Below are 122,809 nucleotides of genomic sequence, written 5' to 3' on the forward strand. Positions count from 1 at the left end.
AGATGCCGAGAGACTGTAAACAACTCCTTTGTTGCAGCTGAAAATTCATCAGCACGGAAAAAAGCAGAGCCAGAGATGAGAGGGGGATGAAGAGGTTGTGATGAGCAGCTGAGCTAAAGAAGAGCGGCTGATGAAAAGATTAGAGTGTTTTAAAGTAGCCGACAGCAAGATTTGGCAATCAAATCATATGTCTGCTGATTTACATCGATTCAAAAACTCACACTCTAGTGGTGGACATTTATCTAAACAATCTGGTCTCACACTTTGTGTCCTTCTCTCTATCTCAACTACACATTTGTCAGGATAAATGTTCAACACCAATGGCCAGGGAAGGAGCTGTATCTATAGAGATGCTACATTGATAATGTGGCGAAGATGACAAGTGCAGAAACACAACGGTCAAAGTAAATCACAACCACTAATACCACTACTAAGTCTGCAGGACACCAAATGATTATGATTATATAGTGCAATGTGTTCGTAGTTCTTGCTAGAGAAAAAAAAACAGAGAGAGAGAGGGGAGGAAGATGCCAGACAGCCCACGAACAGCAACACTCTGAAGAGAATCTCTGGAGCTTTATTACCAGACTTCAACAGCAAAAACTCAACCATGTGGAAGAAAACATACTGTACAGGGTTTTTTTTTCTCATATGCCTCCCTTTCACCCCTTATTCACATCCTCCTTGCTCTCCCTGTCATCTTCCTCTCTCCCATATATGTGACTCCCAACACCTTTACTTCACCCCTGCCTGGCCGGCCCTCTGACTGACTGCCTTATTTGCTCTGTAATGTTGTCGGGAATGCGGCAGCCCTTCCATGGGTCACTGCTTTGAGGCTGAACTCGTATCTCACTGCCTGACAGAAGGAGAAAAGAGGCCAAAATGGGAAGTGTTGAAAGAAATGTGGCTCTTTCATGCCCAACAGGAGGGAAAGATAGGGAGATGGAAGGAACGTGGGGGCAGAGGAGGAGGAGAGAAGTTGTAAAGACAGAAAACACCTGCCATTCTGAGGTCTTCAGAAAGAGAAAAGAAAGACAGCCAGTTGAGGAATACTCACACACAACCACAGCGGGTATCCCACTCTTTTACAGCCTTCCATTGCACTAAAGCGCAGTACCTGTCAGCAGCCGACAGTGCCCACAGCAGGAGGCAGTGCAGAGGAGCGCACACACATGTTTTCTTGCATGTGCGCATCCATGCATGAAATAGGGTTTACAGCTGCTGACGTGACTGGGGCAGTCTGCAAACGGGATGTGTAATTAAAATGCTTCTGTCATTAAGACATCATTTGCATTAACTTTAGTTTGACGTCATTTCAAAGTGACACGACAGTTTATCTTGTGACTGCATGTTAAGAAAACCAAGAGAGGCATGAGAGCTTTCAAACTTTTAAATGTGCCCTTTATGTACAGTATATGAGCCGGTGTACCACGTCCACATAGGAGAGGAAATACGAGCATACATCTGAGTGATGTCGAAAGTGAAATGTGAATGGGGAGCTCCCATGATGAGTGAGAGATTGAGGTCATCCTGCATCCTGATCCTTTGTTACAGATAGAGGAGGTATTTTCCAAAGGCTTCATAAAGTGAAGCTAGCTATTCAATCATCACGCTTCATCCAACACATATTTGAAAAGGGGTGACATTATTGGGGCACACATCATTGAAAACAAAGAGCTTCTTGAATAATCATTTAAAGCACAATGAGGTGAAAAAAACAATTTTGTTTTTGATCTCTGGAAATCATCATTCATCATTAATGGAGGAGAGCTGCTAACAGATTGCACGCTGTTACAATGTAAATCCTATTTCCATAACTCAGACAACTGGGCAGCTATATGGAGTAGGCCAGTGACGTCGGTGTGACTGTGAATTTCTTCTTCCTAACTTTAATAGTCACAGCTGAGAGCCCGTAAAGTGCCAGAAGGACAATAAAGGAGCCTTTTCCATTCGATTTTTGCGAGAATACTTTAATTTATGTTTCTCACAGAGTGCTGAAAGCTGCACTCCAGCCCTCTTATAAAGGAAACTTACCACACCATCCAACTGACAGTACACGAGTGCACCACTGCAAACTCAGAACTGCAATTATAGACTGTGCTTTTGATTAACATAGCCTCTTTAAATAGGTTTTGTCCCACTTTCTTTAGATAGAGTTTAGTGTTCCTTATGTAAGTATGCAGGAATGCACACATCCAGAAAGTAACAGAGATATAGATAGCAGGTGCTACTGTAGATGCTTAGATTTAATTAACCTCCCAGCTGTCCTGTTTCCCTCATGCACATCAGGTCAGTCCAAACATTGTGCATGGATGCATGGCAATAATACACATCCTTTAGACATTACTTGACATAGGTACGATAATCTCATTTATAATTTCCATGCAGTGTATTTACATTTGTTTTATCATTTCTCTGAAAGGGTTTGCGACATAATTAATAGAAGAAGAAACAATAACAGATTGATACAAAGAAAAAACAAATAACGACAAATACAAGGTCATTTCAAAAACACTGGGAATTTTAATTAAATGTAGACATGAATAATAGATGAACTGGAACTTTGAGATTCTGATGTTGTGTTATTGAAATTAATACAAATGCTCTTCACACGTCGCAGTGAAGAACAAGCTAAACCTCCTCCTCCTAGACCAAACAGAAATACAGTTGGCCTGTGTCTGCAAGTGCAAACTGGGGACCCCTTTGAGGTGAAGCAGAGAAAAAAACACCTATCCTGTTTTCAAGGTATATTGTTAAAAACAAAACCATACACCTATATCTATAATCAGGGCTCTGTTTCCCTTTCTCTCTCAGTACTAAAGCAGCAGACTGCCAGACTCTCACTGAAGCAGCTTGTGTCGGCATCAGCGGATGTCAACAGGGAACAGGGAGATAATGAAGCAGAAACACACCTGAAACAAAAACTCACGGCGGCTAATATGCGATGTTAGGCCTTCATTGTATCTCATCTTAACTTTTATTATGTTTGTTTCAAAAGTGTCGACAAGCTGATTTGGCAGATGCTCATTGTCTGCTGTCGAGCCACTGAGGCTCATTTGAATTTCAATTTGGCGTGAAGGAAGGAAATAAGAAAAAAGGAGAGAGGGAGAAATGTAAGGTAGCGAACGGCAAGGCAGCAACAGTCCACTCACTCATAGACGAGAGTCATTTGTCTCAGTCTCTGAGGGGCACTCATTCAATTATTCTTCTGTTTTCTTTAAAGCAGGGCAAGTATCGATTCATTTCTCCTTACACCACATCAAGAGTGCAGTTCCCCCAAAAGCCTCTGCATGAAAACAATATATATACTGTACCAATCCTTACAAGATTAATGGTGTAGCATCTCATATGCACTCTGTCACAGCTGCTAAACTCTATGTTGAACTCCTATCATTTATTCTACTCTTTTAGGATATGGTAACATCCAACTGTTTTCATTTACAAAGCAAGAAACCAAGAACGACACACCGCCCCAATTCAGTTCTCTTCAACTTGTGTCAAGAGAGCCAAGATTGCATCACCGGCCCGGTCACACATAAATGACAGCCTGTGACAAGTGGTCACGCTTTTGAGCTGTCAGAATTGTTCAAAGCCTGAATAATCAGCTTCCGTCCTGTCAGTCTGTAGTGAGCATAATACGAACAAATACCTGGTAAACACAGGATGAAAAAGCGACAAAAAAGGATTTGGGCTCCCTGGAGCTGACAAAGCTCTGCTTCTACAAGGTTTGTCCTAGAGGATGAGGAAAGGGAAGGTTTATTTATTTCTCTATGGAAGTGAGTCATGCCATCATGGATGCTGGCGGCAGAAAGAACAAGGAAAATATGCCGTTTCTAATGGGTGTTTCGAGTGTGTGCAAGGTGAGTTGCATATATTTAATGTGTGTGTGTGTGTGTGTGTGTGTGTGTGTGTGTGTGTGTGTGTGTGTGTGTGTGTGTGTGTGTGTGTGTGTGTGTGTGTGTGTGTGTGTGTGTGTGTGTGTATGTGTGTTTGTGTGTGTATGTAAGTTGGTAAAGTGTGCATGAATGTGCATGAGAGAGGAGGAAGAGAGAGAGAGAGAGCCGACAGAAAAGAATTGCTGTAAATTGTTAACAGTGAGTGCCAGCGAAATTGCTGACTCATGTATGCCACCCAATTACACCCCAGTACTGCCTGGCAACCTTATTGTGATTGAGCTGTTTGGGCTTTTCACAGCCATTTGTTATTTTGAGGATTTTTTTGTTTTCATTCCTAAAGCAACTATTGTGGGTACAGAGGAAATCAAAATGTCGCCTGGTGAAGTCTAATTTTTACAATTTCAAACAGAGGGCTTGTTCATACTTACTCATTATGAATGTTTTCTTGAGTTTGTGCCTTATATTCGAAAGGTTTCCACCGGATTCTATCTGTAGACAATATAGTAAGTCACACAAAGAACTACTACTACAAAAAAAAAAAAAAAAAAAGACATACATTTTGAGACCAGTGCTGAAATGTGACAGAATTCTTTTTTGTTTTGTTTTTGTTTTGCAGGAAAAGAAGGGTTGAGATATCCTCTACAGAGAAAGTATTGTTCAGACCTGGAGGGAATGCGTGGATTTCAGTATTCCTTCCATAATGGTAGGGTAACTTCAGGGCAAAACAGAGTGCATGAATGTAAATAAATAAATTGCTCCCATGATTATAATAGCACTTTAAAAAAATCTCAATTAGCAACTGCTCCTAGCAACACAATAAATGGCTTTTGGAAGAGAACGTGAATTAAAAATATTGGGATTAAATGTTATCAAAATAATAGATTTTATTGAGGCATATAAATGCTATTTCAAAGTTTTGGGTTGACTGGATAAAAAATATGGATATTATATGGAGCTATTTTGGTCCAGGCAATACAGTATATGCACAATAACCCCAAGCGCAGACTCTGAGTTGAAGTAAATTGCCATCGCAACAATACTGCTTTATAAGTTAGGCTGTAAAATTGCGCGACCGTCTCCACATATTGTCAGTGCAGCTAGATAACCGAGCTTTGTGCAGTCACCTAAAATGGAGAGGAATGTAATCTGTTGAATGAGACAAATCTTGAAAATAAAACACATTTCTGCCCCCTTGGCACTGTGCTTTGTCGGCAAAAATGAGGATTTGCAGTGACTTCTCAGACACTCAGGGCCAATGGTGAACAAAAAGAGTTATTATTCACATCACAGTATCGAAAAGACACACACACACACACACACACACACACACACACACACACACACACACACACACACACACACACACACACACACACACACACACACACACACACACACACACACACACACACGCACACACACACACACACACGCACACAGGCTCAGACATCCCTTTGCTGCACTTTCTCATCCATTGCTATTCAGCGTCTCCTCCTGCTTGGTCCTTTATGACTCCCTGAGCAGCTCTTGGGCTGTGTGGTTACATGAGGAACAAGTCTGCTTAACAGGCCCTGCATATTCGGAAGACCTGTAATAAAGGGGGGCAGGAGCAGTGAGACGGTGGGAGGGCAAAGCTGACATAAACACCTCCAGGAGACTCAGTGACTCCTGAACTCCAGACATAGAGAGAGCTGTGGGGAAAACCAACAACAAAAGGAGATTCCAATTATGTCTTAGAGTTAAAAGCCTGTGATCAAAGCGAGTCTGTAACAGTAACTGAGTCACAGTATGAAAGATAAAAGGACAACCAGCGTATATACATGTGTTTGACCATTTGATACAAGTATATTTTACAATTACTGTAGGACTTTTTTTGCACGTCTTATCTTATTAAGCTTGAGATAAGTAACCACACAGGAATCTTGAGATAAGTTATCGATATAAACCACTGATTTTTTTTTCTTTATTTTGTCAAAGTTCAAATTATGGTTGCATGACAATGCATCTTAATGCCCAGACTGATTTGAAATAGTAAAAAAGAATATGTAATATCGCTTCCAATGAACTTCAGAAGGATTCATATATGATAGAATGATACAGAATATTTTCCATAATATCTAAAACGAGTGCCCTTCAATTATATTTGCATTTAAATGAGTAATCACCAACTGCCTTCTATAACTATTAACTTGAATATGCTGTAGAAATTCAAAGACACTACCAAAACATTTCCAGTTCAGAAAATTGTTATGATTACAACCTCAATTCCTTTAAAAGGAAAAGGCTTCTATGGTTGCTATATTTGAACTATGAAAATGTACTTTTTCTTGAATGGATATTCCGTCAGTGCATAGTCGTATTTGATAGAAGATTGGCACAATAACAGTATGAAAAGGGCAAGCACATTCACACAATTGCTAATAACTTCCTGAAGTAAAAAAAAGAAAATTGCTGTTTTTAATCTGTCCTAAGAAAAGGTATCTGTGTGAATGTCCATTTGGAGAATAGATGAGAACAATAGAAAGAAATATGGAACTTGAGTGAGAGAGCAGAAAAATAGGAATTTTGATCACCAACCGATACGATCTGGCTCATGCATTATGAATGATGCAGAGGGCGACTGGCTCTCTAAACCATCTGCAAAAGCAGTTAAGAAACTGAAGGCATGAAGAGATGAATTTGCATGTGGGTTTATGGATTAATTTTTGGGATAATCAGGAGTTACTTTCAGCAGAGGGTTGTTTAATTAATGTCAAGAGGTTTTTCAGATGGGCTACAATAATTTACGTAATTTCAGTTGGACCATTTAGACAGCAGTCCCAGCCCTGAGGGCTTCAGGCCCCCCCCTCCTACTAAACTCAACATTAGCTTGTATATTTTTAAATGAGCATAGACAAGAGCAGCATCACCACGGAAACCACAGTCAGCCAAGTATTGCCATGGGAGCAGAAAGCTACATAATTATGCAAAACTGTACTCTACTAAATCCACAAGACATTGCAGAAAGTAAAGCTTTGATGAGACCCAAGTTCAAGGCATGTTTTTGAGTTTTTTTCTTTTATTATTATTATTACATCTTGACATCCATAAGGCACGAGTAATAGTGCGGGGGAAATGATGTATGCAGTGAGGCAGACAAATAATAACTGCAGCAAGCCAGAAACAGGAATGTGTGAATGTGTATGTTTGTGTATGTAAACACAGAGCATAGGAGAGAAAAATGTCCCACCCTGTTTGTCATAACATGATGGACCTCATTGGAAATTCAAATTGACAGGGGTGTTTAATTTTGTTGCAAAAACGGAAAATTGCATGCCGTGGATAAACACTGACAAGGCTTTTCATCAACAGTAAGTGCTTATGATGAACCATCAGATGCAGCAAAAAACATTAGCCTATAGCGCAGGCAGTAGAGAAGATACTTGCAACTACTGTATATAATGGAATTATAATCATACAAACTTAATGCAAATATAGATGTTAAAGGCTGAAAATACAAATATAATGTAAAAGAAAGAATGCTAAAAGTTCATTTTGGCTGCATTTTAAAGGAGGATGAAAATGAGGCTGCTGAAATCTAATGTAATACTGTGTAGCATATGTGCACATATGGGAAATTTAACTGCATTCACAGTTTAAAAATGTCAGCTTTAAACTTCTGTGAAGCATATCCTGGTGTATGGTACTGACGCGTGTTTACAGCCTGTAATGTCATAAAGGAAAAACATGACAGTAAAATTATAAATAACCAAACAGTTAAACCTGTCATCCATTTTGCATCCATCCCTGGATTTTCTTTCAATTTATACTGGAATGTGTTAAACTGTTCTAGAAATAATTACCACTTCAGACTTCATCTTAACAAAGTTAATGTTCCTGCTAACACCGTTATGCTGCTCACCGCCCAGGAGTGATCTATTTTCTGAAACCGCAAATGCAGTTAGATGAAAGTCTTTCAGTTGTTGATGCAGAACACTGAGGAAGATGAATATTTATACAGAGACACACATGGGAGCACTTCACTATGCAGCTGAAAGCCAAAAAATGCAACCAACTCATTCTCCTCCCTTCTTCTGTCAGCCCAAACAGCCCCTCAATCAAACAAACCCTCAATCAATTATCTGCTAAAAACACAAACACACCCTCCACGCACCGTCCTTCTCACGAGGAATCCGCTCACATTCACTCTGCCTCGAAAAAAAAGCCCAATTCACCCAAGACTGTGTGTTAGTAACAGAGAGTCCATGTGATGACTGGAAATTCTCAGCTTGCCGTTTATCCTCAGACAAAAGCGCCGGGCAAAATGAAAGGGAAATTGGAGTGCTTGCTGAAGCTGCTGAGAGGGCCCCTAGCCGAGGCACAAATTGCTTCCCTCCTCTTCACTACACAGCCCTAACATGGCTGAAGCCATACATCAATTACCAGCCACCTGAATGGAACGTATCTGCCACCGCAGTACCTTTTCTGGTTTACTGCCAAATGAGTGCTGCGTGTACTTCACATCATAGAAGGCAAGCAGGCAATACTAAGAAGGCAGGTGTAATATAAATCTGCCGCCCATCCAAAGGAACTAAGTAGCTGTTGACAGGTGCTGGTGGCATCTCAAGTAGAGGGAGAGAAAAGTGACAAAGGTCTGCGAACCAGAGTGTGACGCAGCTCACTGATTTCACATTCTGCCGTCTAAAGGTATAGATTAGGTTTTGAGTTTGGGTTTTTTTAGCACCTTGCTTGCCAAGCGGTTTGTGTCGTATGATTGCTCTCTGTGTTCATTAGAGAGAGGGAGAAAAATAGTCCCAACACCCCCCAGAGCTTTGAACAAGAGTTGTGCTCTTACCCCAAACCCCCATTCCCATAAACAACTTCATTCTGGACAGTCGTCCATCAGAGTCCAAGCACGGAGTGTGTGACAGAGAGGAAAAGAGAGAGAGAGAGAGAGAGAGAGAGGGGGGGGGGCTCACAAATACAGCCATTTTGTCCAGCTCACTAGATCCCAAGCCCTCTGCTCTTGTCTGGTTGCCTGCCAGGCAAACCAGCGATCCCAAGACACATTCTCTCGTCAGCTATTAAAAAAAGTCTGGTGAGTGCACCCTGTTTTACATTTCATCACAACTGCAAGCTAAATCTGCATCAGGCAATTCAGTCACTGCCACAAACTTTTGATGGAGCTGGGCAAAAAAAAAGAGATGTTGAAGAAATAAAAGATGTGTAATGTATGAGGCTGTTGGAACTGTGTAGGGAAGTAAATGATTGATGGCTCACTGCTCTCACATTTATGTTAAGTTAGTTTCAATGTTTTTTTAGTTTTTTTTCTTCAATCAGAGCAGTAATGGATCTTTGGGCCTCCGGGCAACCGCACATCTTGTGCTTTCTCTATGAATCATGCGTCCCTTCATACTCATGCATGTGCATGATTATAGAATGGCAGCATGTCTGGGGGTCTGACTAGAGCTGGGAGTGCATGGTACATACTAACAGAGAAGCCAATTAGCAATTCCAGCCGTCACTTGTTGAACGGGCATGGTGCATAGGTCTCTGTTAAATTAAAATACAAATTCAGACTTGCCAAAAGGGGGCCAGAGTGCTTGTAAATCACTTCACAGACACTTTAAGCAATCAGACAGAAGTCAAGGCACAAAGAAACATTAAAAAAATTGTAAAAAGAAAAAGGGAAGACCAAGAGACACCTGCAAAGCTAGCCTGTAGTTATAAAAACATAGCACAATTTAGGTTCTCACTATGTGAAATTTGATCTGATTCGTTCACTGGAGACTTTTTTAATTGCTGTTTGCATGGGAAATCACTCAGCCCGTGGGGCAAATGAGCAGGAATAGTGCTCTCAAAATTATGCACACACACACACAGATTTACACCCCCTTGCTCTCATACCAACCCACCAATAAGATGTTGGCATTGTACGTATTTCCAAACCAAGGGTACGTTGAATATTGATGTTTTTAAATCAAAAAGATATGTATATCGACTTTATATTGTTTTGATTGCTCTTGCTGCTTCTGCTGTTTCAAAACTGTAACAAAACCTCTTTGTTAGGTTCAGTATAAAATTATGTTTTGAGTTAAAATAAGTGAGTCATTTTTTGGTTTTCCATGAGACACAAACACAAGGCTCCTGGGTCAGGTGTTTGACCCATCCATCCTGATCTTCTCCCTATCAGACTTACACAGAGTTTGATTTAGAGTATTTGTGATTCATCAAATCCAGTAGAAAAAAAACTGTTCTTCAGAACGCAATCGATTGAGATATTGTGAGACTGGAGAAAGATGGCTAGTTTTGACATGATAAGTATTGATTTCTTTGCACTATTTGTTTTCTTTGCCATTTACAAAACACTTGACTTGTAAATAGACATTTTATTTCTTGTTTTATGTTGGTCATTGGTGCTTTTTATATCCATCCATCCATCTTCCGTAACCGCTTATCCAGTTAAGGGTCGCAGGGGTGCTGGAGCCGATCCCAGCTGTCAATGGGCGAAGGCAGGGTTCACCCTGGACAGGTCGCCAGCCTATCACAGGGCAAAAAAATGTGGAAACGCTTCACGAATTTGCGTGTCATCCTTTCGCAGGGGCCATGCTAATCTTCTCTGTATCGTTTCCAATTTATTATATGTGTTGCCTTAGCAAGCACAAACCTTTGGGAGCAACTTGGGGTTAAGTGTATTGCCGAAGGAAACATCAACCGCCGAAGCTGGGTATCGAACCGCCGATACTCTGATTGGAAAACCACCCTGCTCTCCACTGCGCTCTCCACTGCGCCACATTTCTGTCCAGCTTTGTTGTCCTTGACACTATCTGTTATTTCTACTTCAGTGTGAGTACATTGCGATAGATGCAAAGAAAATGAGACTTACTTATACTGATTCTGAAAAAACATTTAGCCAAAGGTGAAGATCTAAGCCAGTGAATTGGAAGATTGAAGTCCAAGAGCAGGCCTATCCAGGTTAAATGAAAACAGGGGTCTGACAGCAGTGTCCTAAATTATATTCACCACACTGTTGTGCTTGAATGCATACTGTTGTTGTAATCTCTAGAGCTTCATGTGTCTGTGTGCTGCAACAAGCAAATTCCCAACTGGGATCGTTGGGAATTTAGTACCATTTTAAAGATGCATCTATTTTAAGGACTCCATCAGGCAGTCTGTGCCCAGTGAAACTGCTTGAGATGGAGTAAAACTTGCACAGCAGAGCTGGTCTCAACAGATAAACCTGATGGCTCGAGCCAGTCCCACCTCGTTTCCATCTATGTCGCTTCATATCGGACTTGCACCTCTGTCAATCACTCTGTTTAACTGTCGTCCCACACATAAAGATTATGTGCTGAGGATGGACCCTGCACTAATTTGTCTGACCTATTCTCATATGAAGAGGTTCACTGTAGAGTGTGAGTCTGCTCCAGGGTTGACATTTAATCCATGCCAATTTATCACCACTGCAGCTCACCCCAGTGGATACTACTGGGTGGCAAATTGCCTCAGAGTGGACCTCCAGCACAGACACAGAACAAATTACAGGTTTTTTCCTTGTAGTTCCTTGTTACGTGTGTGTGCGCATGGAGGGGCTTCATGTGTTGCAGACGGGTGTGAGATGGGCTTGTTCGTATTTGAATACAAAATAGAGGATAGCCATAAAGGAAGCCATTGTTTGCACCTTTTATGGCTGCGTGGAAGCTGGCCAACTTTGCTGTTGTGCAGAGATATAGTCATGAATCTCTTCAATAGCCTCGGGAGGAAAAAAACATTACAAAGTTTCTTGAGAGATGCATTACCATATTTGCTGCATTGAGAGAATAGTTGATGATCACTTATGCTTTAAGTGCATAGGGCCACTGTAGAAGTATTCATTACTTGTTTATGAAAGTTTGCATCAAGAAGCCAAGCCTAATAGGAGCTGTCTGTGTTCACAGGGCTCAACCTGTCAAACATGATATTTTCCCCAAATCATCTCCAGGCCTCGCGAGCGGCTCCTGTGATAATAAAAAACACAGATTATATTATTTTCTGTCAGTTTCTCCACGCTCCCTGTGCATCATCGTGATTGATTTTCAGTTAATTCACTGCAGGAGGATGATCAAATATGTGTCCCAGAAAGGTGGTACATCAACAGATTACAAGAGATGCAGCCAGTCTCACATACAAAACCTTGTTTGGGGTGATGTTGACATTCAAGCTGTCACCCTCTGAAAAGGCACATTGACTTTATTTTCAATGATGTGAAGATACCTGGAGAGAATAGAAAACAATGAGGAGGTAGACAGCGAGAGCATTTTAGCAACATTCACCTTCAGTGTGGCACCATGGCATGCTGTCACGTGATTATCTCATTTAGTCCATGTGAAAGAGAGCATCATTTAAGTTATTACTTATTTCAAGTAATATTTCCATATACATCCCTTTGTCTCATTATGTGTACTATGCCCACTAATGTCCACCAATCAAGGTCATAAATGATGTAGTCAGGGGCTCGATCAGGGTTTATGTTCAGCTAATTCTTGCAAAGATGGAATATTAGTAGCTTGAGATAAAGTTTTGCCTGGAGAGCTCAACTCTGAGAAATTACTTGAGCACAAGAAACAGCTATTTCTGGAACGTGTTGCAACTGTATGTGGAGCAAACCGTGGACCTGATAAAATTCATTTTGAGGAGGGTAACTGTTTATTTCACTGTGTTCACGGAAAGAAAAGCACAGATTGCACCATACGTTGTGGTTTTCCCCCCATACTCCCACCTCTATCTCTGCGTTCTCATCCTTTCCCCCTGATCTGTCTTCTTACTCCCAGCTCTGGGCTCTCCGAGGCCCATGACCCATCAGTTCTGCTAAGACCTCTAAGGGGCCATCCATCAGCAGAACCGGGTTGCAACCTGGGGATACTCATCAATCACCGGGGGCTACTGTGCATACCCAAGCAGGCTGCAGAAGGTGGGAAAGGCCAAGCAATGTCACTCACTAGGCCAAGTAGGCACTTGCAGTCCGATTTAAACAAGTCAGTGAATGACAATATAACTTCTGTATTTGTACTTCAGTTGAGAAATATATGAATCTTGGACAGGGTAAAAAGAGACCACAGTATCTAGCATCTATATGCAATACACACTGCAGGAATGGGATTGTATATTGTGTTTCCAAGTAAAGGAAATCATTGCCAATGATGTTGACAATTAATCTTGTTCATTTGTATCAGTAATGAGCAGCGGCGGCAGCAAGACAGCAATCATGACTAACAGACAAGAGGGTTGTGATAGAAAGTGCATGTTGGCTCAGGTAGTGTGAATGTTTGCCTGTGAGCCTTGGCTGAAACAAGACCAGCACTCTCTCACAGGGGCAAATCTCTTACAATTCACCAGAAAGTCACTCAATTACTCCTGCAGTTTGCGAATTGCGCATCACAAACTTGATAATATTTTTAAGGGGGGGTAACAAGATGAAAAATTATATGAATGGAGGGACTGTAATCGGGGCGCACGGTGATGCAAAACAATGCAAGGAACAATGAAAGAGACCCAGGAGAGGTGAGAATAATCACTAACATACAGAGGAAAGAAGTGATGATGCAACAGAGTAGAAAGAGCAAAACATGGGGAGAAAGGGGAAGAAAAGCAACGCTAGTGATTGCAAGACAGGATGCAGGCTCCTACAGCAAACAGCTTTGCACGTCAGTGACACCTACACAAAGAGGATGCAGCGGTGGTTAAAGCGTTTCACTTGTCGATCCAGCAGAGGTTGAACACAGTGGATGGTACCGTTGAGTCAGCCGGTGCCAGGTGTCCTTTTGACATGGGCACCACTCCCCTAAATGACTGGTTGGAGGAGAGAGCGCGCGGCTGCCACCTACACCCTTCCAATTAAAACCTCCACTTAATCAGAGCTATTTAAAGAAGCCCATTCATCCCCGATGGCGGGAAGCATGCCGGCAAAGAGAAAAGACAAACTGCACATATTTGCCCTGATTTACCTTTTCTCTAAACTGCCCTTTGGCATTGCTGCCATCTTTCCACAGCAATGGTAAGCAGCTGTCTCAATTATAAATGATAGAATAAGAGACATCAGACTTACCCTAATAACATACATGATCCTTGTCATATTCTCTTTTATTTTTTTATTTTTAATGCAATTATTGTGGACTGGTGATTCATGACACAAATACATAGTCTGTATGCTCATAGAATAGCTTACTTACCCTTCAGATGAAATAAAGCAAGTTAAGTACATTATGTGTTTTGTCAGAAATATACTGATCAGCTGGCAAACAGGTTTGTGATTAAATGTGAGCATTTGACAGTGAATTTACTCATTTAAGAATAAAACTTTGTCCACACTAACTGCAGAGAACTGTATTGTTTGTATTACTTATTTAACAGAGGGATAAAATGTATGTGTCAATATTTTTTTTACAAAGGGATTGCTCTATGTGCTGTTATGTAATTTGTATTAAACAAGGATTGACCACTGTTAATAGCAGCTGAACAAGTGTCGATGCTGTCTGTCCTCGAGCGTCAAATTGTAACAATTTAGAGATTATAGACAACCTACATTTTTTATCTTGAACATGAATTCACTGTTCAGGTGACTGACATGTGGTTTGTGTCCTCCCAAGAAAACCAAAAGCATTTCGTTTTAATACGTGCCCCAAAACGATATGTTTACTCCCAAGGGACACGGTCTGCTGCGGGCACAATTATTATGAGGGAATTAAAGGAGGAAGTAAGGTGACGATGTGGCGTTACAGAGTGCGAGACAAAATCCGTGCAGAGAAGATATGGGATGAACAGATGGATCTATAAAAAGTCGGAGGTTAACAGGGAAGACGGCTGTTCGTTTCCAGCATGACCACGATATTCCATAAGCGTAACCACGTGTTTATTATTGCAATCATGACGACAAAGGTTAACCTGTCAAGTAGTTATTCTAACTAGACCTTAATCAGGTTCATGTCACATTTTTGAACAGTGATCAGCGATAGATCAGAAATATCTGGTATGTGTAGTTTTGGTGAGGACAACAGCCTATTTTGTTAAATTGGCATGTTCAGCCCACTGTATGAAAGGAAGTACAGGTATAATACCCCTTACCTAGGTTAAGCATGAAAGGGAGAAGAGATCACATTAGATGTGATGGTCCCACCACACACAGAACTGGTGTCATGCAATATCTTGTATCTCTCTCAGGAATTTTCCCAAGACCACAAAAGCATTTCATCATTGTCCAAACTTTGCTGAATATAGAAGGAGGGAACACATTTTTGCAGCCTGCATTTTCTCCCTGTGAAAAGAGCTCATTAGCTTCTCTTGCCCTCAATTGAGCTTCCCAGACAGAACTTCCTCTCACGATGCATACAAATCCAACTCCTTCACCAGGATTGGGAGTCCCAAACACTAAACCATTGCCATAACCCTGACCATCTAAAAACTAAATCAAATATAGCCACTTAATTAGTTGAACTTTTGTGGTGCACTTCAGTGCCTCGAGGCGTTCTACCCAAAGGGATCAATTCAGGACAGAAACATTGTCTCTAAATGAAAATGTTTCCTTCCTTTATCTCGGGCTAATATATTCCAATGGGTGCATGTAAAAAGTTTTTACAATATCCCATGGGTCAGAGATTCCTCCTGCTTCAGACTTTGTTTTACAAACTACAAGAGGAAAACTCAGACGGAGAAACAGTAAATTTTGGTATGTATGTCCCACTACACTAAGCGTGGTACTGTGTTGGTTGTGAGTATTAAAAATGCATCGGTCTTGGGATATTTTAAAGACTAATACTCTTTTGAACACAACTCGTTTTCATGTTGACAAAATGAGGAAAACTAGACCAAATTTAAAATGAGTTTAATTGTCTACCCCCTTTACTTTTCTAATATTTGACCATTCAGTTTAGAAATGAGGACAGTTGTTTCAGTCTTAATACAAACGTCTTGACAGCCAAATTGCCTTCCTCATGAAAAATCTGATCTCTGTACACACTTATCCCACAAGTACGTGGCAATTTCACTAAGGGGCTATTAAACTGAATTGCTCCATTACACTAATATGTGAAATGTCCCTCAACCCAATTAAGAATAATAGAAAATCACACCACTTGGTGGGTACAATTCTAAAGCTTCTTGAATATGAAAATTTACTCAACTCCATTTTCAAGAAATTAGTTAAGGTCCTTCATTTTCTGATGTTGATTAATAAATAATGCTCGGGGAGAAAATATTAAGCTTCCAACAATACCGTTTTGGGTTTTGTTCATTTTGCTTAAAAAGCATCTGGTCTTATCAACTATTAATTGAATTTTGCAGTCTTCAGTGCTCACATGTGAAAAGTCAACAACTATCTTTTGACAGTCCTCCCTCCCCCTCTCTCTATCGGGATGTGCTATTCATAAAAAGTGTGGTGCTACCCCAGTTTCTGTACGGCTTCCAAAAAGTTCCAATATTCATTAGTGAATTCTTTTTTTCTGCAAATGATGAACTGATGAACTCATTTCTATGGAGTCCTAAATGAGCATGTATCAATAGAACAGTCCTCCCAAGTCTGAAGAAAGTTGGTATTGCCAAATATCCACCAATACTATTAGGCCTGTAACATCAGCAAATTTGTTTTTGGAGCACTTTAGCACACCACACAAACAGTCCCAGTTGGCCCGGATGGAAAGTCTTACATCAGTGGTTCCCAATTACGTCTCTAAATGAAATAAGTCGCTCATAACTGAAATTAATTGAAAAAAATAATAATTTAAATCAGTTTTCCGGACCTGGTCAAACAAAGGTCTGCTGACTGTTAAGCCCCTTTCTCACTGGACAAAAGGACCCACTAACACCGACTTACATCTGTCTTCAGTGGGAAAGGTTACTATCAGCATTCTTTCCGAGGATAAATTACTTTGCAGTAGTCAAGGTTATTTATACGGCTCCAGCTCCAATCGGCAGTGACGGAAACATGACACCTGGGTGGACTCACTAATTCCCAGCCCTTATCTGAGAGGATGCTATGTGACGCATATTGAAGTAAACTAATAATAAGATCAAGAGGGATTTGAAAGACTGAATAAGAAAACTCCACCGCTTCCAGATAAGGCACTTTGTGTAAAATAAATTCCCCTAATTTCCCAACCGCACCTCTTTTCTATCGCTCAATAGATGAGGCTAAAGGGTCTAACTCCAATCATCTATGATGTTTAAACTCCTTGTGGGACATCTGGGACCAAGACCTCTGTATTACCATGTCAGATGAGCAGCGGGGACATATAATAGACCTTGTACACACCTCCCATATATGGGCAGGGCACAGTCTACTACTGTGGAAGATTTCACACAGAGCCCATTTCACCAACTCAAGACCAGCCAAAGTATACCCTGACAGAAGCGATGCATGCCCCAGATGCAAAGAATAACCCACTGACGTTTACCCTTTTCAGCCTGCACCCTTGGATACAGTTAATGGGTTCTTAGATAAAGCAGTGGACCCCTCACTGTCCTTTTCAGCCACATAACAAGTTGTTGCATTCACCTCTCTGCCTGCTAGGAGGCGTATTCTCCTTACATGGACACATCTCTCCCCTCCTACTCATAATAGATGGATTCAGAAGATACTGCAGTGATTTAGGCTTGAGAGGATTAGGGTTCACCCTGAGAGATTTCCCCTAAAGACCTTTCTTACAACCTGGCAACCCTTTTTAGAACCTATTGACACCCTGGCGATCGCTGAGGATATCAGCAAATACATTACTGAGCAGAACACCCAGAGGGACCAAGAATTAGTGTGGGTGGGAGTGGGCTGGAATGGGTTTGGCAATAGATATCTGGATGACCACTATTAATACTGCTGACAATTGTGAAGGATATTAATCTCTAAAAAACGTTTTTAAGCTCATTTCTAAGTTACACGACATCTGAACTCAAGCTAAAAATCTTTTTTGAATAGACTACTGTTACTTATGCTATATCATGAGAACCTCCGGTGGTCCACCTCTTTATTTAATTCTACTATAAAGATATTACCTAACTAGAGTTAACCAAAACAAGTATTAAGAACCTTGTTATCTCTTTTGTCCTGTGTCAAGAACCAGCAATTATGTTCAATTACATTGTTGTGGCCGGCAGAGAAAGAAGTCTCTGCCCCAACCTTAACCACATAAAACCCAGACCCAAGTCCAACCACATCTAACTTTGAGCTAAAAGCATGACTATTTTAACCTGATGTATAAAAGTACTTTGTTTGAAATAGATGCCTGAAACTAGTGCTTCTGCTTTCTTCTTCTTTTTATGGCACTCTTGTCTAATCCTAAACAGATTTTTGGACATTTTCACAACATCCAGGTTCCAGAAATAAAGTCAGAGAACTTCCGTCTTGAAAACGAAAACAGGTGCATTTCCATTTGTTTTCTTGCAATTTTGTGATTCACTAAGGACAAAGGCATTTGTTTCCCTTCAAATTTCACATCTGCCTGTCTTGCCTGTGAAGCCAAATATGAACCAAGCAGGGGATTGTTGCTGCAAAGGCCTGCAGCCGGCTGATGTAAATGTAATGCTTAATTGCCTCTTTTGGGATTTGTTAAATTTGACTTTAACGTGAACATTTGATTAGATTCGGGGTTGGTGTAGTCACAGTTAGAGAATTGGACGACTCAGTAATACATTGATCATTATTTACTGGGTATACAGGATTTACTCTGAGAGATGAAGCTGACAGCGAAGTATCTGGCAGTGTTGCATTACTCCTGGCTCCGCTGGAGCTCAATACAGGCTTGATGATGGTAATATAATAGGTTTGATTGGTGGAGCTTATCACAGGCTCTTTGGATTCACAAATGCAGAATGCCACCAATGTGGTGATAACAAGCTTCAGCAGAATGGCTGCGAGAAGACAGAAGTAGTAAACAGACTCAAAATTGGCCTCAAGCTGAGCCGCAGGAATGAACATGAGGCAGTGATTAATCTGAGGGACTTTTATTTATAAATCCACCAGAAACTAACATTAAAACACATCACAAGGCAGTTGCAAAAGTCGGTTGTTTATTCATGAGTGTTATTCTACATATCACAAACTCTGAATTTGATATATTCATTATCAAGTGATTGTCCTACTAATCTTGTAAATTGTCTTTTCGAATGGTTTAATGGTATAGTGAGATTATATACTATTAGACCACAGAGAGCTGCTGAAAAGCTTAAAGGTTTTCCTCCGTCTCTCTTTCTTTTCCCGCAGCAACTGCTGGAAGATCGAGCTCTTAAATCTTTAATCACCTGTGGTGCAGTAGGTAGAGAAATAATCGCTTATTTTGTAACAGCTGCACCACCATAATAAAATAGGTATAATACATAACTAACACTCTCATGGAGACTGACACAGAACACAGATACTCAAGTCTTGCCAGAAGCTTGTGGTTTATAGTACAGTTTGAATGCCAATAATACCATAATATCCAACTGACCTAAAAGGATTGCTAATGATCATCAGGCTGTTGCTCATTAGTAGATCAGTCATAATAACTTGAAGAGCCTTGAAATGAGGTCAGTCGAGTGGAAGGTGAGCACCGTTAGCTATATACAATTCCACTAGAATAAAATCACATACCTAACCACCACACGCACATCAACAACCTCTGAGATCCAACGTCGAGGTTTAATCTTTGGTGCTGGAGGCATTTACAAAGGGCTCAGTGAATCCACCAGCAACCTCATAACATCACACGCTCTCACTGAAGAGTCTCACAGCTTCACATCTCTATAGCGAAACCACGCACAACCTTTTATATAGAGAATGTTTTTCTTTTTTTTAAATCTAAAAAACAAGCAAGCATATCCATTAATGTTTTAAATATTTTGTCATTATTGACTCTTTTTGACTAAAAAAGTAAAGTGGCTTGTTTTAAGTGCACAAGTTAATGTATATTCTGTATATTTTTCTTCCCCAGGAAAAAGCAAACTGATTAGTGAAACAAAGATTATATAGAGTGACCATATTAAAAATCTTATCCAATATAAGAGTAGGGGAAAAGACATGAGATACAGTAATAGAGATGATATCTTGTTAAAGCCATCTTGTACAACCATGGTACCTACATCCTCTTGCCAAATGATCTTTCCAAAAGTTTCAGCAGGATGTAAGTTCCAAACCATTAAAGCAGCTCAGTCTAATCCTTTTCGTCAGAGGAGAGATAATAGAAGTTAATTACAACTATGGTATTCTGTGACAGCCGAGGTGAAGTAACCCAATATCCGTTGTCTGTTTTAAAAGGGTAAATCTAATGACTCACAAAAACTGCTGTTGTACCTCTCAGTGTGGGTTCAAACCTCCAGGCATGTTGTCTTTTCTATCAAGGCCCAAGTCATGATGTTCCAGGAGTGCAACATGCAGCTTCCCACAGTAGGTTCTGCAGCAGCTGTTTTTATTCTCTAATATATGCTATAAAGTGTGGATTTCACCTTTAATGTCCCCACCAGACTGAGCTTCAGTTGCCAGGATGCAGTTTTGTCTCCCAGCTGTAGGCCAACGCAGGATGTTGGCTGGGTCCAGTAGCCTCAATGAAACGCTGACCTTTAACGCATCTTGAGACTAAAGGCTTTGCATACAAATGATGATCTGACTCCTCAGTCATTTGACCAGTCAGTCAATGCCACAGCACTAAAGGATGCCCCTTTAGCTGAGCAGAGCCCCACCTTTGTCCTCCATTGGAAATATGACAGAATAATTCAGTTGAAACCGTGTTTTAGACCAAGTTCACAGCCATTGTCTTTCTCTTCACTCGTCTACTCTTGTGAATAAGGTGAGTATGAAAGTGGGGCGCGTGCCAATTTGGGGTTATTTAATTAGTCATTATAAACAGTAGGGTTTTGAAGCCAGTGCAATTTAATCAGGTATGCAAATGCATGGCCTATATGGAACACATGATTATGCAGAGCCGCAGCACACTGAAATGATGCAACAGTGCCACCTAGTGAGAATGACCTGCATCTACTCTGATCAGATAATTGTAACAGGAATAGCAATTAATTCTGGACCCCCTGAAATAGTTATGCTCTGTTGCTCATTTTATTAGATAAAGCTGTTGGGAGAAGTCATCACAACAATTTCTCCACAGAAACAATGGCAGGCTTAAGAAAAGGAAACAACACATTGTTTACTGCAATGCCATTTAAATTGATCAACCTCATTGACAAAACACTGATTAATTAAAAATGAAGAGTTACTAGCTGTGCAGCTTCCTCTTCTTATACTGTGTGATTCTTTAGCAACAGCCACATGTTTCTGAGATATTTTTAAGACTTTAAAAATACAAGTATTGATTTTGTTACAGCCCTCAGCTCACTGGTGATATTTTGAAATTCAGCTGTGAAATGTGTTAAGCTGTGAGAAATGTTTTGGATATGGGTTGTTGCTATAAACCCTTAAAATCATGACAGCTTTTGCTACTAACAGAACGTGTGAATGCAATTTTTAAATTTAAGAAGAATGTGTGGGTGTGGACGTGCTCGGCAGTCTTGTGCTAGGCGGTAAAACATTGTGGTTTCCTGGGCGATTAGAACATCTAAAACTGTACGGAGGAAAAGCCTTTTAGAAAAAAAAAAAAAAAAAAACACAAAAGAAATCTGCCAGCTTCTGTGAACATGCTCGATTCATCCATCCATCCATTTCCTTCCGCTTATCCGGGGCCGGGTCAGCAAGCTAAGGAGGGTCCTCCAGACGTCCTTCTCCCCAGCAACACTTTCCAGCTCCTCCTGGGGAACCCCGAGGCGTTCCCAGGCCAGACGAGATATATAATCTCTCCAGCGTGTTCTGGGTCTACCCCGGGGCCTCTTACCAGTTGGACGTGCCTGGAAAACCTCTAAAGGGAGGCGTCCAGGGGGCATCCTGATCAGATGCCCGAGCCACCTCAGCTGGCCCCTTTCGACGCGAAGGAGCAGCGGCTCTACTCCGAGCTCCCTCCGGATGTCTGAGCTCCTCACCCTATCTCTAAGGCTGAGCCCAGCCACCCTATGAAGGAAGCTCATTTCGGCCGCTTGTATTCGCGATCTCATTCTTTCGGTCACTACCCAAAGCTCATGACCATGGGTGAGGGTTGGAACGTAGATGGACTGGTAAATCGAGAGCTTTGCCTTACGGCTCAGCTCCTTCTTCACCAAAACGGTCCGGTACAACGCCCGCATCACTGCTGACGCTGCACCGAACCGCCTGTCCATCTCCCGCTCCATTTTACCCTCACTCGTGAATAAGATCCCGAGATACTTGAACTCCCTCGCTTGGGGCAGTGACTCACTCCCAACCCAGAGGGTGCAATCCACCGTTTTCCGGAAGAGAACCATGGCCTCAGACTTGGAGGTACTGACTCTCATCCCGTCCGCTTCACACTCGGCTGTGAACCGCCCCAGTGCATGCTGAAGGTCACGTTCTGAAGAAGCCAACAGAACCACATCATCTGCAAAAAGCAGGGATGTGATTCTGAGGTCCCCAAACCGGAAACTCTCCGGGGAGAACTCCAGAACAGCGGCGCTCAGCCGGGGGCTTGTGAGTATCCCCACACCCGCCCGGCGCCTCTCACCCTGGGCAACTCCGGAAAAGGAAAAAGTCCAGCCCCTCTCCAGGAGTTTGGTTCCAGAACCGGTGCTATGCGTGGAGGTGAGCCCAACTATATCTAGTTGGTAGCGCTCCACCTCCCGCACCAGCTCTGGTTCCTTCCCCGCCAGAGAGGTGACATTCCACGTCCCTAGAGCTAGTCTGTGATGCCGGGGGTCAGCACGCCCAGGTTCCCGCCCCAGCCTGCCGCCCAGCTCACATTGCACCCGACCCCAATGCCTATCCCTGTGGGTGGTGGGCCCACAAGGTGGCGGCACGATGTAGCTTTTTCGGGCTGGGCCCGGCCGGGCCCCATGTGCCAAGGCCCGGCCACCAGATGCTCGCCGGCGAGCTCCCCTACCGGGTCTGGCTCCAGGAGGGTGCCCCGGTTTCCCTATTCCGGGCGAGGTACCACAACCTTGCATCGTCCGATTCATTGGGGTTTTGTGAATCGCTCTTAGTCTGACCCCTCGATTGTGTAATGGAACTATAAATAAGACAGAAATGCATCAAACATCTGATGTCACAGAGATTATTTGAAAAATACAGATCTTCAATGTGAAATTTATTAATTCATTAGTGTAAAAGCAGAATATACAGGAAACCTTATTTGACCTGCAAAACCTTAAATGTTCTATCCACCCACTGACTCATTTCCTATTACATGGGGCCACATTTTCATCACTCTGAAACCACAAATTGAAGTTCCACAGTTTCAAGCTTCCATTAAAAGTGATGCATGTTCACAAGTTTAGACTAAACTGTCCTGGTGAGCAGAAAATGTTTTAAAGAAATTATTCCAGCGGACAAACTCTACAATAGGTGTCACTACTTTATAGAGCTCGAATTTACAAAATCTATTGAGAAAATATAATTTTAAATTACCAACATAACCACTCCCAACTTTGAAATGTGCTTTTGCATTTATTAAGAAAACAAAATGTCTTATGAAAATGGTATATACACTATGCTTTTATCCAGAAAGGCACAAAAGACACAAGCAGTTATTGCTTATCGCTAGTTAACAACATAAAAAACAGGATGTGGGTCGATCGTGAGACATTTTTAGCAACATAATTAGAGACTTTTACTTTTCTCTCAAAATGTTACAATCTTTATTTGAATGGTTAAAAAAAAAGCTAATAAGACAAAAGTGGTGTTGTGATAGCTAAAATATATATATATATTATTTATTACATAAATACAATAGTCTTAATGTAGCACATTTTATGTGTGCATTATTTACTCCCTTTTGTGGCTACAGACTGTCCACTAAGTGTGCAAGGGGGAAAGAAACTATGTGAGAACATCCTTAATACAAAATACAACTTGTAAACCGGAAAATTGTATTCATAGAACATATATTTGAAATAAATTATTTTAAGCACAATTTTCAAGTTGTAACTATTAGAAAAAAAGCGCTATATTCCCGTTACTGCAATAGATTGAAAATGGACTTTGATATGGCTGTGATTGTCTGAACATTAGAGTGTTTGTACGGTTGTGTGCATGTGATTTACCATGATGGGAGAGCCCTCGACACGTTTTGTCTCACAAATTGCTAAAACCCAAGAGTGAAGCATTCTCCCCCCCAAAACCTCACTCATGCCCCGGGGACACTCAGGTCCAACCATGAGCAAAGTGACAGTGTCATACATCTTCACAAGAACTAGTGAAGCTCGAAAGTGGTTTGCCGGAACGAATGAGAACTGCAGGTCCGCTTTTAACTGAAAAAAGGTAAACATGTGAGGCAACTTCCTCCTAGGTTTTACTGCTATGATCACTCAGTGTAGAGATGGCCGCAGCACTCATCGTCCTCCTCCTTCTCTTGTTGTTCCTCTCACATTTAGAAGCTAATGCCTTATCAGGCTGTAGGACAGAGGCCGACACTCATACGCCGATGGTGCATAAGATCCATGCAACATTGTTAAACCAAAATAAAAAAATGACTGTGACCTGATATCCAAAAGTAAAATAACCTTGTGGTTTAGGTGGCTTAGGTAACTGGTATTACAATAATGTAATGTAAGCCATGAGGAACACAATGTCAGCACCATTCCTCTGCCCATGTGGGGCACCTCTTTCATGAAATCAAAGCACCTTATTTGGATCTCCTTCTGCATACACCAGTGGTCCCGCCCATAGTGCTGTGGCTTCCTTATGATTGGTCCCATGGGAAGAACTGCATACAGTCTGGTGAAGTGACCATTTCATCTTCTCTTGTTCCTCATACATCTGTCATTTGTTCAGGTTGATGGTGACATAAGATGTAGGTATGTAGCCTTCATCCCCATTGTTCCTACGGACACGGGTCCAGCCGTCCCCTTTGTCCTCCTCTACCACGGCCAGAATCTCCCCTTCCTGCATAGTGATGGTCCCTTCACTGGCGCCTGGAAGACAGATGAACCAGATGCTTGCAAATATTCCTGTACTAGTTTATGCATACGAAACGATGCAAGATCACAGAAAAAAAAAACCTTTGACTCATGATATGGTTGTGACCTAGCTCACTTATGTGAGTTTGAGAAATGTCAGAACGATTATATTTACAGAACAAAAGGTAATACTTCCTGATCAGAGGAAAATAATATGTGCATTCACAAAGGCCACTGATTTCCAAAGCGCTAGCTGCAGTTCAGAGGAAACTGATCTCTTTTCTTCAAGAAATTTGAATAAAAGGACACTCTTTGCACACGTCCTAGTCCGCTAAAACAGCCTGTGACATACCAGGGAAGCTGTACATGGCTGTGCATTTCCCAATCGGAGTAGTTATTTCCTCGTCCTCAAAGTCATCATCAAATTCCGCGTAGATGGCCTGGGAGGGATCTGGAGTGCTTTCATCGGAGTGAGCTCCATCAGGGCTGGAGAGGAAAAACATATGTTTCCTGTGCAGAGCAGACAGCGCATCATTGTGCCAAACACACCCGTCCGTGAGCAGAATTCAGCGTTACCTGAGTACATCGTGAGCTCCATTGTTGTTGAATGTGTGAGCTTTATAGCGCAAAGTCTCCCCTCGACCTCCTGCCTCAGCCAGCCAAGTCTACACAAGAGAGGCAAAATGAAAAGGAGGGAAAATATATGAAATACTGTTTATTGGGATGCATTTAATGGTCAATATATCAAGTCATGTTTGTTTGTATAGCCCAATATGCCACAATGGGCTCACGTCATAATGGTAAATGATGACCTCGTAATATGAATAAACAACAGAGGTCCGGATTACCTCATACTTGTTGAGCTCTCCTCTGAGCCGCTCAATATTCTGCGACGTCTGGCTGATTTGTGATGCCAGACTAGCAGGGTCTCCCATTTGAGGATTTTTCTCATAAACATCTTTCATTTTCCCCAGGGCCTCACTGAAGAGAGGAGAGGGAGAGAGAGAGAGAGCAACAAGGGAGGAAGAGGGGGGAGGGGGTTGACTTTCAGTAGCAATTGGTTCCCTGCAGAGCTCAGGGTAAACAATTCAAACACTCACACAGACGTCACAGAGTTATACACACTGATGTGCGCGGCATGAATATTATAGCCACACTCCTCACCAGAGGAGTTCTAACAGCGATGGTTCTTAATACGCAGAAGGATACCCACAGATACACAGAAACGCACACACCTCTGATCTACTTCCTTTTGCAGCTCTCTGCAAATTTCGTCTAGTTTCTGTTGTAACTTCTTCCTGCGCTGCTCTGGGGGAAGATGGGCGAAGTCCTCTGTCACCGTAGGCTGCAAGAGTTCACACGAAGAGGCGTGTTAATACTAGACTTAGCGTCACAGTGAACTGTTTCATACATGATAGTAACCATGGGGAAAAAAACCAAACAAACACCTTAAGGAGGAACACAAAGCTTGCGGTTTGAGTTCAGCTCAGGCGGAAATGATGAAGCGGCACAATATTATTTTCAAATCTCCTAGTAACACGTCTGTAAGGCACCTTGATGTAAAGCCAGCTCATGTACAAAACTGAGCTGAACCCAAAACCACCACCCAACGGGAAAACATGATAATATAGCGCACAATAATATCATATTGACAGATTTTAAACTACAAGTTCAAGACATGAAATCTTGGATAGAAAAGGTGACCCAAGAAAGTTTAGAGACAATTAAGGCCACTTCAAAATTGGTGTCCCCTTCTGCTACCAAAAATTCCTCCATTACTCCACCACCAGATGGCCACCTCTTCAATACAAACTCAAAAAGACAGGCCTTTTGCCACTTAACATGATCATGGTGCATATCTGGTTGTTTCAACACAGAAACTAATGCAGTTTCCTGCAGTTTTGTGAAGGGAAAATGAGTACAATCACATGATTTGTTGTAATGGAAAGGTGGCCATTTGAATGTGTCACACAACTGAGACCCCCACATCAGCTTTGTTGTTCATATTACCGTGATCCTCGCTGGAGTAAACTTCTGAGGGAAAGACAACCAGTATGTGTACAGAAAATATCTTTAAATGTGGTTCTTACTTTTCAACACTCAAAATATAGCAATGGCAAAGGACCCCATGTGAGATCTATGCTACGTGTTAAAGTGTTGAAAATGTTAATTGTCATCTAAGGGATTCAGCCACTCTTGCACGGGGGGGGGGGACACGGGACATGGGACACAGGATGATGTGTGAGCCCCGATGAGTGGAGGTCTCCTGAAACCCAGACTGTCTCTTCTAATGACTCACCGATCTCCTGAGTGTCCGGAAGGAAGAGATTCTGGGTTTGACTGTCTTATTGATCTCCTTCAAACAGTACGACAGGGGGTCCCGGCCAAACTTTGGGGAAGGGGGTCCGTTAGCGGGCGAAGGGGCGGGGGGTGTCGAGAAGGGTGGGAGCGTGGAGGGAGAGAGCTGAGGATGGGGGCGAGACCCGAGGTACCAGCACCCAAGCATGAGGTATGCAGGCGGTGTACAGGATTGGGGAGAGGGGGATGGAGGGATAGAAAAGGAGGGGGAAACGGGGAAGACAAAGACAACAAGGTGACAAGGGGAAAGAAAAAGACACCATCAACAACTTAAAGCACACCACAAAGCCAGGAAGACAACACAGGCGCAAACCCAGCACACAAGACCAGAGAGCATGAAAGCACACTTCTGTGTCTTTGGCTCTCAACAACACACTGGTTAAACAAAAAATAATAATACAAAAGCAAGACAGCAAGCAAAATATCAGAGCTCCCACACCAGAGCCACAGCTGACCAACACCTGCAGTCAAACTGGAGCCAGGATGAAGGGTGCTGAGCCTCAGAGAGGAACTGGGACAGGACGAATTTCAAGTGCTAAAAGAAATTGTTAACTTTTTTCATAGTTTTATCCGACCTATGATGGGTAAAATAATATGATGATATAATATGAGCTTACGAGGATATTTTACTCCCCGGCCTTATTATAGAGATGTGGTGACACTGCAAAGAAACAACCTTACAACTTATTTAAAAAGCCATCACATTACTACTTTCTTGGAGTAGACAACGAAGATGAAAATTTAAAATATTGACCAAATTGTTATTACTGTAAAATTTCTCATTTTCCTACTTGGGATTTGTACTCCCCAAATGGATACAACTGGGCTTATCTACATACTGACTGCTTATTATGTCATGTGTTTGCTATGCTCTAATCTGCAAGTTTATAATAAGAATATTAATATTTTTCTATAGAACCATTCTCAGAGTTTGGGTATTTTATGTCGCAGCGTCCCTGTGTGTCTACAGTGAAAATCAAGTCAATAAATGAAAATAAATAATTGCTAAAACTGTGAGAATGAGACCCATTTTATAAAGAAAAAACATACTTTAAGCCAAATTAGCCAACTCAGTCATTAGGATTCTGTGCAAAAATGCATGTTGACAGCTCAACCTGTGCTATCCTTTCAGTCTGACCTACATAGATAAAATACCAATTCATATATCAGTGCAGTTGTTAAAAATAGCCTGCTTAACTACCACAGTGGCATTTGTGCATATGGGTTGTTCAGGGCTTGATGACCCTGTATGACCTCTTAGAAAGGGGTTAAGTTGAAAACATGCATCAGTGTCAGCTGTACAGCATGTCTATGTGGAAAAGGTGTGTGTGTGTGTGTGGGGGGGGATCTATTAGCTAAATTACACAGGAGGCTGATGTCTTCAGGTCTTCAATAGTGAATGTCTAAAACAGCCCTTTAACAAGGTCCCTTGTGTAAATACTGAGTGCTGGAAGGACAGCACTATCATTATGTGAACATCTACTGGGTATGTGCTACTTTTCTTGAGAGTTATGGGAGTCTAAGTACAGGAGAGCAGCTAAAAGTGGGGATGTTTAGGGGCCAAACATAAACCAAAAGCTCCCTCAAGCCAATAAAGTCAGCCTCCTATTCATACTGCTCTACAGGCCCTAATTGGGAGAGCATGACTGGTGACACAGAGCAGTGTGCCACACACATACACAGAACAGGACGAGCGCACAGCCGAGCACAGCCTGTATAAGACATGCAGAGAGAAAAAGAGAGGCGCTGAACAAGCAAACACTGCAGGGAAGAAAGAGGGGCTCATTTAGTGCTGATGCAGGAGGGGGGGGGGTCAGCTATCACCAGCTCAACTTTGGACCCCAGCTAAAGTGCTCCTTTGAGATAAGATCCATGATTTGTGATGTAGTGAGGCTCTCTTGACCCAAATAGACTCTCGAGACCAAATACGTGTGTGTGTGTGTGTGTGTGTGTGTGTGTGTGTGTGTGTGTGTGTGTGTGTGTGTGTGTGTGTGTGTGTGTGTGTGTGTGTGTGTGTGTGTGTGTGTGGACCTGATACAATTTTACTTGACCTGGCAAACCTGGTGTCATCCCGATTGTTGATACAAAGATCTTATTGTGTAGAGAGACATAATGCTAGGTCCTGGGCAGTATAATAGAAGCAGTGTGTTTGTGGATGCCTGTAGAGGAAAATGCAATGTTGTTTGGGCCCCGTGCTGATGAAAGCACAAGCACAGCAGAATGCTGACTGCCAGTTCACCCATTGGAAACCACGCTGCAGAAGGAGGGAGGGAGTGTAGGCGGGGGAGGAGGGGGCAAGGTTTATGCACTCACAGTCAAAGGCAGAGTCATGCAAAGGTCCGGTTCTAGAGGTGTCGGTGTGTGTGTGTGTGTGTGTGTGTGTGTGTGTGTGTGTGTGTGTGTGTGTGTGTGTGTGTGTGTGTGTGTGTGTGTGTGTGTGTGTGTGTGTGTGTGTGTGTGTGTGTGTGCCACAAGCACAGGTCTATCATGTGTGCTCTATGCAGAGGGGATCTCCTGGCTCCTTCGTTTGGCCCAAACACTAAACATTGACGTGGAAGGAGTCACCCACTAAACTGACTGACTGCCCACCAGCAGATTTTTTCAAGTCTGCTGTCGTTGATCATTGATGGAGAGGATTGCTAGTTCATTCATTACCACAATGCAATAATATAAAACGTCTCTTCTAGTGAGAGGCCTAGTCATTAGGATATATCAGCCCTATGTGCAATGTCCTACCTTACTCTTTTTGCTGAAAAGCCAAAAGTTTTTGTTCCTGTTCCTTCCTAAAAGTTCCATGGGACCCTTAGGCGTGCCCAGGCTACTGTCAGAAGAGGCTCGGTTGATGCCCTGACTGTAGTCCTCAAACTCCACATCTCCAGGACGTTCAAAGCCGGACTTGTTCTGCTCTATTACAACCATGGAGTCCTGCGTTAGATGCAGTTATGGATAAGAGCAATCAAGAGTTATTTTCAAAACAGATGCACAGTTAAAACAGATTGGCTGCATCGGTTTAGCATTTGGTTTTGCGACCAACTCACATTTCTCTCATTAACGTTAGTGCCAGCTTTCGTAATGCCTTCCAGGCACTTGCCAATGATGGGCATCACATGCTTCTCTGTGTCTGAGAACAAGATGTAGCCTTGCGCCAACTTCCGTACTCCTCTCATCCAGGTCCTGCAATTTCTAGTAAACACACAGCAACAGATGCTTAAACACAGACGCCATTAGGACTGATACAATACACAACTCATAGTCCATATTGCAATGTGCCTCACAATATCATGCAAGAAGTTTATTATTTATGATTATAAAAATATATTTGTTAATGCTCTGATGAATGTTAGTTAGAGTCTGATGGTGGCACCTTGCATGGTAGCCTGTCATCAGTGTGTGAATGGGTGAATGATATGTAATATACTACTGACTGTAAGTCGCTTTGGATAAAAGCGTCTGCTAAATGACTGTAATGTAATGTAATGTAATGTAATGAAAGCTTAAAAGCCAGAACTAAATCATTTGAAATTGATTTATCTAAGGAGTTCTTTGCTGTTTTTTTAGTAAATATTTGAGTGCACCTTTTATTTATGTTGTTGTTCATATCTTAACATGTAAATGTCAAGTTTTATGTTCCAAAAAAAGTGAATCTATATTTTAGCAAACAAAGAGCAGTTATTACTGTACCATATGTTGAAGTAACAGTCACAAGTTGCTGTATGTAATTCACTTACATTGAAAATGAGTGGCATGTCATTAAAATAGAACTGGCTCTGCTCCTTGTTGTACTTCTGGAGCTGAGCAGCGTAGTCGTTCTTACACTCCTCCGCTACGTGTGATCTCAAATGGGCCTGCTGTTTGGCCTGGAACCACACAGACAGCAAACAGGTGAGCGAGTGGATCTGATTCTACTTTTGATTATTATGGTAAACTGGCCTTAAAATGAACAGTTTCATTTCCCATGTGTTACTTTTTCAACGTCCGCCTTTGTGGCATTGATGTCCTGATCAGTCTTCTCGGCATACTGTGCTGTGCGCTCTGCTTCTCTCCACTCCCTTTCAAAGCGCTTTTTACTCTGTTGTGCAGAAAGAGAAGACAAACAGAGTGAAACAGAGAAAGACCATGTTCAGTTCAATCAGCTAAATGAGGCTATTGCCTGAATGAAATATTAGGAGGTTTTATTATTTGGAGCAAAGCATTTTTCAGTGTCTTTCCAAATAAACAGTTAAGGGAGAGAACATCTCCCATCATACGTTTTTGGATAAGATCTTTGATTGATGATAGGAGTCTAAAACTGGGAACTGCTTTCCATTCTGTCCATCTGTTTTTACTATAGACAAATATACCCACATGACCTGCCACATTGAACGTGCAACAATTTGCCTACATTTTTTGCTCGTATCGAACAAAAGGGACTCTAAAATATATATCTAACAGCTTCTATTATCACAATACATTTTTTTTTAATCATGGAACGTCAGGAAGGATGGATGCCTTTTCATGAAAAATGAAAATTCTCTGTCCAGACTTACACTGTCCAGCTGCTTGTAGGTGCTCTCCAAACTCTGCTGGGCCCTCTTGGCCTCCATGAGATACTGCAGACATTCATAAAAATAGGCCGAGTGAGAAGAGGGGAGGCGGGTCAGATGACAGAGAGAGAGAGAGAAACAGCCATGTGCAGGGGCAGACATTGAATAAACAATGACCTCCTAGAGCAGCATAACATAGCAGGCAAGAAAACAAATACCAGTGTGTCTGCTTGAGACATCACGTCTGCACTGAGAGCCTGTACACGTCTGCAGTGTTTTGCAATCCAACGGGACGGAGCCAATGCATTCCTCACACAGAAATGGCACACCACCGCTCCGACCATGCCTCCCCCTGGAGACACTAAGCAAGACTTCCTTCCTGCCACAACAGTGAGATCTCCACATCTCCACACCTCCTTAAAATCTCTCTGTTCTCCTCCCACCCTTTACAGTAAACTCCTCCTCAGCTGTGTGTGCTGTAGACTCCTACTGAAAATCTCTTTTGGCATGTTCTCAGCCTGCTGTTGAACTTAATGCTGCAGGTACATACTAGTAAATACACTCAACGATTGGTGGATTAATCATAATCATAATCAACAGATATTTGATAGGAAACTATTTTGATAATTGATCATTAAAGTGGTCGAACTTAATTAGCCCAGGAAGCCCTCGCTACTGTTTTCAGGTGAGCTACTGAAGTGCTTCATTTAAGCCTTTTTTAAGCAAAAACATGTACCACATTTACGTTCACACTCCTATTCCACTATAGTTCTGAATATGACAATATTCCAAATTTGATATGACTCATGTTAACATCATATTTTGTTATTCCCAATGTAACATTTTCCGATTAAGACGTGGGATTTACAGCTTTAATCAGGTTTCAGGAGCATTCTTTGGACATGTATACAGCCCTTCAGAATATATATCGCAATGGGGATTTTTACGGCACACTGTTATACACAGACTCTTTCATGTTTACGACCAGCTCTGTGCGTTGTACACAAACCATCCTGCCAATAGTTTAGAAAACTGGAGTGGAGATGCATGCCAAAAAGAAAAGCCCACACTTCTGGTTTGAAAGAGAAACAAATCTACTTTTGAGAATTATAAAGGACTTTGATATCAATAGGTTTCTAGATATGTGCAAATTTGACCTTCTAAAGAAAGTGGTTGAAGGAAAGAAAGAGGGAGTACGTGTTCGTTCAACTTTTCCATATTTTGACGTGATCAACGACATGTTAGGGCATCGACCCCTGTCAACCAAAGCCAAAAATAGTTTGATGAGGCCGTTTTATGCAAATCAGAATATGCATGACTGCATGTAAACGGGAATTATTAGGAATATTGCCTTTTTCGGAATAAGGGCAAAAAACGGAATAGTTGGTGCATGCATTATTATTGCTTTCGTATTAGTTGTTGCACTTACTGTATTCGTATCAGTTCGCTGCACTTATTGAATTCGTATTTGTTTACTGCACTTATCCTATTCGTAGTAGTTTGTGGCACTTATTATATTCGTATTAGTCTGTTGCAATTATTGTTTTCGTAGTAATTTGCCTCTGCACTATACTTTTGCTCTGGCTTATGCTTTAAGATGCTTGTTTAAGAAAGGAGATGCAATTATGACTTCTGGTGACCAGTAGTTCTCTTGAATACCTATGTTGAATACACTTCCTGTAAGTCGCTTTGGATAAAAGCGTCTGCTAAATGACTGTAATGTAATGTAATGTAATGTAATTTTGGTTTTACATTATAGTAAATTTAATATTATTGGGTTTTGAGCTGTTATTGAGACAAAATAAGACATTTGTTAAAGTCACATTGGGCTCCAGGATATTGTGATGAGCATTTGTTTCCTAGACCAACGGTGTTCACAATATATATACACTTATATATATAAATATATATAAATACATACATATATACATGTATTAGAGGGTTAACAACGGGGCCGTGGGGAAAAAAATGTAAACTTAATATTTAGTCCCTAACACACCATTTTAAGTCTGACAACATAATACAATTCATTGTTATACTCGCAGCTGCAAAGATGGACTTCAACCATCCTGACACGATGCAGTCCTGGTCGGCTCACCGTCTTTCGTTCTTGCTTGAGCTCTTGCAGGTACTTGGTGAGATCAATGCAAATGTTCATCATCATGTTCTCAGCAATTAGCTCTCGCTGCCCCGCGTAGTCGTTCATCTCATTCAGCACTTCCAAAAAAGACTGATAGCTGGAAAACCTACCATTTAAGAGGAGAAGAGAGGAAAGGGTGGAGAAATTAAAACACAGTGATTGGACAACTGATAAGATGATACAAAGAGAAGTCAGCAGTGGGCCAAATTATAATGAGAAGCTCATAACTTCCTTATTCCTGCTTCCTTCTAGGGGAATTTAAATGGCTCAAACAGCAGCCCCACACTACAGCATGAACGACACTAATGACAAGGGGATTCCTAACCCTTTGAAACGTGATATTATTTGCATGTCAGTTCCGTTGTCATTTGTTAGTTCCCTCATTGAGAGCTTAACAAGCTCTTAGGGCCGAGGGTCATTCGTGTGAATCCAAATCAACCCACTAAGCACAATTTTTGTCAACATTGTCTCACAGCTAAATGTAATTCCTTAAAGAAAAAGTAATAACCTCAACAATCTTCAAGCATCTATACATTTTATTTGAAGATATGCTTTGCAATGGATTACCTGCAATCTGGTTCATCTTTGCCGCTTCGTTTCAGGTTATATTTCTTTGAAAGGTTCCTGCGAACAGCGAAAGTGAATCAAAGGAATGGGAAAACAAACACTTGACACATTCTCAATGGGAAAAAGATGGGAAAGCTCACTCAGTGAAACTATTCTTATGCAACCACTGGCAGCTTTGTACAGCTGAATCAAAAACAGCAGGCCTCTATGAACACATTAAAATAGCTTTTCTTCCTTCTTTTACTCTCTCTTTCTCTCTCTCTGACCACATCCTGTCTACCATGTGCCAGTCTGCTCCCACTTCCTCTCCTCTCCAGCAAAGCTCAGCACTAAAGCAGATGTGGGCCTGGAGACCGGGAGACAACCGGGAGAGGGAGCACGCTGTAGCTGGAGAATGAGGCCAGTGTTTCACAGACAAGTTAGATTCTGTACCAAAGTAGTCACAAGACCGCACAAACATTTCATAAACAGCCTTTCAACATTCACCCATGCACTCACAAATAATTTGAGGCAGAAAGCACAGGGGGGGGGCAGCGCCAGGAGCGAGGCCTACCTCAGTTGTTTGGCGTAGTTTTGTTCAATCTCTGTCCTCTCCTTTACAAATTTCACATACTTCTCCACCAGCTCCAGGCCAGACTGTGTGTGCTTCTCAATGATGTCACATTGGTCCTGGAGAACGAAGCACAAGAGACAAATAAGGAAAAGACATAAAGCCAAAACTCTGTCGGTCGGGATATGGAACATGTGTTAACTTCTGTGTAATAACTGGGACGTTCCTCTGGTTGAGTTTAAGGTCATCTAAAAGAAAATTTAATGGAGGCAATAAACTGAACATGCTGGCGTTTGTTCCCACATGTTGGATTCCGCAAACTCTCTCCACTCGTGCACAAAAATCTTGGCAATGATCTCTAAACTTCTTCCTAGCTTTAAATCATACGGAACCCATGTTTTTAAAGCGAGAGGACAGATGAAGGACATGCGGGGTCACGACAAGAGTGACAGGCAGGAACAATTAGGTGCAGTTCTGATACATATCCTGAGAGCAATGTGACATACTATGAATTACATCAAATGAGCTATGCAGAGTTAATGTAGCTTTTTTACCCATTTCATGACTGGTTTCAAATTCATAAACTCCCTTTAGCACAGTGCTACTGATATTGCTGACTCTTCCTTTTCAAATTGTACAGTATAAGGGAGGTACATTGTGTTTCTCTTCCTCTTTGGTTACTTATTGGGTAATGCACTTTATGACACCTTCAAGTTTAGACAAGTCCGTTAAGTGTGAGAGATGATATCTTCACCAATGTTCTCTCACTCTACACAATACCCCCAAGCTTTCTCTGCTGCCGTCTTTGGTGTTGAGGAGGGGGGCATGTTGAAAGGGGATTCCTGACAAGTTGGGCCTTGCTCTTCTTTGCCCTTCCTGCCCTTCTGGTAAAACAAAAGGCAAAACCCAAATGAACGAGACAACCTCTTGCTTAATCACAGAACACAGTTACAGGTTAAGAGAGAGGTCTGCAATCCATCACTAAAATAACATCTAACCAATAGGCAGGGGTTTAATTATAAGTAATTTACAATGGAGCAGAAGTAATGATAGTAATGATAGTCAATAAAGCCAATTTACAACTACAGATTTTTTTTCTTAGATGTGAAAAATAATTTGACTTGCGAGAGAAAAGAATAGTAGTTAGATAACCAAATGGCAGTGTTTTAGGGCACTGCTTTGTTCAAATGCAGAATACTTGTTACAATGATTTAAACACGAGCAGTAGTTGTCTTCATTCAGTCCAACCTCACCACGTCAACAGAGCAGAAGTCTACATTGTCTGCATTATGTCGCAAAAGAATTGCGAATAGCTTTTTTAAGTTTGTCACAAAATGATATTCACAATTATCTCGATCATGGAAGTTCACTACAATCAAGTGTTATTTATTGCGATTCGTGATAAAAAAAATCCCATATGGTCGCATGCTCCCATCTATGATTACATTCCTTAGTGGGGAAAAGGCAAATATGCCTAACACACAGAAAATAACCTAGCAGGAAAGGCAGATCAAAACAAGACTGAAATACAATTGAATTGTTGAGGAGTAAGTAAGTGAAAGTTTTTAAATAGCATTGAAATAGTGGCCCAGGCTGGACAGCACAACACCAGGTTAACTGGGAAAGATCTGAAACATTTGAATGTTTTGAGTAGTTGATTATAGCTAGTTAACTGCATGACAAAGAGGCGTTTATGAATCTTATTATGGAACGTGTATGATAGCAAGATGGAAAGCTATAAACTGCACTCATCTCTTGATACAGGTCCTTTGCATACATACATGTATTACTTGCATATTCGGTTTCAAGACTGCTGAGTGTGCAAAAAGGTCACCAACTACTGTGGAGATTGATGGGGAGGTCTGAAATTGTTAGGCAAGCTGTTGTTGGTGGACCGTCTGTGTAAGTTAGGAGCTCTCCAAACCAGTGTTTTGTCTCCCACTTCATGTGATCCCACTCTGAGTATCTGCCAGAACTGGGTCCCATTCAAATATTAATACTTCCATGTACAACACAGCTGCTGCACAATGCATATCTTATACAGTTGATCAAACTATCCAGATTCAGGTAAGATATGCTAGACAGTAGAGACAGCCCGTTCTCATTTCAGGGGCGTCAAATAGCAACGCTTTGTCACATCCCTCAGCTTCTGATACAGATGCACAAGGCACCCTTTGACGTCTGTATGAGGCCAAGGGGTCTAAAAATAGCATTAGTATGTGACAAGTTGGAATGAGAACGTGATGGTAAACAACTTCTGCGTTAAGACAAAATGTCCTGCTGTCCTTGAATGGTTTGCCTCCTTTAACGGTTTGCCATTCTTTAATGGTTTGCCATCATTTAATGGTTATTATGAGGCACTCATACCAGATAAGGATCATAACGTTGAATCATCATCATAGCTGTTATAAACAGATATTTTGGGGAAAGTAAGTCGGCTGAAGAGACACAAAAACAAAAGTTTTTTCACAAATGTAAACTATGAAAAATGGTTGAAGCACAACAAATATTACAAAAAAATAAAAATCTTCTGGACCTACTGATACAAACTTAATAATTTTAATGCTGAATGACTTATTTCCACGAAACTTATGAGCATAACTCATAGCGGTGCTTTGTGTGATTATTTGTGGAAGAATTCAGTTTTACAGATCTGTCAATTAAATCAACTAATCACTTGAGTCTCGGATGAACCCATAACTATGTGCTTTTTTAGAAATGGCAGAAAAAGAAGCAAATGATAATCTCTATAAATGAACTGTGACTGCTTCATTCAAAACACGAGTGCTCCAATTAGAGAAAAGCCAACCTCATTAAACTGTCTTACAAACACAAAGCTTTCAAGGACATAATCATTATCTCATCAAACATCAGTGACTGTCACATCTGCTGCGATTTATAACCATCCAAAGCCGGAGTGAAAAATATCTTTACGTCCCCATAGACAGGGTTTGTACTTACCACATTTTATTTATAAATCATAGACGGGTTGTGTAGGAACCTACTGACAACTTTCAAATGGTCATGCTTTTGATTGAACAGCCAATGTCATGTTTCTGGTCAACATCCTATTTCATTGTCTAAATCCTATGTACAGATATGGAAAGAGGTAATATTTTTTAGTAGCATCCAATGTGTCCTTTATACTCCATCTTCCAACCTTTCCAGTAATACCAGACTGAACGCTGGAATCCAGTGAACACCACATAACTTCAAAAGGAGTCACCCTGAAAGTCACCGACCTACAAGGCTTGGGTGAATGTTTCAGCCCTGAGTCACCCCGTCTTCTAAATATTCGGGGCCTGGCCCGACCAGAACTGCCATTGTGGTTCCCAGGATTGGCCTGGTAGCACTCACCATCACAGCCAATGCTTAGACACTGATCTTGCTCTCTGCAAACTAGTGCCTTAAAATAGCCTTTGGATTAACGACAATCAGGGGACAGATGCCATTGAGCTGACTTGACCCAAGGGATGACTCTCCCAACAAACATTAACACAATTATGCCGGCAGGGCTTTGTCTAACCATACAGGCGAGGCTACAGCCAGATAAACCTAAAAAAAAAAAAAAGTTGGATCGAATAATATGTATTTTGTATTGCCTGAAAAATAAGGGTACTGGCTTTTGTGTGGAGACTGCTGCAGTGAAAAAACTTGATGCAATGAACAGGAAATCCTCCCATACCAAGACAGAGACTCTGATTATTACCGGGGTACGGATGTTTCTCTGACTCAATCAAAGTAGGGCAAAACTAATTAGACTGTTGCACCAGCAGAATGTAGGATGGAAAAAGGGACAGGGGAAGAGGCCTAGGGGGAGACTCTGTAATGAGGTCACAACCTCCCATCTTTGCAATGCTCCATTTTACATGTTCAGGTTCCCTCAGAATGTGCCAGTGGGAATGTTTTCAAATGTGTGGCTTCATTGCCATAGTACACTCATCGAAGTAATATGTTATATGGTGGGACTTTCAACAGGGTTTGTTTAGATTCTGGATAGTGTCACTGTTAGCAGGAAATGGCTCACAGTTTCCTTTTTTACAGACTGCAGCACCCAGATTTGTTTTGACCTAGAAAACAGCCCTCATCTTCAAAAATTACCACCTGAAGCACTCGTTTTTTTAAATCGCTATATCGGTCAGCCCAATAAAAACATAGGTCCTAAAGAATCTATTGAAATAAGCACTTGATCCAACAAATCACACCCTAAAAATCAAGATCTCCTGAAATCAGCACACGGTTTGTTGAATAAATAATCATGCTGCTCAGGTGGACACACGAGGCACTTCATCTTGTTGTCAAGGCAAATGACAGCATCTGATTTCATCTCCATGGAAGCAAAGGAGTGCCAGACTGTAAACAGTGAGCCATCCCACTGGGTACAACCCACCTCAGCACACTGAAATATGCAGAATAAGTAGCATTCTGACTCAATTTTCACTCTGGCATTAAAATTCAAAGCTAACATTACAAGAGTGGCCTGAATGCATGAAGATACTCAGTCATACAGGACATATGATAACTACAAATTGGACTTGTTCAAGCTGCTTTTGATTTAGTCCATATATGATTAGCTGAAGGTAATTTATGTCTGAAATTAGGCAGAAACAGACTTTTTTTATTTACATTGCAATACATAGTTTTGAATTCAAGCAACTTCACAGCTGTTTGCCTCGTGCACTGCAGATATCCCTTAATAAAAACACTGTTGAGTAAGTTTAAAAAAAAAAAAAAAAAAAAAAAAGACCCAAACAAAAGCCAGACATCCACATCCATGTGCAAACGTGGATCAGAGACTAACTGTCTGACTTTCCACCAGAGCAACGTGTTGATGGTGGGCTTCAGATAACCCACACGCTGTTTTAACTACTAAACGCTGCAGAAAACTGTCCGAAAACGAAGCCGCGTTCATGCATGCACATATTTTGCAGCGTTTCACCACTTCTTGGGAACTATTCCTCATCCAGCAAGAGACTTTCTCTGCGAACTCAAACTTAGAGGTCTCATTGTTTGCCATCTCGACCACTGTTACCACCAAAGCAAGCCAGATGACGGACTCACCCAAAGCTCTGTGCCCCAGTCCATGTTCAGCTTGTCGGCCAAGCTGTCCGCCTATCCCGAATACAAAGAACTTCTCCAAAGTTATCCCGCAGCTCGGAGGACGGCCCTGGCCGAGTACAATCCCGAGGTGATAAATAAGTCGGAACCAAGACGCAGTCCGGTTCAGATCAGCTCAACAAATAATGTAAACCAGCATCATAATTGGCTAATTAAACAGGGCTGGGTGTCGTTGTTCTAGTTTTACTAAATATTTTTCATAGCGAAGGGAAAGAGGGATAAACTAGCTTTCATAAACGCGTCACTCCCAAATCCTAAGTCTTAAAGGGGCAGTGCACTGAACCACAGGCGACTCTTCCCAGAGGACCGTGCTGCATCCTGACAGATTGTTTTGATTTAGTTTTTTACTTTGTCCTGGTTTTTAAGGTGTCCTTGAGCAAGGCATTGAGCTCAAGGAGCTTTGTGCTGTCCTGACACAGCATCTTACAATTCATCATCATCTTCAAAAACTGATGCTCTAACACAGTGGTTCTCAACCTTTTTTCAGTGATGTTCCCCCTGTGAAATACTTTTTTAGCCAAGTACCCCCTCACCAGCGCAAAGCATTTTTGGTTGAAAAAAAGATGTAATACTAAGCGCTCTGCCATCAGTGTCTGATTTATTAAACTGGCAACACTGACGATTGCATTGTTGCATTAAATTCAGTTTATGAACTTACACTTATATTTTATTGAATATTTATTAAATAACTATTTTTAAAGGATTTTTGAATGGATGCTAATTTTAAATATATTTTTTAACAATCTCACGTACCCCCTGGAGTGCCTTCACGTACGTACCCCATTTGAGAACCACTGCTCTAACACACTGACTGACAAAACATGAATAAAGCTTGTTCCCGTACTAACAACTGACTTAACTGACTTTTTAATTACTGAATTATTTATCTGAAATTAGGACTCTTTTAAAAAAATCAGTCATGAGAGTTTAGTATGTAGCTGTACAAAGATGTTACTTTAATGTGACCAACATTTCAAGAGAACTACAATGCAAAGATGATCACAAAGTAGCTTATACACAGTTTCCACATACACATACAACACATTAACACAGGCTACCGTGTAACTGTATTAAGAATTTGACAAAAAGCTAGGTTAGATGTTTAAATGCACCTTCTTTGTCAGTAGCACATCTTGGCAAACCCACTGCTCCTAATTAGTTATTTTTACATCAGTCTTTGCTGATGTCATTCTAAAATCGTACCATACCAAACATAAAATGTAAATTCAATATGTACATGTGATTATTGTCATGCAGGACAAAGGACCTGGTTAAGTTTTCATTCTCCAGGCTGATTGATTCAGAAAGTAGCATGCTGGGTATCCTAAACTTAGACCCCGTTAGTCTGGGGAGTCATAGGGATACCTGGATCCTGATTGGCTTCATTTGGGACAAAAGTATATCTTCCTTGTCTTCTAGAGAGGTGGACATAGATGGCGAGGATGAGGATGAGGAGGATGATCAACAGAATCAGAAACCACCAAATTACTGTTCCACCTTTTGCTTTGAGTTGGGGCCGATCTGTAAGACAAACAAGATTTAAAAAAAAAAAACATGAATTTAAAGTCACTTCTTTATGCCATAATTTACTGTGTTTACTTGTGTATGCCTACATCAGTTACCACTTCACTGTATACATTTCTTAAGTGTTCTGCACAAGGTCAATAATGATACCTTTCACCACCAGTTTGACAGTTTTATCCACATTCCCAACTACATTCCTGGCAACACAGACGTAAGAACCAGCATTGGTCGACGTGGCTTCTGTGACAATGATACTCTTCTGGCGCCCCCTGGTGGTCACCATCACATTCAACGCAGCGCTGGACTTCCAGGTGATCTCAGGATGAGGGTTGCCATCAGCACTGCAGTCTAAGGTCACGTTGTCACCCGAGATCACGTTCACCTCCTCCTCACTGTTACTTCCGTTGAACACAGGGGCATCTGTGGAGAGACGAGAAGAAGAAATGCTATAATCTTAAACCCCTTATTTTCCCTGTGAACAAAACAATAGACACTTTCTGTGGAAAAAAAAATGACCAAAATAAATAGATAAGTGGACAACTCACAGTGCACAACGGCCTCGTAAGGTGATGAAGTTACAGTTGGGACAAGCGCTGGTCCATTTGGTCCAAGGTGTAGCTCAGCCGCGCATCTGAAATGTGCTCTGTTGTCAGCTCTGTTGGGAGTGACTTTCAAGTCAAAGGACACATTTGTTGGGGTCTTCGTGGTGTTGCTAAACACTCGTGAGAGCATAGTTTCATCGCCGCGGTACCAAATCAGTTTGAGCTTCTCCAGAGGAGCCACATTGGTGATGAAACAATTTAGCCGGTACTCTCTGCCCTCCACCATCGGGCCTGGATCCATCGCAGAGACTAACACATTATCTGGAGTCTCTGCAAATAAAGCAAGGGAAAATCATCAGTAGGAAAAAAACAAAAACATAATGATATCCATAAAAATGTATTTATTATTTTGCTTTAGAAGTGGCAGAGTTAGTGTACAATAAAGACAGAATGTAATGTTTAGTACTTGTACTCACTATAAAGAATGATGTTTAGCGCCTTAGTGCACTGTTTTTCTTTCACATTAATGTAGCACAAAGGTTGTTCGTCCCAGCTGTCCACTTTTTCAACTGTCCAGGTGATTACTCTTTCGTTAGTCGCCTTGCCCCCCTTTGTGGCTTCCCAGCCCATTGATATAAGATCCTTGGTTGATGCATTGCAGGTAGCTGAGGTTGGATCTCCAAATCTCACCACGATTTCAGCAGGTATCAGTACTATGGGGCAACCTGCCATTCAAAAGTAAGTAAAATCAATCAGAGCTTCATTTGGGTGCACAATAAGGGGAGATAGAAAGTTGATCAACACAGATACTAGTGATACATATTCCATGTCTAAGCGGAATGTAAAGGAGCCTACTTTCTGGTGTTGATGGCACAGGGGTGGGGTTTTCCACATGGACACGGATTTGCTTAGTTGTGCTTCCCGATAATTGGTAGCTGTACAGTTGTAAATTGCGCTAGTTGCTGTACTTATGTTGAGCTCATTGGTGCGATCCATTAAATTCACCCCATCACGTGACCAACGGAAGCCAGGAGCAGGGTCCCCCTCAGCTCCACAGTTCAGGATGGCATATTCACCCTCACTCAGATAGACGTCTTCCGTTTTGTTCTTGAGCACAGGAGCATCTGAAGGGGCAAACAAAAGGCTTTTTATTCATTCAAATTGTTACATCATAGAGGACGACCTTGAGAAAAGTACCAATCTGGAAACAATCTGGAAACAGCAATGTTTACTCACAGTGCGAAGAAAAAGTGTATACGTTTGAAGTAACAGGTGGTTGTGATGCACCATAGACACTTTCTGTGAAAAAAAAATTGCCAAAATAAATAGATAAGTGGACAACTCACAGTGCACAACGGCCTCGTAAGGTGATGAAGTTACAGTTGGGACAAGTGCTGGTCCATTTGGTCCAAGGTGTAGCTCAGCCGCGCATCTGAAATGTGCTCTGTTGTCAGCTCTGTTGGGAGTGATTTCCAAGTCAAAGGACACATTTGTTGGGGTCTTCGTGGTGTCGTTAAACACTCGTGAGAGCATAGTTTCATCGCCGCGGTACCAAATCAGTTTGAGCTTCTCCAGAGGAGCCACATTGGTGATGAAACAATTTAGCCGGTACTCTCTGCCCTCCACCATCGGGCGTGGATCCATCGCAGAGACTAACACATTATCTGGAGTCTCTGCAAATAAAGCGAGGGAAAATCATCAGCAAGAAAAAAACAACAACATAATGATATCCATAAAAATGCAATCACAGTTGTACAAGGAATATTTTCAGTATTTATTATTTTGCTTTAGAAGTGGCAGAGTTAGTGTACAATAAAGAATCATCACTTAGCAGACAGAATGTAATGTTTAGTACTTGTACTCACTATATAGAATGATGTTTAGCGACTTTTTGCACTGCATTTCTTTCACATTAATGTAGCACAAAGGTTGTTCGTCCCAGCTGTCCACTTTTTCAACTGTCCAGGTGATTACTCTTTCATTAGTCGCCTTGCCCCCCTTTGTGGCTTCCCAGCCCATTAATGAAAGATCCTTGGTTGATGCATTGCAGGTAGCTGAGGTTGGATCTCCAAATCTCACCACGATTTCAGCAGGTATCAGTACTATGGGGCAACCTGCCATTCAAAAGTAAGCATAATCAATCAGAGCTTCATTTGGGTGCACAATAAGGGGAGATAGAAAGTTGATCAACACAGATACTAGTGATACATATTCCATGTCTAAGCGGAATGTAAAGGAGCCTACTTTCTGGTGTTGATGGCACAGGGGTGGGGTTTTCCACATGGACACGGATTTGCTTAGTTGTGCTTCCCCGATAATTGGTAGCTGTACAGTTGTAAATTGCGCTAGTTGCTGTACTTATGTTGAGCTCATTGGTGCGATCCATTAAATTCACCCCATCACGTGACCAACGGAAGCCAGGAGCAGGGTCCCCCTCAGCTTCACAGTTCAGGATGGCATATTCACCCTCACTCAGATAGACGTCTTCCATTTTGTTCTTGAGCACAGGAGCATCTGAAGGGGCAAACAAAAGGCTTTTTATTCATTCAAATTGTTACATCATAGAGGACGACCTTGAGAAAAGTACCAATCTGGAAACAATCTGGAAACAGCAATGTTTACTCACAGTGCGCAGAAAGAGTGTATACGTTTGAAGTAACAGGTGGTTGTGATGCATGTCCCCCAAAGTCCAGCTGAGCCTCACATCTAAACTGAGCTTCCTTTTCTCCTCTGTTTAAAGATACTGTCAGATTGGAGGACTCGCTTACTGGTCTTTTGGTTATGTTGGTGAAATAGTCTGTCTTGATGGTCTCATTGTTTTTGTACCACCTCAGAGTCAGGTTATGAATAGGAGCAACATCATCGACATCACACTGCATCTCGTAATATGTCGATTCCAACGCAGCTCCATATGTTGATTGAAACAGGGTGACTGTCTCTGGATTCTCTTTCAAAACAAAAATTAAATATAGATTATTGTTTTTGCAGTTTGTTTTTTTCCATTAGATACATTTTGTTTGAAACTGAAACTTACTGTATACATTTATTTTAAGGCCTTGGCTGCATTCATGAGTTTCATTCCACTTTATTCTGCATTCTGCCGTTACAAAGAAGTCTGACAAATTCAATGACTGTAATACATAGTAATTGTCATATTCTATTGGATGGTCTGTGTCTCCAACCCTCCAGTTCATCCCATCATGCTCCTTTCCTGCACTGGAACAGTTGACCCGCACTAAGGTTCCATATTCTGCCAGAACCTCGGGCGGATCCAGGGTGACCTCAGTGGGGCATCTGCTTTCTGCATCTGTTGGTAAACAATGGAAAGGAACGCTTTTATTGAACTTTAAAAGTGGACTTTGCTGCACTCCGGTGGCTAAAATTGCCAATGCATGCCACTTTAACTTAGAACTGTGTAGGGCTGTATCGTAGCTCATAGTACTGTTTCTAGTTATAACAGCGCTGCGCCACAGATCTGTATTCATACAAACTTCAGTTTTGGGGTTTTTTCACTTCACCTTTGCTCAATGTAAAAAAACACGAGGGCCATGATGGAGAGATGGGTTGGTCTTTATCTTAAAAATGAAAAACTAAGATTAATTGTATGATAAAAGGTTTGCAGTGGGATAGTGAGAGGCACCTTGTTTGGGGATTTCAAAGATTTAAACTTTACAGGCAGTATTTGCATTTCTATACTATCTGAAAACCATCCATGCAGCCAGGACTATAGTTAACCTGCTAAAATTCAAAATGGACTCCACCCACAAGTCAACTGATGGATATATCGCAGCGGTTTTTTCACCACAGCTGCCTCATATCTCAAAGTGTTACTTACGTTTTAAAAAGTCACACTTTTTAAAAAATCTATTTCACTTAATTATTTAAAAAAGTCTAAGGCTACTACACACGTCACGTTTTCCAATTTATCCTTAACAGTACCTGTATAAAATATTTAAACAAAAAAGTCAGAAAATTGTTGACTAACTTCATATAATAACTTCAATTGGTTATACTCAAACGTATTAAGTTAACAAGTTAGATAAACACATAATCACTGAGATTGAGTTGAAGTTACTTAATCTGTCAGTAAACAATTTAAGTAATTATTCAAATAAGTAAATCGGTTAACAGTTTTCTATTTTTCGGACTAGTTAATACACAATTTTCACTTTGTTTTACTCGTCACCATCACTGGTAGGACATGGAGCTATTGAACCTATAAGCAAGCGAGAAACTACCCCAGTTTTTGACCTTTGTTTTATAGCCCCAGAACAGAATAAAGTGGCACATTTAAGTCCCACACACAGCTCCTGCAAAGAGTCAATATCACTCACCACACAGTGAAAACATGAGCATGAGGAGGCCCAACATCCTAAGAGGCAGCATACTAGTTGTGAGCATGCAGGAGGAAGGATGAGGATGGAAGAAGTGAGGGGTGTTTCAGGATGGTCCAGTCGATGTCCAGCTTAAGTATCTCGATAAGATGTACCCCGGAGCAGGACCTTTTGGTGAGGACCTGCTGCTGACGGTGACACGTGCTTATGATGATGAAAAGAAAGTATACCAGGGGAAATTCAACACCCTATACAGGAAACTGTCTGCAAAAACGGAACCATGTCAGAGGAAACCAGTTTTGCTCTGTGGAGCATTTGTAGATGATACACTGTTCTCCCTCTCTACACTGGGGGATTTGTGCATCATTCCCTTTTCATATTTTCTATTCTTTAAGGAAAACAACCATTCAGAGAATAATTGGGCATCATTTTAATTTTAAAAGTACATTAAAAGTAAACAGTGAAAAAAAAACAAAAAAAAAACATAAAATCTTTCGGCAGGAAATTGCAAAACAGGACAGACAAGTCAGTCAAGACATGTCAACACAGAACATTTTAGTCATTGTCAAATTAATCATGGTCGACACACTTCACTGACTGTCCTCTAATCAACATGTAGCGACAGTATTCATTTTAAAGACTCACTGGCTCAGCACTGTACAGGGACAACACTGAAACATATTCTTTAGGCCCTCTAAATCTCTCTGCATCAGGAAACAGATCCATGACGCAACTGTTATGTGGGTTTGATCATCATGGAAACTCGTTTGAGAGAGTAGGACCCCCCGTGGAACTCTGCCCAGTAAACCCCGTCCTGGTAGCGGCTGCGATAGTGTCCACCCCGATACCACACACCGTTCAGATTGGAGTGGGCACACATGTGGTACCACCAACCTCCCTTTTGGTAATGGGCGCAGTTACCTGGGGACACAACAGAGCAACAGGCTAATTAACAGAAAAAGGTCAAAAGAGAGCTAACAAACGGGACCAGGGGGAGAACAGACCTGTGTAGCTGTCCTTGTCTCGATCCAGAGTGGTGAAGGCCTTATTGTTGTGCCACGAGAGGGAATCTCCCGCATTGCCGTGGTATTGTCCTAACCGCAGTCTGTACCAATCGCTCTCCGGTTCAATGTGGAAGCTGTCATACTCTGCAAACACCTGCCGGCCCTGCCAGTCTTCCATAACCACCCGCAGCTTATACTGGGCCTGTTTCGTCAGCCAGAAGAGGTGTTCCAGGCCGAGCCAATACTCACCGTCTAGGTTCCCAAAGCCTTGCTGTAACACACCAACACACAGGTTTAATCAGAGGAACATTATTAATCCTGTGTTGCTCTTTTTCCCCTGACTCTAGTGCAGCAGGTCAAAGTTTTCATTTTTCCTGCAGAATATTTGAACTGAATGGATTGGACAAAAAAAATGTTCACCGCATTCATGGTCTCCAGAGGATGAATCCTAAACACTTTAGTGATCTTCTGACTATTTTGCTTTTAGGGAAATATCTCAACAACTATTAGATATAATGCCAAGAATCTGGCAAGAACACACTCATGTGCCCCTCAGGATGAATTGTAATAACATTGGTGATCCGGACTTTCCATCTAGTGCCATCATCAGGTCAAAATTTCAATTTCGTCCAAAACTAATGACATTCCCATCAGCCCCAGTGATTTCTGTGACTTGTATTTCGAGCTGATTATCAAATATCAGCATGCTAACTCGCTAAACTAAGAACCACCTTATACTGCTCCCATGTGCGGAAGAAGTTGACCGACCCATCCTGTCTCCTCTGGATGACCGTCCACCCTCCCTGGGCCCGACTCTGATCACACCAAGCCTGCAGGAGACGGTTGGCACTCTGTGGACGGAGCAAGTAGATCCCGCTGGTGGTCTCACCTGATTCCAGCACATGCTGGCAGTCCCGCCACGGCCCTGAGAGGGGAGAAAAGTATGTACAACCAAGTGAGGGAGAAGGAGCCATAACAAGACATGCTATATACAGATACATGTTGTAGTATTATAATAACATTTTGAAATTCTGTACTCTAAGCTAGAGGTTTTCAAAGTGGGAGGCGGGCCTCCCGAGGGGACTGTTTCAGAGGTGTCTCGGTGAATGGAAGTGAAAGAAATTACATTAAATCATCAAATTTGTGATTTGGTTAAAGAGATAATTCAGTGATACAGTAGTTTGAGAGTTTTACTGTTGTTCCCACTCTCCCAGAGTAAGAAACTATGGAATGCCTTAGAACTGACAACAGCAATATTAGGCTCATCTGTTGGGCTCTATGGGATCAAATAACATAATCGTGATCCCATAGGCATCTAGTACATTCTCAAGCAAAATTAAGCATATAAACTAAGGTTTGTCTGAGGGGAGGCCCATAGTCTCAGACTTTGGAAACCCCTGCTATAAGGAATTAATTTTCCATGGCTAATAGCTCCTGTAGGGATCATTAATTAGTCAAGACCAGGACATAATGGATCTAATCGACTCGTAATTTTCATAGTAAACCTTTGAAATGGACTGCATTCTATGCCAAACTTGTTTTTACACATGAAGACTTAAACTCAGTGGTGGCTATTTAAGAAATCACAAGGGTGTCGGCTAGAGATGGTTATTGAATTCTGTTTGTGTTAGCATCAGTAGAGATCACAGATACACAGCAGCTTATCTTTTCAGAGCCGAAGAATCCCCCCCCCCAACACATGTTGAGTGTCTCGTGTCACAGAGATAAGATTAACATAGGAACCTGCACTGAGAAAATGTAAACATGGAGGAAGATCTCCCACGCAAATGACTAATGGTCATCCCTGACAAGCATTTGTAGTCCGTACACGCACACAGGGACAAGATGAGGCAATGCACAGCCTTTCATCTGACCTTTTAGCAACAGTTGAGTCACACACACACACACACTTATACACATGGTGGAGTCGCTTCGGTTCTGCTGACTTGTTGGAAAAAGACTGCTCAAACTTTGTAATTTCAAATATTCCAGTTGTGCATGTATACAGTACATGTGTAGTTTAAAGCTCAAACAAATGCTGTGGTTCAAGAGTGAGTCTTCATTATAAAGTCTGCTCTGTTCTGATAAGAGCTGCCGGCAGTTTTTGACATTGTTTAGGCATTCCCAGAGAGATAGGGCTCCTACCAGCAGGTCACTGACTCCTTCAGCCTCTGCTTATCGGAGCAGCTAAATTACTCTGACAGAAGACTGATATTCTTATACACACACCGGTTTAAGTGTAATCGAGCACTCCTGCTATAAGACATTCTCTGCATTGATGTACCTGGAGTCTTTGTGACAGGGAAACTAATTAATGTAGGGTCCGTAGGAGAGTTCGTGGGAAGGGAAACGTCAGCTTTTTCCTGCTGTTGTGAAAGAGCACTTTGGTCCCTTTGAACATCATTGGCCATTTCGCTGGCGTCAGAGCTGTAATTAGGATGCACATTAGACTGGCTTTTTGGTGGTTCAGTCGTGACCTGTCCAGACCAACACAAAAACACACCACTCTCAGTTCCAGTGTTAACTTAAATACAATTTTAAACATGCAGACCACAGTTTGTTCCCTACCAGAGAGGCCTGTGTGGAGTCCCTGCACTGGCACTGCTTCTCCAGACGAGTTATAAACTGGTTCTGGGAGCTCATCATGGAGGTGAGGGCTCCATATTTCTTCTCCAGCTCCCTGAAGTTACTGGACACCTGCAGCGCCTGACATGTTGCACCACCCACACAAAACATAAGGATGAGTTTCGATAACCATGAGGATAAGATGTAGATGATTCAGTGCTCTGCTCACCTGTGTTGTAGCATTTAGTAGGAGGTTCTCCACCCTTCGCTGCTCCAAAGCCTGGTCTTTCTTTTGAATGACTTCGTGTAGCAGCTGGGCATAGAGCTGGGCAATACGAGAATTCATGCTGTTGCTCTCTTTGCGAAGGGCTCTGATCTCCATGGCAAGGGACCCCTCCTGCTCCAGCTGGACGTGGAGCTTCTCCAGCTGCTCCTGCTGTCGTCTGAGCTCCGCCCGCAGCGCTGCCACCTCCGACTCGTTGGCAGAAGCAGACTTCGTGTTCAAACACAGCGCACCAGTCAGTTTTTGTTGGGGGACAATGAACGTGTAGGAGCAACGGCCTCCTTTTGTATCTGAAGACTGGGCTGAATGTTTCTGTGTGTCCTCTCCATGAGCCCCGTCCTTCCGTCCTCCAGCTCCTGGGACGTCCACACAGAGTGTTAGGAAAAGAGTCAGACCTATTGTCAGTGTCTTCTCCATGAATGTGTTAAACTTCTGAGGACACCCTGGTCGCAGAGGAGAGGACATGATTAGAATTAACCACACCAATAACAGCACATAAATAACAACAAACACACAAACTTTGTATTCAAAGGAAACAGTGTGTTGTGGGTCTTGACTCTTCGCCAGATGTTTCCTTGTATACACACATTTACCCCTGGCTGGAATTTATTAGCAGGTCAACACTAAAAGGACAACAGTCAACATCAACCAGCCGGAGTCAACACACTTCCATCTCACGGTCAACAGAGGAGTTAGCTCCTCATCCAGACACAACAACCACGGTCAACACCATAAACGCATTAATCCAAATAGGTCAATCTAGACATCTGACACATGAATGTGTTCTATAGCTTTCTCCCTGGTACCAAAACTACACTTCAAAGAAATACTTTTTTTCTGAATTTAACTTCCATTTCTGGATTTTATAACGATTTAACAAGCTAATGAGTAATTTGGCCAAGTGCAACTTTGGATGCCATAACCAGTAAATTTCGGTCTATATTGAAGTGGACTATAAATTGACTTACCGCAGCAGCTGAAAAGTGTTAGGATGTCTTTGTTCTGCTCCAGTGTGTAGCTGCAGCTCCCAGGATGCACAGATGTAAAATAAAGGCTAACACATTTTCAAAAATCATATGTTCAGAGCTGAGGAAAAGTCACAAGACGCTTCTTCCAAATTAAAAGTCATCAGTGGTCCTCTGTGAATGTTGAAGTGAAGGGTGAAGGCAAAGAAAACATGCGTTACAAATGAATCTCAAGTAAAAACATCCACGTTTGTAAGCAGCTAATCTGCCTTTACTTCTCCGGAGGTTCTGTGTCAGGATCTGTGAGGAGGGAGAATCCTAATTACAAACTATCCAAATGACGACGCCTCCCAGTACCTGCTGTTTAGCTGCATGTCTCCTCCCTCTGCCATCAACCTTGTATTCTGCCACAGACTCTATCCCAAAGGACCTGAACTCGTGGGTTATTCAAATGCAGTGATTTACACAAGGGCTGCAACTAATGGTTCCTGTCATTGATCGTTTTGTTCATGGTCGATTCTATAAAATGTCATAAAATAATGACAAATGCTAATAGGGGGTTCTCGTCATGTTTTGAGCGACCAACAGTCAAAAATCATCAAATAGGACAAAGAACAGCATCATATTCTCACATTTGAAAAGCTAGAAACTGTATTTTGTTTTGCTAAAAAACAATGATGCAATTAATTTTCCCTCCTTCTACTTATAAATTAATTGACTAATCATTTGAACTCCAGTTTATACTTGCACTTCATCAGTGAAACATCTTTTGTTTGATTCATAGTCATAGTCATAGGCTCTTGTTGCATGCAGTGGCACTTTAGACCTATAAAATGTTATCACAACTGTTTTGCATTTGCATGTCACACTGGTGTTACACCATTTTCCGTGGTCAGCAGTGTTGCCAGTAAACATGTTGAAATAATAACTTTGATATTGCAGCAGTTTCCCCCTGTAATATCTGCTACTGATAAAACTGCAGGCCCGCCTAAGATCCTTCAATGATGGGGTGGAGTCATGACACCTACAATTATATTCGTCTTTGTGGTTTCTCAGCAGCTGGTGGTGTTGCATTCTGCCAGCTACTTGCTGGAGCTAATAACATCTTGTGATTTCAATTGCTCCTGTTCTATAAAATAAAACAAACGTTTTATTAATAAAACAGTGTTACAGTTGTCTTTTTGCTCTCGGTTAGTACTTTTGAACAAAGATAAAGCCATTTCTCTTTCACTGTCATCAACTGAAGGACAACAACAATACTTGAAACTGCAACACTTTATATAGGTTAAGGTTTATCTTTATCTTTGTATTGTCATATCGCAGCAATGTACAATATAATGAATAGATTGGTCCTGTTTTATGAGGACAAATTGAAGATAATAAACAAATAAATGTACACAAAACACTAACTAAAAGCATTTATATTTGGACAAAAACTATAGGCCTACATATATAAATGACCGAATAAATAAAGTATAAGCTTTTGTGTATTATTGTTTTCTTTCTCCGCTTATTTATTTATGTGTCCATCTCCTCATTTATTTAATTTTCTATGTGTGTACTTCGTCTTTATATATTATCAAAATATAATATCTTTATGCATTCACCGATCTGTTCAGCTTTTTTTCAGAGTTGTGAAAGCTGGGATACAGGTAGCAAAACTGTCTTCCTCCCATTGTAACGTTACAATGTTCACTGACTGTTCTTTTCTTTAGAGATCTCAAAACGTTTTAGCTGAGGCGCTTTTACCTCCATCCACGGTGGTTGGAGATGAAGGTGTACCGGTGTCTGAGTCCATCTAGTGGTCACAATGCAACAATGCAGGAACTGCAACATTAAAACCTTCCGTAAAAATACATTTCAGAATAAAGTAAATGAACCAAATGAACAGAAAGGATCAACAAATGATAGCATTATTTGTTCTCTGTTGCTGACAGTTCAAATCTACAGCTCCATGATCTGGGTGGAAGACGACTGGATCTGGGAAGAATAGGACAAGATCTGGTATAAATGAGGGTCTTTGGATGGTTTAAGGTGGATAGATGTGTGGGTTTTAGATGGGTCGATAACACTTCTTAACAAAAACATCAGACTAAAAGAATAAGTTCACAAAATTATTATATATATATATATATATATATATATATATATATATATATATATATATATAGTACCAGTCAAAAGTTTGGACACACCTTCTCATTCAACTACTTTGAAGAATCTAAAATCTAAAACATATTCTGGTTTGTTGAGCATCTGTTTGTTTACCACATCATTCCATATGTGTTCCTTCATAGTTTGGATGTCTTCAATATTAATCTACAATGTAGAAAAAAATTAAAATAAAGAAAAACCATTGAATGAGAAGGTGTGTCCAAACTTTCGACTGGTACTGTATAGCTGTCAATCTTACCAACAATGTTTCTTAAACGAGGCATAATAAGACCTCACCAAGGCCATTTATTTTGAAGATAATCACAGGAAGTCACATGGGTTTTGTTGGACTTGACAGCGCTTTAGGTCATGTCGAGAAATGCCACTCTTTGTTAAGTAAAGTGGCGAGAAATCTTGCTCCAAAACAAGATTCATTTCATTAGATGGTCATTACCACCACACCTGCAGACATCTGCCACAGCAGGTTAAAGTGAAGGGTCGCAGTTGGCTAGCACGACTACTTATTGCGCTAGCGTGTTAGCGTGTGAGCTAACAACAGCTGCAGCTCGGGAGAATGTCGCTCCACGGCAAAAGAAAAGAGATCTACAAATACGAGGCACCATGGACGGTGTATGCGATGAACTGGAGCGTGCGGCCGGACAAACGCTTTCGCCTGGCACTCGGGAGCTTTGTGGAGGAATACAACAACAAGGTGCGTAGTGTGGTTGTGGTCCCCATGGCCATTCATGGCGAGCTAATGCTAATGCTAGTTGTCCCTGCGCAGCACCAAGCCATCAAATCAGTCTTGTTTTGTTGTTATTCCACAATGACACACAAGTACATTTGTAGATATGCTGCAGGCATGTCGTTGTGTCTGTGACAGCACTGTCCCACAGCAACACCATATATATAACTAAGGCTATTTCTAACCCTCGTTGTCATGTAAACAGTAATCCAGCTCTTCTTGAAATAACAGCTGATGTGTGTTTTGCTCGTGTCCAGGTCCAGCTGGTGGGTCTGGAAGAAGAGAGCTCCGAGTTCGTCTGCAGGAATACTTTTGACCACCCTTACCCCACAACCAAGATCATGTGGATCCCGGACACTAAGGGGGTGTACCCGGACCTGCTGGCCACCAGTGGGGACTACCTGCGCATCTGGAGGGTAGGGCGTTTGCTCTTACATGAGAAGTCTGGTGATATATCTGTTGTGTGCATGCTAATCAGATTCCATGGAAAGGTCAAAAACAAACAATGCATTGTTTCTGGTAACAAGTATTGTTTGTGCAGCCAAAGCCTGATGTGTTATTCATCTGTGCCATGGATGAGACCAAACTTTATTCAGCCGAGGGGAATTGTTTTGCTGCAGTACAGTGTAAGAAAGAGTGCAAATATTGAATATCAAATGGAAATCGATAAATCCAAAATATACAGCTCCATTGTTATAGAGCATACAGTACCAGTCAAAGGTTTGGACACACCTTCTCATTCAATGGTTTCTCTTTATTTTTATTTTTTCTACATTGTAGATTAATATTGTGGACATCCAAACTATGAAGGAACACATATGGAATTATGTGGTAAACAAACAAATGCTCAACAAACCAGAATGTTTTATATTTTAGATTCTTCAAAGTAGTTGAATGAGAAGGTGTGTCCAAACTTTTGCCTGGTACTGTATATCGGTGAGCGACCTTTACCCCTTAACTGTCTGGCCATGTGAACTACAGTGTCTGTCAATTATTAATAATTTTCAACTGTAGTTTAATCACAAACTAGTCAGTGCTGTGTGGGTGACATCCGTTTGTTTACTGCTTTAGCTTGGCCAGTTGGCAGCTGTGAAATGCTCACATTGACATGAACATAGTACTTGTTTGGCAAAGTCTCCTCACTGCACCATTCTTTTGGATTTATCTACAGGTCAGCGACACAGAAACACGTCTCGAATGTTTGCTGAACAACAACAAGAACTCCGACTTCTGTGCTCCCCTCACATCCTTTGACTGGAATGAAGTTGACCCTAATCTGCTGGGTAAGGAATCCACTATCTAATACAAAGTCAAAGGGATATCAATTGGTCTTTATTGCACCTTCATTTGTAAAGTTTAACATGTTGATTTCATCCTGCAGGTACTTCAAGCATTGACACCACTTGCACTATCTGGGGGTTGGAGACCGGTCAGGTGTTAGGACGAGTAAACCTGGTGTCTGGGCACGTGAAGACCCAGCTGATTGCTCATGACAAAGAGGTGTGTGGCTGTCTGTGCTGTAAAATGACACCCCATGTGTACACAGACCAAAAGAATATCTCAATCAATGTCTTCATGTATCTGTGCAGGTGTATGACATCGCGTTCAGCCGTGCAGGAGGTGGTAGAGACATGTTTGCCTCTGTGGGAGCCGATGGATCCGTCCGCATGTTTGACCTCCGGCACCTGGAGCACAGTACCATCATCTATGAAGACCCCCAGCACCACCCGCTGCTCCGCCTTTGCTGGAACAAGCAGGACCCCAACTACTTGGCTACAATGGCCATGGACGGCATGGAGGTCAGTCTGCTGTAGATTATTTCAGCCTGTTGGTAGCCTTGTTTCTGTCCACCTTTTCTGCATTGAAATTGTAATATTGGTGAGCCAAAGAAGCTTTTTTTTATTAATTCGTAAAAGGATTATGTTGTTATTTCTGACTGAAAGGAACCCTTTCTAGATCCATAAGCATAAAGAAACATGAAATATGTTTAATGACCCTTAACCAATGTTTCCCATTCATATTTTGTTTGATAGGTGGTCATCCTGGATGTACGCGTGCCTTGCACTCCGGTGGCTCGGCTGAACAATCATCGCGCTTGTGTCAACGGCATTGCCTGGGCCCCCCACTCGTCATGTCACATCTGTACTGCAGGTAAAGGCACCTTCAGATTGTGGGATATAGGAGGTAAAAAAAAGATGCTTGCAAAGCAAGCCTTTTTTTAAATTTCACATTTCTTTGACAATTGTTTACTGTGTATCTGTAATCAGCTGCATTTTCCTGCTTTCTCAGTCCAAAATAGCTCTCTAAATGTTCTCTTTGTCTTATTTTCTCAGCCGACGACCACCAGGCTCTGATCTGGGACATCCAGCAGATGCCACGAGCCATTGAGGATCCCATCCTAGCCTACACTGCTGAAGGGGAGATAAACAATGTGCAATGGGCATCCACGCAGCCGGACTGGATCGCCATCTGCTACAACAACTGCTTAGAGATTCTCCGTGTCTAAAAAAAAAAACACAAACACTTGTATGAAGAAGAGAAGCTCCTTCTTGTTTCAGATTTGGACTCGATTTTTAGTCTTCGTCCCACTGCTTTCAAGACAAGGATGAGGCCACGAAAAACTTTCTGAACGTGTTTGGAGTATCGCACACCTACCCAACAATAACCTGGTTTGGTCCTATGTCTTTACTCCATTGTTCTTCTATCAAACTTATTAAGCTCTTATTTATTTTGCTCACAAGGTAGCGTTCTGGAGCTTTGAACTCTGAGCAGCAGTCTATGAAAACACAAATTTTATACTTCTTGGTGTCATTTCAGCCAGCTGTGAGATTATCATGGAGGGTTTGGCTGTTGTGTGCTTCATCTTTGAGTTGTAAAGATTGATACAAACTGGTGAAAGTGTGCCGAAGGTGACCTCTCTCGGAATATGTGGGAGCCGTCTTTTGGACTAATACCATATTATTGATGATTCACAGGTCAACACACCATGCACTTGTTTACCCATGTAAGATTTTTCAAACAGGTGGTTGTCCAGTATCCTCACTCCAAATGATCGAGGTTCAAACTTGTGACCTATGAAACTTTTATAAATTTTCAGACAACCTGAGAGGGATTCGTAATGTCACACAAGTGGCGTCGAGCATCATATGGTGTGTTTCAGTCTGGCTGGTGACGCCGTGAGGCAGCCGTGTACAGCAACAATCAGAACCTGCCAGCGCAATGTCGTTCGGCCCTTTGAACTCCCTACTTATTCTCTTTATTTATAGAAGATTGTGCTTTGAAAGCTGCAATTTCTTTGTGTTTAGAGTGAGTTGTGAAAAATGGGAGGAGCGTGGAACAACTTCCTGACAGTCTGCCTATCTTTTTGCTGTTTCCAATAATAAAAAGGGTCACGTCCTTGTAGCATGCCATTACAAGGCAACAAATGTACATAAATATAAATATATCAACTAGAGATGTTGGTAAGACAAGTGTTCATGTTGTAGCTTTTTCATAAAGTTTATTATTGAATTTGCTCAAATAAATCTTATTCCTCCATGTCCTAGGAACAAACTTGATGTAATGCTTTGTGAGTACGTTGGTGATGTGAGTACGTTTAAGAGTGTCGTTTTATTTCCCAGGTTTGACAGGTTGTGTGCGTGTTTCCCATTAATTTCATCCCCAAGTTTCTGCTATAAATCAAAGGGTAATCACTTTCAAATGAATACCTCATTCCATTGGTGAAAGAAAAGACCAGATCCTTTACTTGTAAAAGTACTCCATTACAAGTAAAAGTCCTGCATTTAAAATCCTAAGTAAAAGTATAATATTATGATCAACATAATGTAAAAAGTAAAGAGAGCTCATTCTTTATATTTGGCCCCTGTGACTAACATATTGTCACATATTGCATTGTGAGATAGTAAATACAGATTTTTTCTGGCTTGCTGAGACAAAGCTAGTTTTGGCTACTTCACATACACTGATGGAGTTAACATGTCCAGTCAGGCCCCCTAAAGGGACACAAGATAAATCTAAAGTTGTGACATCATTAATAGCAAAGTTTTGGATTCACGTAATGATTACTTTCAGTTAGAAATATTGAATGATTTTACATTTTAGGGCTACAAGCACATTTGAGGACAAATCTATTTTTGGTTAACTGCGAATAATTTAGTAGTTCTCAACCATCCAAAAAGGTTGATAACTACTGGTTTAATCATTAACAGGGAATTGTATTTCATAAAATTATATTCTTTTAATGTAGAATCTTAATCTGAAAAGTAATTACTGCCAATTAAAATATGTGAACCAATTTATTTAATCAAAAAACGGAAACTCACTGTTTAATAAACAGTGAGTTTCCATTTTGGGCTTAGCACAATCAAAGCAGTTTTCACAGTGGAGTCTTTCTTACAAAGCTTCTTTACCTCAGAGATGTTGGTAGTCTTCCTAGCATGGACTGCTCTCTTCCGGACCTTCCACAACATTTCTGTTGGAATAAGGTCTGGACTCGCACCCAGACCAGACTTGACCCACCTTTTGTTGAGCTTTAGTTTATGAGCAGACACCCTGCCATTGTCCTGTAGAGTTTGGTGGTAAAATCCAGAATCCACAGGTCCATCTATGATTGCAGACCACCCTGGTCCTCAGGCACCAAACTCCTTAGAAATGTTTTTGTAACCTATTCCAGCTTGGTGGCCATCATCAACTTTTTGTACTAGCTCCACTAAACCCTCTTCTGATTGAGGCACAGCACATTTTGAATGTGAAGACCCAACTTTACATCTTTTCAATCAGGCAGCAACCGCTAAACTCAAACCTGATTGTATTCCCATTGATTGAAACACCTGACTCCAATTACCCCTTTAAATGAATGACTACCCTAGAAGTTCACATAGGTTTCCTAAAAAGACATTTACTGTTGGATAGTTTTGCTAAATATATGAATGAATAAGAATTATTTTGTATTATGTTTTTTTTACTGAATCTTCCTGAATGAAGATCTGATCCCATTTTAGGTCACATTTATGTCAAAATATGGAAAATTTGACAGGCTTCATTAACTTTCTTCATTTAATTTAATGTCTAACAAAGCATCATATTTTAGGGGCTTGGTATAGGTTTTCCAAATCTTAAGCTACAAAGAAAAAAGCAACATTTAATTGCATATATCCTGATTAGAAGTACAATATTTCAAGCTAAAAAGTTGTAGAAGTAAGCAGAAGTCTAAAGTAGCATACCATTTATATACTTCATAATTGTACTAAAGTACAGTGTTTGAGTAAATATTTTTTGTTACTTTACACCAGTGGTTCTCAAATGGGGGTACGTGTACCCCTGGGGGTACGTGAAGGCACTCCAGGGGGTACGTGAGATTGTTAAAAAATATATTTAAAATTAGCATCCATTCAAAAATCCTTTAAAAATAGTTATTTAATAAATATTCAATAAAGTGTAAGTTCATAAACTGAATTTAATGCAACAATGCAATCGTCAGTGTTGCCAGTTTAATAAATCAGACACTGATGGCAGAGCGCTTAGTATTACATCTTTTTTTCAACCAAAAATGCTTTGCGCTGGTTAGGGGGTACTTGGCTAAAAAAGTATTTCACTGGGGGTACATCACTGAAAAAAGGTTGAGAACCACTGCTTTACACCATCGTTTCTTCTGCACTGTATGTGACATATCTGTTGGTGCGCCTTGTATCCCTGGGCATTGTTGAGTGATCTGGAAAAATAAAAAAAGTGTTTCGGACTCCCGTTGTAACTCTGCAGTGTGTCTTTAATCTAAAAAAAGATAAATAACAGGAATTTGTGCTTCAAGAACCATTATACAGAATTATAAATGCTTTAAAAGTCATTACAATCGCCTTGTGGTTGGAAATCATCTTAACAAAGGGTGCCTTGAGGCGTCATATCTGTGTGTGTATTTGATTGACATTTACCATCCACTTCACATCACTCTGCAGTTTTTCCTTTTACCTGTTTTCAGCATCACAGTGTAGAGAACAAGTCCTCTAATGTTGGCACTTTCAGATAAACACATCAGATACATTATGAAACCATGAAAAAGAGTTGAACAGAGCAGATGCACGGACACAGAAACAGGGAAACCAAGCAAAGCGGCCATGATCAAAACAAAACTGTGAGAGCTACGTGTAAATGTACAAGAAAGTATTACGCTTTTTCTGTTCTGGTGGCTGTGTATGTTGTTATTCTTTCAGATGATCAAATGACAAGTGTGTTTATTTATGTCTAAATGTCAGAGCATGAAATATGAGCTGAAAATTGCACTTTTTCATGTGCTTCTCCAACACGGCCTTGAATCCTTCAGTTTGATGGACTACTACAGCATGCCTTTTGATATTTTTCTGAACATTTTGAAAACTAAGACAAAAAAAAGTGTGTTTCTAACTTATAACACTCATAGTTTATTACATTTACTAGATGTATTGTTCTTTAGACCCATACATCTCTAATATTAGGGAAATAAATTCAATTTCAAATGAATGATTACATTTCTCTAAGCTCAGTCTAATTGTGCAATTCTTATACAAAGTGAATGCAGATAATTCTTTACTTGTGAAACACATTAATAGTCCTTTACATTTCACCTCTCCTTAAAGAAACCTTGTTTTGGGATCCAGCGACTGCATGACGCATGTATATGTTGTATGTCTTTACTGTCCACACGTTTCACAGTTTGCCCACCCTGCTGGGCAGGAATAATCTCTTCTTTGCACAGGAGCTCAGGTGTGAAGGAACGCTGGAGCACAAAACCACGGCAGCGTGTGAGGGCGCCGTAGAGTCTGTACGTAAGAAACAGGAGGCACTCCGAACCCTCAGTGACGTGGAAGGCAAGGCGTCCCACGCCCTACAGCAGCATCTGAACAGGACAGATAAGGTTTGAAGGGAGGAAAAGGGAAGTAACAGAGTGGGGGACATCTGGCTGTCCTGTCCAAAGAACCAGTGTTTGTTATCGGTATTCTAGCTGCCTGGCAAGACAGGGTTGGAGACATGCCTCTGGATCTCCTGCATCTCTGTGGGGGTCTCCAGGTGCTCAGGGAGGGAGGGGAAGCGCTGGCTGACACATAGCAGTCCAGGAAGCTCTTGGCCCCCTGAAAATTTAGGACTTGTGAGGTCCACAGAGGGCAGATGTGGTGGGTCGGCGTCGGGCGAGATGGACACTGTGTCATCAGAGGCCACAGTGAGATGGATCCCGCTGGACAGGGAGTCCTTGTCTTTGTGGTTGAAGTCAGAGTCTGGACTCTGGAAAGAGAGAGAGGGATATGTCGTTTTGCTGCTTACACTTGTTTTTTAATTCTTCACAGTTCCTTTTGTTTGTACGCCCTCTGGCGTTTAGGGGAGAATAATGCAAAGAACAGCGCATTAATACCTTTGAGCATGCTCGGAGCTTGTGCACCATCTGGGATTCTCGTGCTATGCTGCCAAGCTGGAGTACAAACAAAGCTTAAGCCTCATGCCTAATTCACCCTACCTGATATTAGCTATCTAGATTTTCCATTTGCAGACAGTTTTTGGAGCTCCCTGACAAAAAAGCAGCACATCAGAGGCTAACTGCTGTTGGCTCCTGCTCGCAAATTGGCTTTGAGCACTATGTGTAAACAGTTCAAAGACGCATGGCAGACACATGATGGGGAGTCTGTCAGGGAACTGCAGCCAATGTGACCGAGGGAAACCTCACGGAGGAGCTGCCTCTAGCAATCGGAGCTTTACTACATGTGTTGCATATGAAACAGGGACCAACGTTGTTGTTGCACTGAGGTTCTTAGATGTTTGTATGAATAAACACAACACATAACATGCTGACTGATCTACATAGGGGAAATAATAAAGACATGTGGAAATGACGGCATTAACAACCATGACTACGCACGTGTCATTTGTTACATGTTTTCGTGACAAAACAGAATTTGGTGAAAGTTCTTGTAGTGTGTGAGCTGTCAGTCATGTAGTGTGAAAACGGACATCCAGCCTCCCAGTCACAAGAAAGGAAGTGGTGTAGTGGGAACAGTACAGCAATCTGATGACTTTAAAAGTCTTGCAGTGGGCCTCAGACCTCAGTGTTCAAAGGAATACTTCAAATTTTGTTCCTAAAATGTCACTCTATTACTTTAATTTGCAAATATGAATTGTTTGACGTCACTGGAATAACAATTATGATGATGAAAAAATGAATTCTCACATAGCAACTAAAACGTTATAACTATGTATGGAAGTAAACTGAACACAACACCTGCAGGAGTGAGGCAGTGCTGTCGATCTGTACAGGCTGGACCGGAGGGACCGTGTGGATTGTGGGTGCCCCTGTGCCGTACAGGGTAGTGGGGGGAGGGGGGAGGGCCGGGGGACACAGCGCTGTAGGCCGGAGGCACCGGAGCCATCTGCCTCTGGAGGAGCTGCAGGATCACATTGATGTCTGCTGTCATACGAGTCTCCAGCCTTGGCAGGACAAAAAAACACATCAGGAAATGATTCTCACGATCAGAAAACACCCAAGTTTCTGTTCATGTTTTGATGGTGGATGTAACACGTCATCTTCTTTTTATGAGTCCTCTCATCTGCTTTTTCAAAAACATCCACTAGGTTGCTCTGTTGATCTCTTTACAACATCTCTCTCTCCCTCCTACGCATATATGAGGACAGGCTGGTATACAGGAAGCACATACAGTGGGTACGGAAAGTATTTAGACCCCTTTAAATTTTTCACTCTTTGTTTCATTGCAGCCATTTGCTAAAATCGAAAAAGTTCATTTTTTTTCGCATTAATGTACACTCAGCAACCCATCTCGACAGAAAAAAACAGAAATGTGGAAATTTTTGCAAATTTATTAAAAAAGAAAAACTGAAATATCACATGGTCATAAGTATTCAGACCCTTTGCTGTGACACTCATATTTAACTCACCTGCTGTCCATTTCTTCTGATCCTCCTTAAGATGGTTCTACTCCTTCATTGGAGTCCAGCTGTGTTTAATTAAACTGATTGGACTTGATTAGGAAAGGCACACACCTGTCTATAAGACCTTACAGCTCACAGTGCATGTCAGAACAAATGAGAATCATGAGGTCGAAGGAACTGCCCAAGGAGCTCAGAGACAGAATTGTGGCAAGGCACAGATCTGGCCAAGGTTACAAAAGAATTTCTGCAGCACTCAAGGTTCCTAAGAGCACAGTGGCCTCCATAATCCTTAAATGGAAGAAGTATGGGATGACCAGAACTCTTCCTAGACCTGGCCGTCCAGCCAAACTGAGCAATCGTGGGAGAAGAGCCTTGGTGAGAGAGGTAAAGAAGAACCCAAAGATCACTGTGGCTGAGCTCCAGAGATGCAGTAGGGAGATGGGAGAAAGTTCCACAAAGTCAACTATCACTGCAGCCCTCCACCAGTCGGGGCTTTATGGCAGAGTGGCCCGACGGAAGCCTCTCCTCAGTGCAAGACATATGAAAGCCCGCATAGAGTTTGCCAAAAAACACATGGAGGACTCCCAAACTATGAGAAATAAGATTCTCTGGTCTGATGAGACCAAGATTGAACTTTTGGCGTTAATTCTAAGCGGTATGTGTGGAGAAAACCAGGCACTGCTCATCACCTGCCCAATACAATCCCAACAGTGAAACATGGTGGTGGCAGCATCATGCTATGGGGGTGTTTTTCAGCTGCAGGGACAGGACGACTGGTTGCAATTGAAGGAAAGATGAATGCGGCCAAGTACAGAGATATCCTGGAAGAAAACCTCCTCCAGAGTGCTCAGGACCTCAGACTGGGCCGAAGGTTCACCTTCCAACAAGACAATGACCCGAAGCACACAGCTAAAATAACAAAGGAGTGGCTTCGGAACAAGTCTGTGACCATTCTTGACTGGCCCAGCCAGAGCCCTGACCTAAACCCAATTGAGCATCTCTGGAGAGACCTGAAAATGGCTGTCCACCAACATTCACCATCCAACCTGACAGAACTGGAGAGGATCTGCAAGGAAGAATGGCAGAGGATCCCCAAATCCAGGTGTGAGAAACTTGTTGCATCATTCCCAAGAAGACTCATGGCTGTACTAGCTCAAAAGGGTGCTTCTACTCAATACTGAGCAAAGGGTCTGAATACTTATGACCATGTGATATTTCAGTTTTTCTTTTTTAATAAATTTGCAAAAATTTCCACATCTGTTTTTTTCTGTCAAGATGGGTTGCTGAGTGTACATTAATGCGAAAAAAAATGAACTTTTTCGATTTTAGCAAATGGCTGCAATGAAACAAAGAGTGAAAAATTTAAAGGGGTCTGAATACTTTCTGTACACTGCTGACTTTACAGAAAATTTCAGTCTAACCTTTGACCCTTTTCTTATCTTAATTTGTCCTTCCCTTCCCTGTTCTCTCTCCTCCCTTTCTCTCATACTTATTCATCTCACATTAACACCATACTAGGAATCGCTATGCAAACACAGCAGAAGGGAAAGGGAGGTGCTTTCAGAAACACAATTGTGACGTAAAAGTAAATATTGGCTTTTGAATGATAGGAAAAAATTCAACACCTGGCAAGGTTATTCACAGAAGGGGGTATAGCTCAGTGGTAGAGCATTTGACTGCAGATCAAGAGGTCCCCGGTTCAAATCCGGGTGCCCCCTCTTTATTTTCAGTCACAACATTAACATGACATCACCTCACCGATTTAACTGGGACTGCAGCAGCTCCAGTCTGGACTCCAGCTCACTGGGCCGATGTTCAGCGCAGGGTGGTGGGTGGAAACTGGCCCTGACTGAAGACTGTCGTCTCTGACTCTCTGAGAACTGACTGGCTCTGCGGTCTGGCCAGTAGCTATACAGACCTGACATGCTGATTGGGGCTGCTGCTGTGAGGAAGAACAAGATCCTTGGTTTGTTTATTTTTTAAACACCCTATTTTTAATTTTTTCCATAAAATCTTATAACATGTGGGCAAAATAGACAATCTAGGAGAACCAGTATGTTCACACAGTCGGGTGGGAGTTATCAGTGAGGGCAGTGCAAAGCAGAAGCTGTGAGCTAACCAGATGGGCACGCTCACATACATTAACCGATCGAGGTTCAAACTTGTGACCTATGAAACTTGTGACCTATGAAACTTTTATAAATTTTCAGACAACCTGAGAGGGATTCGTAATGTCACACAAGTGGCGTCGAGCATCATATGGTGTGTTTCAGTTTGGCTGGTGACGCTGTGAGGCAGCCGTGTACAGCAACAATCAGAACCTGCCAGCGCAATGTCGTTCGGCCCTTTGAACTCCCTACTTATTCTCTTTATTTGTAGAAGATTGTGCTTTGAAAGCTGCAATTTCTTTGTGTTTAGAGTGAGTTGTGAAAAATGGGAGGAGCGTGGAACAACTTCCTGACAGAGTCTGCCTATCTTTTTGCTGTTTCCAATAATAAAAAGGGTCACGTCCTTGTAGCATGCCATTACAAGGCAACAAATGTACATAAATATAAATATATCAACTAGAGATGTTGGTAAGACAAGTGTTCATGTTGTAGCTTTTTCATAAAGTTTATTATTGAATTTGCTCAAATAAATCTTATTCCTCCATGTCCTAGGAACAAACTTGATGTAATGCTTTGTGAGTACGTTGGTGATGTGAGTACGTTTAAGAGTGTCGTTTTATTTCCCAGGTTTGACAGGTTGTGTGCGTGTTTGTCCCATTAATTTCATCCCCAAGTTTCTGCTATAAATCAAAGGGTAATCACTTTCAAATGAATACCTCATTCCATTGGTGAAAGAAAAGACCAGATCCTTTACTTGTAAAAGTAATCCATTACAAGTAAAAGTACTGCATTTAAAATCCTAAGTAAAAGTACAATATTATGATCAACATAATGTAAAAAGTAAAGAGAGCTCATTCTTTATATTTGGCCCCTGTGACTAACATATTGTCACATATTGCATTGTGAGATAGTAAATACAGATTTTTTCTGGCTTGCTGAGACAAAGCTAGTTTTGGCTACTTCACATACACTGATGGAGTTAACATGTCCAGTCAGGCCCCCTAAAGGGACACAAGATAAATCTAAAGTTGTGACATCATTAATAGCAAAGTTTTGGATTCACGTAATGATTACTTTCAGTTAGAAATATTGAATGATTTTACATTTTAGGGCTACAAGCACATTTGAGGACAAATCTATTTTTGGTTAACTGCGAATAATTTAGTAGTTCTCAACCATCCAAAAAGGTTGATAACTACTGGTTTAATCGTTAACAGGGAATTGTATTTCATAAAATTATATTCTTTTAATGTAGAATCTTAATCTGAAAAGTAATTACTGCCAATTAAAATATGTGAACCAATTTATTTAATCAAAAGACAAAAAACGGAAACTCACTGTTTAATAAACAGTGAGTTTCCGTTTTTGGGCTTAGCACAATCAAAGCAGTTTTCACAGTGGAGTCTTTCTTACAAAGCTTCTTTACCTCAGAGATGTTGGTAGTCTTCCTAGCATGGACTGCTCTCTTCCGGACCTTCCACAACATTTCTGTTGGAATAAGGTCTGGACTCGCACCCAGACCAGACTTGACCCACCTTTTGTTGAGCTTTAGTTTATGAGCGGACACCCTGCCATTGTCCTGTAGAGTTTGGTGGTAAAATCCAGAATCCACAGGTCCATCTATGATTGCAGACCACCCTGGTCCTCAGGCACCAAACTCCTTAGAAATGTTTTTGTAACCTATTCCAGCTTGGTGGCCATCATCAACTTTTTGTACTAGCTCCACTAAACCCTCTTCTGATTGAGGCACAGCACATTTTGAATGTGAAGACCCAACTTTACATCTTTTCAATCAGGCAGCAACCGCTAAACTCAAACCTGATTGTATTCCCATTGATTGAAACACCTGACTCCAATTACCCCTTTAAATGAATGACTACCCTAGAAGTTCACATAGGTTTCCTACAAAGACATTTACTGTTGGATAGTTTTGCTAAATATATGAATGAATAAGAATAATTTTGTATTATGTTTTTTTTACTGAATCTTCCTGAATGAAGATCTGATCCCATGTTAGGTCACATTTATGTCAAAATACGGAAAGTTTGACAGGCTTCATTAACTTTCTTCATTTAATTTAATGTCTAACAAAGCATCATATTTTAGGGGCTTGGTATAGGTTTTCCAAATCTTAAGCTACAAAGAAAAAAGCAACATTTAATTGCATATATCCTGGTTAGAAGTACAATATTTCAAGCTAAAAAGTTGTAGAAGTAAGCAGAAGTCTAAAGTAGCATACCATTTATATACTTCAGAATTGTACTAAAGTACAGTGTTTGAGTAAATATTTTTTGTTACTTTACACCAGTGGTTCTCAAATGGGGGTACGTGTACCCCTGGGGGTACGTGAAGGCACTCCAGGGGGTACGTGAGATTGTTAAAAAATATATTTAAAATTAGCATCCATTCAAAAATCCTTTAAAAATAGTTATTTAATAAATATTCAATAAAATATAAGTGTAAGTTCATAAACTGAATTTAATGCAACAATGCAATCGTCAGTGTTGCCAGTTTAATAAATCAGACACTGATGGCAGAGCGCTTAGTATTACATCTTTTTTTCAACCATAAATGCTTTGCGCTGGTGAGGGGGTACTTGGCTAAAAAAGGTATTTCACAGGGGGTACATCACTGAAAAAAGGTTGAGAACCACTGTGTTAGAGCATCAGTTTTTGAAGATGATGATGAATTGTAAGATGCTGTGTCAGGACAGCACAAAGCTCCTTGAGCTCAATGCCTTGCTCAAGGACACCTTAAAAACCAGGACAAAGTAAAAAACTAAATGAAAACAATCTGTCAGGATGCAGCACGGTCCTCTGGGAAGTGTCGCCAGTGGTTCAGTGCACAATGCCCCTTTAAGACTTAGGATTTGGGATGAGGAATTTATGAAAGCTGCAAAGTTTATCCATCTTTCCCTTCGCTATGAAACATATTTAGTAAAACTAGAACAACGACACCCAGCCCTGTTTAATTAGCCAATCAACATGATGCTGGTTTACATTATTTGTTGAGCTGATCGTTTGACATGGATCTTGGTTCTGACTTTTTTATTTTTTTTTTTTTTTTTTTTTACTTACTCAACAGTGTTTTTATTAAGGGATATCTGCAGTGCACGAGGCAAACAGCTGGGAAGTTGCTTGAATTCAAAACTATGTATTGCAATGTAAATAAAAAAAGTCTGTTTCTGCCTAATTTCAGACATAAATTACCTTCAGCTAATCATATTTGGACTAAATCAAAAGCAGCTTGAACAAGTCCAATTTGTAGTTATCATATGTCCTGTATGACTGAGTATCTTCATGCATTCAGGCCACTCTTGTAATGTTAGCTTTGAATTTTAATGCCAGGGTGAAAGTTGAGTCAGAATGCTACTTATTCTGCATATTTCAGTGTGCTGAGGTGGGTTGTACCCAGTGGGATGGCTCACTGTTTACAGTCTGGCACTCCTTTGCTTCCATGGAGATGAAATCAGATGCTGTCATTTGCCTTGACAACAAGATGAAGTGCCTCGTGTGTCCACCTGAGCAGCATGATTATTTATTCAACAAACCGTGTGCTGATTTCAGGAGATCTTGATTTTTAGGGTGTGATTTGTTGGATCAAGTGCTTATTTCAATAGATTCTTTAGGACCTATGTTTTTATTGGGCTGAACGAAATATAGCGATTTAAAAAAATGAGTGCTTCAGGTGGTAATTTTTGAAGATGAGGGCTGTTTTCTAGGTCAAAACAAATCTGGGTGCTGCAGTCTGTAAAAAAGGAAACTGTGAGCCATTTCCTGCTAACAGTGACACTGAAAGTCCCACCATATAACATATTACTTCGATGAGTGTACTATGGCAATGAAGCCACACATTTGAAAACATTCCCACTGGCACATTCTGAGGGAACCTGAACATGTAAAATGGAGCATTGCAAAGATGGGAGGTTGTGACCTCATTACAGAGTCTCCTTCTAGGCCTCTTCCCCTGTCCCCTCTCTGTCTTGGTATGGGAGGATTTCCTGTTCATTTGCATCAAGTTCTTTTCATCATCATAAGCACGTGTCACCGTCAGCAGCAGGTCCTCACCAAAAGGTCCTGCTCCGGGGTACATCTTATCGAGATACTTAAGCTGGACATCGACTGGACCATCCTGAAACACCCTCACTTCTTCCATCCTCATCCTTCCTCCTGCATGCTCACAACTAGTATGCTGCCTCTTAGGATGTTGGGCCTCCTCATGCTCATGTTTTCACTGTGTGGTGAGTGATATTGACTCTTTGCAGGAGCTGTGTGTGGGTCTTAAATGTGCCACTTTATTCTGTTCTGGGGCTATAAAACAAAGGTCAAAAACTGGGGTAGTTTCTCGCTTGCTTATAGGTTCAATAGCTCCATGTCCTACCAGTGATGGTGACGAGTAAAACAAAGTGAAAATTGTGTATTAACTAGTCCGAAAAATAGAAAACTGTTAACCGATTTACTTATTTGAATAATTACTTAAATTGTTTACTGACAGATTAAGTAACTTCAACTCAATCTCAGTGATTATGTGTTTATCTAACTTGTTAACTTAATACGTTTGAGTATAACCAATTGAAGTTATTATATGAAGTTAGTCAACAATTTTCTGACTTTTTTGTTTAAATATTTTATACAGGTACTGTTAAGGATAAATTGGAAAACGTGACGTGTGTAGTAGCCTTAGACTTTTTTAAATAATTAAGTGAAATAGATTTTTTAAAAAGCGTGACTTTTTAAAACGTAAGTAACACTTTGAGATATGAGGCAGCTGTGGTGAAAAAACCGCTGCGATATATCCATCAGTTGACTTGTGGGTGGAGTCCATTTTGAATTTTAGCAGGTTAACTATAGTCCTGGCTGCATGGATGGTTTTCAGATAGTATAGAAATGCAAATACTGCCTGTAAAGTTTAAATCTTTGAAATCCCCAAACAAGGTGCCTCTCACTATCCCACTGCAAACCTTTTATCATACAATTAATCTTAGTTTTTCATTTTTAAGATTAAGACCAACCCATCTCTCCATCATGGCCCTCGTGTTTTTTTTTCATTGAGCAAAGGTGAAGTGAAAAAAAAACCCCAAAACTGAAGTTTGTATGAATACAGATCTGTGGCGCAGCGCTGTTATAACTAGAAACAGTACTATGAGCTACGATACAGCCCTACACAGTTCTAAGTAAAAGTGGCATGCATTGGCAATTTTAGCCACCGGAGTGCAGCAAAGTCCACTTTTAAAGTTCAATAAAAGCGTTCCTTTCCATTGTTTACCAACAGATGCAGAAAGCAGATGCCCCACTGAGGTCACCCTGGATCCGCCCGAGGTTCTGGCAGAATATGGAACCTTAGTGCAGGTCAACTGTTCCAGTGCAGGAAAGGAGCATGATGGGATGAACTGGAGGGTTGGAGACACAGACCATCCAATAGAATATGACAATTACTATGTATTACAGTTATTGAATTTGTCAGACTTCTTTGTAACGGCAGAATGCAGAATAAAGTGGAATGAAACTCATGAATGCAGCCAAGGCCTTAAAATAAATGTATACAGTAAGTTTCAGTTTCAAACAAAATGTATCTAATGGAAAAAAAAAAAAATGCAAAAACAATAATCTATATTTAATTTTTGTTTTGAAAGAGAATCCAGAGGCAGTCACCCTGTTTCAATCAACATATGGAGCTGCGTTGGAATCGACATATTACGAGATGCAGTGTGATGTCGATGATGTTGCTCCTATTCATAACCTGACTCTGAGGTGGTACAAAAACAATGAGACCATCAAGACAGACTATTTCACCAACATAACCAAAAGACCAGTAAGCGAGTCCTCCAATCTGACAGTATCTTTAAACAGAGGAGAAAAGGAAGCTCAGTTTAGATGTGAGGCTCAGCTGGACTTTGGGGGACATGCATCACAACCACCTGTTACTTCAAACGTATACACTCTTTCTGCGCACTGTGAGTAAACATTGCTGTTTCCAGATTGTTTCCAGATTGGTACTTTTCTCAAGGTCGTCCTCTATGATGTAACAATTTGAATGAATAAAAAGCCTTTTGTTTGCCCCTTCAGATGCTCCTGTGCTCAAGAACAAAACGGAAGACGTCTATCTGAGTGAGGGTGAATATGCCATCCTGAACTGTGGAGCTGAGGGGGACCCTGCTCCTGGCTTCCGTTGGTCACGTGATGGGGTGAATTTAATGGATCGCACCAATGAGCTCAACATAAGTACAGCAACTAGCGCAATTTACAACTGTACAGCTACCAATTATCGGGGAAGCACAACTAAGCAAATCCGTGTCCATGTGGAAAACCCCACCCCTGTGCCATCAACACCAGAAAGTAGGCTCCTTTACATTCCGCTTAGACATGGAATATGTATCACTAGTATCTGTGTTGATCAACTTTCTATCTCCCCTTATTGTGCACCCAAATGAAGCTCTGATTGATTATGCTTACTTTTGAATGGCAGGTTGCCCCATAGTACTGATACCTGCTGAAATCGTGGTGAGATTTGGAGATCCAACCTCAGCTACCTGCAATGCATCAACCAAGGATCTTACATTAATGGGCTGGGAAGCCACAAAGGGGAGCAAGGCGACTAATGAAAGAGTAATCACCTGGACAGTTGAAAAAGTGGACAGCTGGGACGAACAACCTTTGTGCTACATTAATGTGAAAGAAATGCAGTGCAAAAAGTCGCTAAACATCATTCTATATAGTGAGTACAAGTACTAAACATTACATTCTGTCTGCTAAGTGATGATTCTTTATTGTACACTAACTCTGCCACTTCTTTTTTTTTACTGATGATTTTCCCTCGCTTTATTTGCAGAGACTCCAGATAATGTGTTAGTCTCTGCGATGGATCCAGGCCCGATGGTGGAGGGCAGAGAGTACCGGCTAAATTGTTTCATCACCAATGTGGCTCCTCTGGAGAAGCTCAAACTGATTTGGTACCGCGGCGATGAAACTATGCTCTCACGAGTGTTTAGCAGCACCACGAACACCCCAACAAATGTGTCCTTTGACTTGGAAGTCACTCCCAACAGAGCTGACAACAGAGCACATTTCAGATGCGCGGCTGAGCTACACCTTGGACCAAATGGACCAGCGCTTGTCCCAACTGTAACTTCATCACCTTACGAGGCCGTTGTGCACTGTGAGTTGTCCACTTATCTATTTATTTTGGTAATTTTTTTTTCACAGAAAGTGTCTATTGTTTTGTTCACAGGGAAAATAAGGGGTTTAAGATTATAGCATTTCTTCTTCTCGTCTCTCCACAGATGCCCCTGTGTTCAACGGAAGTAACAGTGAGGAGGAGGTGAACGTGATCTCGGGTGACAACGTGACCTTAGACTGCAGTGCTGATGGCAACCCTCATCCTGAGATCACCTGGAAGTCCAGCGCTGCGTTGAATGTGATGGTGACCACCAGGGGGCGCCAGAAGAGTATCATTGTCACAGAAGCCACGTCGACCAATGCTGGTTCTTACGTCTGTGTTGCCAGGAATGAAGTTGGGATTGTGGTTAAAACTGTCAAACTGGTGGTGAAAGGTATCAATATTGACCTTGTGCAGAACACTTAAGAAATGTATACAGTGAAGTGGTAACTGATGTAGGCATACACAAGTAAACACAGTAAATTATGGCATAAAGAAGTGACTTTAAATTCATGTTTTTAAAAAAAAAATCTTGTTTGTCTTACAAATTGGCCCCAACACAAAGCAATGGGTGGAACAGTAATTTGGTGGTTTCTGATTCTGTTGATCATCGTCCTCATCCTCATCCTCGGCTTCTATGTCCACCGCTGGAAAAGACGAGGAAGATATACTTTTGTCCCAAATGAAGCCAATCAGGATCCAGGTATCCCTATGACTCCCCAGACTAACGGGGTCTAAGTTTAGGATACTCAGCATGCTACTTTCTGAATCAATCAGCCTGGAGAATGAAAACTTAACCAGGTCCTTTGTCCTGCATGACAATAATCACATGTAAATATTGAATTTACATTTTATGTTTGGTATGGTACGATTTTAGAATGACATCAGCAAAGACTGATGTAAAAATAACTAATTAGGAGCAGTGGGTTTGCCAAGATGTGCTACTGACAAAGAAGGTGCATTTAAACATCTAACCTAGCTTTTTTTCAAATTCTTAATACAGTTACACGGTAGCCTGTGTTAATGTGTTGTATGTGTATGTGGAAACTGTGTATAAGCTACTTTGTGATCATCTTTGCATTGTAGTTCTCTTGAAATGTTGGTCACATTAAAGTAACATCTTTGTACAGCTACATACTAAACTCTCATGACTGATTTTTTTAAAAGAGTCCTAATTTCAGATAAATAATTCAGTAATTAAAAAGTCAGTTAAGTCAGTTGTTAGTACGGGAACAAGCTTTATTCATGTTTTGTCAGTCAGTGTGTTAGAGCAGTGGTTCTCAAGTGGGGGTACGTGTACCCCTGGGGGCAGGGGCGCCGCTAGGGATTTTGGGCCCCATGAAAAGAATCTTTACAGGGCCCCCAACACAGCGGCAAAATTTTTTGATGCTATTTTACATACAATTATGCATTTTAATGGTATTTTTGACTATCATTACCATATTTGTGAAAGAAGAACAGCATGACAGTTGACATGTACAGTAGGGGAAGAACTGAGCACTCTGAATACAATGGAATTCATTTTGAGTCATTTATTTGCTGCACCACTGATTCTTAAATTGGAAATAAACTCTTCCATGAAAAAATAGCAATTATAATCAGTGGAGAGAAAAAATCTCAGCAAAAACAAAAACGCCATCAGAATACAAAATGGCCATATATGATTTCTCATCATTTAAGTAGAACTTAATATATGAAAGAATGGCAAATATATATATAATATAACGTTGCCGACTGAGTCAAGCTTCCTTTTGCAACCTTTCAATCACTGGTCCTTGCTCAACTCTTCTCACCAAAAGCCCAACGCCGAGCCTTCTCATGTGCAAAATCACTTATCAGGTCTTTGAAGTCCAGCTTTCTAGCCAACTGACTCTCAATTGACAGCATGGCAAGACTGCAAAGTCTTTCCTGAGACATTGTGGACCTCAAATAGTTTTTTTATCATTTTTAGTTTACTGAACGCTCTCTCACCACCAGCAACAGTAACTGGCAGGGTGCAAAATATGCGCAAGGCGATGCACACTTCTCCAAAGATGCTTTGCAGCTGCAGCTTACAAATTGCATAATGTCAAGACTAGGTGCGCTACTGGCTGCAGCTGATCCAGTCGGACTGAACCATTTTACGTAAATAGAGGGGGGAAGGGGGGGGGGCCCTGCAGGGGTTGATGCTTCCAAAACAAATAAAGGAATTGTTACCAGGACATGGAAAATAAAACATGTGTGATTATATGTTAGTTAATAACTTAGTGTCATTATTTTTTCTGTATTATAATTTCATCATCATTAGGGGCCTCTCTGGGCCCCCCTCCATCATGGGCCCCTAGAATCCGTCTCCTTTACCCCCCTTTTCGGCGCCCCTGCCTGGGGGTACGTGAAGGCACTCCAGGGGGTACGTGAGATTGTTAAAAAATATATTTAAAATTAGCATCCATTCAAAAATCAATTAAAGTTATTTAATAAATATTCAATAAAATATAAGTGTAAGTTCATAAACTGAATTTAATGCAACAATGCAATCGTCAGTGTTGCCAGTTTAATAAATCAGACACTGATGGCAGAGCGTTTAGTATTACATCTTTTTTCAACCAAAAATGCTTTGCGCTGGTTAGGGGGTACTTGGCTAAAAAAGTATTTCACTGGGGGTACATCACTGAAAAAAGGTTGAGAACCACTGCTTTACACCATTGTTTCTTCTGCACTGTATGTGACATATCTGTTGGTGCGCCTTGTATCCCTGGGCATTGTTGAGTGATCTGGAAAAATAAAAAAAGTGTTTCGGACTCCCGTTGTAACTCTGCAGTGTGTCTTTAATCTAAAAAAAGATAAATAACAGGAATTTGTGCTTCAAGAACCATTATACAGAATTATAAATGCTTTAAAAGTCATTACAATCGCCTTGTGGTTGGAACCGGAAATCATCTTAACAAAGGGTGCCTTGAGGCGTCATATCTGTGTGTGTATTTGATTGACATTTACCATCCACTTCACATCACTCTGCAGTTTTTCCTTTTACCTGTTTTCAGCATCACAGTGTAGAGAACAAGTCCTCTAATGTTGGCACTTTCAGATAAACACATCAGGTACATTATGAAACCATGAAAAAGAGTTGAACAGAGCAGATGCACGGACACAGAAACAGGGGAAACCAAGCAAAGCGGCCATGATCAAAACAAAACTGTGAGAGCTACGTGTAAATGTACAAGAAAGTATTACGCTTTTTTCTGTTCTGGTGGCTGTGTATGTTGTTATTCTTTCAGATGATCAAATGACAAGTGTGTTTATTTATGTCTAAATGTCAGAGCATGAAATATGAGCTGAAAATTGCACTTTTTCATGTGCTTCTCCAACACGGCCTTGAATCCTTCAGTTTGATGGACAGCTACAGCATGCCTTTTGATATTTTTCTGAACATTTTGAAAACTAAGACAAAAAAAAGTGTGTTTCTAACTTATAACACTCATAGTTTATTACATTTACTAGATGTATTGTTCTTTAGACCCATACATCTCTAATATTAGGGAAATAAATTCAATTTCAAATGAATGATTACATTTCTCTAAGCTCAGTCTAATTGTGCAATTCTTATACAAAGTGAATGCAGATAATTCTTTACTTGTGAAACACATTAATAGTCCTTTACATTTCACCTCTCCTTAAAGAAACCTTGTTTTGGGATCCAGCGACTGCATGACGCATGTATATGTTGTATGTCTTTACTGTCCACATGTGTCACAGTTTGCCCACCCTGCTGGGCAGGAATAATCTCTTCTTTGCACAGGAGCTCAGGTGTGAAGGAACGCTGGAGCACAAAACCACGGCAGCCTGTGAGGGCGCCGTAGAGTCTGTACGTAAGAAACAGGAGGCACTCCGAACCCTCAGTGACGTGGAAGGCAAGGCGTCCCACGCCCTACAGCAGCATCTGAACAGGACAGATAAGGTTTGAAGGGAGGAAAAGGGAAGTAACAGAGTGGGGGACATCTGGCTGTCCTGTCCAAAGAACCAGTGTTTGTTATCGGTATTCTAGCTGCCTGGCAAGACAGGGTTGGAGACATGCCTCTGGATCTCCTGCATCTCTGTGGGGGTCTCCAGGTGCTCAGGGAGGGAGGGGAAGCGCTGGCTGACACATAGCAGTCCAGGAAGCTCTTGGCCCCCTGAAAATTTAGGACTTGTGAGGTCCACAGAGGGCAGATGTGGTGGGTCGGCGTCGGGCGAGATGGACACTGTGTCATCAGAGGCCACAGTGAGATGGATCCCGCTGGACAGGGAGTCCTTGTCTTTGTGGTTGAAGTCAGAGTCTGGACTCTGGAAAGAGAGAGAGGGATATGTCGTTTTGCTGCTTACACTTGTTTTTTAATTCTTCACAGTTCCTTTTGTTTGTACGCCCTCTGGCGTTTAGGGGAGAATAATGCAAAGAACAGCGCATTAATACCTTTGAGCATGCTCGGAGCTTGTGCACCATCTGGGATTCTCGTGCTATGCTGCCAAGCTGGAGTACAAACAAAGCTTAAGCCTCATGCCTAATTCACCCTACCTGATATTAGCTATCTAGATTTTCCATTTGCAGACAGTTTTTGGAGCTCCCTGACAAAAAAGCAGCACATCAGAGGCTAACTGCTGTTGGCTCCTGCTCGCAAATTGGCTTTGAGCACTATGTGTAAACAGTTCAAAGACGCATGGCAGACACATGATGGGGAGTCTGTCAGGGAACTGCAGCCAATGTGACCGAGGGAAACCTCACGGAGGAGCTGCCTCTAGCAATCAGAGCTTTACTACATGTGTTGCATATGAAACAGGGACCAACGTTGTTGTTGCACTGAGGTTCTTAGATGTTTGTATGAATAAACACAACACATAACATGCTGACTGATCTACATAGGGGAAATAATAAAGACATGTGGAAATGACGGCATTAACAACCATGACTACGCACGTGTCATTTGTTACATGTTTTCGTGACAAAACAGAATTTGGTGAAAGTTCTTGTAGTGTGTGAGCTGTCAGTCATGTAGTGTGAAAACGGACATCCAGCCTCCCAGTCACAAGAAAGGAAGTGGTGTAGTGGGAACAGTACAGCAATCTGATGACTTTGAAAGTATTGCAGTGGGCCTCAGACCTCAGTGTTCAAAGGAATACTTCAAATTTTGTTCCTAAAATGTCACTCTATTACTTTAATTTGCAAATATGAATTGTTTGACGTCACTGGAATAACAATTATGATGATGAAAAAATGAATTCTCACATAGCAACTAAAACGTTATAACTATGTATGGAAGTAAACTGAACACAACACCTGCAGGAGTGAGGCAGTGCTGTCGATCTGTACAGGCTGGACCGGAGGGACCGTGTGGATTGTGGGTGCCCCTGTGCCGTACAGGGTAGTGGGGGGGGGGGGGAGGGCCGGGGGACACAGCGCTGTAGGCCGGAGGCACCGGAGTCAGAACAAATGAGAATCATGAGGTGGAAGGAACTTGACAGAATTGTGGCCATCTGCCTCTGGAGGAGCTGCAGGATCACATTGATGTCTGCTGTCATACGAGTCTCCAGCCTTGGCAGGACAAAAAAAGACATCAGGAAATGATTCTCACGATCAGAAAACCCCCAAGTTTCTGTTCATGTTTTGATGGTGGATGTAACACGTCATCTTCTTTTTATGAGTCCTCTCATCTGCTTTTTCAAAAACATCCACTAGGTTGCTCTGTTGATCTCTTTACACCATCTCTCTCTCCCTCCTACGCATATGTGAGGACAGGCTGGTATACAGGAAGCACATACACTGCTGACTTTACAGAAAATTTCAGTCTAACCTTTGACCCTTTTCTTATCTTAATTTGTCCTTCCCTTCCCTGTTCCCTCTCCTCCCTTTCTCTCATACTTATTCATCTCACATTAACACCATACTAGGAATCGCTATGCAAACACAGCAGAAGGGAAAGGGAGGTGCTTTCAGAAACACAATTGTGACGTAAAAGTAAATATTGGCTTTTAAAAGTAAATATTGGCTTTTGAATGATAGGAAAAAATTCAACACCTGGCAAGGTTATTCACAGAAGGGGGTATAGCTCAGTGGTAGAGCATTTGACTGCAGATCAAGAGGTCCCCGGTTCAAATCCGGGTGCCCCCTCTTTATTTTCGGTCACAAATACATTAACATGACATCACCTCACCGATTTAACTGGGACTGCAGCAGCTCCAGTCTGGACTCCAGCTCACTGGGCCGATGTTCAGCGCAGGGTGGTGGGTGGAAACTGGCCCTGACTGAAGACTGTCGTCTCTGACTCTCTGAGAACTGACTGGCTCTGCGGTCTGGCCAGTAGCTATACAGACCTGACATGCTGATTGGGGCTGCTGCTGTGAGGAAGAACAAGATCCTTGGTTTGTTTATTTTTTAAACACCCTATTTTTATCCATAAAATCTTATAACATGTGGGCAAAATAGACAATCTAGGAGAACCAGTCTGTTCACACAGTCGGGTGGGAGTTATCAGTGAGGGCAGTGCAAAGCAGAAGCTGTGAGCTAACCAGATGGGCACGCTCACATACATTAACATGCACTGAAATCATGCGCTGCCCGCCTGGCTGTCAACAAAGCAAGGTGAACAGTGGATAACAGCACACACAGGGAGAGTGACTTTACTCTCTGCTCAGGTAGACATTGCTCCACTATCTCTTTACATAGCAAATAGTCGTTTGCTATTATTTTAATGTACTGAATGTTGTATTTTTCTCTTTTAATATAAGTAATATAATATAGTTGCAGCTGCTTTAAAAAGTCTGATATAAAAATACACACATACATTATCTTTCTATGCTTTGAAAAACAATATAAACCTTTAAAAAACATTTTCCATTTTTGCTCAATATTTAATGGGTTAGGTTTCTTTTCCGAATGTTATCAATCTCATCAGACGGCATGTTTACATGTCATCACTGTATTAAATAAGAGGAGCCCAGATTTTCAATAAATATTTGGCAATATGTTACATTTTCTCTCATTTCATAAAAGACATGATGTTCCTAACACATCTGGAGAATTATGGTGGCATCTGATGTCATCCTCTAAGTAGAGAAAGACAGGTATGAAAACTATGGCTTAATAAACCTTATTAGGCCAGGAAAGTGCAAACTCTTTCCTGGCCTAATAATAATTGTTGAAAAGTAATTTGGTACCCCCCTAAAATATTTCCAGGCTCCATCGGGCCTATTAGAGACTACCCAGACATGACTGATGGCTTGTAGGTAGCCTTTACCTGAGTATGGTGGTCCTCCGAGGTCTACAGGCGGTCCCATCCCAGCCGAGGGTCCACTATGAGGTAGGAGGTTGACCACTGCTGGGGGGTAGTCTCTGGTGTCACCCCTGGTGGGGTACAGCTCCCCTTTGCTGCGTCCCATGGGCTTCATCTCCTCATCACTAGACTGTGAACAGATGCTAGCGCTGCTGCAGAGGTCCTCCCAATGGGATCCTGCCATCGTTCCCTGGTGGTGGTTTGCCATTGGACAGGACTGATCGGGGTAAGAGTCTTCACGGTCCATGCCATCTGTACAGACATTGTCACAGGACAGCCAGTATAAGACAATATGGAGATTAGTCAAAACAAAAACATGTGGATGTGTGTTCAGCCTTGAACATCACTCACCTGGTCGGTTTCGGCGACGCAGGGAGCTTCTCCGATGCCTCGTCCGGCGGTAGCCACATTCAGAGTCCCTGCCTGGGGTTGGCTGGTGTATTCTATCTGCCTGATACATATCAGCTTCAGTGATTCAAAACTACACACAGGATCTCATACCTAAAGGATATATACATTCTCGGACTGTTGTACAACATTATGTATGATAAATCTAATAATTCACATTGAAAAAGAAAAACACACCAGCCCATAAACCATTAGCAGGTATACCCAGGTAGAGCAGGTGCGCTACCAAAAGTTACCAAAAGTTTTTAGTTCAGAATATTACTCAGAATATAAGGAGAGAGATACAACATAAGTTTAGAAGACGTAGTCTAAGCATGTCATTTCTTTCACCACTTATGCTGTGGCTTGTGGAGTCGGTGACCTCTTGTGGTTTTATAGTGCAATGTCGTGTTGAGCATGCTGTGCATAGAGGCAGTTAGGTGTCATAAATGGGGGAGAGATGTCAGTAAAACAGGATAAAAAACGATCACAAGCCGACAGATTTCAATGCATTTTTGTAAGCAAATGTTCCATTTTTGGCATCAATCTTAGTTTGAATCTTAAATGTATTCACACCATGTTAGAGTATAATGGAAACTCCACAGTGTACCTATGTACGTTGTCTTCAGTCATTAATTCATAGAATTATTGAACTGGTGAAAACATGTTTTCTTCAGCCTTGAGGCAAAAAACAAAAGCAAGGATTATAGAAAAGGACTGAGATCACTGTAAGGGTGGTATTTCTATGTGTCACAACGCCCTCTGGTGGCACTCACATCTCTCAGGTTGAAGGTGATCTCCAAGTTGTTCCAGAACATGTCAGCAAAGTCTGGATACATGTCCAGCACTTCCAGCAGGTCGTCTCTCAGGATCTTGTGAAGGTCACAGTAGGTCAAAGCCCTGACGTCAGCGCTGGATTTACCTGGCCTCCCATACAGACTGATGGATTCACCAAAGATGTCGTTCTTTCCTACGGAAATCACAACAAAAGAGAAGAAGAGCATGGGAAAAGAGTAAGAGTAAATCAATAGATGTTTGACTAAGTGAGCAAGACATTGCTAGTAATAGTGAAACTATTTAACTGATTAAATGGATTAATGTGATCCAAAACTGATGAAAAACAAAGCACTAGATTATCACTGATCTTCAACATCACTGCTGCTCAAAACAAATGAATGATCACAGTTGGAAAAGAAGTGACCTATGCAGCCTAGATTGCTGTGTGTGGTCCTATTGATGATCAATGCCGCTGTGGAATGGAAGTGGAGCTGTGCCCAAACACCTCTGGCACACAACACACAGAGAACTCACACACTGTGTGTATGTGTGTTGTGTGTTGTGTGGTGTTAAGGGCAGTGTGAGTTGTGTCTGTGGCTTTGTGGGAAAGAGACGAGAAGGTGGAATAAAAACAGATACAAAAAAGTGTTGGTTGTAAAAAGCAACATGCTTTGGTTACAGTGAACAGGGTTTTATGTAAATGAAATAATGATTTCTAGACTATTCTTTAATGGGTATTATTATTGACATTTTAAAAGTGGAATGATTTATTGATTATTTAAATGAGTGACTCATAATGAATAATAATGGATGGAAAAAGGAAAAAGTAAGCAAAACCTCAAACGTAGCTTGCAGCTCACCTAGTATGGCCACCACCACATCGTCCCTGAGGATCTCTATAGAGCCTCTGGAAATGAAGTAGACAGCGGTGAGAATGTCCCCACTGTGGACCAGAGTGTCACCCGGCGGAGCGTGGGTGGTCTTGAATCGCATTGCCAGAGCCCGCAGGCAGCCTTTGTTGGCACCCTGAAAAGCTTTGCAGTTCTGTAGCAAGCTGCGGTTCAAATGGAGGCAGATGTCAGCCTGCAGACACTCAGGAAAACCCTTCAAAACCTGCAGGGCAACAGAGGGCATCGGGTGAATCTACTGTAAATAATTCTCCATGATATTTGCATTTTTGTTCTTGTAGCTGTTTTTCCTGTATCTAAAGAACCACTTCATCTAAAATGGAAAATGCTAAATTAATATGAAAAAGGTACATAATAAGGAAACTGTGGGGTGAGAGGAGGAGAGCAGATTGTGTCAGATTGATTCAGGAAGGGCACAAAGGACAGCGGCTCCCAGTGAGTATCTATTCTCACATTGAATTGGCAGGCACTAATGCTGCGCTCTGACTGTGTTATGCTCCAGTGCTGTTAGCAGTCCAAGCCCAAGCAGCGATGTGACGCACATCATCACTAAAATCACATCTCCCGTTATTTCAAGCTTAGTAGGAACACTCCTGTGTAGTTAAAATAAAAAAGGGGGCACCCAGAGTTGAACTGGGGACCTCTTGATCTGCAGTCAAATGCTCTGCCACTGAGCTATACCCCCTCTTCCTACCACTGTTAATTATGTTTTAATTTTTGTCCATAGTAGCACATATAAATACCTAAAGCTGTTTGAAATAGAGAAGGAAAAAGCTGACTGCGGTTATGGTTTGGGTCATAGAGTGCTGAAGGGATGAAGTATTTTTGAAGTTAACATCACACTGGATCATTCTTACATGTGATGTTCAACAAACTCATCTTCACATATGAGCAATTTTCTTGAAATGTGTATTCATTTGCAGAATAATTGTTCCAGTTGATAAGCAGGAACAGCAACGGGGATTTAAAAAGGTGTCTGAAAAGAGAGGGGGCACCCAGATTTGAACTGAGGACCTCTTGATCTGCAGTCAAATGCTCTACCACTGAGCTATACCCCCCTTCAATTTAAAACCCAGATAATGTTTCAATGTCTCTACATGGTAGCACATATGACTACCTAAAATCAGTTTGAAGTAGAGGGGGAAAAGCTGACTATGATAAAAGTTTGGGTTTGGGGTCATAGAATGTTACAGGTATGAAGTATTTTTGAAGGCCAACCCAGAAGTTTGAATGGCACTGGTTCCCTCAACAAAAAGCAAAGATTTTTCCATTTGGGATTATAGCTGTCATTGATAATTCTCACCAAAATATTCAGCAAGCTAATTTTAATTAATTTTCCAGCTATTAAGCAACTTTTTTTTTTAGGTTTCTTAAGATGTTAATTAATTCACAGTATATTGTAAAGGGCAAATTAGACTGTGATGTCTGCCAGACAGGGGGCACCCAGAGTTGAACTGGGGACCTCTTGATCTGCAGTCAAATGCTCTACCACTGAGCTATACCCCCCTATATAAAAATATGCTGGTTCTGTCAGAAAAAAGCAAATTAGATTCAAAATTCTCTGTAGCCAAAGTTCAGCAGCTGAACTTTCTTACATGTACTGCTCAGCAAGCTAATCTTTACAAATGAGCACCTTTCTTTTTAGGTTTCTTGAAATGGTATTTAATTCGCCAGAATATTTGTTCCAGTTGATTAGCAGGGACCTCTTGATCTGTAGTCAAATGCTCTAACACTGAGATCTTCTGTAACCATAAGAGATGATGTTGTAATTACTCTACATGGCAGCACATATGTAGCCTACAGCCCGTTTGACGTAGATGGGGGTAAAAGCTGTCCATTGGATTTTTGCAGAAAATTTGCTTTGTGGCAAACCAATATTCATCATTCTTACACGGATGGTTAAGCAAGTCAATCTCCACTAACGCGCACCTTTTTTCAAGGTTTCCTTGAGTGGAGAGATGTTCAGTGTGTTTTAGGTTTATATTGAGCAATTATGTTTCCATGTTTCTAAATGACAGGGGGCACCCAGAGTTGAACTGGGGACCTCTTGATCTGCAGTCAAATGCTCTACCACTGAGCTATACCCCCTCCTATACATATTATTATTATATAATGAATTATGTTTTCATGTTTCTACATGGAATTTGCAATTGAAAGCTTTTACATGTAACTGTATTGCAGTAACTCCAACTATTCTACTGTCTAGAAATCCAATTTCCAGCTAAATATTTCTACCCAAATGTAAGTCTCTCGCCTCTGGCGAACTACAGCCAGACCCTGTATGTGTGTAGTGTGTCTTACATGACTTACAGCGTTCATGTCGATGCCGTTGGTGTAGGACCAGGCATGCTGGAAGTACTCCTCTAGTCTCTGTCGCAGGCTTCCTGGGATCTGGTGGAAACGGATGAACTCTTTGACCCGCAGCATCTGGGTGTGATACCGGGCCGTGCCTGAGTACAGTCTCTGAATGATTGCCGACACGTTACCAAAGATACTGGCGTACATCAGAGCTGCATGGGACAGATGGAAGAAATATTGTATGTTGGAGGAATTGATTAGGATAAATGTTTTTACTTTTACAAAGCCAGGGAACACGCAATAAATAAATAAATGTGTAGCAAAATGCTAGAGATTGCTAAAGATTACTTTTGTAAAAAGTATACATTTTACAAAATACATCATATAAACACAATATTGAAGGATGAAATTCAGGTTTTTATTCTTTCAGACACAATCGGTCATACTTGCTTTAGACTAATACGTCAATGTATGGATGTGTTTCAGTGGGTCTACTCACATCCAATGAGCATGACACAGATGGAGAAGATCTTCTCTGGGTTGGTGTTGGGTGAGACGTTCCCAAAACCCACACTAGTCAGGCTGCTGAAGGTGAAGTACAGGGCTGTCACATACTTGTCTTTGATGGAGGGGCCCGCGGCTGCGTCGCTGTCATTGTACTGTTTACCAATCTGTTCAGCCAGGTTGTCCAGCCAGCCAATCTTCAAGCCTCCGATGCGTGCAGAACCGGTGCGCTCCACGTTGCCGATGGCGTACCAGATACAGGCCAGCCAATGAGCGATGAGGGCAAAGGTGCACATGAGGAGGAAAAGGACCGCAGCGCCATATTCTGAGTAGCGGTCCAACTTCCTGGCCACTCGTACCAACCTGAGCAGTCTGGCTGTTTTCAGTAATCCAATCAGAGTGGTTGTCTGAGGCTGGTGGAGAGAGAGTAGACTTCATGTTAGTGATATTGTGCCAGTGTCAAATATGCTCAAACCAGTATCATTGATCACATAGATTTAAACACACTATTTGGCTGCAGATATTAAGTTTAATGATACTTAGATGGAGGGTTACAGCATGCAAGTATTTCACAATAGGTGAACTATGCAAAGAGGTTTAGACAACAAATTGATTCACTCTATCTCAAAATTCTGAATGTTGACAACAGCCGGTGGGAGTAGCTGTTGTATCATCAATGGTTCTGCAGAGTGTCTTATTAGCAGAGTCCTTACAGTGCGTGCCATCTGATTTCAATGTCCTGGGTTCGATTATGGCCTTTGGTCGTTTGTTGCATGCAGAGATTGAAAATAAAATCTATACATGCAACATAGTCACATTGGTTTGTGGACAAACATTTTGAAGCCTTGAGTTTGGCGTTTTGGCTGTTGCCATCTTTGATTTTTGCAGAGTACTGCCAAACGCTGAATTAGACATTTAAATTGACAAGTGTTACAATTCATTTTCATGAACTGAAAACACACTGTGAAAGTGTGTAAGTCGTAAGACGAAAAAGGAGATAACTTCCAGATCGGAAAACTGTGTGATAACAAACTTGTCAGTCACAAGGTATTGTCTATTTTACTCAAAATTGTACCATCATTTTCTAAATGAACATCATGCTCTATTGGAGAAGACTGATTGAGACCCTAAACTCATGTTTACAATGTTTACTGAGGTAATAAATCAAGTGAGAAGTAGGGTAATTTTCCTAATAGACTTCTACACAATCAGATTTATTTTTACAACCCTCTATTGCTCACCCCACATGAAATGTTTCAGGGATGATTCAATAGAGAGTCCTACTCACTTCGCTAGTCTCTGTTACCATCTTTAACTCAAAGGGGTTCTTAGAGAGAATTTCTTTGGTCTCCTTAAAAAGCTGAAACATATTGACTGGGTTTTCTATCCTTACTATCTACTAATGCAAAGTTATTTTACCGTGCCACAAAAATGAACTCCTTGTCATTGTGCATTCATTTTATAGTGAGACAGTGGAGATAGAGACAGAAAACACAGGAAAAGAGAAACTAAGATGAAATCACTATTGTTTTGTGAGGACTCAACAACTACATATCCCACAATTCTGAGGCCAGCTGGGATTGCAGGCTGGATTTTAGCTTTGTCATGTTGTGACAGGAATAGACAAACGTAACTGATAACATGACTAATGGCTGCATTCTATTTAGTTGGCTCTCTGGCAAGAGCTACTGAGAAGCTCACATAGAACCGATCACTAATGTTATTTTCTACTCGCACTTTTGTTTGACCTTAGAAGTAAAATGTATTATGTTGATGTTGTGAGGGCATTTTCTCCCCTTCTTTCTCACCTCCTCAGACCCGGTGCGGAATATGAGCAGATCGAAGGGGATGGCCGCCACAATGTCAATGAGGAACCAGCCTTTGAAGTAGTGCTGCGCGATGCGTCCCGGGTGGCTGACCACCTCGTCGTTGTGGTTGACGTAGGTGGTCCTGAAGTTGATGAGGATGTCCACGATGAACATGACATCCACCACCAGGTCCACCACATTGAGCGGGTTGCAGGTGTAGCCGCAAGTTCTCCTCCGCTCTTCCTCCACCTCGTTGAGAAGGAAGGCGGCCGAGTACGGTGTGAAGATGGCGGTGTAGATGACCAGCAGCAGGATGACCCAGTCCCATACCGCTTTGAAGGGGCTGTAGTGAAGGATGGTCCATTTGTGGATGCGTGGGGCCTGCAGCTTGTACTCTGGCAGAACGTCAGCACCGAGGGATAACACCTAAAGAGAGACGGACAGGATGGTGAGAATGTTATTAATAATGGAGGTAGGACAGCAGACCCATGACCAGTGGGATAGAGTGTTTAAAGGGTCTGAGCTGAAAACAAGTTACTTTACGAAGCATACATTTCAGACAGGAATAGGAGGTTTGTACATAATTTGATTTATATGTAAACATGAAAAGTGCAAATTCCTTAAACACTATAATGAGAAAGAGCAAGATACTGGCATTATCCAAAAGCTATAACTTTTAATGGCTGTTTACTTTTTTTAATTTATTTAAATATTTCAGCAGGGTTTAATTCTTCAGATGAGATTTAATATTCATGCACTGCACCATAGTTCACCCTCTACTTTCATTTTGTGGCAGTTCAGACATGAGGACAAACAGGGAATTTACTGTTGTTTTGAGTGGTTTAAAAACGGTATGTTGTTTCTATTTGAATTAAGTCATCTCCTACACAAAACAGCCAACACTCACTTGAAAATGGTTTTTTTGTGTGGATTATAGAAACAGTGCAGCTGGAAAATGTAAGTAGCCATCAACAGCTTGTAATGTCTATAATTTGTTAATGCAAACTCTACACTTGTTGCAGGTGCTTCACAATAAAAAGCCTTTAGGCAAAATAGTTTGAGGCTGCAGGAAGTAGTTTGGCTTAAATTAGATAAGAAATTGGTCTCTATCAGTAAATATAACAGACTACATGCACAACTTAAAGAGCAAAGCCTCATGAACAATGAGACACAGGCTTCCCTTAAAAAATCTAAAAGAGTTAAAGTTAAAGAGTTAAGCCTCATGAACAATGAGACATGGGCTAAGACAAACCAAGCACAAGCAATACATTGTTGTTCTCATCAAAGTCACTGCACTTGATGTGAGGGAAAGAAAATATCATGATTAAACCCAGAATATTCTCACAATAAAGAAGCAGGGAATGTGTATGCAGAAATGATTGGCTGGTTCACACACAATGTTTTAATGCTTGGTTGTGGCTTGACACTCAACACCAAAGCCAGTCAGGCTTTACTGTATAGAATTCTGTGTTTGAGAGGTAAGTAATGACTTCCTCACAAAGAGTCTCACCAGATTTGGTATAAGAAAATGTCACAGCCCTTTAATGGCAACATGTCCACACTCAGTTATTTCAATATGCAATATTTTTAATGCATCAAAAAAGAATAGAAACAACTCCAGCCTTCAGAAAGGCAAAAAAACATCAACGCAAATCCCTATCCACTGTTACCACCACTCCCTGAGTGATTTGTCTAATTGCATTAACAAGCAGACCAACATAAGGAAACAGAGAATGAGTCATTAAAGCGATGAGTATTAAGACCCCACTGACCGGTACGACAATTAGAGCCTCCAAGGCAGCAGAGGTGGAGGCTCCTCCAAACCCTCTGCAGCCCCACCTGCCTGCTCTGTAGAGGCCATCTCCTCTCTTGTATCACGTTGTTGCCGGAAAACCACAGACTTCTACAAAAACCACAAACTGATCTCTAACAGCGTCTCTGTGTGGCTCTATCCGCGTTCCACAGGCACTTTAAAAAATCAAACCGCTAACTGCTGTTTTTAAAGAGCCCACTGCAGCCTCACCTGCCACTGTTGTACCATGTGATCCCCGTTTTATTGAGACCATGTGAGCCCTTCTAATAGTGCTCTGATCAATTGTGGACCAGAATAAGTGGCTGCATCGATTGGGAGCCATGCAGAGGAGTGATTTTAGGTAATTCTGAAAGGTCAGGTCTATGCAGATGGGAAAATGCCCTCCTCTAACAAATTGCATATTTTTGATGTCCCACTGCTGACACTCTAACTCTAACTTACCATGTTAGAAAATACTCTTTGTGCATTGCTGTCTTTCCATCTCCTCCCAAACCCTACAGTGGTTAGACCCTCATTTGCATTTTGGTTTGCAAATGAGGGCCTGACAAAAGAAGCTTGATTTGTATGACGAGGAGCAGCGATGTCAGAAACTATTCTCACAGAGAGACCAGGAGGAAAGTCTAACATGGTATCGTCTATTAAGACTCTAGTTCTTCTTTCCATTTTCCCAGCTTAGATGACAACAGAGGTCAGACATAGTAAAAGCAAATTTCCTCTTAAGGACAAATCACGACATTAAAAAGTTACTGAATGTTTATGGCCATATTTGGTAAACCAAAAAAAGTGCAGGGGATATGAAGTTAGATCTTCCCTCGGAATATTCAAGGCTTGTATAGTTTTCCATTACAGCATGCAGTGGCATTAATGACATTAATGAGGGATGATGGCTTCTGCTCTTGCTCCATAAATCTGTTTTTTTATGACCAATAGGAAACAAGGTTAAGGTGGGAAACCTCACATGATTCACTGAACACAACAACTTTGTGTGTCATCAACTGACCACAGCAGCTGAACAGATGTGAAAAGACAACACAGTAATGAGAATGTAAACAAACGAGCATAAGTTCACTCATCCAAGAAATGTTCAGTTATTGATGTTGAGCTCAGCTCTAATTCATAATGACCACCAGCGAGCAACGGCCACTGCCAATTCGCACGCAACAGCTCTGTGTCATTGCTCTGACTTTATAATTAACATAGAAAGAGTTCACCATTTATACATTTGATCACATATCATAAATTGAGAAGGCAAAGTGCAAACATATTTACCATAACAAATTTCAGTTAATTTTCTTCTTGTAAAATTCCACCCACAAAGAACTTCAGTAAAAATCCAATTCAACGTTTCAGCCAGTGCACCTTCCTCATCCTGTCTTATTCCACTCCAAACATAAACACAAAACCAACTGCTGCACTTAAAACCCTTTCAGAGAACCTGAAACAGGTGCAACTCAAAAGCAAAATGTTATGAAAGCAAAATAAGCTGCAAGGCTAAATGTGTGACTTGTCACAAATAGACAGACAAGGCATTGCCATAGCAAGGTGACACGGCATCAGCTTAACCTGGATGAAGCTGATGTTGTTCACCTGTGGCGCTACAGAAGGTAAGCAGGAAGGGCGAGTTGGAGGAGGAGGAGAGGGAGGAAGAGGAGGAGAGAAAGGGACAACAAACAAACAGGGAAGTTGAGCTGAAAAGGGAATGGAGAGTTTGAGGAGCTTCAGAGACCCAGTAAGACTGAGGTACTCACAGGCTGCAGTTTATGCTTGAAGCTCATGCTGAAGCGCACCACGGGGTAAACGGCAAGAGAAGAGACTGTAGGAGAGAGAGAGGGAGGAAACCCCTATCCCTCCATCTGTATCTCCCCTCCCTCCTGCTCTCTCCTCCCTCCCTGTAGCCCAGCCCTCACCGCGGGATCCTCCTTCAAACATGAAAAATGATCCAGCGGCTCTATGAATGAAAGCTTCCTCCTCCTCAACAGGAGCTCAACAAGCAATAACTGGGAAAGCCAAAGTAGCTTTCCTCTAACATTCTACTGAATACACATTACTGTTGATAAAGGCAGCCTGATTTAGCTACAGGAGAAATAATTATGGAAATATATCTGTATCTACATGAAATGTGTTACAACCACGTCAACTTATTTGTGTATTTTTTTTAAATAATCCTATTTGAGTGAGATATGATTGTCATAATGTTGACATAGACGGCTGTATTAAGATTCATGTTGTGCTGATTGTGAGCCCATGTGATGTTTTATACGTTACTTAAGGTCATTAAGATTAAATATATTACCTTTTAAGGCAATCATGGCTACAATATTGTAGTACTAATGGCTAACTAATTAACTGATTGTACTCAAAGAAAACAGAAGTTTTTTGGGAGGAATTCAAACTGTATATTGGAGGACAGTTATGCATCCTCCTCAATTTATTTTGATAAACTTGTGCTTGATGGCTGATCATAATACTTCTTTGTGAAAATAAGCCTGTTTCACGTGTACACTTCAACTGTGCATTTCAAAAACAAACCTCAGTTTTAAAACTGAATGTCCACAGTCTCCTGTTGTGAGCTCATACAAAGCCAGGGGGCACCACACACAATGGTAACATTGTGCTGGGGCTTTTCTACAGTTACCAGTCTTTTACAAGCTGCATCTAATCGATCACACTGTGTGTTTCATGTTATGCAGACAAATCAATATGAACAAAGATCAATGACAACCTTCATTTCCCTTTTTGGAAGGTGCCAATCGAAATCTAATTATAAAAGCACTATAATGAACAATTTTATTGTATAACGGCATATAACAAAAAGTAAAGGCAACATCTGCATATTGATTTAGAAACATGTAAACAACATATTCAATCTTTCGAAAAAATTGCATTTAATGTGGTTATTGACCACCGCTACAGTTTGTTCTCACATGTGAGCAGCTTTACTATGACCCGAAACGTGACCTTCAGGGCTTCACATTGGTCTGTGACCCCACGACTATGATACCACGGTGAGTTAAGCTGTTGAAACTGGACCAAAACTCAGACTGACCCCAGCATGAAGACGGCTAGAGGGGACTGCAGGCGGTGGTTTGACAGATGCACAGAGAGCATGCCTGCTGTCCTCCACTTCCATTAGCTGCAGAGGCCAAGGTCACTGGCATCAGCATCAAGCCACCGATTGCCGCTCAATAGCCTCACAGCCGTCACCCTTTTTACTCGCTTTCATAACTAGATCTCACCAGAACCTCTCCCTGCTCTCACAGACTGCTTCACATACAGTCTGTGATCCCCACAGACACACACACAATCAACAGTGAGTCCCCCGTTCCCTATGCTGCCTACTTACCCTCCATGCATTAGGCTACATACAGCAGATACAACAGTACTTTGAATAACCAACAAAAACTAACAATCGATGACATTTTACACACAACATTTTTAAAGCAAATGCTTGTTTTGCTACATTCTTCCTAAAAAGAAAAACAAGAGAGATTTAAAATTAATTCACTAACCTTCAGTAAATATAGTGTTTGACAGCTAAAACTCCAAAGCATAACCTAATGCTAAAGGATTCACACAGTATCAATCCAAAGAAAAAACACAAGTCTTTCCCAATAAACAAGATAAAATATGTCCAAATGTCCCAGAAATAATATCACAAAATGAGTGAGATTCATAAACTGCCACTAGATAATACATTTTAAATTAGCTACTGAAACAAGTTGATTTGCACTTAAAACAAGTGAAAATACCTCAGCCCCCTGTTTTTACTAAAAGCAAGATTTCAAGACACTTGAAGACGACGCCCTGTGTGTGGTCTGTCAACAGGAGACATACCAGAGACAGAGATTTGTAATAAGTCTAGCTTCCAACAGAAACATAAAGAGCAGAAAAACCCTACTGACCCTCCACTCCACTGTCATGCTAACACAGAGGAGCACTCTTTATACAAAACTTGTACGTGACGTCAGCGGAGTCGAGATAACAACTCAAGTGTTCTGCCAGGCATTGAAAGGACTCCTTCTGTTCATCCTGTCAGTTTTTCCAGGGGCCACAGAAGCCACGTTGCTTCCGCATTGTGTAGCCGGCTGTCGATACCACTCTCCCCCCTGGTGTGAAGAAGTAAGATCACACCCCCACCAAGGCAGCAGCAATTACATAGTGTAATAGTGCTGCACAAAAATCATGCAAATGTGGCACTGATTAACAATAAATAGATGTGCTATCGGAAAATGCAAATCAAATGCTTATCTTAAGTGTTGTGGTGGTTTTAAATATTTTTCCTTAAGGTCCTTCCTCCTTAAATGCAAAACTGTACAAAGAAAAAAAAAAGCCTGATGTAAATGTGAAACTAAAAAGCATTCAGAGAACTCAGACCCCAAACTATTATTTTTTCAGAACTTGTTTCAAATATACAAAGTGGTAGTCAATCATACTGAATGTCTGATAGTGGCTATTATTGTAAAATACCTAAATCCTGTAGTAACTCAAACTCATGCCAATTGAGTTATCAAATTTTGCAGGAACGCTGTAAATTACTAAAGTCTTTTAAATCTGGTATAACTTGCGTATTGTGTTCAAATTTCAATCATAGGAAAAAGAAAGAAAATATCCAAAAACATGGTGGCTCATGAACATATATTATAAAGCAAGACTGCCTGACGTAAAGTTATTGATTCAACGTGAACCCAGAAATTCAAAGAAGAAATTACAGGAATTTCTCTACACCACAGAGTTAATGTGATGCTTAAAAAAAGATAGACTGAGTTATCTGGATTCCTTAGCTGAGTAAAACCTGAACCCATTCTTTTTTAATTCAGTCCATGTTTCAGATTTGTAGGGTTTAAATCAACACAGACATTATTCAGACAAGCTGCTTCTTGTAAAATGTTATTGTTAATGAGTTACAAACCAAACTTCACCAAATACTACATTACTTTTTCTTTTGCACACAGGCAGAAATTTTAGTTTCTTTGAATTCCTAGTTTTTGGAGAAAACCTGTTAAATAACAAACCAAATAAACAGATCAACTGAGCCGAAATCGCTGCCTCTTTGGCTCAGGCTGGTTGGAAAGAGGGTCAACTGACCGCTGAGGAAGCTCCGCAGATAAACTGTGTTAATGTGATGAACTGAGGGAGCCCCCAAAGAGGCTGACTGCAGTTCAATCCTGCACCAAACAGGCCAGTCCCTGACGTTTTAGTTTGGTGACCAGTACCAGTTTATATTATTACCAGTTTCTGAGACAACTTTCTCCCTACTAACTTTGTGAGGTAAATATCGTGGTTAGTATTCCACATAATTTCTCAAATGCTTCAGATTTAATAATTAACATAAGATAGAAAAGAAAGTCCCTAAAGTGAGCTTCTCTGCAACAATACAGTGTTGGAACAAAATAGGTAGTATTGTCTAGACATTAATTAAAGGATTTTTAGAAAAAGTTATCAAGGTGCGGAGGAGTATGTAACGCTTCTAATGATCTAATTCATTGACCTGCTCTTCATTATTTCATTATCCCCAATTATCACTATTAGGTAAAACTTTAAAAGCAGAAACTTTACTTGTCTTTGAGTATTATTATTATTATTATTATATTATTATATTATTATATAATGTGCACGGACACAGCCGTGGTGTGATGACAGGTGGCTGGTAAGAGTGTTGTGCTGCCGAGCCATAGCTGTCACACCTCAGGTGAGATCATTCTTTCACACTTTCACCCTGCGTCTTTTAGCATCTTCAGGGAGCCAGAAGCAACATTTTTAGACATCTTTGTCTGAAGTGTCAATGTGAAGAGACAATGACTGGATTTGACAATACGGGGAGATCAACCACAATAATGGCCAACAAGCTGAACTTGACAGGATGACAGGAGAAGTAATATTTGATAAATATAATTTCTTTTCCAAATGAGAGTGAAAAATATTTACACTCAGGCCACAAAAAGCTAGCAGACAAAGCTGTTGTGAAACTCTTTCACCACAACTTCTAAATATGAAGCTCAACTTGACTTGAAGTTATCCAAACCATTAAAATGCTTACAATCGTACAATGCAAATCTCAAAAAAGAAATAATTTCATCAAAAAGATGATCTGCCTGATTTGTAATTACAATGAATGCAACAGCAAAACAATCTTCATTTTTAAAACACCAACCATCTCAGATTATTATCTTAGTAATTATCTCTTATTTCACTGAGATGTTAAAGGACTCGTCTTACCTGAGTGACGTGAGTGACCTTCTCAGTGACATTCTGGGTTCGATCTTTAATCTTGCTGGGTGCAATGATTTCAATCTCAGTGGGCGAAGGTGGTCTCAACCGGTCCGAGCCGAAGGTGAGAGTAACCTGAGGGATGCGGCTGATGGTCCGATGTCTCATCAGGTCTGAGTCCGACGTAGAGTTCAGAGCGCTCGGCTTAAGATCTACGGCAGAGAGCAGCAACATCAACAAGTAAGATTCAAAAGCAAATTATGGAAAAAGAAAACTAACACCTGAAAATGTATTTATATGGAGGATATATTGTTTTTGAATTCACAATGACATACTTCTTAATGAGGTGTCCAGGTTTAAAGGTCAACTCATGATCAAATGTTAAAAGAAATGCTACAGGTAAAATGTTTTAGAAACTAATTGTTTTTGTTCATCCACTATTTCTTGCCCTCAACAGGGGAATCAGGACAGACTGAATCCCCCCTCTGCCTCAAAGATACAGATAGACGTACAAATATGGTGAAATCAAAGAAAATGTGACAGAGTGAGAGTCCAGAGTATGATTGGAACCTGCACGGAAAATACGGTTTCATTACATTACATTAAATTACAGTCATTTAGCAGACGCTTTTATCCAAAGCGACTTACAATAAGTGTATTCAACATAGGTATTCAAGAGAACTACTAGTCACCAGAAGTCATAAGTGCATCTCATTTCTTAAATAGCATCTAAAAGCATAAACCCGAGCAAAAGTATAGTGCAGAAGCAAATTACTACGAAGACAGTAAGTGCAACAGACTAATACGAATACAATAAGTGCAACTCACAAAATACTTCCCCTGAGAGATGAATAGGATATATGTGCAGTAGTGTGCAAGTGTATCACAAATGGACCACAAACCCACACAGACTCGAACAAACAATCACACACACACACACACACAGTGAGAGAGGGATTGATTTGTGTGTCTCTGCTGGAACAATCATCAGGCGGCTGCACATGCTCAGAGCAATGCTCTCCTTGTTATGGATGATGGAGTTCTGTGATTTTTTGCAGCTTTGCAACAGAACAGCGACAGCCTTATTACTATTGAATCTTTCTCTTCCTGTGGTCTTTCTACTGTCGCTATCTCATAAAGAAAGAAAAAGCCCCAAAATCAAATCTAATATGAAAACTAAAACAGTTCAGTTAACATTTTAGCCATTATTCTGTTCAAGCTCTAGTAAATTGTAGGTATAAATCGCAAACAATAGTCATGCTTCTTTGACCAGGCATCGGTTAAACAGACCAAAAAACAGAACAAACGACACATTTTTGAATACAAGCAAATTCTTTAACCGTGATAACTGGCCATGGTAAAATAATTGACAATGTACCCTAAGGTGTCCCTACAGAGAATATATTGGACTCGGTGTAGGAAGAAGGTCTTCTTGTCACGGTTCAGCAAATCGGCATAGAATATATTGATATTCCATACAAAGTGCTTGTGGCAACTGGCAATAATTCAGTATTATCAATTGTTTATCAATTGTTTTCAAATTATGTCATAATCAAATAAAATAAAAAATCATGTTATGTTGCATGCTTGGTGTAATTTTGAGTTAGAATGATACAGTGTTATACTTCTGTCAGGAGTTTATTTGGATAAAATATGTAATATGTTGAAAGTATGTGCTTCTAATATATTAAATTTTTTTCATAGACAAATACAACCCTAATAGCCTCCTGCAACAACACCACAAGTCATTTTATATTTAACTACAAATTCCCTCTGAAAGGCTCGCAGCGTCCCGTCAGACACTCACTGCTGTTGGTTTGGAGGTCCCCAGGGCGACTGCTCCATTCCGCCCTCATGCCATCGATGTCGTCAAGTGACGAGGCGCGTCGAAGGCTGCGGACGCTCTCCCGAGAACAGCTCCAAGGTAGCGGATCTCTGGGGAAGGCGTTGCTGGGGTCCAGGCGGTCTGTCAGCAGGGACCGCCGCTTGGTGGAGGGCTGGGCTGCAGGTGACGGAGGATCAAGGTCCTGTTCTATCAGGGCTTCGGTCTCCGACTGCATGCAGCTCTCCTTGGATGGGATCCGAAACTCTTTGAGGGGGACTTCCTCGCTGTTTGGCTGGAAAGGGCAGAGAGCAGGAAGCCTTGTCTTAGGTGTACAAAAATCATAATTTAATTTCTAAATAAAAGAAGGATTATCTTTCAACAGTTACAGCTTTTCAAACTGAAATGTTCTTGTGTTTTGCAAATCAGGTATGAATACTGTCAGGAAATAGTTTTACACAAGAAGGGATTTATTAAAACATGGGAGGACTCTAAACAAAGTAAGGGAAGACTCTAAGAAGAGAGAGATTAACTGAACAATGGTAGATACGTTTTACTTATTCTTCCTGTTAGGGTCCTTTGGGAAAAGCAATCCATCCTTGAATTTAAAAAACAGTCCTCGCTGCTATTTGAGGTATGTCAAACTGCATATTTCATATGTGAAAAGCCTGCATCAAACAGTCATAAAAGTACTGCAACAGAATGGAAGACAAACACGCAAGCATACTGCATACTAACTAAATTATCTTTTGTGAATGATGTGAATGTATGTACACCACCTCACCTGCAGGTAGTCCACCACCACTCCTTCAAACTGATCTTTGGAAAGTGAAGGTTGTCGCATGGACCGCAGCACCGGTAGCCTCATCCTCAACCTGCGATTCTGACCTGAGGGGGAAAGTCTGTGTTCAGCTCAGCTGTTATCAAAACACCAATGTTACTACAAGACATGTTCACATAAAATCATTTTGTATAACCCAACAACCAGAAATTCATATAAACATTTGCAAATAATCTTCTTTTTTAAAATTGAAAGTATATCATGCAGGCAAGTTATAAGACAAATGTAAAAGGGTTTACAGTAAATCAATCCTTGGGAGACTCTCTGCCTGAGGCCTGACTTCTTGATAGAAGGATCAATCAGCTCCTGGAAGTTGAGGATGAACATGATCACAAGACCTTCTTCGTTTTTTACAGGGACAACGTCTACCAGGCATGGTCTACAGGTTCCTATGGACACAGAAAGAGAGACACATCAATAGGAAGAAGCTAAACCCCCCGACAACATGAGAAAATAGAAACTGTCTGATTTGCCTCATGAGGCTTCCACTACAGTAACTGAAAAAGGCTACATGAGCAACACTTCGGTCAGGTTTAACTTCACTCTGCAATCAGCGTGGTCTCAAAATACTGGGACTGAATAGTTCCTGCATTTAGTCCCATTCACACATCCAATCCTAAAAAAATCCACCAGGTGAGAGAAGCCGAATGACATTGTATCCACTTGTTCGCAATTTCTTTTTTGCCTGTTCAGTCTGGAAGCACAGCAGGAAGCAGGAGACAAAACTAATAGAAGCTTAGTGGAATAAGAACTGGCATGCGTGTTTATCTGTGTATGTAAGAAGACAGTTAATGGGTTGATGACAGTAATTGTCCTGAGCCTGGTGTCTGTGCGTGCCTCTATCCTTGTGTTTCTGTCACTCTGTGTAAGTAACAGATCAAAAGGTGGGGGAGAAATTAAACAGTTGATCTGGTCAGTCTGCAAATGATGGCATTAAGATTAAGTCAGAGAGTCAAAAGGAAATTAAGCTTTGTGAGGAGGGAACGTTCAGTGAAATGCCACAGTTACCAAGTTCAAATGTCTGTCTCGCTCTGTTATTTCTTTGTGTTCTTTTACTCTGCTCTCCCATCTCAGTAATGGCATGGTCTCCACGTCGCTACCCTTTTCGTTCCTTCTTCTTTCCCCGACTGTGATAATTATATTTCTGTTTGCAAAAATTAAATATTGCACCTCATTATAGGTGGAGGCTGTAAAAGAAAGCATGAAAAAGTTTGTTGAGGTAGGAGAGTAGCAGGGATTAAGGTTGTACCAACAAACCAATATGGCAGAACAGATGAATCTAAACAAATGAACACCCATAGGAGAGTGATTAAAGTGATTAAAGTGTGTGTGTGTGTGTGTGTGTGTGTGTGTGTGTGTGTGTGTGTGTGTGTGTGTGTGTGTGTGTGTGTGTGTGTGTGTGTGTGTGTGTGTGTGTGTGTGTGTGTGTGTGTGTGTGTGTGTGTGTATGCCTGGTTTTGCAAAGGAGGCAACTCAGTGCTGTGAAAACACTACATTATTCAAAGCCTCATGATGACTGATTTTTAAGATTATGGAGAGACTGCAGTGTTCTGAAAGAAAAACATGGCAGGTCACCATGAATGATCGCCTCACATGGTGGTGCAAGTTTGAAATATTTTTTCTTTCTGTTGAATTGCTGCTTTCCATGTTGTATGTTTTATGATAAAATCTGAAAGTGATTTTGTTCTAGAAATTGGAAGAGTGACAAGACTTTATTGAGTAAGTTAGGATTTTAAAAGCCTTCTGCATGTTCCTGGAACACGCATTGTTTTGTTGGTGATATTACTTGTTGAATGAGAAGTAATACCAATTATTTATTGAAAGAAATTGACTGGTCTAATAATTTAGTGTTTTTAAACCATGTTAGCTGTTGCAAATTTTTGTTTCGTCACTTTGTATATGCTAAAACCTAAAATGTTTGCATAGAGCTTAGGAGCAATCAATCTGCTGGATACAACTTAACGTGACCTTTCTCCATCAAAAATAAGTGCAGTGACTGCAAATTACTAAATGAAGGTTAGGGTAATAGACTGGAATTTGTTCAATCAGGTTTCTGTTAAGAACATGGATGGTAAAACAGTGGAACATGAGGATGATTATTATGATTAGCTGTTTTCAAAACATCAAGCTGTCAAATAGACCAGATTTTATGATGATCACAAGGTATCTGAGGTTGCAAACACTTCCTCCGTTGTCTTACCTTCCTTATCATAGTAGAGGATCTCCACCTTGCGCTCCTCTGAGCCAAGCAGGGCCTGAGCCACTTGGGCCAGGGCACTCTTCATGGTGCCGGGTCCCACCAAGAACTGGCAGGTACAGGGCTGCTGCATGATCTCTGCCCTGGCGAAACCAAACATCTGACAGAAGCCTTCGTTGCAGTAGATGATGCCACAGTTCTTCGTCTGGGCGTTGGCAATCAGAAACTTGCGATCTGAAAGGTGGAGGAAACTTCAGCGTCATATTCCAGTTTAAAATGGCAATAAATCTATGTGGGGATATGTGCTGTGACTGTGGGTTTCAGTTACAAATAAGTACGAAACTAAGATATTTATTTATAAACCTTCAAAAACTTCCTATAATTATTTTGTCTTAAATACCAGATAAACTTAATAATATGTAATCAGTATAGTTAGCAATTAATTAAGGAATGTTTGCAACATTTAACCAAAATCGCACAGATCTTTATCTTAGACCCTCAATTCAGAAAAGGCTAACAGCTAACAGTGTGAGGAATGAAAGACTTAAAGAAAAGTTACCAAATACTCAACGCATTTGCCATTATATAAAGAGAAAGACTCTGTTGCATGCTATACTTCCCTATAATGTCAGAGAGCTGACTGAATAAGAACAATGAAGTTAAATTAAGCTTACTTTTTTATGTGAGCTAGCAATATTTAGCATGACAACGTTAGCTTCTGTTACTTTTTGTAATGGTTGTAATTAGCTTCTGCTTCATTTATATAAATACTGAATTACTAACATATTTGGATTGTCAAATCGATTTTTTCTGTTACAGGAGTAAAGTGTAAGGGAGTTTAGTATTAGCTAAGGCTAGCTGGCAATCACAGCAACTAGCTTTCATTTAACTCTCTTTCGTAGTTTAGCAGTCTTTGCTGTTACATGCCGATGCACTTCTATGGCATAATGACATTTCATATAGTAAAGCAAACGTTAGAATTCCACATTTAATAAATTCTACCGAATATATACTGACTGCTTTTTATAAAGTGATTTGATATTGATAAAAAAATCTTTACAATACAAATGCACTTTTACTGTAAAGAACATGGTGTTTGAACTCCCCTGCATGGTCTCTACTCGACAATCAACTGGAGTGGAGCTAATAAAGTCCACCTCTCCATGGTGCTAATGTTATTAACGTCACAATTTCTCCCAAGGGACTGAGAGAAGCAGGTGGGCACTTAACATAACATAAAAGCCTCTGTGGCTCGGTAACACCTGCTGTCACGTAATTAACGTAATTTACAGGTTGTTGACGTACATCAAGGTTAGCCTGTTAGATTTTAACTGACAGTTTTTTAAATTTAACTTGAATAATCCAGCTGTTTGTAATAATTGTGTGCCCATATAGTTATACTGCTAGATGAGTGTATTGTCTTTTTATTATGATGGATTGTTTCTATGTTCTCGTCTCTATTCATACTGCCAGTGGTGGAGGAAGTATCCCTTTACTCAAGTAAAAATACTAATACCACACTGAATGTGAAAAAAATACTTTGCTAGAAGTAAAAGCCCTGCATTGAAAATGTTGCTGAAGTATAAAATCAGGAAAATGTACTTAAAGTTTTAAGTTATGAATATAATTACCCATGAACTAATGTAAAAGCAGAATTGTACTGTTGCGGTGGCTTGAAGTAGAGCTGTTCTTTTAAATATGGTTATATATATTTTTTGGTCATAGTTTAATTTATAGAAAAACACAATATTTGAAAAGCTCTTTGTATGTTTTGTAAACAAAAATCTTAATTTGTAAAGTAACTATAATTTTAGTGGAGTAAAAAGTAGCCTCTGAGATGTATTGGAGTAGAAATAGAAATGGTATGAATAGAAAAGATTCAGGTAAAGGACAAGTAGTCCATCTGCATTTGACTAAATATACTCAATTACATTGCACCACTGTATAATGTGTACATCCACCATCCTGTACCATTTGTTTCGTTTACTTACCCTGTATGATCTTTGCTTTGAGAATATAGCAGTTATTTTGCATATATGGAATTTATTTTGGAAGCCCACCCGAATATATCTGCCCCGACCCCACAGGCATAGTAATTATCTCACTTTCAATACGCATTTTACATAAAAAAACATATGATAGGCTTTTAAAATACAACACATTGCTAAAGAGTTGGGCCCCTTGTCATGTTTCAGATGTCGAGGAGTTGTTGGCAGTTCCACCAAATAAATATTTCCCCTCTGAACATCTCAAATATTTTCAAATTTGAGGCCCAAACAGTCAAAACTCTCCAAAATTTCCTAAAAGCAACAATCAGAGAAAAGTTGGTCAAGTTAAACCAATTTGCCTAGCCAAATTTGTCTGTCATGTACATTTAGCTTGTAATACTGCTGTACTTGTACTTGAGTATAATGCAGGACTTTTACATTGCTGTATTGATACCTGTATATTCCTTCCACCACTGGAAACTGGACCATAGTAGTGGGTTTTAGCATAGCAATGGTTGTAATGAACGTACTATCAGCAACAATGAAAGTGAAGCAGGACAATTTTGTGCCAAGGTTGCTAATGGAGGAGTTCAATGAGCTGAATGAAAGGGACATATCCTCTGACTGGCCCTTTTATTATCATCCTGTGATGGAACTGGGTTAAACAGCTCTCCTCTGTCTGCTGCCCACACAGATGAGTGGAGGGGACTCTTCCCTCAGTCCCTCTCTTTAAAGTAAATGGGTGAGCTCCTCTGTTCGAGAGCACATCCTGTCCAAAATCATTATCCTGGGCTCAAAAGTGGAAACACTGTTCGTCACACCGTTGCTTAGCAGCAACACTGTGGCACGTGCACTCACCTGGTCGGGCACGTGCATGTGGCTGCGCGTGCACACATACACACTTTGTGACATACAGTAGAGGCATTACATAATAGAGTTTTTTTAAATGACCTTCAAAGACTCAAGTGTTATTGCTCCAATATTTAATCAGATTTATACTGATCAAGAGCAATCAACTATTTCTACATGTTTGGTCAGTATCTGATCAGGATGTCAGGGTTAGTGATCCATAGATTTAGGCTACAAGTAGATAAGGTAAAACTGACTTTATGAGTAGACTGACAAATAATGTTTTGTAGCATTTCTAAACAAAAAATGATATTAACAAAGATGTAACTTGCTGATATGCAATGTGTAATATACAAAATATGTCAGTAAAAGATAAATAAATAAATAACCCTATGGTTTTAAAAGAGGACATCAAATCCAACATTCTTGTTTTATCACAGGGACAAATAGAGGGTTTATTTCGATCTAAAAGTGTGAGCGCTGGTCTCACTTTGCAGCCAGTGGAACATGTGAGCTAATGGAACAGAATATTGGAATCAGGTGAGCAAACATCACTGATGCAAATTAGATAAGATTTTCCAATGTGACATTAAAGGCCTGTCAGTCTGCCACCTGCTTAAGAGATTAAACTAATATGAGTGTGAACAATAAAGGATAAGCTGTAGCCCTTTTATAACCAACAACATGGTGTGGTTAACTTTAATTGGTGAAAAATGAACACACACACACACACACACACACACACACACACACACACACACACACACACACACACACACACACAAATATGCTGTAGCACCTAACTCACAAGGTTTTACCCACATTATGTAGCACTGTATAAAAAGGTTGTCAAATCCAGCAGCTGTTCCATTCACAACAATGCATTATTTTAATAACCATGGCATAAATATTCATGGTGTGAAGGCACACTAGTCCCACTGATGATAACCATTTCCTATCAGAAATCCTTTGTTTTCCCTCCAGGGACTGGGAACATAATAACCTCACAATACCGTAATGGAGGGCAAACTAATTTACGCACTTTCTTTGCACTTACAATAGCTATCTTGAGATGGACTGCGTGCCCACACTTCGATAGCATCTCATGGTGATAACTTAATTTATTTATAAGGGGCACTTACTTTGCTCGTCGAATTTCCTGATGATAGTATCCAGGTAGGTGTTCTGGAGCGCAACATGACCGCGTCTCACAGGCATTTTGGTGCTGAGAGAAAAGACTTCTCCGACACATGAACCTTACTAGTTAAAAAATAAATTAAAAAAAAATAAAAAATTTGAAGCGCGACTTGTGAAGAAAAACAATCTGCTTCCACTTGGAGAACGAGCGTCAAAGGGAGGCTTTGGTTTCTCTCGGAGGCTGATGGTGGTGAAGGATGGAGCGCAGGAGGATGATGGAGAGAGGGTCTGGTTGCCAGGGTGATGGCATATGCAGGATGCTGCCCGCTGATATTGTGGGGGAAAAAAGTAGACTAGGACACTGCAAAAGCCACATGCAAATGTTATAAAACCTTTAAAAAGAAAGGCACAAACCGTGCATAAACCAGTTCCTTTAGATTTGGTTTCCTCCTGTTTTGGGAGAAGAAGTTGTGAGTAGAAGCTGCAGGATATCTCGGTGTGTTATTTTGTATAATCACAGCATTCTCTCTCAAAGGTTTAGACACTGCACGATAAGGACAGCGGAGACGAGGCTCCTATGAGCCAGTTTCCCTGGATCCACTCCACTTCCACCTCCCCCCGGCTCGACAGGAGCGGCTGTCAGCAGAGACTAGTCACTCTCCGTTAACCAGGTCAAAAACGGAAGCACATATTGATTTACTTTCAAAATAGAGGCAATGTCTTTCTGTTTCTCTGATTATAAGCTAAATTGGAATTTGTTTCAATACCTCTTAAAGTTGGCTCACACAAGCTGTATGATGATTATTTTGTCATGTAGTCATTGCATGCCTTCCTTTACTTGGGCAGCTTATTGGAAGCCTGAAATAAGTTATTTGTTATAATCCCCAAATGTGTTACAGCGCCCCCATAATGTTGTAATTGGAACAGAAAATGATCTCACAATCATTAAATATGTTTATATTTATAATGCCTAATATAATTATATTTCAACGCCATTTTGGTCATATTTCTATATAGTCTGATGTATAGTGGAAGGCTATAATAAAATAAGAGGTTATAAAGGGGTAAATAGTGTTGCTGTAAAATACTTTCTTTTTGCATTTCTTAATAACGTTTAATAATGTTTTATTTTGAAATCCACTTCCTGAAACGATGTTTATTCTATCTTGGATGACTTGACGGTGGTCTGACACTGACAGAGTGCAGACCCTCATCAGTCTTCCCTCCTTCACTCCACATCACAAGTTTCTGAAAATAGCAGCATCCTGTCTCTCTCTCCGTGGCTGCCTTCACACTTCTGGAATATTATATCAATCTATAGTAATCAAGATAAGCTTTTTTTTGTTTGTGTGTGTGTGTGTGTGTGTGTGTGTGTGTGTGTGTGTGTGTGTGTGTGTGTGTGTGTGTGTGTGTGTGTGTGTGTGTGTGTGTGTGTGTGTGTGGTGTCTTGTCCTCATCAAATCTTTCAGAATGTTTTGTACATTGAAGCAGCCTCTTTCTCTGTTCTTTAGACTGAAACACAAAAACACTTTAATGACGTGTGTTTTAACCTGAACTTCGACCGTATGATTTTAAAAGACTTCAATCATCTCCCTGAACCCGACGAGGATACATTTAGCTGGCACAAGCTGAGCATTCAGAGACACAGCAGACGTCCAGGCCAGAGTTTTAATTGTACACCTACTTAAAGGTCACACGATGAGGCTGAAAGTGGCTTGACACACACACACACACACACACACACACACACACACACACACACACACACACACACACACACACACACACACACACACACACACACACACACACACACACACACACACACACTGGACATTGTTAGTTTTGTTTGGGAATAGCTACCACAAAGGAGTTTCATTGACTAGCTGTGCTGAGTGATGTTTACTGCAGGCCAGTCTAGCATACTTCCTCCTTCTCAATACATCTCCACTGGCAACACTGACACAGCACCTAAATTGATCTAATAGCCTTAAATAATAGCCCCTAGTTATTTCTTTAAGTGGATATCTGAGAGCTACCGAGTCTATATGTGACCTATTGTACTACTTTGGCGACTTAAGTAGTAGGTTGGTGACCTATAAATCGGAGAAGTCGTCGCTCCACTTTGTCCAATAAAAAGCAGTTGCTATGAGCATGTGTTTGTTGATACAGTGGTTCAGTCTATAAAGGGTGTTTGGAGATCAGAGGTGGCCTCACGGTGCCGGCAGACAGGCTGAGGTGGTTGCTCTGTGTTTTGTCTCAATGGCCTTGATGAAATGAGGGCTAAAATTAACCAAGGAGCACACATGCCTTCCCGTGACCTCTAAGTGTGAGAGCCAAGTAAGGAATGTGTAGGGCAGCGAAAGACAAAGAGCGTTGGCTGCAACACTGGACGATAAGTGTGAGTTTGGAGGACCAGCTGCAGAATCCCACTTATTATTTCCTCATATAAGAACTGAAAATGCAAATGTTAAAAGTTACATTTCAAGCCCTTCACCAAGGATGTTGTTTTCTGTCTCATTTGTCTTATTAATAACAGGATATCTTAAACTTTAAATTTGTATAAACTGTATAAATTGTGTTTAGAGACGTTTCACTATAAATGGTAAAATAATGCCGTTAAAACTGAGGTGACATCTTAAGACAGCTTGTTTTATCCAATCAGCAGTCCAAAAACCAAATATATTAAGTTTACTTTCACCTAATATTAAAAAAGCAGCATGTCCAAAAAAGTGACATAAATCATAAATTAGTTACCAAAAGCTGAGCTGGTGATTGATTTTATATCAAACAATTAATGGACGTATGGGTTCAGATGTAGTGTTATTTGATGTAGGCCTATGGCTCAAATATCCATCTGTTCAGCCTTGGCGGTGGTATTTGCTCTCCAGTATGTTGAAGTTATTTGCTGCACCGATGTGTTAAAAATCACAATAAAGGGTATTTGTGTCATACTTGCACACTTCCTGGAAGTTCATGCTTGTGTAATTTAAAAGTATTTTCTAATGAGACTTGGTTTTTGTTTTCATGTTTTCTATAGCTTACATGACAGCTGTTGTCACCTTGCATCGCTGTGGGAAGATAATGAGCTTAAAGATGTCCATCTTCGCCCCTTCCCAGCAGCTCTGGAAGGGAAAAGTGTTTCAGAGCCAGACGTCAGGGCCAGAGACCCGACTGCCTGAGAGTTTTATCTGCCTGGAATTCCTTCAGCTCAGGGTTGACTTCTGTGCAGACCATTCCTCTGATAAGAGCCGGGAAAAACAGATACAGTGCACGCTGTACTTTACACACTCAGATACACTTCACGTCCAGTCACACTTCAATACACACATCATCCTAAAGAATGATGCATGATATGTGAGGTTTTCTCTTTAAAATATACCGACTCTCTTCATGATGACTTGAATAAATAAGTAAAAACATTTATGTGTTGGTGGGAAGCTTAGATATCTTGGACTTACATGTTGGGTCTTTAAAAGCCTTGGAGTCATTTAAACAATTGTTTTGTTTGGCAACCATGCTTAGATGCATTTGTAATTTTTGTTTTACATATGGAGAAGGTTTCTGAAGTTGTCAAGCCTTCGTTACTTTCTTCTTAAATATCAAAGTAACAGATAAAGGCAGAAGATGAAAAAAGAAAGGGTATAATAATGAGCCTTATATCTTTTTCATTTAAAGTCTAAGCCACTTTGAAACTCCTTTACCAGCCATTTCTTCATATAAAAATGCAAATATATATAAAAAAATATATATATTTCCCAGTATATCATATAGCACATAAACACTTATCGAATCCTTACAAACAGAACAGTCGCCATACTTAGTATTGAGTTGGTTCTAGCTTCCTTCATTAGAAGAAATGTCAATATTTGTTGTAGCAAAGGGAGTCAATCAGACCCGAAATGTGCAACAATTCTTAAAAAGGATGTGATTATAATCATTCTTCCCTGCTGGCTGTTTAGAAAAAACTTCTAAATATTTTCCCAATCAAAGAGAGGAGGGACAGGTAAACCTGGTGAAGTGACATTTTGGGAAACATGAGTGTTTATCTGCATCTCAGGGAGCTCTATTTTGGGCTACAATTATCCTTCTGCCTGGAAGTAACACTTATAATGAGACGCGATATTACAGCAAGTGAACCCACCTGCTCAGCAGTAGGACCTGGCCGACATGCAGCTACAATCAGTCATGATGATGAATAGTGTCTGTCTGCTGCTGTCATCCCTCCAGTAGCCTCAAGTTATCTGTCCGCATATATAACACTCATTTCACTGAGATGAAAGCTAATATACTGTATGTAATGTTCTCCATGTGTTTTTTGTTTTTTTTACAAATCCTTTATAAATCCTTCCTGTCAATAAAGCCCGGGACCCCCACTGACTCAGTCACATTACATCCCCAGGACAGTTTCTTACAGTTACAGACCCCTGCACAAATTTTCTTTTCTTTACTAATATAGACTTGACACTTTATATACTTCTTTTTAACGTACTCGGATTTGTTTACCATATTTTATTGTACATTTTCATATTTCTATTTTTAAATTATGTCTTATATTATTGCACAGTTTTTACTGTTACGCTCCAATCAATCACCTAGCCAAATTCCTTTTATGTGTAACGTACTTGGCAAAAAACAGCTTCTGATTCTGATACAAAATAACATCTATTTGTATCCAATCAAACTTTTGTGGCAGGAGATTCATAATAATAATAATAATAATAATGTGTCAGTATTGAATCAGAAGTAAAGGTACATGACTACAAACACATTAACTAAAATGAAAAATGGATGGAAAGCTTGTTGGAAACAAAACAAACAGGCATCAACGCTAACAACCATGTTTTATTGTATTAATTTAGCAGTGTCTAGCATTGGTCAGAACTAGAGTTATATTCTCATCTGCGGAGGTTTCTTCCCCCCGAAAAAAAGCAGGATTCATCTGTGTCTTTGCTACAAGAACTCAGGAGTCAGAAGTTCTATCCAAAGTCAACATAAAAAAACCCCTCAGTGATTACATGAGAGTGCTGCGTGTTATTGGCACAAACAGGAAAAGGGGTTGAGTGACAGGAGTGGAAGTTGTGGAGGGGGGGAGAAGGTGGGAGGCACATGGGAACACAAATTTACAGCGTGTCCTTGGCGACGAGCACAGCAACAACCCGCTTCGGTGTAGCATCACTCTCATTAGTGGCAGGGTCTGTCAGCAGGGCTTCAGTCAGCGGGACTTTCAACAAAGCAGGAGGCTTGGATCACGGTGTTTGAGCTGTGACGTCCATCCATCCATCTAGCCTCATTTTCCTTTTCCCCCAGCATCCTCCCATTCAAAATGTAAAAATAATAAGGGTTTCTGATGCTGTAGGATTTGTTGGAGGTTATCTCCTCAGCTCTCTCTCTCTCTCTCTCTCTCTGCTATCAGTCAAACACTACAGAAATTGGCCGGTAAATATGGAGGAGGGATTTTGGTGGAGAAACTGGAGGCTGGCGAACACGACAGCTTTCAAACACCTCATCCACACCTCCAACCTGAATCAGTCCCTATCACCCCAGCTGGATAAGTAGGCATGCTCTGGCACATCCCGGTGTCAAAGAAAGGTCTTATCAGGTTGTGTTCAAGAGAGAAGACACCACCTGCTGGGTGTGTGATGAATAGAGGATGTAGAAGAGCAGAAGTGAAGCAGTGGAGGAAAGTTGTTCCTGTCTAATTTGGCTCATTGTGTTGTTCCTGTTGATCACGTTTCATAAATTGTATGCATGTGACATCACTGTAAAGGTTGCCATGGTCACTGCCCTCTGAGGGGAAAGCATTCTAACATAGCATCTGCTATTGGTGCAGTCACATGGAAAAAACTGCTAAAATGGGCTGATGACTGTACAAACTGATTTGGCATGAAATCAGGCAGCCTGCTGATTGGTACAGCAATTTCGATGGATAATGAAAATCCTGATGCCAAAACTCAAACATCAAACAAAATGCCTTAATATTGAACTCTGCAGTGATCTGATCGGGAATGCTTGTCAGCTGTCTCTGTTTGGCTGATGTCCTCGAGATTTAGATTTTGCTAACACATCTTGGTTGACTCTTGTGTGCCTCCCTGGTGTCAGTAAAGGTACATATACTGTATATGTCTCTAAATTAAACAGATCCCTGTCCAGTATGTCGTACACAACACTTGTTGTTGTTGTATCTCGTGGTTTTGCAGTTTTAATAAAAGCAGCGATAGAAGATTGTTTGGCCACTCTGTGAGGTTTAGTGTTGTAACATGAGAAAAACATCAACACATACTGAATTGAGTTTGATGATTTCCACCCAGCTACAATCTGAGCACACATCCAATCAGCCAGAGGGGAGACAGGCGCTTATTGAAAACACCTATGCAGGTTATACAAGCAGCAACACACAAGCAGAGGTGGCTGCTGCTAACACAAAGGAACGAAATGCAAAATAGCACCAGGCAAGGTAAAAAAAAAACAAGAAATACACAGTCCATATTTAACTGCTTCTCTGACATACACGTACCTCTCATTTCCTGCCCAAATCCAATTCAGGTGTCTGCAAAAACCCAACTCCCTCTTGTACTTCCCTTGGCACATTTCACATACACATAACCACAAGTCAACCTCCACCATGCTACTAATTAGCTGGACACAATAGCTACTTGTCTAGGCCTCTTTTATGGCAGCTACTCTGAAACAATGTTAAAATCTGGGCTGATTAAAATCACACAGGTTACGAGAGATTTTGAGTAGTTTTAACTGGAACAGGCTACAGATTATTTAAGATGGGTGACCTACATTCTACTCACAGCTTTACAAAAGCTGCATATAGATGTTTTGGCAAACAAATCTAATGAGGAAGTAAAGGAGTATTTAATGGTTATGTCATGGTTGTAGGATAGTAAAGGTGATGATGAAAGGAGAGAAAAATGAAATAAAGTGATGACTGATGGGGCTGGTTTGGAAACAACATATAAATTGTTATAATCCTCAGATCGTGAGGAGGACTGAACCTTAAGGAAGATCTTTGTGTTCAGTTGTTGATTCCTTAATGATCTGAAAAGAAAAAACATCAGAGTTAAAAATAGAAAAATAACAAATCCCAAGTGAGTTTTTACTGCATATGGCATCAGGTGTGTTGAGCGACAGTGAATGAGTGTGAAAACCTGCAGCAGGGTTCAACATTGCCCTCCAGAGGGAATGGGTGAGAGGTGCAGTATGCAAAATGGCTTGCTCTAGTGTGTGTGTGTGGGATAAACTGTGTCGTTTTTAAACGCACATACCTCCCCATCTCTCGTCTCTACAGTTCGAACCAGGATGCTCCTCTTCACGTGAGCCTCTGGGGTTTTAGTGTCCAGGTTAGTGTCTGATAGATGAAAGTGCAGTCCAAGAAATACAAGTTTATTATCCTCTGTTCAATGATGCCTTACTAAGACTTCAGGTACTGTTTCACACAGTGAATGCAGTGTATTTAAAGGATAAGGACATAAGAGTGACCGCCCCAAAAACAATATCAAATTCATCTAGGAATGTCAGAATACTCCATTTCCCCAAATATGACATTTTATGTCTTTACTAGATAGCCAACAGAGGTGAGATTACAGGAAAAGTTGGGGAAGAGAGCTTGGGAACAACATGATGCAACAATCTTCAACCTGTTAATGGATATTTAAGGAGCCCAAAGAATGATAACAAATGATTTGGGTGTTCCTTTGATCTTTCTTATAGTGGCCAACATTTCTACTTGTTATCAAGAAACAGTCAAATATATTAACAGAAAGCTCCGAATGAAGACGGCCCACTGAGAGTCAGTTTTCTGTAACCTTGTCAGGTGGGTCTAGCCACTGCACTGCCCCTTTAAGATACTAGCGGCTGGTCCTGAGACTATTATCTCCAACGGGAGCAGTGAACATAAACACAGATTATGACCGATTCTTTAGCTCCATAGTCACCAAAGAACATTTTAGACCCATTTTTCACAAGCCAAATATCTTCAGAATATTTTGACACTGAAAGGGCATTTTCTTTGCACACTCTAATGTTTCAGCTACACACTTTGGCGAGATCTTGCAACTAACGTTCGTGAGCGCCCTTGGTAGATCATTTTTGTAATGCTAAATATGGCTGGTTAGAAAAGGAAAACACATATTTTGTAAAATATATATTCCAAACAATTGGCGAAGCTTGTAAGGCATCATCTTCATTATAGATCATCTTTTATATTAATGATATAAGATACTTGCAGAGCAATTTCAAAAAAGGGATGAGAATATTGAGGGGTCACATTTCATACTGACCTCTAAACTGCAGGTTGGAAAAGCTCTGAACGGGAATGGTGATCCTGGACGAAGAAGAAGGAAGAATATTTACTATCATTACCTGTTTACATTTGTTGATTGTGTCAAACCCAACCGCTCTGCCGAGCTCACCTGGTCTCCTCTCCCTCCAGCAGCTTCCTGTAGGTGGCGATCTCGATATCCAGGGCCAGCTTGACGTTGAGAAGGTCCTGGTACTCCTGCAGGTGTCTCGCCATGTCCTCCTTCAGAGTGTGGATGTCCTCCTCCAGACGGCTCACTGTATCCTGGTAACCAGAGGTCTCCATGGAGAAGCGGTCCTCCATCTCCCGGAGCTGGCGTTCCATAGACTCGTTCTCAAAGAGAACAGACAAGACCAAGTTATGGACACCAACATCTACTGTAGTAGACTGTAGTGCACTAACACTTTATTTTTAATGTTCTACACTGATCATTTTAAAGGACAATTCTGCTTCTAACAAATACTGTGGAACAAATGTTGTCAACTCAAAATGTATCATTCAAACCATGAGAATCGCTTAATTTTACTAAATATGTAATTGAAGCTGCATCATGTTCATTTTACCTTGCATTACACTAGCAAATATGATTGTTTTCTGTGGTTAAGTGGACTTACTATCCCTCTGAGAGCCTCAAGATCGCAGGTCAACCCTTGCATCTGACGCCGGTACTCGTTGGCCTCCTGTTTGGCCTGGCGCAGGGCTTCAGTGTTGCGATTGGCTGCATCCGTCAGGTCAGAAAACTGCGTACAGAGGCCAACACAGTCCAAAAGCCTGTAAGCATCTCCTCCAAAGACATTTTTACTCTACTTCTCATTGTTACACACTTCAAGAAAGGCATATCTTTGAGTCTTCTGACCTTGGATCGGTACCAGTCCTCCGTCTCCTGCATGTTTGAGGTGGCCATGGTTTCATATTGGACCCTGATGTCCCTCAGAGCAGCAGTCAGGTCTGGTTTGGAAACATCCAGGTCAACATGCACCTGTTGGGCCATGACTTGATCATGTAACTCGCGCTGCTCCTAAGAGGGGGGGAAAGGTAGAGGAAGAAGGGGAAGAAAAGTTCAAATGAGGTGGTTACATGTGGTTAAATGTGCATGTAGTGATAGTTAAAGTAGATTGAGCATGTTTTTATATTTCATTTTTATTCTTACCTCCTCATGAGTCTTCTTCAGGAAGTTTATCTCTTCCTGCAGGGCATCGATCTTCCTCTCCAACTGGACACGATTAAGAGCCGCCTCATCCACATCCTATGTGAAGAATGAAGCACACAGAGGAATGAGGGTGGATGATCAGACATGCTGAATTTATTAATGTTTGGATCATGAATTCCGAGAAATATCAGCCGAATGACCTGTCTGTAGGCATTCAGATTGTTCTCTGCATCCTGTCTGAGGCTCATCTCCTCTTGCAACCTGAGAAGATCACAGAAGAAGAGTAAAAGCTTTCAATAAAGTGCTTCATAGGTGTTTGTGGACAATGTTGATTCAAAACCACACAAAACAAACTTATTATTATTTTCCTGCTGTCATTCAAGAAAAATAAATGTTAACACTGTACTACAGTTGATGTAGTTTAATAAAAGAAAGAAAATGCCAACAACTCTTTTTATGTTTGTTCTATTAAAGCAACACATGTAAATTATATATTTCTTTTGGATATTTTCAGATAACAAAAATCCATCAACAAATCCCAGCAAATTTCCATTTCTGATCTGTTGGCTGTCAAAAAATTTTTTTCTGCCTGCTCTGTTGTGGCACAACATCAGGTAAAGAGAAACAAGCATACAGTTTTCTGCAATTCAAATGGGACTTTCCTGCATAATGAGAGTCCTATCGAAACTGAAAACCCGTTTCAAGCATTTTGATAAGATTTTTAGAGTGAGCTTTAGTGCTGCTCCTCGTGCTTCAGGAGACAACGGGGGCTCAGCTGAAAGGGCGGCTTCTGCATCATTACACATTCACTCCAATCTAACAGCCAGAGGCCTTTCCCACGGGACGGAGTCCACACACAAACACACAAAGGGTGCATGTGTGCACGCAGACACACACACACACACACACACACACACACACACACACACACACACACACACACACACACACACACACACACACACACACACACACACACACACACACACACACACACACACACACACACACACACACACACAGCACTGCAATCCATCTGAGGCTTGGAAAGATAAATGCCCAGACTATGGGTAACATCTGTATAGCTTCATGCAGAGTCTGCTGAATGGAATCACAAAAGCGCCATTTGACCTTCTCATCCACGGCCATCACTACTAATAATCAGCGTAGTAATCAGAGGGTAGAGAGGAGTCGACTTTTGCACACTCAAGGACATTAAATCACTTATTGACTTAACTAAATAAAATTATAGATTAATGCCAGATTACTCCATAATTAAAATAAACTGGATTTGCGACGTCAGTGATTCAGTGTTTTGGGGTAACTGGATAAGAGAACATCTGCCTGGCGGTCTGCTTCCTTTGTGGAGGGCTGCCATTGTGTTTGCCTCGTTCCTCCACACTCACTCAATGGCGACGAGCGGTTCAGTCAGGATCAAGTTTGTAAAGAGGGATCCAGGAGTAAAGCTTGGTCAGAGCTCAGGGGTCTGCATGCCAACGGATCAGAGACAAACCAAATCTGCATATAAATGCATTCGGAATTAAAAAAAGAAGAAAAAAAATCAGCTATGCAACAAACAAGTCTTATTTGGTTCTTAGAGACCTCAGATCTTGGCAGAATGAATTGATTTGTGTACAGTCCTGGTATTTTAATAAAACCCAAAGCAACTAGTGCACAGCATCAACATTAAAACAAAGACAAATTAACCAAAAGCAGTTGTCTGCACATTTGTGAGCAACTCTAGATACTTTAGTGACAAATGTAAGTGCTACTTTGAACAAAAAAACATGCAGAGAAGAGGAAAACTAAAAAAATGTCAGGCCATAAAACAGAAATACAGTGTGTAAAACCCAAATGCATATTTCCAGTGTCCACAAAGTTGTGTAGCATTTTTTGTTTATTTATATATTAGACATTGAGCAGATCTTCACACTTTTAATACATTTTTTAAGTGCCAAATTGAACATACATTTATTTTCATCATCAGAAAGTACAAACAAGAATGCATAATAAGTGGTGTGCAAGAGTGACATTATGCCTGTGAATAGAGCAATCTTATCAGAAAATAAGACATACCATGGTGGTGCTACTGTGTGACTACATCACAACCCTGATCTTCCACCCACATGAGTCCCACCCTGCCTCCTCCTACCTCTGCTTGAGCACGGCCAGGTCTGCAGCCAGGTTGTCCTTCTCTATCTCCTGCCGAGCTTTGCCAGCAGTGAGGCCGTCCACCTGCCTGCGCAGCTCTCTCAGCTCCTCCTGGTAGATGTCCCCCAGGCGGCTGGGCTCCTTCCCCTTCAGCTGGTTCAGCTCGGCCACCAGCACCTTGTTCTGCTGCTCCAAAAGGCGCACCTTCTCTATGTAGCTGGCGAAGCGGTCGTTCAGGCCCATCATCTCCACCTTCTCGTTGGTGCGTGTCTCCTTGTACTGGGCCTTCATCATGGAGTCGGCTGAGAAGTCAAGCCGGTCCACGGGGCTCCCCAGGAGCAAGGCTGTGTTGGTTGAGCCCAAGGAGATGCGGGACATCGGGCTGGAATAGGTGAGGTTGCGAGGGGTGCCATGCCAGGAGAGGCGGTTGGAGAGGCTCCCGATTCTGACTCCGGTGCTGCCCGAGCCCTGAGGCCCGAAACGCTTCCTGTACGAGGACTGGACTCTCTGACTCTCCATGATGGGGAATGAAGCTCACTCGGGGCACTAGCAGGGTTTTTATAGAGGCAGGCGAAGCCCCCAAGTCCAAAGCAGAGAGGCCACAGGGTGCGGCAGAGAGAAAGGAGGGTGGCAGGCAGTGAATGGGACAAAAAGGGAGAGCGAAGGGGAGGTTTACATGAAACTCAAAGAGCTGTGTGCCAGGGATTGTCTGTGCTCGTCCACTCAACTACAAATGTCTCTTGGCTTTCTCCCTCTCTCTCTCCCCCTCTACTCCTTTCTACCCAGGCCTGTGACTCACTCTCTCTTAGTTTTACCCCTTTCTCTCTTTATTTCTGTTCCAACTGAATGAAAAGGAATTTGTGTGACAGGGTCTGGTCACCAATTCAACCTGACCACACATGCGCTCTCACAAAAACAGAAAACAGAAAGTTTGCTTGAACAAAGGGATGGAGCTGTTGGGAAGAGATCGTCACACTCTAATCAGAGAAAGCAATAAAAATAATCACAGGCAAAAAAAATCAATTAGACTCACAGGGGAGAAAGAGTGAAATATTCAATGTTTTGGTGGGTTGCACAATGTCCAACATGTGGAATTACACTTGGGGTTCCAAATAAGGAGACAAAAAACATAAAGCTTTTTCTCCCCTGCTTGGATCCCAGTTTATTACATAACAAGGACATAACAACCTATAATTATTCACTAAACACATGCTGACTCTAAAGAGGGAAAGTTACAATAAAATTAGATTAGTCTTTGAGAAAAGTCATTAGCCATTAAAATCTGATTTCAATTGTACCTGTTATATTATTCAGTCAGGTGTTCAATGCTAATTATTTCCATGCACTTTGTCAACTAAAATAATCAAAAAATAACAACTCGCGGCTGTTGAAATTAAACAACTCAAGTCCGCCTTACAACTATGGATACTACTCTCTGTGTTATTACAAACTTCATTTTGGTGTGCTGTGAAACAGAAAAAAGTTAGGACAGAAGCAAATAATTATTGTTAGAATATCATTAATTAATTAGCAAATATTTGTCACACAAAATAATCTTTCTTGACTTACTGGTGAGTATTGCAAAAGTGAATTTTGTGCTATAAAATGTCGATTAAATATTATTAATGTGTTATTAATTTAATATCTTCACTTCATTCATTTGTGTTTTCTTAACTTTGTGGCATGAAATACATTTGGTGATATGAAAAATGATATAAATTGACCAACTTAAGTGTGTTTGCACATAATACATCTAACCAAACTTAAATTTCATGACATGCAAAGAATTTTGTACACAAAATTAAGCATGTGCCACTTAGCACCAAGTCACGTAGTGAGTGCCAAAAGTGTCCAAAGCACCAGAGCCAATGACCAGGAACACATGAATAATTGTAATCTGTCCATGCTTTGGTACAATTATTTAGCTCAGTAACATCAAACAACAACATCACACATAACTGTACATCTATAGTTGGTTGACCATCATGCTGCAGGAGCACAAGCACCCTTTTATTATTACATGGGTAGTTTGTAGCCGAGGAATCTGGGTGTTCATTAGGATCGGGTTATTAGACGTCCTGTTTGAGTCCAAAGGCAGATGGATGGTTGAGACGTGGAGTAGTGGGAGGGAGGGATGAAGGGAGGGAGGGAGAACTCCAGAGGGACTAACAGAGGCTGCGTTACAAAACCATTTTCACCCATTACCTTGACAACTGCAGGGCCGGCTACCTCAGAGCACTTCAGTCGATATTTTTCGGACTTCTTTTTGAAGAGGTTTGGATTTGTGGAGATTGTGACTGACTGCTTGCTCCTCTTCTTCAAGTCTACATCCCTGAAGACAAGAAGAATTAAGACATTAGAGTCCTTTGACACAAAACTCTGACACTGCATCCAGATTTGACCTCATTTACTACAAATTTACAAGCCTATTTACTACAAATACAGTTTAACAACCTTTTAAAGTTGCAAGAGGTTGTCAGACAAGTGGAAATCTATATGAAAACACTGACAGTTAAATCATAAACATTAGGTGTAAAAACAAATATAAAGCTTTATTTTTTTCCTTTGATAAAATGTATTCAAACTCTTTTATAATCTCTCCCTGGCTCATTCATTTTCAACTACTTAATTTTCCTATTCTTTGTCACAGGAAAAGGAAATGACTTAAACTGTACAGCATGTATTTGAAAATCTTCCAGCATCAATTTAATGTTTAATTCATATGTTTTGTTGTTGTTAGGAAGATAAACACTGATAATATAATTAAACTGTGGTTTTTCTACAGGTAGTTAAACCACAACAGCAGTGTGACATAAAGGACTTCTTTGTTACTGGGTCATAAAATCACAGGGGGTGGAAACCAGTGGCACTGGGAGACAGTGAATAAAGCACCGTATCACTCTGCTATCTGGCCCCCGAGTCTTGTTGCTGTTAAGGAAGAAAAACAACAACACGGTGTCTTGAATTCCAATTGGTCCCTGTTAATAGAGGTTAAATGAGATGGCACACTGTAAGTCTGGCAGAGATTTGTTGATTTAAAAGGCTCCATCGCTAAGGATTAATGCCAGGGTTGCATCATTAAGTTGAAACTAATTGTTTCTGCTCTCTGGATGTTTAGACAATCACTGCCGTTGCCTCAGATCTGGTCACTGAGGTAATATGCCCCGAAGATTAAACATCCACAGACATCCCTCCCTGCTGCCGGAGTCACTGAGGGCCAAGTCAAACAGCTGATTCATGAGTCCGACATGAAGAGACCATTTCATTTGCAGGACTTACAAGAGAAAAAACGGTGCAGGGGCAGAATCTTAATGCTGCTGGACTCATTCTGATCTCAGGCCAAGGAAACATGGCTGCCAGCTAAGTTTGTCTGCGTAACACTCAACGCTTGCTTTGTGTTCTGGCATTTTACACCCAGAATCCCCAGTGTGAACCTCTTCGCTGCCATCCCTCAGCCTCACTGATGGCCACATACCAAATGCTGGAAATACAACTGTCTCAGCCCCACCTTCATCACTACATCAAGGCCCTCATTCCCTGGACAGGGTGTAAATTAAAAGGAGGAGTAGGCTTTATTCCAGAATAGTAACATTGACTAATTGAAACCCGGAATATGTTACTTAACCGAAATTCCTGTTTCAAATAAAACAATACAAATTTCAACCATTATAGAGTATGTCCTTATTGCAATAGCCTGAGGCTGTTAAACAAACTGTACTGGATCACAAAAAAAGCATGTAATTGTTAAAATAGAGAAGGTAAAAACAGACAAAACAATTAAAGATGAAAGAACGACCACACAAAAAAAACATTTATGCCAAAAACCTTTAACTGATCCACATTTGGAGAGAAGGCAAAGAAAGGCTTTTCTTTTTGAGAAACAGATGTATGTCTAGGATTCAGCAGTGAAATGATCCTCTCTGTTTTCGAAGGTGGAATCTTTTGGGAAAGTGCATAATGTAATTACGTCATTCCCTCACATCCTTGTGTGCAAAAATGGAGGAAATATTGAGATATTTTTCTTGACTAAATGTAGCAATCCCTCAACAGCAAAATAATTTAACTAAATAAAAAAATAAAAACACTAATATTGTTTATTTTTCAGTTATTTATGATGCATTAACATACAGGCAGCATTTAATGCATCTTTGCTAACATTGCTGATTGCTTTGTATGTAAAATCTTAATCTGCAAAGTAACTAATAACGTCCTTCTGAAATTGAAAAGTAGTATAAAAAGCGTAAATGTACTTTGCTACTTTTCACCACTACTAATAACAAAATATTACACCATTAGCCAATTTACACTAATCCGTATTTTAACCTATCTGGAGCGATAAAACAAATTTGTGGCTCATTTGTGCTGCTGACCCTCTGGTATGTTTCTGAACCCTGGGTCATAAAAACTAGAACAGAAAACAGCTAAATGCTTGGGTAATACTGAACCAGCAAGCCCGCTGTGGGAATGAGCTGTGATGGAAATCAGGGGGCTTAACTGGGACAGATATGAGAATATATGACTCGGCACCACTGTGTCCAAACTGTACAGCCCCAAAGAGGGCCGGTGGAGGGCCGGTGGAAGGCCGGTGGAGGGACGTTTTGGTCCCGAAGCTCCAATCTGCCTGTCAGCAGGAATGCTGGGGGCCCCAAGTATAGCCCACAAACATAGTTACAAACCACACAAACACATCGCATAACAAACACAGCTCTAAGATATGAACTCAGACTTTAAACTTTTCAAAACATTCATGGGTGAATGTTGATACACACACTGATCTCAAATCTTTAAATTTGTCTGATCATATGCCCGAAATGAGAGCGTATCATGATATGATTGAGACCCTACAACCACGCTAGCTGCTCTGTGAGGTTGTACAGTACTGAGAGCCCGTCTACGAAGAGCCTGGGCACTCCCTATACGCCCCATTGTACCGATTTTGGTTGTAGTTCCATGAGACATCCACTGGGGGTGATGAGTCCAGATTGAATGGGAGTCTACTAAAGCTAATTATGCCTCTTTCACCTGCTTGTCGTTGAAATATCGCAAATTTTATTGTAGATTCCGCAAGTTCAATATAGATTATGGTTCAAAAGTCAAATGAGTGAGTACTTATGTCCTTTCGATTTCTTACAGTTTGGGCCGTTGTTGGCCGTATGTTTAGCATTCTGCTAATGAATGCTGATTGGTCAGGGACGGACTTGCGACTGATTACGACCAGAGACCCCTCTTGACGGCATCTGAAGCTGAAGCGCATCGGAAACATTATCTTAAGGAGGACTTTCCGTCGAAGTTATTTTTGCGTACTGTATTTATATATTATATATATATATTATACTATTATATGTTAATAAAAGGAAGTGCCGAAGTGATTCAGAAACTGCCGTAAAGCAGTACCTCTGACAGTGTGACGTCATCGCATTTTTTGAACACCTTTTTAGAACAGATACGTGACCTTAAAAAATGCAATATTCAGCTGAGTTTATTATTTTAGCCCCACCCTTTGATAGCAACTTTCAAATTACTTGACAAAAAATTACATCGTGAGAAAAGTGGATTCTGAGGATAAAACCCCGTTGGCTCCCATTCATTCTGGACTGCTTCAGACACCAGAGAGAAACAGTTGAGTTAAAGTCAAAACGCTTTATTGCAAGCTTTGTGAGAGTATTACATTTCCGGCAATTATACGTGCACGGTCCTAATTATGGATGTCTAACAAAGTTAGAGTACCAAAGTAAAAAAGGCGCTTAACACACGGTGCGCAGCGGATTTCATAGGTTCTCCTTTAGGGAGCCTATTGGTCAAATATTAAAGTAGCAGGCGGTGCTTGTTTTAGCTATAAGCGGCCTGGTTGGAGCTCTGGGCATATCCGCCCACACTGGCTCACGTCCCATTGGTTGCTGTCATCTTTCAGTGTGTGTGTATGTTGTCGAGTGCACATGTGCGAATCTGGTGTGGACGGGTTTTATTGGGCAATCTGTTCTATCTCCTTATCTTTATTACTTGCCTGTCTTCTACAGAGAGGGTATTTTCCTCGTAGAGTACGACTTTGCCTACTCCTTAAGCCAGGTGGTTGTTTCATCTTGTGTGTGTGTCAGGCCCTTCCTGGCCTGGTGTGCATTTATATATGTGTGTGTGTCAGGCCCTCCCTGGCCTGGTGTGACTGATTCATCATTTGTATATGTGTGTGTCTCAGGCCCTTCCTGGCCTGGTGTGGCTGTTCAAAGTTGGTGTGTAGACGCGGGGATGCTCCCACGCCGTTTCTGACCTTTTGCAGCACCTTTCCACTCTTTCTGAGTGCCTGAGCTTACGTGTAATAAAGTAAAACGTGCTTGTTAAGACAGCTGTCATGGTTACTTTATGTTTGTTAATACAACTGTCATGGCTATCCTATATCACTAATAAGGTGAAGTGTGTTGTTTAACACTGCTGTAATAAGGTGAAGTGTGTTGGTTAATACTGCTGTAATAAGGTGAAGTGTGTTGGTTAATACTGCTGTCATGATTATTTTATATTACAAATCCCCCTTTTCACACCTACTAGGTGTGAATTTTTAGCTTGATTATGATGTTGTCTCCTCTTCTCTATCAAGGTCTGAATCATAAACGTCTGCTGATATTAAGGGATAGGCACCATAGGGAGGGGGAGAATTTTCTTTAGTAATGGCAGTGGTGATAAGTCTGCCCACCATCGTGCGAATGCATGGAATGCAGCAGCACCCACAGGTGACTAGGATGGCAATGAACACTGCTACAGATACGGCTATGGACATGATCAAGGTTTTCCATTTGCCGAACATGTTCTCCATCCAGTCTGAGAACGGATTGTCGATGCCAGATGCAGCATGCATTTCATCGGCTAGCACACGAAGGCTGGATAGGGCTTTGGTTACTGAGCCGTCAGGGGCGGTATTGTTGGGTATGATGGTACAACACACATCTCCAACCATCGCACACACACCACCTTTTTCAGCTAGCAACATATCTAATGCCATTCTATTTTGCAGGGCTACTAATGAGGTAGGGGCGAGTTGTTCAGCTAAGCCTTCTATGGCATCTCTGGTGAGATTAGTAAGGCGTAAAACATTGTAATGCACATAGTTAATTCTGTCAACGTTTTTGTTAGGGGTTACAGGGAAGAAGGCCGCAATGATAGGAAGGTTTTCAAAACCTGCTGCTACTTGATCGGCTAGCTTAAATTCATTTGGAACTCCGCGTGGGACACCAATTGCGTCCATGTAAGTAGGACCACCATTTAAAGTGAAGGGTGAGGTAGAACGCCGACGTAAGATATGTCGACGTCTTCTTTGGGTTAATGCTGTGTTTAAAGGTGTGTCCTGTACTACTCGGTTTCCGACTAAGGTAATTGGCATGGCTAGGCGCACCATGGCGCATACACCTGTGGTGGCATTCGGGTCAAGGCTGGAGTACAGACGGAAGCCACCACAATAATAAAATAGGCCAGCTCTAGCCCAGGGGCCTAAATTCTGTCCTGACACAGTGGCATTGCACCAGTCAGGGGCAATCTTTCCCACATTAACTTGTGGTTTGACAGCCGTATAGTTGAAACAGTGATAGGAGTAGTCACTTCCTTTCCTGGCCGTGAAGTATCCAGGTTTTGTTTTATTGTTAATTGGCGGAAAAATGGCTGCTAATGTGGTACATCCCACAGGTGTGGCTTCTTTGGTCAAATTAAGCATACAGCCATAACCTGTTGGGTCTGTTTCGGGATACAATGGTGCTGGTGCGGTAAACATGGACGGGCGAGCCGCGGCGCAGGCCATACAGCCGGACATGTTCTGTCTTTGGGCGTTGTCAATTAGCCATTGCAGCCAGACATTATTTTCTCCAAATCCTGTTGACATTTTAAGGACATCTAGTGTGGACAATTCGGTATAGTCCATTAAGACCACGTGATTATCGTTCTGAGCCAGTGGTGTGCTTGGGTTAGGTGTGGTTAAGCTATTCAAGGTATTGCTACTAGTTGTGGGGGTACCGGGAAAAATATTAACCTGGAGAACT

General features: G+C 41.1%; 8 protein-coding genes, 1 long non-coding RNA gene and 7 other non-coding genes across 17 annotated transcripts; 5 read left to right on the forward strand and 11 right to left on the reverse strand.

Moving 5' to 3' along the window:
• Window positions 1–10,430: 10,430 nt before the first annotated feature.
• On the reverse strand, window positions 10,431–10,538 carry LOC129099183 (U6 spliceosomal RNA). The gene has a single exon (XR_008531633.1). It is a non-coding gene; the product is annotated as a U6 spliceosomal RNA (small nuclear RNA).
• A 12,405-nt stretch (window positions 10,539–22,943) lies between these two features.
• On the reverse strand, window positions 22,944–40,265 carry trip10a (thyroid hormone receptor interactor 10a). The gene is given in 17 exon segments (XM_054606907.1): window positions 22,944–24,836; window positions 25,174–25,307; window positions 25,398–25,486; window positions 25,670–25,802; window positions 26,057–26,166; window positions 26,832–26,855; window positions 27,121–27,285; window positions 29,916–30,104; window positions 30,218–30,319; window positions 30,321–30,362; window positions 30,908–31,036; window positions 31,144–31,248; window positions 31,706–31,768; window positions 33,801–33,948; window positions 34,410–34,466; window positions 34,963–35,078; window positions 40,021–40,265. Coding segments are annotated over 17 exon segments (1,782 nt in total). The 5' UTR covers window positions 40,045–40,265; the 3' UTR covers window positions 22,944–24,684.
• A 732-nt stretch (window positions 40,266–40,997) lies between these two features.
• On the reverse strand, window positions 40,998–42,855 carry LOC129098636 (vascular cell adhesion protein 1-like). The gene is made up of 4 exons (XM_054607700.1): window positions 42,620–42,855; window positions 42,147–42,473; window positions 41,752–42,021; window positions 40,998–41,598 (listed from the first exon to the last, which is right to left on the reverse strand). The coding sequence occupies exons 1-4, from the start codon at window positions 42,771–42,773 to the stop codon at window positions 41,408–41,410; spliced, it is 942 nt and encodes a 313-aa protein (XP_054463675.1). The 5' UTR covers window positions 42,774–42,855; the 3' UTR covers window positions 40,998–41,407.
• Window positions 42,778–46,681, reverse strand: LOC129098635 (vascular cell adhesion protein 1-like). Its single transcript, XM_054607699.1, has 8 exons — window positions 46,478–46,681; window positions 45,178–45,450; window positions 44,770–45,090; window positions 44,388–44,657; window positions 44,009–44,257; window positions 43,490–43,816; window positions 42,999–43,267; window positions 42,778–42,868 (listed from the first exon to the last, which is right to left on the reverse strand). The coding sequence occupies exons 1-8, from the start codon at window positions 46,542–46,544 to the stop codon at window positions 42,857–42,859; spliced, it is 1,788 nt and encodes a 595-aa protein (XP_054463674.1). The 5' UTR covers window positions 46,545–46,681; the 3' UTR covers window positions 42,778–42,856.
• A 221-nt stretch (window positions 46,682–46,902) lies between these two features.
• angptl6 (angiopoietin-like 6) lies at window positions 46,903–51,606 on the reverse strand. The gene is made up of 7 exons (XM_054608335.1): window positions 51,298–51,606; window positions 50,276–50,772; window positions 50,050–50,187; window positions 49,766–49,958; window positions 48,213–48,406; window positions 47,482–47,752; window positions 46,903–47,398 (listed from the first exon to the last, which is right to left on the reverse strand). Exons 2-7 carry the CDS (start codon window positions 50,744–50,746, stop codon window positions 47,214–47,216), a joined length of 1,452 nt encoding a protein of 483 aa, XP_054464310.1. The 5' UTR covers window positions 50,747–50,772; window positions 51,298–51,606; the 3' UTR covers window positions 46,903–47,213.
• A 2,172-nt stretch (window positions 51,607–53,778) lies between these two features.
• On the forward strand, window positions 53,779–57,737 carry dcaf7 (ddb1 and cul4 associated factor 7). 2 transcript variants are annotated; one of them, XM_054608336.1, is made up of 7 exons: window positions 53,779–54,160; window positions 54,451–54,609; window positions 55,365–55,476; window positions 55,575–55,693; window positions 55,783–55,992; window positions 56,227–56,377; window positions 56,527–57,737. In XM_054608336.1, the coding sequence occupies exons 1-7, from the start codon at window positions 54,023–54,025 to the stop codon at window positions 56,697–56,699; spliced, it is 1,062 nt and encodes a 353-aa protein (XP_054464311.1). In that variant the 5' UTR covers window positions 53,779–54,022; the 3' UTR covers window positions 56,700–57,737. The 2 variants fall into 2 exon arrangements, with proteins under 2 accessions (XP_054464311.1, XP_054464312.1); XM_054608337.1 differs by having other exon boundaries at window positions 56,227–56,344.
• Window positions 57,738–64,743: 7,006 nt separating this feature from the next.
• trnac-gca (transfer RNA cysteine (anticodon GCA)) lies at window positions 64,744–64,815 on the forward strand. Its single transcript has one exon. It is a non-coding gene; the product is annotated as a tRNA-Cys (tRNA).
• Window positions 64,816–69,123: 4,308 nt separating this feature from the next.
• Window positions 69,124–73,508, forward strand: LOC129098338 (vascular cell adhesion protein 1-like). Its single transcript, XM_054607335.1, has 6 exons — window positions 69,124–69,445; window positions 70,838–71,158; window positions 71,271–71,540; window positions 71,671–71,919; window positions 72,034–72,360; window positions 72,485–73,508. The coding sequence occupies exons 1-6, from the start codon at window positions 69,124–69,126 to the stop codon at window positions 72,784–72,786; spliced, it is 1,791 nt and encodes a 596-aa protein (XP_054463310.1). The 3' UTR covers window positions 72,787–73,508.
• Window positions 73,509–76,380: 2,872 nt separating this feature from the next.
• On the reverse strand, window positions 76,381–103,260 carry kcnh6a (potassium voltage-gated channel, subfamily H (eag-related), member 6a). The gene is given in 18 exon segments (XM_054608333.1): window positions 76,381–76,662; window positions 77,651–77,753; window positions 77,755–77,794; window positions 77,844–77,905; window positions 78,525–78,708; window positions 79,608–79,895; window positions 79,995–80,094; window positions 80,807–81,000; window positions 81,668–81,920; window positions 84,026–84,225; window positions 84,513–84,930; window positions 86,326–86,751; window positions 94,355–94,557; window positions 96,153–96,462; window positions 96,952–97,055; window positions 97,248–97,397; window positions 99,209–99,439; window positions 103,185–103,260. Coding segments are annotated over 18 exon segments (3,624 nt in total).
• On the forward strand, window positions 78,410–78,481 carry trnac-gca (transfer RNA cysteine (anticodon GCA)). Its single transcript has one exon. It is a non-coding gene; the product is annotated as a tRNA-Cys (tRNA).
• Window positions 82,329–82,400, reverse strand: trnac-gca (transfer RNA cysteine (anticodon GCA)). Its single transcript has one exon. It is a non-coding gene; the product is annotated as a tRNA-Cys (tRNA).
• On the reverse strand, window positions 82,702–82,773 carry trnac-gca (transfer RNA cysteine (anticodon GCA)). Its single transcript has one exon. It is a non-coding gene; the product is annotated as a tRNA-Cys (tRNA).
• trnac-gca (transfer RNA cysteine (anticodon GCA)) lies at window positions 83,150–83,221 on the reverse strand. The gene has a single exon. It is a non-coding gene; the product is annotated as a tRNA-Cys (tRNA).
• On the reverse strand, window positions 83,732–83,803 carry trnac-gca (transfer RNA cysteine (anticodon GCA)). The gene has a single exon. It is a non-coding gene; the product is annotated as a tRNA-Cys (tRNA).
• A 6,927-nt stretch (window positions 103,261–110,187) lies between the features above and the next one.
• Window positions 110,188–115,310, reverse strand: gfap (glial fibrillary acidic protein). Its single transcript, XM_054606866.1, has 9 exons — window positions 114,793–115,310; window positions 112,841–112,901; window positions 112,641–112,736; window positions 112,347–112,508; window positions 112,105–112,230; window positions 111,603–111,823; window positions 111,471–111,514; window positions 110,457–110,539; window positions 110,188–110,229 (listed from the first exon to the last, which is right to left on the reverse strand). Exons 1-9 carry the CDS (start codon window positions 115,308–115,310, stop codon window positions 110,188–110,190), a joined length of 1,353 nt encoding a protein of 450 aa, XP_054462841.1.
• Window positions 115,311–120,448: 5,138 nt separating this feature from the next.
• On the forward strand, window positions 120,449–121,649 carry LOC129097956 (uncharacterized). The gene is made up of 2 exons (XR_008531582.1): window positions 120,449–121,227; window positions 121,261–121,649. It is a non-coding gene; the product is annotated as an uncharacterized LOC129097956 (long non-coding RNA).
• Window positions 121,650–122,809: the final 1,160 nt, after the last annotated feature.

This window comes from Anoplopoma fimbria, chromosome 11 (assembly GCF_027596085.1).
Source record: "Anoplopoma fimbria isolate UVic2021 breed Golden Eagle Sablefish chromosome 11, Afim_UVic_2022, whole genome shotgun sequence".
NCBI classification, from domain to species: domain Eukaryota; kingdom Metazoa; phylum Chordata; class Actinopteri; order Perciformes; family Anoplopomatidae; genus Anoplopoma; species Anoplopoma fimbria.

Bases quoted from the DNA above. Each gene is read 5' to 3' on its own strand.
- gfap (XM_054606866.1), bottom strand. From the start codon at position 115,310: ATGGAGAGTCAGAGAGTCCAGTCCTCGTACAGGAAGCGTTTCGGGCCT. The intron at 112,737-112,840 runs GTCATTCGGCTG...TTCTTCACATAG, and splicing joins ATCTGAATGCCTACAGACAG to GATGTGGATGAGGCGGCTCT. The intron at 111,515-111,602 runs GTGAGCTCGGCA...TTCTTCGTCCAG, and splicing joins CTGGAGGGAGAGGAGACCAG to GATCACCATTCCCGTTCAGA.
- dcaf7 (XM_054608336.1), top strand. From the start codon at position 54,023: ATGTCGCTCCACGGCAAAAGAAAAGAGATCTACAAATACGAGGCACCA. The intron at 54,610-55,364 runs GTAGGGCGTTTG...ATTTATCTACAG, and splicing joins ACTACCTGCGCATCTGGAGG to GTCAGCGACACAGAAACACG. The intron at 56,378-56,526 runs GTAAAAAAAAGA...TTATTTTCTCAG, and splicing joins CAGATTGTGGGATATAGGAG to CCGACGACCACCAGGCTCTG.
- angptl6 (XM_054608335.1), bottom strand. From the start codon at position 50,746: ATGGAGAAGACACTGACAATAGGTCTGACTCTTTTCCTAACACTCTGT. The intron at 50,188-50,275 runs GTGAGCAGAGCA...GCAACATGTCAG, and splicing joins TACTAAATGCTACAACACAG to GCGCTGCAGGTGTCCAGTAA. The intron at 49,959-50,049 runs GTAGGGAACAAA...TGGTCTGGACAG, and splicing joins ACTCCACACAGGCCTCTCTG to GTCACGACTGAACCACCAAA.
- LOC129098636 (XM_054607700.1), bottom strand. From the start codon at position 42,773: ATGGGCTGGGAAGCCACAAAGGGGGGCAAGGCGACTAACGAAAGAGTA. The intron at 42,022-42,146 runs GTGAGTTGTCCA...GTCTCTCCACAG, and splicing joins TTACGAGGCCGTTGTGCACT to ATGCCCCTGTGTTCAACGGA. The intron at 41,599-41,751 runs GTATCATTATTG...TTTGTCTTACAG, and splicing joins TGTCAAACTGGTGGTGAAAG to ATCGGCCCCAACTCAAAGCA.
- LOC129098338 (XM_054607335.1), top strand. From the start codon at position 69,124: ATGGGAGGTTGTGACCTCATTACAGAGTCTCCTTCTAGGCCTCTTCCC. The intron at 69,446-70,837 runs GTGAGTGATATT...TTGTTTTGAAAG, and splicing joins GCTCATGTTTTCACTGTGTG to AGAATCCAGAGGCAGTCACC. The intron at 71,541-71,670 runs GTAGGCTCCTTT...TTTGAATGGCAG, and splicing joins TGTGCCATCAACACCAGAAA to GTTGCCCCATAGTACTGATA.
- LOC129098635 (XM_054607699.1), bottom strand. From the start codon at position 46,544: ATGCTCACAACTAGTATGCTGCCTCTTAGGATGTTGGGCCTCCTCATG. The intron at 45,091-45,177 runs GTAAGTTTCAGT...TTGTTTTGAAAG, and splicing joins CCTTAAAATAAATGTATACA to AGAATCCAGAGACAGTCACC. The intron at 43,817-44,008 runs GTGAGTACAAGT...CTTTATTTGCAG, and splicing joins GCTAAACATCATTCTATATA to AGACTCCAGATAATGTGTTA.